This window comes from Megalopta genalis, chromosome 11 (genome assembly GCF_051020955.1).
Source record: "Megalopta genalis isolate 19385.01 chromosome 11, iyMegGena1_principal, whole genome shotgun sequence".
Taxonomy (NCBI): Eukaryota; Metazoa; Arthropoda; class Insecta; order Hymenoptera; family Halictidae; genus Megalopta; species Megalopta genalis.
In genome coordinates, this window is record NC_135023.1 from 4,711,103 (window position 1) to 4,840,375 (window position 129,273).

General features: G+C 47.8%; 23 protein-coding genes across 45 annotated transcripts; 12 read left to right on the forward strand and 11 right to left on the reverse strand.

Moving 5' to 3' along the window:
- Window positions 1–9,003: 9,003 nt before the first annotated feature.
- On the reverse strand, window positions 9,004–10,095 carry LOC117226018 (large ribosomal subunit protein eL34). Of its 2 annotated transcripts, none has more exons than XM_033479950.2 (4): window positions 9,979–10,095; window positions 9,744–9,815; window positions 9,228–9,425; window positions 9,004–9,132 (listed from the first exon to the last, which is right to left on the reverse strand). In XM_033479950.2, the coding sequence occupies exons 2-4, from the start codon at window positions 9,806–9,808 to the stop codon at window positions 9,045–9,047; spliced, it is 351 nt and encodes a 116-aa protein (XP_033335841.1). In that variant the 5' UTR covers window positions 9,809–9,815; window positions 9,979–10,095; the 3' UTR covers window positions 9,004–9,044. The 2 variants fall into 2 exon arrangements, with proteins under 2 accessions (XP_033335841.1, XP_033335842.1); XM_033479951.2 differs by having other exon boundaries at window positions 9,912–10,013.
- A 993-nt stretch (window positions 10,096–11,088) lies between these two features.
- Window positions 11,089–18,158, forward strand: garz (Sec7 domain-containing protein garz). The gene is made up of 12 exons (XM_033479780.2): window positions 11,089–11,362; window positions 11,588–11,786; window positions 11,879–12,715; window positions 12,798–13,189; window positions 13,263–13,440; window positions 13,510–13,625; window positions 13,717–13,905; window positions 13,989–14,324; window positions 14,419–14,627; window positions 14,706–14,951; window positions 15,026–17,603; window positions 18,004–18,158. The coding sequence occupies exons 1-12, from the start codon at window positions 11,243–11,245 to the stop codon at window positions 18,103–18,105; spliced, it is 5,502 nt and encodes a 1,833-aa protein (XP_033335671.2). The 5' UTR covers window positions 11,089–11,242; the 3' UTR covers window positions 18,106–18,158.
- A 78-nt stretch (window positions 18,159–18,236) lies between these two features.
- Window positions 18,237–20,631, reverse strand: LOC117225937 (zinc finger CCHC domain-containing protein 24). 2 transcript variants are annotated; one of them, XM_033479795.2, is made up of 4 exons: window positions 20,398–20,631; window positions 20,036–20,329; window positions 19,251–19,415; window positions 18,237–18,646 (listed from the first exon to the last, which is right to left on the reverse strand). In XM_033479795.2, the coding sequence occupies exons 1-4, from the start codon at window positions 20,629–20,631 to the stop codon at window positions 18,533–18,535; spliced, it is 807 nt and encodes a 268-aa protein (XP_033335686.2). In that variant the 3' UTR covers window positions 18,237–18,532. The 2 variants fall into 2 exon arrangements, with proteins under 2 accessions (XP_033335686.2, XP_076381282.1); XM_076525167.1 differs by having other exon boundaries at window positions 19,968–20,329.
- Window positions 20,632–23,347: 2,716 nt separating this feature from the next.
- LOC117225933 (cyclin-dependent kinase-like 4) lies at window positions 23,348–26,216 on the forward strand. Of its 2 annotated transcripts, XM_076525162.1 has the most exons (6): window positions 23,348–23,515; window positions 23,584–23,778; window positions 24,020–24,311; window positions 24,618–25,008; window positions 25,113–25,294; window positions 26,074–26,216. In XM_076525162.1, the coding sequence occupies exons 1-6, from the start codon at window positions 23,348–23,350 to the stop codon at window positions 26,076–26,078; spliced, it is 1,233 nt and encodes a 410-aa protein (XP_076381277.1). In that variant the 3' UTR covers window positions 26,079–26,216. The 2 variants fall into 2 exon arrangements, with proteins under 2 accessions (XP_076381277.1, XP_033335680.1); XM_033479789.2 differs by having other exon boundaries at window positions 25,113–26,216.
- Window positions 25,958–27,023, reverse strand: Cby (beta catenin antagonist chibby). Of its 3 annotated transcripts, none has more exons than XM_033479801.2 (4): window positions 26,886–27,023; window positions 26,381–26,646; window positions 26,190–26,305; window positions 25,958–26,100 (listed from the first exon to the last, which is right to left on the reverse strand). In XM_033479801.2, exons 2-4 carry the CDS (start codon window positions 26,562–26,564, stop codon window positions 26,035–26,037), a joined length of 366 nt encoding a protein of 121 aa, XP_033335692.1. In that variant the 5' UTR covers window positions 26,565–26,646; window positions 26,886–27,023; the 3' UTR covers window positions 25,958–26,034. The 3 variants fall into 3 exon arrangements, with proteins under 3 accessions (XP_033335692.1, XP_033335691.1, XP_033335689.1); XM_033479800.2 differs by having other exon boundaries at window positions 26,764–26,904; XM_033479798.2 differs by lacking the exon at window positions 26,886–27,023 and adding an exon at window positions 26,739–26,850.
- Window positions 27,024–27,361: 338 nt separating this feature from the next.
- Window positions 27,362–31,640, forward strand: MARCH6 (membrane-associated ring finger (C3HC4) 6). The gene is made up of 6 exons (XM_033479781.2): window positions 27,362–27,522; window positions 27,865–28,293; window positions 28,366–29,175; window positions 29,247–29,903; window positions 29,985–30,438; window positions 30,565–31,640. The coding sequence occupies exons 2-6, from the start codon at window positions 27,907–27,909 to the stop codon at window positions 31,308–31,310; spliced, it is 3,054 nt and encodes a 1,017-aa protein (XP_033335672.2). The 5' UTR covers window positions 27,362–27,522; window positions 27,865–27,906; the 3' UTR covers window positions 31,311–31,640.
- Window positions 31,641–32,030: 390 nt separating this feature from the next.
- LOC117225930 (Dis3 like 3'-5' exoribonuclease 2) lies at window positions 32,031–48,060 on the reverse strand. Of its 2 annotated transcripts, none has more exons than XM_076525160.1 (9): window positions 47,825–48,060; window positions 35,134–35,565; window positions 34,417–35,054; window positions 34,056–34,317; window positions 33,450–33,970; window positions 33,071–33,362; window positions 32,802–32,995; window positions 32,429–32,711; window positions 32,031–32,355 (listed from the first exon to the last, which is right to left on the reverse strand). In XM_076525160.1, exons 2-9 carry the CDS (start codon window positions 35,371–35,373, stop codon window positions 32,266–32,268), a joined length of 2,520 nt encoding a protein of 839 aa, XP_076381275.1. In that variant the 5' UTR covers window positions 35,374–35,565; window positions 47,825–48,060; the 3' UTR covers window positions 32,031–32,265. The 2 variants fall into 2 exon arrangements, with proteins under 2 accessions (XP_076381275.1, XP_033335675.2); XM_033479784.2 differs by lacking the exon at window positions 47,825–48,060 and having other exon boundaries at window positions 32,429–32,511; window positions 32,599–32,711; window positions 35,134–36,315.
- Gdh (glutamate dehydrogenase, mitochondrial) lies at window positions 36,751–43,329 on the forward strand. The gene is made up of 8 exons (XM_076525161.1): window positions 36,751–37,331; window positions 40,162–40,362; window positions 40,718–40,951; window positions 41,344–41,501; window positions 41,594–41,749; window positions 41,824–42,034; window positions 42,107–42,261; window positions 42,345–43,329. Exons 1-8 carry the CDS (start codon window positions 36,899–36,901, stop codon window positions 42,459–42,461), a joined length of 1,665 nt encoding a protein of 554 aa, XP_076381276.1. The 5' UTR covers window positions 36,751–36,898; the 3' UTR covers window positions 42,462–43,329.
- Window positions 43,029–53,382, reverse strand: LOC117225934 (uncharacterized). The gene is made up of 9 exons (XM_033479790.2): window positions 53,138–53,382; window positions 52,771–53,045; window positions 52,537–52,689; window positions 52,110–52,245; window positions 51,903–52,030; window positions 51,543–51,833; window positions 51,225–51,479; window positions 50,977–51,151; window positions 43,029–47,972 (listed from the first exon to the last, which is right to left on the reverse strand). The coding sequence occupies exons 2-8, from the start codon at window positions 52,958–52,960 to the stop codon at window positions 51,030–51,032; spliced, it is 1,275 nt and encodes a 424-aa protein (XP_033335681.1). The 5' UTR covers window positions 52,961–53,045; window positions 53,138–53,382; the 3' UTR covers window positions 43,029–47,972; window positions 50,977–51,029.
- Window positions 44,396–50,916, forward strand: LOC117225935 (band 7 protein AGAP004871). 2 transcript variants are annotated; one of them, XM_033479791.2, is made up of 10 exons: window positions 44,396–44,534; window positions 44,641–44,767; window positions 47,612–47,724; window positions 48,056–48,128; window positions 48,209–48,291; window positions 48,393–48,596; window positions 48,680–48,735; window positions 48,817–48,895; window positions 48,960–49,061; window positions 49,135–50,916. In XM_033479791.2, exons 1-10 carry the CDS (start codon window positions 44,529–44,531, stop codon window positions 49,243–49,245), a joined length of 954 nt encoding a protein of 317 aa, XP_033335682.1. In that variant the 5' UTR covers window positions 44,396–44,528; the 3' UTR covers window positions 49,246–50,916. The 2 variants fall into 2 exon arrangements, with proteins under 2 accessions (XP_033335682.1, XP_033335684.1); XM_033479793.2 differs by lacking the exons at window positions 44,396–44,534; window positions 44,641–44,767 and adding an exon at window positions 46,352–46,486.
- Window positions 53,324–55,439, reverse strand: LOC117225938 (uncharacterized). Of its 4 annotated transcripts, none has more exons than XM_076525165.1 (8): window positions 55,301–55,439; window positions 55,112–55,213; window positions 54,815–55,038; window positions 54,491–54,695; window positions 54,243–54,406; window positions 53,852–54,032; window positions 53,622–53,757; window positions 53,324–53,552 (listed from the first exon to the last, which is right to left on the reverse strand). In XM_076525165.1, the coding sequence occupies exons 2-8, from the start codon at window positions 55,209–55,211 to the stop codon at window positions 53,447–53,449; spliced, it is 1,116 nt and encodes a 371-aa protein (XP_076381280.1). In that variant the 5' UTR covers window positions 55,212–55,213; window positions 55,301–55,439; the 3' UTR covers window positions 53,324–53,446. The 4 variants fall into 4 exon arrangements, with proteins under 4 accessions (XP_076381280.1, XP_076381278.1, XP_076381279.1 ...); XM_076525163.1 differs by having other exon boundaries at window positions 53,834–54,032; XM_076525164.1 differs by having other exon boundaries at window positions 53,834–54,032; window positions 55,112–55,216; window positions 55,301–55,425.
- Window positions 55,440–55,876: 437 nt separating this feature from the next.
- On the forward strand, window positions 55,877–58,895 carry Deaf1 (deformed epidermal autoregulatory factor 1). The gene is made up of 4 exons (XM_033479787.2): window positions 55,877–56,143; window positions 56,503–56,994; window positions 57,062–57,523; window positions 57,598–58,895. Exons 1-4 carry the CDS (start codon window positions 55,877–55,879, stop codon window positions 57,796–57,798), a joined length of 1,422 nt encoding a protein of 473 aa, XP_033335678.1. The 3' UTR covers window positions 57,799–58,895.
- A 585-nt stretch (window positions 58,896–59,480) lies between these two features.
- Window positions 59,481–61,729, reverse strand: wcd (U3 small nucleolar RNA-associated protein 18 homolog wicked). Its single transcript, XM_033479883.2, has 7 exons — window positions 61,412–61,729; window positions 61,107–61,328; window positions 60,866–61,037; window positions 60,607–60,792; window positions 60,335–60,526; window positions 60,097–60,265; window positions 59,481–60,010 (listed from the first exon to the last, which is right to left on the reverse strand). Exons 1-7 carry the CDS (start codon window positions 61,576–61,578, stop codon window positions 59,547–59,549), a joined length of 1,572 nt encoding a protein of 523 aa, XP_033335774.2. The 5' UTR covers window positions 61,579–61,729; the 3' UTR covers window positions 59,481–59,546.
- An 869-nt stretch (window positions 61,730–62,598) lies between these two features.
- On the forward strand, window positions 62,599–67,722 carry LOC117226160 (uncharacterized). 5 transcript variants are annotated; one of them, XM_076525230.1, is made up of 5 exons: window positions 62,599–62,735; window positions 63,120–63,241; window positions 63,484–63,674; window positions 64,550–65,512; window positions 66,319–67,722. In XM_076525230.1, the coding sequence occupies exons 4-5, from the start codon at window positions 65,300–65,302 to the stop codon at window positions 66,406–66,408; spliced, it is 303 nt and encodes a 100-aa protein (XP_076381345.1). In that variant the 5' UTR covers window positions 62,599–62,735; window positions 63,120–63,241; window positions 63,484–63,674; window positions 64,550–65,299; the 3' UTR covers window positions 66,409–67,722. The 5 variants fall into 5 exon arrangements, 4 of the variants coding, with proteins under 4 accessions (XP_076381345.1, XP_076381347.1, XP_076381344.1 ...); XM_076525232.1 differs by having other exon boundaries at window positions 62,624–62,642; XM_076525229.1 differs by having other exon boundaries at window positions 62,723–62,862.
- On the reverse strand, window positions 62,910–69,802 carry LOC117226159 (sperm-associated antigen 6). Its single transcript, XM_033480221.2, has 10 exons — window positions 69,645–69,802; window positions 69,160–69,422; window positions 68,881–69,091; window positions 68,632–68,810; window positions 68,392–68,565; window positions 68,184–68,336; window positions 67,976–68,125; window positions 67,736–67,894; window positions 64,071–64,216; window positions 62,910–63,150 (listed from the first exon to the last, which is right to left on the reverse strand). The coding sequence occupies exons 1-10, from the start codon at window positions 69,667–69,669 to the stop codon at window positions 63,003–63,005; spliced, it is 1,608 nt and encodes a 535-aa protein (XP_033336112.1). The 5' UTR covers window positions 69,670–69,802; the 3' UTR covers window positions 62,910–63,002.
- An 86-nt stretch (window positions 69,803–69,888) lies between these two features.
- Window positions 69,889–71,702, forward strand: LOC117226166 (uncharacterized). The gene is made up of 6 exons (XM_033480233.2): window positions 69,889–70,327; window positions 70,461–70,605; window positions 70,684–70,848; window positions 70,911–71,045; window positions 71,118–71,252; window positions 71,325–71,702. The coding sequence occupies exons 1-6, from the start codon at window positions 70,050–70,052 to the stop codon at window positions 71,406–71,408; spliced, it is 942 nt and encodes a 313-aa protein (XP_033336124.2). The 5' UTR covers window positions 69,889–70,049; the 3' UTR covers window positions 71,409–71,702.
- Window positions 71,403–78,423, reverse strand: Cul1 (cullin 1). 2 transcript variants are annotated; one of them, XM_033480228.2, is made up of 15 exons: window positions 78,167–78,423; window positions 77,932–78,036; window positions 77,096–77,316; window positions 76,841–77,003; window positions 76,533–76,751; window positions 76,227–76,466; window positions 75,856–76,149; window positions 75,524–75,787; window positions 75,273–75,452; window positions 74,962–75,111; window positions 74,766–74,884; window positions 74,554–74,674; window positions 74,387–74,490; window positions 74,095–74,314; window positions 71,403–73,911 (listed from the first exon to the last, which is right to left on the reverse strand). In XM_033480228.2, the coding sequence occupies exons 3-15, from the start codon at window positions 77,260–77,262 to the stop codon at window positions 73,831–73,833; spliced, it is 2,322 nt and encodes a 773-aa protein (XP_033336119.1). In that variant the 5' UTR covers window positions 77,263–77,316; window positions 77,932–78,036; window positions 78,167–78,423; the 3' UTR covers window positions 71,403–73,830. The 2 variants fall into 2 exon arrangements, with proteins under 2 accessions (XP_033336119.1, XP_033336118.1); XM_033480227.2 differs by lacking the exon at window positions 77,932–78,036.
- A 757-nt stretch (window positions 78,424–79,180) lies between these two features.
- On the reverse strand, window positions 79,181–79,888 carry Tom7 (translocase of outer membrane 7). The gene is made up of 3 exons (XM_076525234.1): window positions 79,655–79,888; window positions 79,474–79,522; window positions 79,181–79,388 (listed from the first exon to the last, which is right to left on the reverse strand). Exons 1-3 carry the CDS (start codon window positions 79,752–79,754, stop codon window positions 79,373–79,375), a joined length of 165 nt encoding a protein of 54 aa, XP_076381349.1. The 5' UTR covers window positions 79,755–79,888; the 3' UTR covers window positions 79,181–79,372.
- An 85-nt stretch (window positions 79,889–79,973) lies between these two features.
- Window positions 79,974–80,846, forward strand: LOC143260269 (uncharacterized). Its single transcript, XM_076525228.1, has 3 exons — window positions 79,974–80,092; window positions 80,178–80,281; window positions 80,361–80,846. The coding sequence occupies exons 1-3, from the start codon at window positions 80,090–80,092 to the stop codon at window positions 80,569–80,571; spliced, it is 318 nt and encodes a 105-aa protein (XP_076381343.1). The 5' UTR covers window positions 79,974–80,089; the 3' UTR covers window positions 80,572–80,846.
- A 151-nt stretch (window positions 80,847–80,997) lies between these two features.
- Window positions 80,998–86,587, forward strand: LOC117226164 (uncharacterized). Of its 2 annotated transcripts, none has more exons than XM_033480229.2 (5): window positions 80,998–81,275; window positions 81,562–81,614; window positions 81,891–81,971; window positions 82,052–82,272; window positions 82,345–86,587. In XM_033480229.2, exons 1-5 carry the CDS (start codon window positions 81,198–81,200, stop codon window positions 83,700–83,702), a joined length of 1,791 nt encoding a protein of 596 aa, XP_033336120.2. In that variant the 5' UTR covers window positions 80,998–81,197; the 3' UTR covers window positions 83,703–86,587. The 2 variants fall into 2 exon arrangements, with proteins under 2 accessions (XP_033336120.2, XP_033336121.2); XM_033480230.2 differs by having other exon boundaries at window positions 81,566–81,614.
- Window positions 86,588–87,295: 708 nt separating this feature from the next.
- Nep3 (M13 family metallopeptidase neprilysin 3) lies at window positions 87,296–95,461 on the forward strand. Of its 6 annotated transcripts, none has more exons than XM_033480222.2 (13): window positions 87,296–87,631; window positions 90,211–90,342; window positions 90,622–90,778; window positions 90,863–91,072; window positions 91,179–91,459; window positions 91,554–91,652; window positions 91,721–91,891; window positions 91,956–92,104; window positions 92,181–92,403; window positions 92,470–92,929; window positions 92,995–93,141; window positions 93,239–93,378; window positions 93,459–95,461. In XM_033480222.2, exons 1-13 carry the CDS (start codon window positions 87,620–87,622, stop codon window positions 93,633–93,635), a joined length of 2,358 nt encoding a protein of 785 aa, XP_033336113.2. In that variant the 5' UTR covers window positions 87,296–87,619; the 3' UTR covers window positions 93,636–95,461. The 6 variants fall into 6 exon arrangements, with proteins under 6 accessions (XP_033336113.2, XP_033336116.2, XP_033336114.2 ...); XM_033480225.2 differs by having other exon boundaries at window positions 90,211–90,324; XM_033480223.2 differs by lacking the exon at window positions 87,296–87,631 and adding an exon at window positions 88,559–89,098.
- On the reverse strand, window positions 95,058–97,962 carry LOC117226165 (putative glutamate receptor). Of its 2 annotated transcripts, XM_076525227.1 has the most exons (8): window positions 97,830–97,962; window positions 97,535–97,756; window positions 97,371–97,465; window positions 96,848–96,985; window positions 96,423–96,658; window positions 96,130–96,350; window positions 95,760–96,028; window positions 95,058–95,688 (listed from the first exon to the last, which is right to left on the reverse strand). In XM_076525227.1, the coding sequence occupies exons 1-8, from the start codon at window positions 97,848–97,850 to the stop codon at window positions 95,451–95,453; spliced, it is 1,440 nt and encodes a 479-aa protein (XP_076381342.1). In that variant the 5' UTR covers window positions 97,851–97,962; the 3' UTR covers window positions 95,058–95,450. The 2 variants fall into 2 exon arrangements, with proteins under 2 accessions (XP_076381342.1, XP_076381341.1); XM_076525226.1 differs by having other exon boundaries at window positions 96,130–96,658.
- A 7,064-nt stretch (window positions 97,963–105,026) lies between these two features.
- LOC117226067 (growth/differentiation factor 8) lies at window positions 105,027–118,203 on the forward strand. The gene is made up of 3 exons (XM_033480039.2): window positions 105,027–105,405; window positions 114,962–115,595; window positions 115,727–118,203. The coding sequence occupies exons 1-3, from the start codon at window positions 105,033–105,035 to the stop codon at window positions 115,944–115,946; spliced, it is 1,227 nt and encodes a 408-aa protein (XP_033335930.1). The 5' UTR covers window positions 105,027–105,032; the 3' UTR covers window positions 115,947–118,203.
- The last annotated feature ends 11,070 nt before the right edge of the window (window positions 118,204–129,273 follow it).

Below are 129,273 nucleotides of genomic sequence, written 5' to 3' on the forward strand. Positions count from 1 at the left end.
GCCGCGATCGAGGTGGGCGGGACCACCGCGCGGAAGATTCGGTCGGCGGAGAGCCGTTCGATCGGCGATTCTCGATAGTCGACTTTCCATTTAATTGGCGGAAGTTCGAGAGATCGGTTCCTTCAATAAGCTCCGCTCGTTGTCTACTTTTCTCGTTGGACCGCGGCGAGCGAACCACCTGTTGTCGAGCACGCGCGCGATTCCATTCGACGAGTCGACCGTTCGTCGCGATCCGTGATACGGTTTCTGGTCCGGAGCCGAGAGCAAAATCTGCGAGACAACGTATTTGGGAAAAAGGCTCCGGGGTTCGAGTCCCTTCGAAGACCGGGCTCGCAGCGGCTCGGATTCGATCCGAGGCTACATCCCTGAGAAACGGAGATCCCTGGGCCGTCGGCTACGCTAGCGGCTCGCGGCTGGCGGTTAGCGGCTAGCGGCTAGCGGCTCGCGGGGAGCGTGCGACGGCGCCCTACGGGCGCCAACGTGCCGCGACGCGACGACCACGGTCCCGGAGAGAAAGATTTCTCGGCTTCTCTCTCTCCCCCTCGTTCTCTGCTCTCCGTTCTCCGTCGTCGGGCATGCTCGCAGGGCGCTCGAAAAGCGTTCGCAGTTCGCACCGATGCTGCAAAACGAGCGCCGAGAAGCCGCGGGGAGGGTCGGAGGAGAGCGGCTCCTTGGAAAGGCGCGAATGTCTATGCGTGGCGCGTCATCGCGGAAACTAGAACCCGGCTAGAATCGTGAATCTTCCTCTTCGGAGAACCGGACGAACGAGGATAGCGGGCCCGAGCGGGAGACCTACCTCGATTCTCGAAACGTCCGAACGAATCCTCCTTTTTTCCTACGACCGCGCGCGCAATTCTTTGACCATCGACCCGAGGAGATCGCCGCGATCCGGATCCCACGGATCGCGGTTGCGATCGAAACGGATAACCGCTTATCGAGACACGATTACACCGATCGTATACTCGCTGTAAAGCGGAGGAAACGAGCAGGAAAGATATAACGAAACCTTCCGGCGCGTACGTGTTTTCTCGGTATCTGATAACGATCCGACCAGAATGAAAAAAACAAGCGGCGAAGCTGTTGCAATTAACATTGAAATTGCAAAGAGAGAGGCTTCGGAGTCGTCGATGTTCGAGCATCGCTCGCGTCGGTGACTAATTGTAATTGGAGCGAGCGAGCGAGAGAGAGAGAGAGAGAGAACGAGAGTAGCAGAAAACGGGCGAAGCATCGGAGAGAAAGGCGGTGCCGCGCGTTTCGAAAGTGGTGCATTCGCACTCGAACGGCGCCGTTTCGGCGATCGAGGCGAACGAGAGCCGAAGGAGAACCGATCGAGCCAGGCCAGGCCAGGCCGATCGAGTATCGAGAGTCGTGCGACCGGAGCGGAGCGGAGACGGTCGGCGTGCATGCACGCGACGGGGGCGCGCGTCACGCTGCGCTTTCAAACATTAACACGCCGAGCGTGCATTTACGCGCGAAGCTCCGCGCGACTCCGCGCGACCGTTCGCAACCGGCTCTCGTATGCGGTTAGCGGTACACGCCTCGCGCTTCGTTACATTCTCCGCCGCTCCGGTACTACCGTCGATATCGGATTACCGGTTAATTGCCAACGTAGCGTGCTCGACTCGAAACCCTCGACACGGAAGCCGCGAGCCGCGACGCGCTCCGCGATCGTTCGACCCGCGAAACGAACGTTGGCCCGACCCTCGCGAAAACGATCGAAATTGAAATCGATTCGTCGTCGTTCGCGACCGAGAACAAAACCGAATCGCTCCCGCACCGCGTCGTCGTCGTCGTGGTCGCGGTCGCGCGCAAATCGGCCCATTTATCCGTTCGGCTCCGTTTTCAGCGAGCGTAAAAAGATATCCGGGGAAAGGTTGCGAGCAAACGATACTCCCGCGGAATGTAAAAACTAACGGCCACAGAGCGACCACTGTGGATCGTAATCGAATACCCATTAACGGAGCCTGTTCCCTCCCTCGACAAAGGCATATTGTGCGGAGGAAAAGCGGCGCGCGGGGCTTCGACCGATTCCCTGCTTCGGCGACCCACGATCGGTTGCTCGGACCATCGTTCCCCGCTCGGCACGATTAGATTCCCGACGCAACGACTTCCACGGAGAACCTGTCGCCCGTCCGTCTCTCGTCCGCCCCCCGTTCCCTGTCGCGGCCGCGATCTCGCGTTTCCCATCGGCCCGACGGCGGATCCACCCGATCTGGAATCGCAGCCGGGCATCGTCTTCTGGATCCGCGCCGATGCGACGGATCTCTCCCGTCCAACGAGTCGCGCGTGCTCGACTTTCCACGATTTCTATCTTCTCGATCGGTCGCGGTCGTTGCGTCGATTCGTCTTCGAGTCGACGAAACGCTGGATTTTCGGCGTTCCCGGACGCGACGCCGACCGTCGTCCGTTCGGACGGTCGGTCCACGGCTGGCACGGTCCGACGAACGTCGCCGTTTCCAGCGTGGAAACTGGTCGACGGGTCGATTAACCCCTCCAACCGGCGGCGGAGGAGCAATTACATATAGGTCAGATTTGTTTACAACGAACGAACCTGTCTCTTCTTCGAAGCCGGCGGACATCCTCGTTCGCCGCGAGAACGATCGCAATTTCTCTCCGCGCGAATCGCGTCGCGGGAATACGAACGGACGGAGGCGAGGCGAACGAAGGATGCTCCTTCCCCGTGCCGACTAACCGCCTATCGCTAATTGCTAGAAATAGTCGCCGCATCGTTCTCGGTTAATTGCTGACCGAGTCGAACGAACGCGCGCGCGTTTCGAACTCTGTACACCGTCTACGGACAACGGTGTACGCGACGGCTAACGAGAGGCAACGGCGACGACTCGATTCGGTGCGAATTTATCATCGATCGTCTCGATCGTTTTCGTTTTCGTTTCCGGACGCGATCCGATCGCGCGCGTTCAAAGTCTTCGCTAGAAATCTCGGTGCTCCGCGATGCCTCGCCGTTCGCGCGGGATCGCGGAAGAGCACCCGAACTCGACGTTGTCCGTGTTATCTCGGATAGGAGATAGGATAGAAGACGAAGCGTCGCGAAAAGGAACGAGCGGAAAACGACGAACGTATCGCTGGTTTCTTTGGATGTCTTCCACGCGGCATACGCGGGACCAACACGGCGACTCGGTCCCGTGTTATTCGATAAAAAACTGCGCCTCGGACAAAACCGGAGAGAGTCCACGTCTCCGATGGTCGCGCGCGCGTTCGCCTCGTTATCGCGCGTCGACACCTGTATGAAATTACAGTCCCCCGATCGCGAGCCGGAAAGAAAGAGCCGCTTGCCCGAGTAGAATCGCGGCTCGCGATATCGTGCGTCGAATAATATAATATAATATAATATAATATAATATAATATAATATAATATAATATAATATAATATAATATAATATAATATAATATAATATAATATAATATAATATAATATAATATAATATAATATAATATAATATAATATAATATAATATAATATAATATAATATAATATAATATAATATAATATAATATAATATAATATAATATAATATAATATAATATAATATAATATAACCGCGAACCGCGACGCGACACCCTGGCGGTCGCCCTCGACCGCTACCGGCTCCGTCGATTTTACAGCTTCGTCGAATCGCGGTCGCCGCCATCGATCCCGAAAACTTCCGAAAGAAGCATTCTCGCATACGTGGAGGTGTCGACGCGGACGCGGGCCCACCGGAGCGGAGACCGGACCCCGAGTTTCGCGTCAACGAAAAAAGAAGTCCGCCCGGGACAATCCGGCGTGCTTGAAACCGGATTTCGGGATTAGAATCGGTCGGTTCTTTTCTGCGAACCCTTATTCGTTTATGCAGCGGCGGGCGACGGAGATCTCGCCTCGCCTCGCCCCGTCGCGTTCCGAGCCTCGAGTTTCGAGACCCGACGATGCTCGGCTCCGAGGTGCCTCGACCGCGACAATGGCCAACGACGACGAAGCCGGAGAGGGCCCGGAGAGCGCCCGAAATCGCGATTCGTTCGTTTCGCATCGCATCGCGGCACTTTCGAAGGAGGTGGAAGCATATTTCATTCGGAGACAGCCGGCGAGCCGATGGGAAGAACGTCGTCGCAACGCCCGGCGATCCGACAAACGATCGTTCGTGGCAGAAACGAATCTAGTCCGGGCGTCGACGACTCGTTGGAACATCGAAATCCGGAACATCAACGATCTCGTATAAATCGTATCCGTGTGATTTAATCCGAAATTAAGATCGAAACCGATCGTTTCTCGATTCCCCGCCGAAATTAGCGCGTCGTCCGAGTCCTGTCGGACTCGGTTCGAAAGCGCGACGCCGGTAAAAGAGCAACGAGAAATTAGAAAGGCGTTTTCGAAGCAGGGATCGGTGGATTAGGGGGACCGTAAGCCGATAGCTCCGTCTCGGGGATCGTTTAACTTTAACGCGTTCTCGCCCCGGTCGACGAACGGACCAACCAGAAAATAAACTCGAACCGGAGAGAAACCGAGAGAGAGAGAGAGGCGACCACGAAAGACGGCGGAACGGGGGACGGAGAGGGAGAGAAAGAGAGAAGCGGCGAGCGGCGTGTAAGCACGGTCGGCCCTGACGGGGCCGAAATCTCGATCCGTCCGGCGCCAGTTACGAGGGCCGTACGAGCTGGAAGTATATTTCATTCGGCGGACCGACGTCGCGCGGAGCTACGAAACGGCGAAATCCACGTCTGGGCCTCGACGCGCCGCGGCGTTCGTAGCTTCGGGTCGGTCCCCGTCCCTCCGACCGCGTCGGCCCCGGTTCTATTCGACCGCGAGATCCGCTCCAGGCTCGTGCGCGTCTAATTTCAACACCCCGCGCTCCGTCCAACGCTATTAACCGCGCCCGAAAACGAGTTATCCTTTGGACACGGTTTCGGACCGAGTTCCATCTATTTTAGCTGCCGCGCGGCTCGCTCGTTGCTCCAACCGTCTCCGCGAGAAGACGTTTCCGCGCGCGTACGCGTTTCCCGGACCTGGACGCTTCTTCGGGCGAACGATGCGAGCCGAAGGGCTCGCCTCTCGCTATCGAACGAATCGTCTCGCTATCGAACGCGCGCGTTCGAGTCGTCGTTGGTCTCGGCGAACGCTGCGACCGCGCGTACGACGTCGCGCGTCGTTCGGACGTTCCTCGGTTATAAGATTAGTCGGCAGGACGGCGCATCGCGCGCAATCGATCGTAATTGCGCCTATTTAGCGGACGGAGACGGAACCGGTGCGCCGAGCGCTCGGTCGTTCTTCGTATTCGATCCCACTGTGGGAGCTGGGAGCTCGCCGATTCCCGAAAACTCTCGGCCCTCCTCTGCTGCAATTCGGCACGAGAGAGAGAGAGAGAGAGAGAGAGAGAGAGAGAGATCGCGTCGCTGTTTACTCGTGCAAATTTCAGATTCGAGAGAGACCCGCTGCCCCGCGCCGGGGTCTCTCTTCGAGGATTCCGCCGAGAATTCTTAAACTTTCCTTCTCCGTGGACGCTCGATCTTTCCGCGTTGCTATCCAGTGGCGTCTTTTCTCGTAATCGACTTTCCAGGCCATTGTCCCGCCGTGTTCCAGTCGCGCGGATTCACGGACTCGTCTTTCGTTCCGAAACGAGAGAAGAACAGAGAACGCTCTCCTCTCCCGGCGCCGATCCCCGGAGGTCGACGATCGATCGACGGGCAACGTTTAACGGCGAAATAAGAGGAGGCGAGGACACGGGACGAAATGAATTCGCTCGATTAAGCGCGCAAGAGCGGGCTACCTGCCGCGATAACCGTTTCCTTTCCTCGGGTCGAGCCGAGCGTGGAGCGTGGAGCGTGGAGCGTGGCTCGTGTGGCGCGCTCGACCGGGATAACGATATCTTTAGAGCTGGCTTTTATCGCTAAAAGTCAGGTGTGAATTGGGGCCACCGGTGCTCGATCGAAGCAGTCCCGCCGACCGTGATTCGGAGACCGAGAGAAACGGCCCTCCGCGCCGGAGAAGGAAACGAGCCGAGAGACCGGCGACCCTCCTGTCCTATTCTATCCTATCCTATCCTATCCTATCCTATCCTATCCTATCCTATCGCGACAGACCCTTCGGAACTTTGGAATCGCGCGAAACGAACGCGAAGGCCGAGATCGCAACCGAGCGCAACGAGTCGAGTATTTGGAAAAGCGACGCGTGCAAAAGATATGGCGCGTGTTCGGTCCGCGGCAGGACGAGTCTCTAATTTCGTAACGCGATCGACGACCGAACGAGAAAATTAGCCGGGTCGTGAACGAGGCTCGAGCGCTCGCTAGCTACGATCCTGAATCGGTTGGTCCTTGTTCGGGGAGGCTCGGCGAGACGAGGCGGGGCGCGCAGGCAAGAAGGCAAGAGTAGGCAGGGAGGCGCGAGAGGACGCGGGGGCCGCGGCGTAACAAAGATCCATCGGGACCGGTTTCGTGTTCTGCCCTTTTTTACATTCCCCGAAGAGGCCCCGCCGAGCCGCGGGTGTGAAAACCGACACCCACCCACTTGTTATTTTGTCAAACACGAGCCCTGAAAATTATAGGAATCACGCGGTATCGCGCGGCTCTCCTCCTCGGAGCTTGTGCTCGCTTCAAATTATTCTCGATCGCGCGCTCTCTCTCCCTCTCTTTCCGTCGCCTCCGTCGTCACCGCCTCCCCCCCTCCCTCCACCCCCCGATGCATTTTATAACCGTCAATTAAACGCGACGCGAACCGATCTCGTGACCCGCTACCGACGCACCGCGGTTTCCTCTTGTCGTTTCGAAGTCGCGCTCTCGACCCCCCTTCCTCTCGCCTCGTTCTCCTTCTCGTTCTCTTCGTTTTTCTCGCGTGTACATCTCCGAATATTCGTGTTCCTCGCTGTCGCCGATACCGAACGCGATAACGGTCGATGCGACGATTCCTCCGTTCGGACGCCGGATAAATTCTCTTCGCGCTATCGTCCCGACGGTTGTTGCGATTACAGCGAACGACTATGCCGAGCAACGCTGTTCCGAACCGATTATCGGCTCACCTTCGAACGAGATCGTCGCATTTCATTAGGATCGTTCGCGCTGTCCGAAGATTTTCAATTCGCTCTCGTTTTCGTTCGATCGTCGAATTATCGCGTCGAACCATCCTCGGCGCTTTAGCGTCGCGTCGAACGCTACATCCAGAAATGAATCGCAGACGATCGACCCGTTATCAGCTTACGAGACCGTTGCATTTTCCAGCCTGATCGGGCAATTAAAGGCGACAGGGAGCAGCTATCTTTTGCCACCGACGGATTCGTGCGACGACCACGGCGACCACGGCGACCACGGCACCGAGCAAATTGGTTCGTCGAGCGATTTCGCGAGGGGCGCTCGCGAATTTGTATCCGTCTGGTAATTAGAATCGATCGTGCTTCGCCTTATCTCGCGCGTAAACCAGTTCTTTCGATACGCGACGTGGCACAGGACACGGCCAACGGTCGACAGCCAACGACTCGATCTTCTTGCGGTTCGTTTCGTTTCGCTTCGCTTCGCAGGAAATCGATCGATCCGCTCGGTGCCGACGAAAATTTCGTTCGTCCTCGTCGAGAGACGCGTAGATTCGCGCGATCGAATAAATCCATTGCTCTCCGATCCAGACGCGATTCTCGTCGACGATGTTCGAAGCCCCACCGATCCGTTTTCTTTCGTCGGAGATCTCGCGGTGTATCGGATGGAAAAGATATTTCGCGGCGATCGAAGCGAGACGAAAACGTGGCCTCGCGCTAACATCTCGTACCGCCTACCAACCGCGCCGATTATTTCCGACACGGATGATCGAGCGAATCGACAGGCTCGCGAGCAAAAAACGTTCCCTCGAAAATTCGAAATCGGCCGACTACCTTCGCGGCCGCCTCGGCGTTCGGAGCGAGATGGTTTTCGTGCGGGGCTTTTTTACTCGTCGACCGTCGATGTCCCTTGTATCCTCTGCTATTATTCTTGCCGCGGACGCCTCTTCCACGCGTTCTTATTATCGAGACGAACGAGAGGCGACCAACGAACTGGAAGCGAATATAATATATATATATATATAAGGGGCTCACCGTCGCCCCTTTTTTGTTCTCTCTCTCTCTCTATATATATATATAATATATATTATATAATATATATATATATATAATAGCGAATAGAGAGAGAGAAAGAACAAAAAAGTAATATATATATATAAATAGAGAGAGAGAGAGAGAGAGAGAACAAAAAAGGGGCGACGGTGAGCTGGAACACGTTAGACTCTTGCTCCGTGACGCGATAAGATCGAAAAGTCGGATCCGCGATACGGAGACAACGAACGGAGGTTGTTTCGCGAAACGAAAGTACCCAACAGCCGACGCGCTGCCGCATTCTCAGGTGACAAACTCGCACGGTTCTCGCTTGGGTCGTTTTTGCACCGCCATGGAAACCGCACCGTTGTACACCGGTCCGCCTTCTACGCGCATACTCGTAATTCAGCAAATAAGGCACTCGTCGAGTGCACCGAGGCTGGCGAGTCGTGCCGCCACGAGACGGGTTTGCGAGCACTCCTTGACCATAAGGGGAATAGAATACTCGTCTCTTATTCCTATACCATGCAGGGAACGTGTACTCGCTCCGACTGGATTGGGAAAGTGAACGGCGCGCTTCTGTCCAGCAACTTCTGCGCGTTGCAACGCGCGTCGCGATCCGAAAAATCTCCCGCTCTCGAAATATTCGAAAGGTATCCGCCGAACTCGACGAGCACGAGTTTCCGAGATAAGAAGCTGCGCGCGGTTGCGCCACCGTAAGATTCGAGACAGGCGCAAGATCCGCGTTTCCAAGTACGATCCTGCAAACGGGAAAACGCACAGGTGCGAATTACGTCGAAAAGATGCTTCGAAGAAACGAGTCGATGCTACGTTTAGACCTCTTCGCAGGAACTGTGTACCGTGAGAGCCTGCTCGACGATGGAGGAGGCGTACAACGAGCCCGGTTCGAATGGTTTTGCGGTAATCCTACAGTTGCAAGGGCAAGGTGTACACGAACTATCGATTTTATGTATTTTATTTAATTAATAAAAAGCAAAAGATCACTTCTCCGCTTTCGTTTTTGCATTACGCGCCTTCATATACTTGACGACGATCTTCTGTTCTTCGATTAGGAAAGCACGGACGATTCTGGAAAAGATTAAGTACAGACGTAAGTATACCGGTCTACCAGGCGATCGGTTCGGTAGAAAGAATCGAGGAAAGGCATCGAAAAGCGAGCGTACCTTTCTTTTACGCATTTGTGACAAAGAACACCGCCGTACACGCGTTTCACCGTCTTCTTACGTCTGCACATTCTGGACCTTTCCATCGGTCTAGCAGGCTGGATTCCTCTCAGTTTGTCTTTGCATAATCCACATCTGGGGATCTTCTTGGGTTTTTTAAGATACTGATATACCAACTTTCCGCCAGGTGTGCGTACTCTGGATAAAAACAGTTTTGTTAGAACAGGAAATATAACTTTCGTTGGTACTCGATTTAAATGTATCGTGAAAATCATTTACCGACTACGTTCTATACTTCAAAGATCCGTAGCTTGCTACAACAACCGTTTCCGTTTTCAACCGAAAACCAAGCACGCGTATCGAACGGAGAAACAAAAACATAACCTCGAAGCGTTAGACGCCAGCAAAGTCTAAAGCCACCCTAATCGAGTTTATATCTCGGTTAAATAACGGATACAGCATAAGTCGATAGTGGTAATAACTCGATTTTCTTCTAAAATTCGAAACAATACTTACACGCGTCTCCTGTTGCTTTTCGTATTGTATGACAATCGTCGACGATAGGTTAACCGCTGCACCATTTTGGTTCTGGAATATAAGTGCTATGATTACGAAAAAAATACCACACACATTGTTGAAAATAACATCGCAACATATTGAACAACTCGAAATAAATATGCGAACCTTGTCGCACTCAACGATTCTTGTAAATAATATGGATAACAATAAACCGAATAAAAACCGAACGAACCTTTTTCAGATCAAAACGGAAAAGGAAGCTCGAAGGAACACAGAAACTGGTTCTACGCAAGCGTACTAGTAGCGATTGCAAAGAACGAGTAGGCATCTAGCGGTGAAATACCGAAAGTATTAATTTCAAATAAAGATTGCTTTACACAGGAAAGCTTGTACATCGCAGAAACGATCGCATCGAAATTAATTAAATCCAGTAAGTAATTAAGTGTTTAACAAACTGAATTGCATTTATTTAAAAAATAAAATCCCTAGACTTGTATTAAGTGTATAGTTACGGTGATAGTGGCGCCTCTTGTGGAGAAAATGAGAAGCTCTGTTCGGGGTCCGTACAGCGCCAATTGGTGCAGCGGCAAAACGCTCAAACTGTTAGCCAAAATCGACCATCGGTAATTTGGCTAACGGTTTGAGCGTTTTGTCGTTGTATCAATTGGCGCTGTACGGACGTCGAAAGGAGCTTCGTTGTTCTTCCGATAGAGGCGCCACATACTCGGAATGCATGGTCGCCTGAAAAAATTAATTATGGCAAAATTAGGGCATAACAAACTAGACCGAGGACGCGGAACTGTTCAGAAGAATCTACTGGGTCGATATAGCATAAAGAAACAAACAAAAACATTGCGAAACGTAATTAATTGTCCTCCGAAGTTTGGTTAACTATTATGTCAACTAATTATATTTTGCGTTGTTGTCCTTTGATTTTCTTACTCGATATAGATGCAAAAAATTCTCCTGAACAGTTCTATGCTCTTGGTTTAGTTTTGTATGCCGTATTTTTGCCATAATTAATGTTTTTAGACGAACCAAAATTGTATATATGTGGCGCCTCTATCGGTGAAATAACGAAGCCCCGTTCGACGTCCGTACAGCGCCAATTGGTGCAGCGGCAAAACGCTCAAACTGTTTGCCAAATTATCGATGGTCGATTTTGTCTAACAGTTTGAGCGTTTTGCCACTGGACTAATTGGCGCTGTACGGACCTCGAACGGAGCTTCATTCTTTCTCCGAAAGAGGCACCACCATCGTCCAGTAGCAAACCTCGTCTGGGGTCTAGATTTAGAGTTCTCTCAACAGATGGGCAAGGCAGTGACGTTCAAAGCGTGGTTGGTCGTTGAACATCTTTCCTAATTAACCAGTCGATGTCTATCGTGTTGGAAGTTGGGTTGGAAGTGTTCTTTTGACACTTGACGTTACGAATTATCGAACTGTTTGTAAGGTTTCCTCGGGGTAAAAATGGTGTAAGAATTAAAACCTACGGGACGATGAGCAGGATCGCGAAAATGGCTTGTCCAGGAGGTGGTCTCTATGTCGTCGAGAGCGAGGTCTGTCTTCTCATGACGTCTATGAGACGAGGTACCCGATGGTCTTCGCATTCTCATCAGGTTAGAACATGTCAATTTCTTCCATCTGCAGAGGAAAATCGTTCGTTTCTTCTACAATGAACCAAAGAATACGCGTACGGGCGCGGTAATACATGTAGGCTTAGCGAACGACCGTGCGGTCACGTGCGTTTATTTTTATGGTTGTTAAAACGAACAACTTGTAAGAATCAGTATGGTAACACCCGTCAGTATGCTTACGCTCGCTTGTTCACGATTGTTCCTTAGGAAGAAGACCAGGATGCTCTCATGAAAGGCTTGTCCAACTTAAAGGATGTTTTGAACGAAGCGAGAGATTTATCTCAGTTGGAGCCTGGAATGTTTCTAGCTCCGTTTCTGGAAATCATTAGATCGGAAGAAACAACGGGACCTGTTACCAGTCTCGCGTTGTCTGCTGTTAACAAAATGATATCTTACGGCTTGATCGGTACGCCTTGTTTAACCCATTTGTTACAGGTTGCAAAAATGATTACTCGAGAACAGGTACGGAGCAATAATAATAATTTGTCGCTGTCACAGATCCGGATTGTACCGCGGTAGCTCACTGCGTCGAAGCTGTCGCAGACGCGGTAACGCACGCAAGATTTGTGGGGACCGATGCCTCCGGCGATGGAGTTGTTCTAATGAGAATACTTCAGGTTCTAAGAGCTCTCACTTTGTCGCCGGCCGGAGATTATCTGTCGAACGAGAGCATTTGCGAAATAATGCTCAGTTGTTTCAGGATATGTTTTGGGTCGCATCTCAGCGAATTGTTGAGGAAAACGGCGGAACATTGTCTGAGAGACATGGTGCAGCATCTCTTCATTCGTTTACCGCAGTTTGCGGACGACACGAGGGCGTTATTGAACATGAAGAAGATGAGAACCGACGGCATGGAAAATACTCGTAGCAAGAATAGGAAAAATAAGAATCATTTCAAGCAAAAATCAAAGCCAAACCCGGAAGACACGGACGACAGCGAAGCTCAGCTTTTGAACTCCGTCGATAGGGTGAAACCGAGTCATTTGGCGACGTCGCCTGTTGCTTCTACAGGAAATATCGTCGATATGCAAGGATCCATGGATCAAGGGAACACGGAGAACCCCGAGGACGAGAACAAGGACAACGGTAAAAAGGAATCGAACGGGAAGAATGAGATTTCGAAACAGCAAGACGATGCGGAAGCGAAGGGAAAAGAAGAGAATGCGGAAGATACATCGAAATGTAAGGATAACTGCGATAGTACTGTACAAAGTACAAACGATGCGCAGGAGAAGGAACAGTTGCAACAGGAAGAGTGCAGAGGCGTGGAAAAAGATGAGAAGGAGGAGCAAAGTGAAACGAAAGAAACGGCGGCGGTGAAACAAGAGAGTCAAGGTAAGTAAAACGATCTAGGCCATTGTGTCTCGTTTAGGTTTCGAACTTGCTAACAGTGACTGGTACGCGTTATTTTTTGTAGAGAACCAAGCGGTGGAGGACGAAAAGAGCCCGGAGTTGATACAGTCGCCGACAGGAAGCGTGGAGGATTTGTCGTTGGACGAGAGCACCAACAGCGGATACAAAGTTTTGAAAATTAAAGAACCCGAACAAATCGAAGAGTACATTAACGCTCAAGGAGTTCGTTTCATGCCGCTTCAACAATTGGTACCGTACGGTGCTCTATGCATTCGTGAATTGTTTCGGTTTCTCGTGTCTCTCTGTAACCCTCTCGACAAACAGAACAACGGAGTAATGACCCATCTCGGTCTCAACCTGTTGCAAGTGGCGTTGGAGATTTCTGCCGATGCCCTAACCAATTTTCCCTCGTTGCTTGCCCTCGTGAAAGACGATCTTTGCAGAAACTTGATTTTGGTAAGGCGGAAACACATGCATTAGTATGCTTGAACGAAACCGATCCAGCAATTTAATCGTTCGAATTCGCCAGCTTCTCGGCACAGATCGACTGTCGATCCTCGCCGCCGACTTGCAAGTGTCCTTTCTATTGTTCGAATCGCAGAGGGAACACTTGAAATTCCAAATGGAGCATTACATAATGAAATTAATGGAAATCGTGTACTCGGACTCGAACAGGATATTGTACGATCAACGAGAATTGGCGCTCGGTACGAATACAACCGCGACGGAAGCAGTTTAACGTTTTCTGATGCGATCGTTGCCTTCGTTCGTTTCAGATGCGATCGTGAGGCTGTGGAGAATACCGGGATTGCCTGCCGAACTGTATCTAAATTACGACTGCGGCTTGTATTCGACTAATTTGTACGACGAACTGATGAAGCTTCTGTCGAAGGTATATATGTGGATGGATATATTTTGTATCGAGCAACAGGATAATCGATTCGGTGACAGAATCTTTCTATGCGTTCAATTTCTGACGTTAGAATGCTTCCGCGTTCATGGGCACAATGTACAGTATGCAGTTCATCTCGTTGGACGCTATAATTATGCTGGTATCTGGCATGGAAGTCAGATGCAAAGGGTACAAAGATTTGTGCAAACCTTCGCGACACGGTGCTTCGCCGAATCTGCCGACGCGGGAAGAATTGCTCGGCATAAAAGCTAACAAGAGGGTAAGTTTTCGTCGTTGTCGTCGCACAACGCGCCGCCCTAATACAGATCGAGTTTGATCGTTCCGCGATTTTCTCGATTACAGTGGTTGGTGGTGGGAACGGAAAAATTTAACGAGAGCCCGCGGGAAGGTATCGCCAAGCTGACGGAACACGGCCTGTTGGGTGGAAGCCCCGGCAATCCCGATCCGGAGAAGGTTGCGAAATTTTTGAAGGAGAATCCCAGCCTCGACAAGAAAGCTATCGGAGAGTACATCAGCAAGAAGGAGAATAAAAATGTTTTAAATTGTTTCGTTCATAGCTTCGATTTGAGAAACACGCGCGTCGATCAAGCCCTACGTCTTTATTTGGAATCTTTCCGTCTTCCTGGCGAAGCGCCACTCATCTCTTTGTTGCTCGAGAAGTTCGCGGAACATTGGCACGTGAGTTTGCTGTTCGATTTTAGCGAAATATTTATATCGTCGTCGGTGAGGCAACCAGCGCATGCATAAAGAATCGCTGTCTCTGTTTACCCAGGATAGCAATGGCAAGCCGTTCGAATCGGCGGACGCCGCGTTTACCTTGGCATACGCTGTGATCATGTTGAACGTTGATCAGCACAATTACAACGTAAAACGGCAGAACAATCCGATGACCGCCGACGAGTTTAAACGGAATCTGAAGAAGGTCAACGGTGGATCCGATTTCGATCAAGATATGCTCGACGAAATTTATTGTTCCATCAAGTAAGAATCCTTTCAGGTTTCGTGCACGCGCGACGCGCGAACAGCTTCGTTTCCCGTTTAACGATCCAACGTTATTAGGAGCGAGGAGATCGTAATGCCGGCGGAACAGACGGGATTGGTGAAGTCGAATTATTTATGGAAAGTACTGTTGCGTAGAGGCGCAGGGCCCGAAAGCGTCTACCTGAAAGTTGGAAACTCTGGCGAATTCGTGGACAAGGAGCTGGCCGAACAGGCTTGGGCATCGATAATTAGCGCGCTTTGCCGCGCGTACGACAAAGCACCCGATAGGTCGTTGCAGCGGCGAGTTGCCGACATGTTCCTCCGGTTCGTTTGACACCTCTGCGAATTCGGTATCGAACGCGATCCGAACGAAAACGGTAATAGCTTTTCGCTTGCAGGTGTGCCTCGATAAGCGCTCACTACAGTATGAACAGCGATTTCGACACGCTCGTGGTCAGTTTGTGCAAGTTCACGGGCTTGGCGACCGGTGGCGAACCCGATCAAGTGGTGTTGTATCTCGGAAGAAGCGGCAGGTGCCAGCTAGCCGTGAGAGCCCTCTTCAAGATCATTCACATGGACGGGGACGCGATGAGAGCCTCGTGGAAGAACATAGTCGACTGTCTGCAGTCGTTGTACAAAGCAAGGTTGCTTCCAAAGGGTCTGACCGAAGGAGAGGACTTTATCGATCCGTCCGGAAAGATATCTCTGCTTCGCGAATCGACCACGCCCAAACCGCCGCCCACCGATCAAGGAATATTCTCCAGTTTGTACTCGTACATCGCTCAAGACACCTCGCGCATATCTCAGCCGGCGGAAGCGACCACGAGGAAAAAGGCGACCGAGTTCGTGGCCAGCTGCTATCTCGAACAGATCATCGAGGACAGCAAATTCTTGGAGGTCGAATCGCTTCGGTCTCTCGTCGGTGCTCTGGTATTCACCAACCACCAAGACGAAGACGTGTCGGTATTCCTGCTGGAACTCCTGTTGGAGGTGACCATTCAGAATCGCGACAGGGTGACGTGCGTTTGGCCGATAGTGAAGGCTCACTTGGACGGTCTGCTGACAACGGCCGCGAGGGAGAATCATCCGTACCTGCTGGAGAGGGTAGCGGTTGGAATGCTGAGATTGGCCATCAGACTGCTGCGAGGAGAAGAATGCGCGTGGACCGTGTTGCCCCCTCTGTTGCCGTTGACTCATTTGCCTTCGGCGACCACCGCGCCTCTCGCCCGACAAATCGCGTACGGCTTGTTCGAGCTGCTGAAGATCGGCGCTGCCAACATTCACAGCACGGAAGACTGGAAGGTGGTGTTCAGTCTTTTGGAATGCGCCGGCGCCGGCGCGCTGTCGCCGAAGCAGTCGAATCCGGTGTTGGACGAGGCAGCGAACTCCAGAACATCGGTGTTGGATCCTAGACCCATCAGTCCGGTGCCGGAATGGATGTTGATGTCGCCGACGGGGACGGAGGCGCCTCTGCCAGTGGCGGCCGACACGATCGTCCTCGATCGGGACCTGCAGCAGCACGACCCGGCCGCGCTGGTCAAGTGCTGCGACAGCTTGACGTTTCTGGTCAGAGACGTGGCGCACGTCACTCCGTTCAACTTTGAACTGTGCATTCGTTGCGTGAGGACCTTCGCCGAGGCGGTCCTGCAATGCTCGGGCAAGAGAAGCAGGGTTCACGCGACGACGGAGGAACCGGCCGGCTACCAGGACAGTCCGATTCAACTGTTGGAGCTGATGCACACGTTGCACACTCGCACCGCTCAGGTGTTCAGATGGTGGGCGGAAGAGGGGGGGAACGCCGAGCAATCGGTGTCGCTGTGGCCGCAGGTCTGGAGGCCTCTGTTGCAAGGTATCGCGAGGTTGTGCTGCGACGCGCGACGACCGGTACGCACGGCGGCCATCACCTATCTGCAGAGCACGCTTTTGGCTCACGACTTGGGTCAATTGTCGGCGATCGAGTGGTCCCAGTGTCTGGAACAGGTGCTCTTTCCATTGCTCGCTCAACTGCTGGGACCGATCGCGTCGAACGACCCGGTCGGAGTCGAGGAAACGAGAGTCAGAGCGGCCCAGCTGCTGTCCAAGGTCTTTCTTCATCATCTGAACCCTCTGCTGACTCTTCCCGGATTTCTACCTCTGTGGCTGACCGTTCTGGATCTGCTACGCGCTTACATGCACGCGGACAGCAGCGAGCTCCTGTTCGAAGCAATACCGGAATCGCTGAAGAACATGTTGCTCGTGATGTCTTCCACCAACGTTCTCGTGCCCGACTCGAATCTGTGGGCGCCCACTTGGAGAACCATCGACGCGTTCCTGCCCGATCTGAAGGACGTACTTTTCCCAGAGCCACCGTCGCCGCCGCCGCCGCCTCCGGCGTCGCAGGCGCAGCAGATCCCGCATGTGATCAGCTTGGTGGAGCAACAGCAACCGTCGTTTACGGGCTCGATAGCGCCGCAACCGGACAACGCTGTCCCGGAACCGCCGAACTCGCTGTCGTTGCATCAGGACGCGAACGCGGAAGTCGCCCCGTCGGAATCGGGGACCAACCCCGGCTCGGTGACCTCGAACGCGAACACGAACGTGAACGCCGTCTCCGTGACGGTTCCGTTGTTCGACTACAAAGAACCGCAACAGGTGATCACGCTGGTGAATCAACAGCCTCCGAGCGTATCGAGCCCCGTCGCCGTACAGCCGGCCGCGCAACAGGTATTCGACGTGTGTCAATCCGTCTGTCGGTCGACGATCGTCGGCGAGCACACGACCAACGCCACCGAAGCGTATCTCGAGCGAATACCAAAGATCGAGAACGAGCAGGATCACGTTGTCGCGGCCGAATACGAGGATCGGCGGCAACAGCAGCAGCAGCAACAGCAGCAGCAGTCCTCGCCTAGACAACACTCTGTACAGCATTTACTCTATAAGCAGAAACAGCAACACGTTGGAACGGTGAACTCCTCGCATAGCGCGAACTCGTCCGAGGTGAATCAATGTCTCGCATTTTAGCAGGAGCTCGCGAATCGTCTCTGCGTTCTATTTCGATTTCGATTTTTAGATCGATTTTTCATTCGGGGTCGCGTTCGCTCGATTTCGTTTGAACCGTTCCTCGAGCTCTTTCAGCCCGCGATCGAGCAAACGACGAAGCGGAGATCGGGGCGAAAAACGCTCGCGGAATTTCTTGTATCCGAATCTCCGAATTCGGGCGCGCTCGCCGGTGCCGAAGAGTCTAGAATCCGACGCCTAGATCGAATCTGCTTTTCCTTCGAATCGTTTCGTGTACCGCATACGAGTAGTACCGTAGTCGAGGAAAGCGAACGAAGCGATTCCACAAAAGGAATTGGCTCGCAACGCAGTCGGATTAATCGTAATATTTTCTTTGCAGACGACAGCTATAAGTTCTACGGCGGCGACGATGTTTAATTCTGCGGCGTATTTTAGCGAGGATCCCGCCGCGGATCGGCTATTCGCCGTGACCAATCCTTGACCACTGTACATTCGTTCTGTATATTGTATGATATAAAATATTTCTATGAAGCACGAGACGCCTTTGGTCCCGCGCGAAGGAAGAGGGGAGAGCGTACGGCGAACAACGGAATGGAAAACGGCAGTGACACAGACCTTTGGTTCGCGTATATTTGCGCGGGCGCGGTGTATTAATAATAACACGTGAACGGTGTAATCGACATCGTGTCCCTGACTACATCGTATTCCGGTCTCCCGGATTTTCCCGTATTCCCGGTTCGACGAGTAAAAACTGTGTGGACGCGAGAGCGCGTCGATAGTCTCCGGAAAGCTGGCGGACGGGGGTGGCAGCCTCGCGGTCTCGTAGAAAAATAGATTTTTTACGAGCGCATCTTCTTATTTATCACAGAGCAACGCGATCGCTGCAGGCGAGCTCCAACCAGGCTCGCTTACTGCGGTCTCCGGCAATAGTAGCCCAGGGTCTTGCACATCTCGCAGAGGTGTTGCGGATGGGACTTGCTCTGGTCCGACACGTCCAGCCCGTCCGGTTTCTCCAGAGGTCTCTGAAATCACGGCGTCAACGAGCATCAATCGGTTGCGTAACGCTGACGAAGACGCGAAGCCGAGGGCGCCAGAGGAAAGCTGTCGGAGGGAGACCGTTGGCGGAACAACGGGACCCGCGACTCTGCGTTTTCGCGAGACTCGTGGCCAACGATATTTATATTTTCCTTTGAAAAGTTTTATTCGGCCGCGTCGACTAAAAATACCTCGATTCGGATCGCGTCGGTCGGCGTCGGACGGAAGAGAAGGCTTCTCGCTTTCGAGCGAGGCGAGCGAAACGGCGGTCGGAGTTTCCGCGTAAAACGAAACGATCGGGCGTATATTCTGCGCGCAGCGCCGGGCGATCAACGGGAGCGCGATTACAAGACTATAATTAGCTTTCGCCGGTTCCCGCTGAATTTCGACGCAGTTTTAGTTTGCTCGACGAAGACGCTGCGCCGGTCCGCCGAGAACGGATCTGTTCGATCGCGCTCCGGGGCGAGCGAGAGAGAGAGAGAGAGAGGGAGAGGGAGAGAGAGAGCGCGCAACAGGTGATAACGATCGTAACGATCGCGTTACATAAGCGCGAGTCCGATGGGGCTAGGGAGAGCATGGAATCGTAGTCACCTGCTTGTGCGGATAGACGTTTATGCGGCACTTCATGCACTCTTGGCCCATATTTGCCCAGCTGTTGCCCGACATCCATTTGCGTTTGCACTTGGGACACTTGTACTCGCCGAAGCATCTGTTGTTGCCCTGGTACGGCGTGAGACCCTCGCCCTTCGGCCGCGCCTGCAATCGGGACGCGCGGTGGTCACGGTGGAGAACGTTTCAATTGAACGCGTTAGTCATCGGCATGGTCGAGAGCGCCGTGCTGCGCTCGTGGCTCGAGAAACGGGTCCACGGTGAAAAGGGAAAAGGGAGAAGGTCCGCCGCGATCGCGGAATTATTCTCGAACGTTCTCCTCCCGATTCCCAAAGGGAGGAGGGTGTGCCGGGAAAAGGCAGCTGCGTCGCAGCGAGCTAGCCAGCATACTCGACGGAACTATAAACAGAGGAGGCGGCTCGCGATCTAAATACATTTCGAAGGAAACTCTGGTACGCGCGAGCTCGCTGCGCGCACGGAGGCACGACCGTCCCGCGGAATATCTCCGGTTTCTGAAAAGCGAGGCGCGTGCACGCCGCGTTAACGGGGCCAAACTCGTCGACCGTGCGGCCCGATGACTACCGTATGATGTCATGCTCGCCAGAGATACCGTTTGTTGTGTCAATTAGCGTTTAATTGAGCATCGTATCGCGGTGTTGCATCGAGCGACGCGGGTCGTTCGAGAGCGCCGCGAAAAACCTTGCGAAAACGACGCGGCGCGCGGCGGCGCCCTCTCGTTGCTCTCTCGCGACAGGGGGAACAGACACCTCGGGACAGTCTTTGATGTAGTGGCCCTTTTTGAAGCACAAGTGGCACAGATAGCTGGGCGGCGGCCTCTTGGTCGGTTTCCTGTCGAGCAGACCCAGCTCCGTAAAGTGATCCGCGAGGTCGCCGATGCTGTCCGTCAGGTTGCCTCCTAGGGGACCGCAAGGGCTCGATCGGGCCCTGGCTCCGGCACCCGCTCCTCCGGGCCCGGCACCGACCACGGCCGCCCGGTGCAGATAGGGCTGCGACGTCGTCGTCGGGAAACCGTTCCAGATCGCCGGCGGCAGCAGTTTGCCCTGAAGACGCAAGCGTTCGCGCGTTACTCGTTGGTCGCTCCGTTAGCGAATCGCGGCGTAACACGTACCTGGTCCGGAGGAGGCTGAGCACGATTCTGATCGGTGATCGCTAGGTAGACCCAGTTGAGCAGGTGAGGCGAGTAGTGAGGTTGTTGAAGCGACTTCTGACCTTGGCTGCCGACACCGACGCCGACGCCGACGCCGACGCCGATCCCGATCTGACCCGGCTCCTGCAGCCGCAAGTGCTGGACCACTTGCCTCGGATGACAGGCAGCCATGCCTTTAGGTTCGCGGGCTATCATCGGATTCTCGGAGCGAACGGCTCTCGATCACTCTCACCGATCGCGACGTCGACTCATCCCTTTCGCGGCTCTTCCTGCGAAACATCCGCGTATCCTCGAGGCCGACGAGAGAGCGCGCGCGGACCAAGCTTCCCGGCGGGTCGCGTCGGTTCGGACGGCTTCGCTTCCACTGGGGACGATCCTCGGAATCGAGAGAGACGACGCGCTAGTGCGTCGCGGACGGCCGCGGGAAAGACACCATTCCTCGGCGATGACGAAGCGAGCCCGTTTCGCGAACGCGAATTCGATAACTTCTCCGGGTACGGATCGCCGAGCGGTTTCTCCTTGGATTCTGCTCGGATCGAAGCGCCAACTGCTTCGCGCGCGGTCTCCTCATGCGCACCAGCGTCGAGATCCGAGTCGGGGCGCGTACGTTTCGATCGTTTCGATCGTTTCGATCGTTTCGACGTTCGCGAGCACCGCTCCTCCCTCCCCGCGTTCGATCCGGAGGATCGGTAGATCGAGCAGGCGCGACGACGAGCCGGGAGCCGCGAGGAACGAACGCGTTTCCCGGATTACGACGGATGCGTTCCCTCGGAGGGACTGGCTTCGATCGTGATCTGTACAGTGTCGGTTCGGTTCGGCCCGGCCCGGCCCGGCCCGACCCGACCCGACCCGTCGCGGCGAGGCGCGGGGACGCGTAAAAACGCGCACGGACGAATCTTGGGCAGCGTTAAAGACCCCCGCCGCCATGTGTTGCCGCGGCTTGCGGCTATTTCAGTGCTTGCCGCCCGCGGAACGACGCGACGCGCGGCGACAGCCTGCTCTTCCTACCGCGGATCAGCCGTCCGAACCGTTCGGAATCGACCACCGGTTTCCTACGCGATTGCCGATCATTTCCTACGAGTTCCTTCCTCTCGTATCTCGCGGATTCATATACGTTTGCAAGCCCGCATCTTCCAACCGCGGCGTAAATCGAACGACGCGGTTTAGTTGGTTGCCCGTGATACAACGATACAGCAATCGCGGACGGGCGAAATCTCGTCCGATCGATATCGTTGTCGCGTACGTTGTCCCTCGATTCGAAAAATGCACGTACAAAATTCCTGCCTCGCGATCGTATCGAGCGGAGCTTGTCGACGATAGTTTCCCTGAGAAGCTGGAAAGTACATCGGGCGATCGGTTTCGGCCGAGACTACGTATTCGTCGTACGTGGCTCTTTAGGCTATAGAGAGATTAGGAATTAATCGAACGTCGCAAGATCGCAGCGGCGATACCGTTGTCGTCGCCGACCCGAACTTGCCAAATTGGAGAAAGCTGCGTTCTCGTCGATCGGTCTTCGATGCTCGTCGCACGATTTTCCGAAGTGTCAACGAACCCTTTCTATAAATAACCGCCCGATACATCGATCGGGCACGATGTTCACCGGGCTTTCGGCGAATCGATTCGTTAACGTACGAGCGACGACTTGAACGCGGTCTCGGATCGCGGATGCCTCCGGTCGAAAAGTTTGCGAAGCGTTTTCGGATCGGCGTAGCTGTCAATTTGACGCAAGAGAACCGTCCGTCGATCCTCGTGATTCCGTCTTGGTTCGTTGCCTCGTCGAATCGGATTCGATCCGGTTCGATCGAGAAATAATTTCGAACGAATCGATACGCGCGAGTAGAAGCGAGCAGGCGTTGGCGCGCGACCGCGCGCGTCTCGTGCACCCTGCGCGAGCTCGAGCACGAGCACCGGGTGCACCTCGTCGACGGAGGAGAACAAGGCCGGCATTCGAGCGATCCTCGGCATCGCGATCAACCTTGCTCGGCGCTCGGACGGGAAGACCTTCGAAAAGTTTCTGGCATTCGGGGGCAATTTGGCCGCGCGCACCGACCTTTCGCCTCCGCGAGAAGAGGTCGGCACGCAAAGTTCAGCCACGCTAATTTCGTTCCCTCTCACCTTTCGGAAGGGACCGATCCGGGCCGTGGAACACATGCGCTCCGATTCTCGAGGCCGAAGCTTCTTCCTCGGCGTGGCTCCCGGCTGGTTCGCCGCGACGAGGAGGAAAGGGACGCGTACAACGATGTCCGAGGGAAACGAGGCTCCCCGTGGATCGGGATGGCTAGGGGAAGGGAGAAAGTCGAAGTCGGGTGTAGAGCGGTAGGTCGTGACTTCTCGTGTCACCCTCGAACCCGATCAGCCACGAGTAAGCGCGCCCCCGCGACCCTCTTTTAAAATACTCGGTGCTCCGTCGAGCCGTGCATGGCCGACCACCAGGAATCCAAGCCGTAATTACCGGTTGATCGATAATCGACTACGACGACTACGACCACGACGATGACGACGACAACTGCTTTCACTGGGGGGTTGCTCGTCGATTGAAGACTCGCGAACGCGCAGTTTTCCAGGGAGCGATTCGAGCACGCACGCGGTCGCGTCGATTCGCGCGTTCCCCTCGACACACACGATTCGAAATCATTCGCGGAAACTTTTCGATGCTCGATACGATCTTGATCTTGGACTCGAACTAGGATCTCGGGATTCGGTTCGCGAGAAATGACTTCGATCGCTCGTAGCGCGTTCCTCGACCGATGGGCGAGCTTCCGCGCGATCGACTTGTTCGAGCTTAGGCCGATCGCGCGTTTCAATAATTCGTCGACTTCTCGGAAGTAGAAGCCAACCGCCGTGAAGAAGGACGCGCACGCCCGGAAAGACGAGATCGAAAGATAAACGAGTCCCGGAAGCAGTCGAGAGGATGGACAAGTACGAGATGATGAAAGTCGTGGGCGAAGGTAGCTACGGGGTGGTGATGAAGTGCAGGCATCGAGAGACCGGCCAGCTGGTGGCGATCAAGAGGTTCTTGGAGACCGAGGAGGACCTGCAGGTGCGGAAGATGGCATTCCGTGAGATTAGGATGTTGAAGGTACGACGGGGCTGATCCGTGATCCGACCTCGCGTCGCTGTTGTTAACGAGAGCGCGTTTTCTCGCAGAAACTGCGCCACGAGAACCTGGTGAACATGATCGAGGTGTTCCGTCGAAGAAAACGATTCTACCTCGTGTTCGAGTATCTGGACCACACTCTGCTCGACGAGCTGGAACATCGTGGCGGCGGGGTGGGATTCGAAACGTCGAAACGACACATCTTCCAAGTCCTACGAGGCTTAAATTTCTGCCACGCCAACAACGTGAGTGCGAATGCGAGCCTATTTCGATTCCTCGATTCCCTCGAGGGAATCGAGGATCGCGTGACCGGTGCGCCCAACTATAATAATTCCGAGAAACTACCGCAGGATAATTATCTAGCCGAATAATTATTTTCGTCCCTTTCTCGCGACGTTTATGCGTAAAGCATAAATAGGCCGTGAACGGAAAGCGGGTACGATCGAACTCGCGAATCGATGATTCCCTTGGTTTTCCTCTTTGCAGATCATGCACCGCGACATCAAGCCGGAGAACATCCTCGTCTCGCCGAACGGGGTGATCAAGTTGTGCGACTTCGGGTTCGCGCGACTCGTCAACGGGCCGAACGAGTCCTGCACGGACTACGTGGCGACGAGGTGGTATCGATCGCCGGAACTCTTGTTGGGCGAGCCAAGATACGGGAAGCCCGTGGACATCTGGGCAACCGGCTGCTTGTACGCGGAGATGGTCACCGGAAGTCCTCTGTTTCCTGGGGACAGCGACGTCGATCAGCTCTATCGAATCACCAAAGTGCTCGGTACGCGAACCTTCGCGCGACACGCTGCCCGAATCGATTTTTCAAGCCCCGTGCAAAACGTTACCGCGGTACGCAGTTTCGGAACGTTCGAGTTGCGGTCGCGAAGAATGCGTATCGATCGCTAACCGTTCGATCAATTATTCAGGGAAGGAGCAGCGCGAACGATAACGTCGTTGCGTCTTTCTCTGTTCCCACTGTTCCCCACTGCTGCTACCACGAGACGCGGCCGAACGATTTGCTGGTTCGAAATCGTTTAAATAATAATGAATAATAAGCTCTGAACCATGCTTGCACGGATTTGCACAGGAGGGTTGTGCAGAAAGCATATGACGCTGCTGGGTCGCACCGTGCCCGGCAGGGTGTTGCGGCATACGAGCGCGGACGAACTCGTTGGGCCTCCTCTGACCGGAACCACGGCGATCCACAAACTGTTCCCAACCTGGGAGGCCGGGCCGGTAGACTTTCTGTCTCAGTGCCTCTGTATGGATCCCGATATCCGGCCAAGTTGTTCGACCCTGCTGCTGCACTCGTTGTTCCAGCAGGACGGCTTCGCGGAGAATTTTCTCGTCGAGCTGCAGGCTTGCTTGGCTAAGGAGACCTTGACGAACTCTCTGATAACCAAGAGGATCGAAGAGAGAAGGCTCAGCCTTCTCTCGGGCGAGTCACCGGGCAGGGTTTGTCGCTTGAGCACCGGCAGGTATTTGTTATCCAGGCCCAGGATTATCCCGGGATCGACTCGCGTGCGAGGCTTCTCTTCCGTTTGCCAGGTCCTCGCGTTCCAATCGTTCTGCTCGTTTTCAGATGGCACTTGACCTCGCTCAAGGACGGACTGACCAACGACAAAGCGGAACGGGAGCCCACGGAGCCGGAAGAATCGCAGAGACCTTCGCCGGTGTCCATCACTCGGCCAAAGGAAGTTTGTTACTTTGGATCTGTCTCTGTCGTGCCGAACACGACTTATATCAAGAGATTGCAGCACAAAGGTTTGCTCGTCGCGGAATCCAAATGCTGCACGCTGCCCTCCCTCGCTTCGAAAGATCACGCCACCGCCAAAACCGCGGCAAAAAGAAAGAGGGTCGATTTGCCAAGCGTGGATCGCTAGAAAATGTAACGAGAGATCAGTATTCTCCGGATGGATGAGCAGTCAAAGTTTTCTTTGGGACTATGCCGTAATTCTTAGTTCTCTGCGATGTCAGACAGTTATTATACAATACGGTAGTTGATAGTGAATTTCCTTTCGCACAGGAATCACAGATTCCGAATCCATCGTCAAATTTATCTTAAGAGACTATATATATATATATCTTTAATAAGTCTCTTTTGAGCACCTTAGAAGAGCTGCAAAATAGGAATTCACAATTCTGAGCAAATTTCAATTTTAAAAGGGTCTAATTTCGTAATTTCGAGCAATTTATTATGTTAAAAAGTAAAAATTTCGAAACTGGTATTCAAATACCGACGTGTAAAAGCGTTAGGCAGGATACTGGTAGTCAAATATGTAACTTGGCTAACAGTTTGAGCGTTTCGCCGTGGATGGCGCCACCGGACGAGTCTATCGCTGTCCTTGTCTTACACATTGTAAAGTGTAGAATAGAGAATAAAAATACCTACAAAATGTCAAATAAGGCTGACAATGACGATAGATATTAACTTTGGGCATATTTATACATTAAGATTCGGTTAATTAAACAATATGTATAGATTAAGCACCTTTCTGACGCAGTTAATTTCTTTTCAATCTATCCAATTCATTTCTTTGCAGGTTAAATTCTGCCATTGTCTGTGTCAACTGGAAAGTATAAATGAAACGATACACTGGCACTAGATTAAAAATACTCTACAACCATTTGTACTTTAAATAAATACGAAGACACCAACCATGTCGAGAAGCACTTCAAATTTTAACTTCAGTAAATTATTTTCTTCCTCTAATCGTCTTATTTCATTCTTAAGCTTTTCATTTTCTTTGAAAGTTCCTCCAATCTTGCCAGATTCTGAAATACAAGATACATTCGATATCATTTAATAGAGAGATTATTGCATCGATGCTGCTTCACAACGCGTTATACCTGGAATCCATAAACCAGATTGAAAAATAGCTTCTTGATCTCCTAACTTTAAACGTATAGGACCCACATTCGGTCCAAGTTCCTTTTCAATTCGTTGAGGACTTAAATCCTTATTTACTAAAAAGACGCCAGCTTTTCTAGTAGGCGTCTGTTTTGGAGAGAACTTGTTAGAAAATAAAGGCATTATGGCTACGTATCGCGGATTTTATGTACGTTTCAACGTTTAAATGCAGATGTGTAGTCACGTATGTCTTCTCATCTCGTATCTAAAATGAAATATTTGTCATCACCCTTACATTCTATTTAACAGCAGTCTTTACACATTAGTAAAATGGGTTAGAATATGTACATATCGTACATGTGTAACCCATGACCCCACGTACACAACTTATCCATATGCAACATATATATGTAATGTACTTCCCAAGAATTTGAATGCTGCCAGCGCCATAGTGGCGTTATCAAATCTGTGGCAAAACGCTGAAACTGGTAATCAATTATTTACCGACGAGTAAATGCGTTTTCATTCCATGTTATTGCAGGCGTTGAATTCGCTTTGATACGAACTAGAATGTATGTACAATTGTGCGCATACTTATTCCTTGCCTTTGTCAGTCATCTGGTCACAGTCAATAGGACTGTGTGTTCCCTAAGCACTTTACATTCCGTTTAAATAATTCAAATACGTATAGCTCGTACCAGTTCGGACACATAAACGCATAAAATTAGAGAAACTTTCGGTTTCGGTAACCGTCGTTTACGTTTACGTTACTCATACTCGTGCGTTACTCGAGCGAACTGTACGCACTTGAACTGTGTCAAGCAATAAGCAAAACTTAATATCACAATATCCCTATTGACAAAAACTTATTCTAGATCAAACGATGATCAAACGATCAACGATAGCCTGATAACGGTAATAAAATCTTTAGAGAAGTATACTTTTATTGAAAGATGACGCACCGACTGGCTAAAAATATTATGACCGATACTTCTCGCACTGAACAGTAACTTTAGCGTCGCAAATGTTGCAACTATGTTAACGTAAAAAAGAAAGAGCTGTAAGTAACAGTAGACATTTTCAATATTTTGCATGATAGTTTTGGATTTCATGCGTTTCCGTCAAAGCACAGGTGACTCAGGTGAGTAAACGATAACTAAATCCCGGATAATATTTATGAATATGAAAGTCATTTATTTTCCATCGAATAAATATTGTACGTACTTCGTGTTCAATATTGTCTTCTCTGCCATCGACAGAACGTTTTATTTTTTTTCGTCGTAATTATTAAATGCTACAGTTTTCCACGGTTGACATTTCAAAATTTTGGGGTTAGTTCTATAAAGAATTTTTGTGATCAAGAAAATCTTTATTTACGACGAGTAACGATTATCGTTTGTATCTCAATTTTTCGTAATACCATAAATAGTATGCACCTTGGTTGATTCTGTATCCATTCTATGATAATTGTTTTATTTTTCAGCAACGTTGTTACTCTAATCAGTTATTTAAAGACAAACCAAACATGACAGAAGACATGTTGGGTGCAGATATCTGCAGGGTCTGTCGATCCGAGGGTCTTGCCGATAGACCACTGTTTCATCCTTGTATCTGTACCGGTAGCATCAAATGGATACATCAAGAATGTTTAGTGCAATGGATGCGTTACTCGCGCAAAGAATACTGTGAACTATGTGGATATCGTTTTTCATTTACACCAATCTATAGCCCAGACATGCCTCGCCGTCTACCATTAAGAGATGTAATCGGTGGATTATTTTCAAACATAATCACAGCCGTCAAATATTGGCTACATTATACTTTAGTTGCAATAGCATGGCTTGGTATTGTACCATTAACCGCTTGCAGAACTTACAGAGCTTTATTCAGTGGGCCTCTAGATTTGATTCGAGTAAGTATTCCATGTTGTACAAACTTCTTTTTTCTCACTAAACGCAATATCGTATTCTTGTCGTTTATATAGATAATGTCGTTACCAAGGGACATGCTATCCACAGAAAATATATCGTCAGACTTATTTCACGGCAGTCTTGTAGTTTCATGTACGCTGTTCGCGTTCATCGGTTTGGTATGGTTAAGAGAACAAATTTTGCACGCCGATGGTCCAGATTGGCTCGAAAGAGATATAGTGGTAGTGCCAGTGGTTAACAATCCATTACACGCGAACATACTTCAGAGGCAAAGAGCCCTTTTGCAACAGGAAATTCAAGATAATAATAATGTCCCACCTTTTGTGGACGAACCTCCTCATTTGGTAATGAATGTACTTCATTTTCCTGGGGATGCGAATGAAGAAGAACATAGGGTAGAGAATAACAATTTAGAAGAACATCAAAGGATAGATATAACCGAAAGAATCGCTAGAGAAAACGAACTGGTGAGACGAGAAGCTCTAAGAAACGTGGAGCAAGAGTTAAATCTGCTGCCTGAGGATTTGGAACTACCTGTAGCTCCCAGAGATATAGAACCGTTGATACCTCCTAGAGACATGGAAGTACCTACACCTCCTAGAAACATTGAACAACCACCAGTACCTCCTAGAGAAGAATTGAGGGTAGACGGTGAACAAGCAAATGCTAGAGCTGCCGAAGGATGGAGAGATCAAGGTCAGGGTCAAGCACAAGGTGAAGCCGAAGAAGCCAATTGGAATCCAATGGAATGGGATAGACCGGCTGAAGAATTAACTTGGGAACGTCTTCTTGGTTTAGATGGTTCCTTAGCTTTTCTTGAACACGTGTTCTGGGTCGTGTCCTTGAATACTCTATTTATCATGGTAAAACTCATTGATGTTTCAGCAAAACAAAATTAAATTCCACTAATCGAAATGACCTATATATTTTTCAGGTTTTCGCTTTTTGTCCCTACCATATCGGTAGCTTTGCAATAGCGGGATTGGGATTACAAGATTATGCAGCTGCATCCCATTTCGAAGGACTAGTAACGACATTGTGCGGTTATTATGTGATCGGGATCTGTTTGGTAGTTCTTCATACACTTGCAGGTCTATTAGGTTTTTACGATTCGCAGCGTATACTAGGTTTATGTTATGTTATAGTAAAGGTTTCTTTACTATCCGTCGTGGAGATAGGTGTACTGCCTTTGGTGTGCGGTTGGTGGTTAGATATGTGTTCGTTGGCAATGTTCGACGCTACGCTCAGAGACAGAGAGTCCTCGTTCCGATTAGCTCCTGGCACTTCGATGTTTATTCATTGGTTGGTTGGAATGATTTATATATATTATTTTGCTTCATTTATTCTACTGTTACGGGAAGTGTTGCGGCCTGGGGTACTGTGGTTCTTGAGGAACTTGAACGATCCCGACTTTTCCCCTATCCAAGAAATGATACATCTTCCAATTTTGAGACACATGAAAAGACTCGTTGCGTCCACAGTTATATTTGGAACAACTATTTTATTAATGTTATGGTTGCCGGTAAAACTGTTGCGATGGGCATGGCCAGGATTTTTACCATATACAGTGACTGTTCAAAGCGAGGCTCAGGTAAGCGATGCCGGAACAATAATCTCTATCTCTGATAACGATCGTTATTATGTCTGTTATTCCTTGGTACTCTGTACACAGGTCAGCGAGTTTTCTTTGGAATTGTTGTTGCTGCAAGTGGTTCTTCCTGCGTTGTTGGAACAAACTCAGACCCGTACATGGTTAAAATCTCTCGTCAGAGGCTGGTGTCGAGTAGTGGCCTGGATGCTGGATCTCCAATCGTATCTTCTAAGAGATCAGACAGAGGATCCAGGACCAGCGGTGATCGAAGAACCGCAACATCTTCATCTTGGCGCCGCGCATCAGGCATTATTACAAAGAGACGGACCAACAACTTTTCAACCATACGTCAGACCACGCTGGTTTCCCGCTAGATTAATCGGTCTTTTGTTCTGCGTATGTATTTCTCTCGTTATCGCAAGCTTGATCGCAATGACTCTTCCCGTTTGGCTTGGACGCAGAGTAATGGCGTTGTGGATGGTTGGAGCACCAGCTCCATCTCCGCCAGTATTGCCGCCAGCTTTGAGTGGTTCTGGTAAGATTAAACATATATTATTGTACTCTGTATATGCAGGATGCTCCTAATTTACTCGAGCTCCTTCCTCCATTATACTTATCATTGCTATAAATATTATATTATTTCGGGTTTTCCTTTTTTCAGAAACGAACGAAGCAGTGGTTGCTTTATCTGGACGAGTGCATGAGCTCTACACTGTAGCTTGTGGAACGTATGTATGCTGGGCCGCGGCGAGAGGACTCGCCCTAGCATTTTCTTGGCTACCACGTGGCCGAAGAGCCGTGTTAGATAGAGTGAAGCATTGGGCAATCATAGGCGTGAAAGCGTCGGTTGCATTTTTTCTACTTATTGGCCTAATACCGCTTTTGTTTGGTCTCCTCCTCGAATTAGTTGTCGTAGTACCTTTACGTGTACCATTGGTACAGAATCCAATATTATTCATCTGGCAAGATTGGGCTTTAGGTGTCCTCTACACGAAAATAGTAACAGCTATTGCAATGATGGGACCGGATTGGAGATTTCGCATGGTGATCGAACGAGCATACAACGACGGCATTAGAGAGATGGATTTAAAATTTATCGTGACCAAATTGGCGGCTCCGGTAATATGTTGCTCCGGTCTTGCTCTAGCTGTTCCATACGCCGTAGCCTATGGAATAGTCCCGCTACTGATTACAAATCTACAAACACAAATTCTCATCGCCAGACATTTATATCCTTTCCTCCTAATGGTGTACTTAGTGTGTATGATTATATATTTTCAAATTCGACAATTTAAGAAGCTCTACGAACATATAAAGAATGACAAATACCTCGTGGGACAAAGACTAGTGAATTACGAACATCGGAATAAATCTCAGTCGCAACAACAGTCACAAGCGTCCAGCTAAAGTTGTTAGTGTCATTGTTTTTCAATGGCAATATCAAATCGATGAAAACTTCTACGAACATATATTCTCTGTTACGCAGAAGTACAACAGATCCATTAACTTCTGTTGACTGGATCCTACTTTTTGCTACACTACTTTATTGACGCGCAAACGATGCCGGAGCAATTAAAAAGAGATTGTTGTTTTATTATACTTGTACATTGTAAAAGAAATTATTTCGATGTTACGAAGCACATTACGCGCGATATCAAACAAATACGATTTAAAGGACATATGAAATTCAACGTCATTTGTTTATTGTCAATAAAACTGATCATCTTTTAAGTTGAACATGAAGTTCTCTGTCTTTGAATTACAATGTACAAAGTTTCAAACTCTGTTCTGTTCCCTAGAAAATAGAGTTTCAGACAAGGAATATCGTGAAAGTATATCTACATTTTAATTGAAAATGTTGTTGGGCAAAAAAATTACCGCAATCATATTTTATTGTAAAAAATATTAAGACTTAAGCAGAAAATATCTATACACTGAATGGAAATAAAGAGAAATATATTTCCTGAAAATATTAGCGAAACCTTTTGTCGCTTAAATAATTAAGTTACCATCTATCATTGGACGTTGAATATTCGACACACATACATATATACATACATACATACATACATACTTGTATATATATGTTTTATATATGGTATGCATAATTTTATGTACAAAGTTAGATATAAGTAAGAACTATTTATTTGTATACTGATCCTAAAAATCTGTATACAATTCGAAATATCATGTACACGTTGAAAATGTATACGCAAGTCAAGATATCTGTCTCAATGATCTTTTTGAAATGAATTTAAGTAGTATGTGGACGTTCTCATCTCCTACCTCCCGAATAAAAATATTGATTCCAATGATTCTTTGAAGATATACATTAAAATATGCAAATGTTGTCTTCTGATTTTCAATGTGGTTGTACGATCGTTCCCGTCAACTGCAGAGTTACGGGGTCTTTCTTAATCGTTAAATATAGTAAAGTAAAAATATTGATTACCTAAAAAATATAAAATGCATTAATATTAAAGTTTTATTATGTCACGCTGAAGTTTCACCGCGTGGTTCATTACCTGGACGACAGCAGGTTTTTTCCACGAAATACGTATCATTGGTACCGAATATTCCACAGAATGTTCGATAGTCGCTAAATTCTCTAAATTCGTGAAATAAACTCTTAATTGAATACCTACATCACACAGTATTACACCTATATTTGTTACTTTTATGTCGAATACAATACCCTTGGTAACAAAAGGACCACTCAAATCTACCAAGTAAGCAAAGTACAATTCGCTGCTTCGCCTTCCAGCAATTTCTGCGGTCCACTTTTTCAGATTACAATTTTTCGCTATTCTTAAATGATATATACAACTTCAGTACACATTTCGTTTTGGGGCTTGATTACAATGGCAAGTTACATGTTTTTGATTGTATTTAACTTACTGTCTGCACTTTTTTTCGGACCATTCCGGGGGCAGTGCTTCGTCTTTTATGACGGAATAAAGTAATCGATGAACCACACAATCAGCGTATCGTCTAATAGGAGAAGTAAAATGCGTGTAATAACACACATTTAAAGCATAATGTCTCAAATCCACCTCCGTTTTAATTGCAGACGAACAGGTGTAAGTCGCGCGCTAAAAAAACATAAAACTTGTAAGTTATTCAGTATTTTATCAAGATAATTATATAATAAATTATACAGATCGTACATTCATTGTTTTAGCACAGAGATTATTAATAACCATCATTCTATACTTCATTGTAGTCTTGAAATCGCTATTTTCCGATAGCAATTCTCCGTAACGTTTAACACTAGCATGCAGTGATCCAGATGATTCAATGTCTAAATGAATTCCAAATACTTGTAGAACATCTGCCATTTTCTTCAGGAGAAGCATGGGAGGTTTTCTATGATTACGTAGTAAAGCAGTTTCGGGGATTTTTTCATACAAGAACTTTGCAACTATCATATTGGCTAGCAGCATAAATTCTTGTATAAGTCTAAAATATAATATAGACGGGACAAAGGTATATTAATTTGAATAACTTCGTTGAAGTGTCGCTACAGTTCACACGCAATATTAATACCTGTTACTCTCTTTGTGTTCTTCCATAGAATAATTTATCGGTTCACCTGTTGTTTTATCAAGTTTAATACGTAATTTTGATTGACTCAAATCCAAAGCACCATTCGCGAATCTCTCGTCGCATCTTTTACGAGCCAAACGATGCAAAATGTTTACTGTCGATGATAAATTGTTAATATTATAATTGCCGCTTATTTGCAACATATCCACAGGCCAACTTTCATTTTCCGGATCTTCAATAAATATTTGAGCGTGTCGATAAGACATTTTACAACAAGAATTCATTACAGTCTTAGCAAAACGGTATTTCACAACTTTCGCTTCCGGTGTCATTTCACAAATTACAGAGAAAGCTAGTCTATCTTGGCCAGGTAGTAGGGAACATACATCACACAATTGTTTCGGTAACATGTGGTATACTCTGTCAGTCATGTAAATACTCGTAGCACGTTTTGCTACTTGTACATCTAATGAGGATAAAAATTCCAAATAATAAGTTACATCAGCTATATGTACACCAATCTATAATAGGGAAAGCATACAACAGCATCTAAGTATATGAACAAATAATTGCATAAGAAATTATTTTAAATAACAAGAAAATTACTTCGTAGTTTCCGTTTTCTAAGGGTTTACAAGAAACTGCATCGTCTAAATCAACAGCAGTATCGGGGTCAATAGTAAATATACATTCGTTCCTCCAGTCTTCCCGATCGTTAATATCTTTTTCCGTTAACGAGTAATCTTTGTTTTGAAGTCCTTTCGTCGTTTCTTCGTTATACGGTGTTGTATCTAAATTAAGTTCAAGCAATATTGCATTCGATTCTGCAGATATATCGCCTGCTGCACCAATCATTTTTACAAGTTTCCTGCGATCAATGTAAAGTATTAGTCATTTTTACTATTTACAGTTTTTAATGCGTTATAATAAATAAATATAATCAGGATTATACCCATATTATTCATACCCATTTGCAAATTTAGGTTTTATCCAGTCGCTAATTCTAGCTAAATATAATTTATCTTCTTCTATCGTGGTCGAGCTTTTCATTAATTGATCTTTCTTTTGATTTATCTCAAGGTTCGGCGTACGTTTATCTCTAGAATAAAAATGTAAAAATGCTCCTTCACGTTTTAAATGTCCCACCACTAGCCTCGGATGTATTTTTTCTAATATAGAAACAACAACGCCTGTCTTTCGGTTTTCTGACTCCCACATTGTTGGAGGATTTATATGGACTACAACAAGATCTCCGTCCAAAGCACGATTTCTGTCTATTACTCCGATAATTACTAAATCTGGTTCGTCGTCGGACAGCGATAGATACGCATATTTACAAAATTTCGGATTAATGCGCAAATGTCCTTCTACATATTCCGCGTTCTCTGAATTCTGATTCTTTAAAAGTTCTCGAACTTGCTTTACGGTAACATGTTCTGAAAATTTATCCTTTTTTTTTGCCGTTTTGGAAGGTTTCTGAGCTTTAGATTTATTTTGATCTTCAACATCTACGACTTCTTTGGTGCTGTTGCATTCGAACCTTAGACTTTTTAATTCTTCCGACTTCTGCTGTGCCTTTCTTCTTTGACAAGCTTTTTCTCGCTTCTGTAAAATTCAATTTGTAAGCGATATTACATGTAAAACGAATACTAAGAGTTTAAGCAAATCTCAATTACTGTTTTACCTGTTTAAGGACACTTTGGAGCTCGTCTTGTAAATGAGCATTGGAGCAGCTGTTTACTTTTCCACCTTCTTTGCCATTCACCTTCGCTTTTAAAGAATGCTTTATTCTTTGCCCTACGTTCTCGTTTTTTTTTTTCGGGCAATGCGGTATTGTACTCTTTTCATTTTCACAATTTTCCAAAACACTTGCTTTCCGAGACATATTTTTAACAGGACACAAAGAACTTGCTTCTTTGAACATGACTCGAGTACTGCACAGGTTCTTTGATTTTGTATAAATGGTGCTCGATAACACATATAAATGTTATTGAAAAATATTTGTATAAAAATTGCATTACTCGTGCCTCGACGATGTTATAGTGAGATAAACTTATCAGATTCAGTGATAAGAAAGCGAAAAGTTAGGCGGATAAACTGCCAGTTTATTCTAGTCCTAAAAATAATATATAGTCAGATTAATTGCTTCCGCAATTAATCTTTCGTTCTTTGATTTTAAGTTTTTCATGTAAATAAGAAAATCACTGAGCCACCGGGGAAACAACTTTTGCTTATGCGATAAAAGTCGATGATATAAAAGACATTTTAAAAAATATATCTGTGGTAGGCAAGCAAAATAAAATTGCGATTTTCATTTAACGTTATCAGATTATCAGAGGGATTCCCTTGAGGCAAAAATAGATTGCAATCGTTGATCGCCACATTTCTAACTTGTGCTTTTTTTGTAATGTGTTCTGATAATGTGTTGTCAAAAATACATATCACCACCTACAGTAAATCAGCTATACTACTGCCAGTTAGTACCACAATCATGCTGTTCCTGTGAGATAGTGATGTCGCTTGCAACTTCTTGAACCCTCCCATGAAAATTCGATACGAAAAAAAGATGTAAATTATTGTAAATGTGTAATCGGTACAAGAAAGTTTAATCAAATATCAAGCAACAACAGAGCGTACGTTTATTTGTCGTCTTTGAACGTATTCATTTTTTTAAACCGAGCACCAAGAAAATATCGTTTGCGACATCTGGAGACGCAAGAACGATACTAATTAACTAGTAGCTTGAGCATTTTACCGTAGATGGCGCTGCAGTGTGTTTACCGACGGAAAAAATACACCGGGTGATCGGTCTACTCGTACACCTCGTTTATGGTTGATACATGTTTCGGTTTCGAACCGAACCGATGGTAAGCAGATTTACTAGGGGAACGTCGGTAGAATTTCGTTGGAGGTCTGGTTTCTCAGAAAATTTCGACGATTGGCTAGATCTTTTGGCTCTGAAATTACAACGATTGGACTGGTTGGCCAGCACTGGTCGGCAAAGAACGGAGTAAGGTGTGGTAGAAGCACGGAAGAGTCGTGTCCGGAATCCGGAACGTGGAGGAAAGGCTAGATTGTTTCGATCGGTATTAAAGGAAGACGTTAGCTCGCGCAGTCGGCTGAGAGACGGAGTATCGACGGGGTGACGGGATCGCGAGGAACACAGGCGTGACTGAGGACGAGTGAGGAAGAGAGGAATAGAGAAAGAAAAAGAGAGCGAGGAGAGAGAGAGAGAAAAAGAGAGAGAGAGAGAGAGAGCGGTGGTTCTGGCGGTACATAGTAGGAAGAACTGGGATTGGGCATTCGGTGGCATTCGGGGAGAGTACGAGTACGGGTACAGTAAGAGTCGAGTACGCTACACGAGCCACATAGTCATAGTCTTTTGGTGTTTCGGTTGACAGCGGAAGCCTGAACTATCGGTGGACGTCCAGAGGATCGAACGACGGAAAATGTTTCACGTAAGAAGATTAACGAGGTCGTCGATCGCGTTGAAACAAGTACCGACAAACAATGATATTATTCACAAGACGCTAATACGCACTATGCCGGCGTTGCAAGCACGCGGTTACGCCGACCATCAGATACCCGATCGTCTCAAGGATATTCCAACGGATCCTAATCCAAAGTTCTTCGACATGGTCGAATACTTCTTCCACCGTGCCTGTCAGATCGTCGAGGACAAGCTGGTCGAAGATATCGGCAAACGTTCTAGGATGAGCGTCGAGGAGAGAAAGAAAAAGGTGAAGGGTATTCTGATGCTGATGGAACCATGTGATCACATCCTCGAGACAGTGTTTCCCTTGAGACGCGACTCTGGCGACTATGAGATGATCACCGGTTATCGTGCTCAGCATTCGACCCATAGAACACCTTGCAAAGGAGGTAAAATCACTGAAACCGACTGTTGTTTTCACCATGCCCGCATCAACGATAACCCTTGTGTTTTCATTGTTTTTCGGCCTAATTCTCGAACAGAGCCGGTTGTTCCTATCTTTTTCAGGCGAGCGCTCGCTGCCGTTTGAATCCGATATTGCTAAGCGCATATTAATTACGTCATCGATGACGGCATCGAAACGTTCCGTGCACGACAGCGAATCGGATGAAATTCGTGCTGGATGTCCAGAAAGGATGTTCTTTCGCGGATGTTCCCCCGGTCAAGCTCCGTTTTGCCGGTTACTTTTAGGTATTCTCGTATGCCGAGCGTACGCGATTAAACTCGCGACACTTAGGTCGATTTTTACGGCTTCGGACGCACACGATATACAACACGGTTTTAACCTCGTTTCCACATAGAGAAGAAAATTACGCCCGCCAACTTTATCGGATGAATATTTGCAACTTTCTGTTCGTGTTCAACTACCGATCGATTACTTGTTTTACCGCAATTACAATGTAGAATATCAACACTCGCAAACACGTGACTCGAGTCGCATAAAATTAACGCGGGGAAACATTTGAATATGTATAATACAGTACGTAGTTTATGACGTAATCGACACGAATCGACCAGTCTTCATCGATCGGTATTTCGATATTTTCAATTCGATCCACTTTCGGTTAAAGCGATTTCCTTATTACCTCGATTCCGTTCTTCTTAGGGAGCACTATATAATAATAACAGTTCGTCGCTCTTGCCGGCGATATCATTCCCGCTATCTCGTCTATTCGATATATTTATTAACGAGTCTATGAATCAGGGTATTTGCATTTATTCGACGTTTACCGTTCTATTATCGTTGCCGGTACTTGCATTAGACGAAAATAATAGAATTGCTGTTACGTAGCTCACGTAGTAAGAAGCTCTCTTATTACCTTCTCTTATCAAATTACGAGCAATTTTCAGAACGATAACGCGCGAACGTTTATGTTTGGTCCGCGTTTCGGAGAAACCCTGTCCACGGTGATTACGTTACACCGATTAAGGCGCGCTCGGTTTTAATTTGCTGTTCGTGCGAACAAAATTTTTTAATTGGTGAAACCGACCATCGGGAAAAATGTTCGTTCGTTCGTTCGTTCGCCCGTCCGTTCGTCCGCATCGCGTTATCTCCTTGATGTAAATTTGTACGAGCTCGTGATTAGCAAAGAGGTGATCTCGCGCGCGTGCTAGAGGATCGCGGGAGGAATGGTTTCGCTAGCCAAATAAACAGATTCTGCTGGATGATCGTTCCACGCGGCTAGTCATCGATCGATCATTATAATTACTTTGTTTATCCCGCCTTACGAGGCACAGTCACCTGTGCCTCGTTGCTTCGGCTCTGCTTCGGTTATGCATCGGTCGCATCGCGGTTCTCTTCGTTATCTTTGTCGTTCGCCTACTCGAAATATGGCAGAGGATGACGCGCAAGGAGATTGAATCATTTTTCGCTGTATAGTTAGAAGATATTTCGACGAGCAAAGTGACGCTGTGTGTGTCCGATGCCAAGCTGTCTACCATTTTCGTCGGCCGAGCTGCCAAACGTTAGGTAACCAACCTGACAAACGCTGATTCGCATTTTAAATCGAGAGTTTTGGCAATCGCCGGTATCTCGTGCCAATGTCACGATGTCTTCGGGTCAATGGCCCGCGTGCCTAGCCCCGAGCTCGATAAATCATCCATATTTTCTTCTCTCGCGCGCTCTCTTGATCTACGCGGGATCACCCGCGTTCGAACCGTGTCTCGTTAATTGCGATATCTATTTAATTTCATCTATTTAACGCGCCTCCTTCTCCTACATCGAATTCGTTTCATTTCATTCAACGTTTCTCATCGAAATACTTCGCGATCTCGCAAGCAACGTCGGGCCGCAATTGGAAAAATCATCGATCTTGGCCGCGATCGTGGATTATCGTGTTCGCGAGTACTCGAAATTCCACGTTTCTCGACCGACAGATTGAAAAATCAAGCCGCGCCCGAATACTCGCGTCTTATCTTCCAGCTGTTGTTTGCCAAAGTCATTAACGAGGTCGCCCGACTACGGGCAGGACTCTGACTATGTAGCTGTCGTCGTGTGACTATTTTCGAACGATAACGCGTGCGTAATATGTATGTTATGTAGTATACAGTATACGCCGCTGCCCGCGTTTTCACCGATCGACGACCATTCGTTTCCGCGCCGCTTCTTTCCGCTATAAAAATAAACCCTTCGCTCGCTGGCTTTGTCGCGAATCAACCGACGGCACACGACATTATAATACACGGAATGATTGCTGGATGCAATTACGGCTTGGCACGTGCCGGCGTCAAGTTAAGCGCACGGTTCGCCTGGATGCTGGTGCGCGATCGCTATCGCGCGCGACCTTCGGAAAACGGAATGAATTTCGAGTTTCTCGGGGCTCTAGAAAGGCTCGGCAGTCGGGGTTATTGCGTAATTGTCGACGAAACCGAAAGCTAATTTTAGATAACGATGTTTCCGCGAGGCGAAACCCTTTTCCACCGACTGGTTCGCGGCGAGCGACGAGAGCTTCGCGACGCTTTGTAATCGGCCGATCGTAAAAACGATCCCGCGACTCGAACAAACGCGCGGAGCATTCTTGCACGAGTCGCGTTATTTATCGATCGTATTCTCTCCGAGAACAAAAATTGCCGCTCCGCGCATTCGTTCCGTTATATCCGGGCTATAGCCGTGTATATATTTAGCACGATCGCGGCATGATCTGGCAAGATCGTATCGAAAATGTAGCTGTCCGTTGTTCGCATCGTCGAATCATTTCACGAATCGTCGAATCATTTCAGGTATCCGTTTCTCGATGGACGTTTCGAGGGACGAGGTGAAGGCTCTGTCCGCGCTGATGACGTTCAAATGCGCCTGCGTGGACGTCCCCTTCGGAGGCGCCAAAGCCGGTATCAAGATTAATCCAAAATTGTATTCCGAACACGAGCTCGAGAAGATCACCAGAAGATTCACGTTGGAGCTCGCGAAGAAGGGATTCATCGGTGAGACGGAACACGTTCCGAACGATTTCATTTCCCTCCCGCTCGCTCGCGGCACTTCCATGCTGCACACGCTTAAACTGTAAATTGTAAAATATGTTTGCTCAGCGTTGCATATTCGAAGCAGCTGCGAAGCGGCGCTCGATCCACGAGCGTATCGTGATCGCGGGATATATTTCGTAATCCGTCTGTTTTCAAGAAACTGTTTGCTCGCGTCTTGTCTGGTCAGATGCTATCTCGAGCGTTGGCTTAGACTCGCGAGCCCGCTAATCGTGTCCGAGCCAACGATTTCCGTTCGACGATCGATCGACGAAACGAACTTGAAAGCAACCGCGTTACCACCATAATTTATGTTCAGGGCCTGGCGTGGACGTACCCGCCCCCGACATGGGAACCGGCGAACGCGAGATGTCTTGGATCGCGGACACATACGCCAAGACGATCGGCCACTTGGACATCAACGCCCACGCCTGCGTCACCGGGAAACCGATCAACCAGGGCGGAATTCACGGACGAATATCGGCGACAGGTCGCGGGGTCTTCCACGGGCTGGAGAACTTCATCAACGAGGCGAATTACATGAGCATGATCGGTGGGTGAATCGCGATTACAGTAATGTCTCCGTAACTGACGCTCGGATTGCGCACAAAAATGGACAATTTCAGAAGAGGAAATACAATTGTTCGAGCCTTGCAGCTCGTTTTTGTAGTTGTCGACAATATTCGTGACTATAAAAACGATCCGCAAGGCTCGAATAATCGTATCTCCGCATCCTAAATTGTCCATTTTTGATTAGAGAGACATTACTGTACCCAATTCGTCCTCTGTCCCGCGCATCGTGGTATCGCGCACGCTCCTCTCGTTGTCTAAAAAAAGATACGCGAACGAGTTGTGCGCGTGGTAACGCGGAACAGAGGAAGATGGCTAGAGAATATGGTTGCCCAACGGCGAATAGTCTGTACGGATCGATTCGATCGGCCGTAGGCACCACACCGGGCTGGGGAGGCAAAACGTTCATCGTGCAAGGTTTCGGTAACGTCGGTCTGCACTCGATGCGTTACCTGCACCGAGCCGGAGCCACCTGCATAGGCGTGATCGAGCATGACGGTGCAATCTGCAATCCGGAAGGCATCGACCCCAAGGCAAGTAACGCGTCGCATACATCTGTCTCTCGGTGGACGGAACAATATCGGCGACGACGTAATATCGTTAATAAGATTGTTTCGTTGTTCAGCAACTGGAAGACTATCGCATAGAAAATGGCACTATCGTTGGCTTCCCTGGTGCCAAGCCGTACGAAGGTGAAAATCTCATGTACGAGCCCTGCGACATATTTATACCGGCCGCGATCGAGAAAGTTATTACCAAAGACAACGCTTCGCTGATACAGGCGAGTCGATGGTTTCCGGAGTCCTCGATCGACGATGGCAACGACAATTTTTCCATTCGATTTCCCTTTCGCAGGCTAAGATCGTAGCCGAAGCTGCCAACGGACCAACCACCCCTGCCGCCGATAAAATCTTGATCGACAGAAATATTCTCGTGATACCGGACTTGTACATCAACGCCGGTGGTGTTACCGTGTCCTTCTTCGAGTGGCTCAAGAACCTGAACCACGTGTCGTACGGTCGTCTCACGTTCAAATACGAGAGAGAATCGAACTATCATTTGTTGGGTGAGTTTGCTCGCGACTCGCAGGGCTCGCGCGGGTCTCGCAAGTTCTAACCAGGACGCGTTCGTTTTCCAGAATCCGTGCAAGAGTCGTTGGAACGTAGGTTCGGCCGCGTGGGTGGTCGAATACCCGTAACACCCTCCGAGGCGTTCCAGAAACGCATTTCCGGTGCTTCCGAAAAGGACATCGTTCATTCTGGTTTGGACTACACGATGGAACGATCGGCAAGGGTATCTATTCGAACGATTACATCCCCATTCGATTCCCAATACCTCAACCCCAAGTCTCGTTCTCTCTGACTCTTGTTCCGCAGGCCATCATGAAAACTTCGATGAAGTTCAATCTCGGCTTGGATCTGAGGACAGCGGCTTACGTGAACTCGATCGAGAAGATCTTCACCACGTACTCCGAAGCAGGACTCGCATTTTAAGTAGCCGGGCGATAGCCGAACACCGCCGTATCGATCGAGATCGGTGACGAGACGAGTGTATATGGAAATTATGAGCCAGTATTTGAAAAGAATATCCACGACATCGCCCCAGCTGGTGCTGTCCAGTCGCAGTGACAAGAGACCAAAACTAGCGTCCGGAACGTGTCGTGTTTATATCGCGTCGTACGATAGATCTATCGATGCGCGTCGCAATTATAATATAATAATAATAATAATAATGATAATGATAATGATAATGATAATGATAATGATAGTAATAGTAATAACGATAACGATAACGATAATTTGCCTAAAAAATACTTTCGCGCGCTCGCGTTCATCGTCGGTGGAACGCATACGGCGGTGACATTGTCGGGTGTTTTTCCGAAAAGGGTGAAACCCTTCGGTCCGCAAGATTCTGTTCGCGATCCCGACGATCTTGATAAGAAAAAGTCGAACGAGGACAGCTCGATGCGTTTCATCAACGAAGCATTATTGAAGGCGTAGACGCGTGCACCGCAGAGCAAACGGAAGAAACAGTGTGATCCAATAACGAATACTGCCGCGTCGTTCAGAATCAAGTGTATTCGTCACCCTCGCTCCGCGAATCGAGCACGAGATCGACCGATACAACGTTAGTGCATTTTTATATATATATATACATACATATATAATTATCTCTCTCTCTTGTTACACAGTGTATCCTGAAGAAGAATTCGTGCGTGAATCGTCGTCGAGCAGAACGGCGTCGTCTGGATGTCATTTACAATTAAGACTCATTTCTACCGCATCGGGGTGCGCGATTTATCACATAGTAATCTTGTTACGAACATGGAGAGTATGTTAATAAACATGTGCTCCGAATCGATCCTGGTTTGCTCTTTGTTCCTAGAACTTGTCGACGAACCCGATCGAAACGAAACCTGTGTCGCGATGACCAAGGAATTCGCGTGTTCCATAAAGACGCCGAGTAATATCTCTGTTCGACGAGAACGAGCACGACGATGCTTCGCCGCCCGCGCCCCAACTTCGACCCGTGCTCTAAATACGACAAATGCAACGAAGTGCACGGTGGTTTCGTGCGATAGCGGAATATTTTTGTCGCGGTTGCGTAACGCGTTTCGGACTGAAACTCGATGCAAGGCTAAGCGAATTCTCTCCGCGTAAACTATAATTAGACCGTGGATTCGTCGCGTTTGCGGCAATCCCGATCTTCTGTATCTCGGCATAGCAAAACGAGACATGCACTTCCTTCTTTTCTTTAGAACGGATTACAAATGTTTTCTTTGTATCGGTTCGTTTCGAATCGAATTCGTGCAAATTCAAGAATAACTTCGATTCCACGAGAACGGTGAACGATCGCGTATTACGTACTATATCGGACAGCGATCGTCCGTCCGATTGCACATATTATACGTACATGTACATAGGTACGTGAATCGCCCGTACTACTAGTTGGGGCGGCGGCCGCCCTCGTATAAAGAGTGTCAGCGTCGCGCCGCTGGCTTCATTCGGACCGTTAGTACACCCGACGACGCGACACGATCAACGCATAAGGTGATTACTGTATTTTGTTTTGTTTCGTTTGTGCTCGTCGCGTCTCGATAACCCGGCCGCGAGAGCGACACGATCGAAAGAACCGGGCACCGCGCGTTCTCCGATCGTTAACGCGTTCGGCGCAAGCTTCGGTGCAAGATATCCTTTAGCCTACTCGTTCAACGTCGATTCGACGGACTCGTTTTGGCATCGGTTGGGGGTTGCGAATTGACTGCACCGAACGCGTTGGCATCCTTCTCGTTCAGCTTCCGACGCGCGTGCATCGTCGTCCTCGTCGTCGAAAGCTGAGCAAACGTATACGTGTAGAGACCGTCGTTGAGAACATGTTCCAATTCGAATTCGAATTCACGTTGTCAGGACCTCGAGGCTTTCCACGAGCACGGTGGTATCGCGCGACACATGTGCACGCTGCTGTTCGCGTAAGCTCGCATTCTAACGCGATGGTCCTTTGAACGAGGCATAGGCTACGCTCGAAAACACGTTCGTTCCCGACGATCGCTTAGCATTTTCATGAAGGTAAATCCGCGCGTTGCTGTCTCGTCGGTGCGAATCAACCGATCCGACGTACGATCGAGCAATTAATGCGTATCACGCGAACCGTATGCTTTGCTCGTTTTTCCAGGTTTCAAGATTGGAGCACCGAGTGAACCCTGATATGTCAATTCCTATGTCTACCATAAGCAATGGAAACGGATCCACGATACAGATTAACTCGCGGCCGGACGACATACAGAACCGCGTCATCGGGGGTGAGTAGTTTGCGCGCGACCCTGGGTCCTCTATGGTGTACGTACGATCTAGAGTCTACGGTTCGCAGAAACGAGAAGCATCGATGATACACGGTAAAAGAGCGAGAAGAGACGAGGCGTCGAGATTCATGGCGTAATTTGTACAGGTACGCTTACGTGTACCTGGCGTTTCTTTCGGGGATCGATGTATTTATAGGAACGAGCGGGCTCTGTCCATCCTATGAAATATTACGCAGGTGTAAAGAAGGTCAAACTTTCCATTAGGCGCAGCAACTAATATGCCCAAGAATCGAATGTGCATTATACACGCGCATGCATCTACGTGTACACGTGGAAAGGGGAAAGGTCGTCGATCATTCTCCGTTCGCCGGAACTTCCGGTGTATTCCAGATTCGCGGTCGTATCGTACCCCTTTCGACGATAGCCAACGATCTCTCCGATCGATCTTTCAACGGCGAGAACCACTTCGAACGTCTCGTATCCTATAGATTCGATTTTAGGCCCGGCGAGTAGAACCGGTCGGCGATCGATCGGCTACTCGGTCTCGAGAAGTCGTCCGTTGCCTTGCACAGGTGAACTTGGGTCGCCTAACATTCACCTTGCCTATAGATCGCCGTCGACCGGCTATAAGCACAATCGGTAAATTGTTCCCAAGTATAAATCGATCGCGAAACGCGTCTAGAAAATAAAGCGCGTCGCGTCGCGTCGTCGCGGTTCGAACTGTAGCGTCTACGGAGTTTGCATCGTCGACGGGGAAACGTATTCGATTCGCGACAGCCGTCGTTAAAGCGTCGAACGAAAATAATTCGTTACGCTTTTCCAGCCTTTTCTAATCGCGCAACATCGATTATACCAGGCCGAAGAGCCTGACAACGCGTTCGCATCGAAACCACGAGTAGTCGTGCGAAGCGATGGAATCTCGATAAGCCTATGGAACGACAATGGTACTTCGGATAATAACCAGGTTTCCGCTGCTGTCGCGTGAAAACGTCGCCGTTTCTGTTTCAATATTCATCGAGCTTCCTCGCGTGCTGCATATTTCATAGGCCAACCGACAATTTGATTGCCGGGCATACGTACGATCAACCGCGACGATCGCTCCGCTAAACCGGATGTTGATAGAGAACAGCAGAAAATCTCGGATTCGCGATCTCTTCGCGACAAGCGGTCGCGCGAAAGCGATGTCGAGAACGATCGCGACTGGACCGACGATCGAGCATCGTTTTCCGGTGATCGAACGATTTAAATCCACAGTTCCTCTGGGAGGAACGACAGAGGAGTATACCGGCTATGGCTGGAAGGGGTGGTTGCGCGCATTTCGCGCATGCCGTTCTCGCCGAAGCGAGACAGAGCGTTGGCAAAAGATGCACGCGAATGGACAGATTCATAGGGAGAGAGAGAGAGAGAGAGAGAGAGAGAGAGAGAGAGAGAGAGAGACGGAGAGGGCGAGCTAGAGGTGCAGTCGCGAGCGAGGGAGGGAGAGAGGGTGAGACCTTTCCAATGTGGCTGGTTAAACATAAACCGAGCAGCCACTGCTCTCAGTGAATCGTCCGACGCAAACTACGGTTCGAGCAGCCTCGTTCCGTTCCCTCGTGGAACGACAATCTATCCGGCACCCTTCTCCGTTTGCCTGGACTTCGGAGATACGTACTTCGGACGATTCGCAAGGTGCTGGTTCGATCATCGGATTCGCGAACAGCCGCGTCGACATGACGGACGGTAAGCTGCGTGGACCGCGAGTTATCGGGATCTCGTGGACGAACTTCTCGTCGACCGGTTGCCCCGTGATTCCGAGGAGAGTGCAGTGGAACAACGACGACGATACGTCGACGCGCGCATTTAGAAATTCGCTGCTAATTTCCCTCGACGCTCTTCTCGAGACTCGACAGCTTTGATTAGTCATCGGGAATGGATCCCAACGGGACGACGCGACTCCGTATATCGCGGCCCCATCGAGGACAATTCCATTATGTAACGTAGGATCTCCCGGTAATCTATCGCCACCGAGCCATCGCTTCCCGAATGTAGGTTTTACACACAGCGTTTATATCGATCCGAGCGAGAACCGACCATTTGTACAATCAATAAGAAAAATAAACACCGCTATAAATACGCATCTCCGTCGTGGTCTACTCTTAAATCGTAGTTGCGGAGAAACGAACGAGCGAACCCCGCGAGCAACGGGCAACGCTCTGTGTCCGCCGCCACCGGAGATGTTAATTATTCAACGGCGGAACGTCGATTAAAGCTAACGGGATATTTTTGGAATTCGAGCAAGTTCGTTAGACTAATGGGACGGAGAAACCGTGTCACTCTAGATACATCGATATCGAAATTACCCCGACAATAGCGACAATTTCTATATTCCACCTCGGAATATCTTGCAAGCATCGAAACAGGTCGCTCCGAATCGGTCTGCTAATATCGTAGGCGACGTAGGAATTTATAGATCCAGAGCGCTTCGGTTCTCGTTTACGAGCCGAGCTTCCGACCGTCTCGATGACAACGAAAACTCGACGCTATCGTCGAATAACATGCCGTCGAGTAGGCTGTCGCGGTACTTTCGGAAGACTCTCGACTCCCCGTCCCCTCCGTTGGGACTAATCGAGCCAATTATTTATCGAATCGTTCGATCGCGAAAGAGCCCCTAGAACACGCGACAGCTTTTACGATGAACCGGCAACAACAACCCGCTATCGCGGCACTAGATCCGGCCGCTTCCACCCTGTTGAAGCGTTTTGCTCTCTCTCTCTCTCTCTCTCTCTCTCTCTCGCGCGCGCGCGCGCGACCAGGCTACCGGAATAATCGCAATCAATTCTAACAGCGACGCATCGAATGTTCCAGCGGACGATAGACAGGAACCGGATACCCCGAATAACTGCAGGAATATCCTAGTGGCACTATCCTGGATGGTCGTAATCTTAACGATGCCGTTTTCCCTCTTCATCTGCTTCAAGGTGAGAGAATCGCGTTTCCCCTGGTCTTATTCTATCGACAACGTACCGCGGCCCCCTCATCGACGTACTACAAATCTAAAAATATCGGTCGTCCACTCACCGGATTCTATTCTCGTTCCTCGAGTTCGTTGCGATCTCCAGCGGATGCTCCGGCGTCCATTCACTTCCCGTTATCCCGCCGTTCTCCATGGTCGCTATTCGATTCGATGGAAATCGGTCGCAGCTCCTTATCGCCGGGTCCACGCTTCCTGCGAACCAGAACACACCGTTTATCCTTTATTAATTGGAACGCTTACGCCTGGCTGACGGTTTTCCAACGGTTCGTTCGCAGGTGGTGCAAGAGTACGAAAGAGCGGTGATATTCCGTTTGGGAAGGCTCTTGACCGGCGGTGCCAAAGGACCTGGTAACGTTCTTCCTTCTCGATCAACCAGTTCTCCACGAGAGAGAGTTCGCGTTTTCGAATAAAAATTCTGAAACTTCCAGGAATCTTCTTCATTCTGCCGTGCGTCGACAATTACGCTCGCGTCGATCTACGGACGCGCACCTACGACGTGCCCCCGCAAGAGGTGAATTGTTGGTCGAGGCTTTAAATTGCCACGGTAGACGAAGCGCCGCCGCGTTGGCCTCGCCAACGATCAAAAAGTAATCGGGCTCTGTATCGCGGCAGGTCTTGACGAAAGACAGCGTGACGGTGTCGGTGGACGCGGTGGTGTACTATCGAGTGAACAACGCGACGATCTCGATCGCGAATGTCGAGAATGCTCATCACAGCACGAGGCTGCTGGCCCAGACAATGCTTCGGAACACCATGGGCACCAGACCGCTTCACGAGATCCTCAGCGAGCGCGAAACCATCTCAGGGAACATGCAGGTAATCGGCCGATCTAAACGATCTCTCCCCTCTCGAGGCAGCCCTTGAGCCTTAAGCGACCATAACGAATCCGACGAATTCAGGTATCACTGGACGAGGCTACCGACACTTGGGGAATCAAAGTAGAGCGCGTGGAAATGTGAGTACCGATACGAATACGAATCGACCCGTCGTTCTTCCGAGTCTGTTCTCTAATCCGTTGTACCTTCTTGTTGGACAGCAAGGACGTCAGGCTACCCGTTCAGCTCCAAAGAGCCATGGCCGCGGAAGCTGAAGCCGCTCGAGAGGCTCGCGCCAAGGTTTGTCCCTTTATCTCGCCGCCACTTTCGAATCTCTCGCGTAATGCGCTCGCTTCGATTGCAGGTGATCGCAGCAGAGGGTGAACAAAAGGCTAGTCGCGCGTTGAGGGAGGCATCCGAGGTGATCGGAGACTCTCCTGCCGCGCTGCAGCTTCGCTACCTGCAGGTACGCACCGATCGGACCACCTCGAAAGTCCTTGCCCGATCGATTCTCTTATCGTTCTACCGCTTGTTCGCAGACTCTGAACACCATCTCGGCGGAGAAAAATTCGACGATCGTGTTCCCGCTGCCTATCGACCTGTTGACTTACTTCATGAAAGCGACCGCCCTCAAAGAGAACCAGATGTAATCGCGAGTCGCCGACCGCGTTCCTTCGACGCGCTTCGCGAAACCGCGAGCTCGCGAAGTGACCCGTGCCCGAGGAAATTCGGTCCCCGCCTCGGTCGTCTCGTCGACGAAGCAAAGAGATTTTCTTTCCGCGAGCTGTCTAGAAAATTGATCGATCTCGACGCACGTGCAGGCTATAAAAGTTTCACTCGCGATTCTATGGACATGCTCGCATACGATACAGTATTAAATAATGTCAGTTTGTGACTACAGTTTACAGCAAACTTTCGCACCGTGATCGCACACTAGCAGACTATCGACCAATTTTTCAGAACACCGTATGTTATTCGAACTTTCTTCGGTGTCTTTTTTTACAAGTTATTTAACTTTCGACTACTCGCAATCTTGTAAGATACAACGGCGATTCGAGGGATACGTTTTTAGTTAGAGTGGGAGGGAAACAAGACACTGCGATTCACTGTGTCAGGCACAACGATGCTTAACAATCTGTTGCTCAACGCGGCGTTAAAAACTTGTCTCGACCGTACCGCACACTCGGTAATCTTTGTTTTACTTGTTCAAATTGTACGCGTTGTTCGCTGATCGTTCGACTACGCGTGCTAAATATTTTACGGCGGCATTCCACCGGCTGATTCGAGACGAACGATAAATTACGATCTCGTTGTCGTCGACGATTAAGATTAAGTCTTCGTCTTTCGTACGATACGTTACTGTCCGAGCTCTTCCCGACTTGACTTATACTGTTATCGAAACCGTTGCGACGAAATCGTCGTTACCGTTCTTCTTCTAAAATCGGTCCGCAGAATTTAAACTCCTCTCGAAAATATTCGACACGTGAAATCGAACGTCCGGTCAACGCGCTGTAATTGAGATTCCTTGGAATTTATTTTCGTTACATTTCGTTTGATGTTCACGAGCACGAGCACGAGCGTGGAGCACTTTATTATATGCTCGATCGTAGTCTACTTTGTTCGCTGCGACGCGCAACAATAAGAGAACCGCGTTTCGGTATCAACGCGATCGAACATTTTAATCGACCAATTAAAACGTACGGTACTACTTCTTGGTACTCCTCGAGCATACTTTCCGGTAATTTGACCGAAATGTTCGATCGAGCCGGCGAAACAAGACTTATCTTAATCTCTTAGGTACGGCATAAATCTTCATTTTCTATTTCTATGCCGGTACGCCGTACCGGTGCCGAGCTTGAGATGTTAAAACGATGGATATTAAATAATGTACAAAATCATCTTCTTGTCGTCGCAACCTCATCGACGGACTGCTAATTTGACTGCAAATTTCTTATTCGCCACGACCAATTAAGTGGAGAAACCTCGAGAACCTAGAGCCTGCTTCAGATTTAACGGCGACGTGTCTTCAAACATGTATCTCCGAACGTTGAGGAACGTATGTATCACTTCCACTTGTCTATGCGTGTAAATTGTGATCCTTTGCGAACGAGCGGTGGAAGTGTGTAGATTCTATCGATTGTTACACACTGTATCGCGATCCTTCTAACGATAAATGAACTAAACCTACCTCTGTGTTACTACATGCTTCGATCTCTACTTGTGATACTATGTTATGTTAATATAGAATAAATTTTACATCGCTCTGGTGACGTTCGCGTTCTACCGCGGACAAATAAAGTACGAATACGTTTGAAAAACTACTTCGACTGTATTTTCTCTTCCATTGGAATAGTTAATATTCTTTGGTCTTTAAAATTTACCTGTGTACATGTATCAGTATACACGATCCGATCGAGTATCAGCGAACAGAAATTCATCGCAACTTGGTCGTGCAAGGTTGTTGCACGTAATTCAAACAGAATCCTCTGTTTCCAACGTCGTTCGGTGCTTCGGTACTGTCCGTATGGAAAATTAATCTGAACGGTTTCACCGTGCCTGAGGAGAATTAGAAACGGCTGTTAGGGAATAAATTAGTTACGATACTTATTGTCAAAGGTAAAATACTAACTGACGACGGAAGACGAGTTCAAACTTTGATTCTCCGAGTTGAACGTCCCGCCGCAAATACGATCGATACAAGTCATCATCGCGGTCGGTAGTTTACCAGAGTTCGATGCACACGGAATCGTCAACCAGTCGGTTTGGCAGGCAGCCCCTGTCATCGTAGCGATTTGCGTTCCTTGCGTATTTCCCGTCAACGTGAACGCGCTATTTCGCATCATTTGCCCGGCCGGAGTTGCACCGGTCGTTACCATCGATTGACCTGGTCGTTAAACGTTAACAATTATCGTATTCATCCATATAATCCATCGATAATCTGCCTTACCATCGGCTGTGCACGCCATGTACTGAATTCCGCAAAAGTTCCTTTCCATTCGTATGCAAATACTGTAATCCTGATTCGACAGTTGCAGCCCTGTGTTTGGATCGTAATTGAACGATTTGATCTGTCCGGATATGCCGGTAAAATATTGTAGACAGCCTTCCTCGGCCCTGTATATGGTATCGCAACGAATTTGGGATACCCGGACTTTCCAGGATCGAGCGAAAGGGCTTCCGCTCGTGACGAACGTTAGCGTGACAGGATTTGTTTGCCCGATACCAACATCGACGTAAACTAAAAAAATATAGATTCGGGTAAACTTGTCGACGAAATGCTGCTACCTCGCCGATTTCAATGACGTACTATGATTTCCAGTGTTGATACCGCAAATAGGAGGCACCGGGTTTCCCCCAGACACGATGAACTGATCATAAATGCACTGATTGTTCGTAGCTTCCGGTCCCCTTATGTTAAATAGCATGAAATCCAATCTAAAAATTCAACGAATTTTAAACGATTCTACCTAAACAACAGGTTAAACCTTCAAACGTAATTGACGGGCTTACGTACCTAAACTGGCACACGGACGGATGCGTTTTGACGAGAGTCAACTGACAAGACTCTGTGCTGTCGAAATTCGACGGATAATTCGGATTAACGAAATAAGTGTTGTTAACACCAATAGTTTCACCGCAAGATACAGTTACTGATGCAATAAAATAATTATTGGTTATCTAGCATCGACTTTATCGCCGCTTTCCACGACGACGCTGCTTACGGACTGATCCGTTGCGCGATTGTTTCCCGCCCTGCGCGTCATTTGCAATTGTTTGATGCATCTGTGCAGACGTAGTGGCAGGCAAATCAATTGGATAGAGTGGGGGGAAAGCCGGTCGACGAGTCAACGTCAACAGCGTCGTCGCGTTTTGCATTCTGATTCTTTGCAATTCTTTGCCGACGCGATAATATCACTATGAAAAATAAATAATAAATTTACCGATGCAACAAACCCCGTAACCGTTCGCACAAATCCCACTAGACACGCCACCACGTTGCGAGCATTCCGATGCTGCCACGCAGGTACCATTTTCGCCGCTTAATCCAGCGCAAATGTTATTGTCGAACCTCACCACGGTAAACAATGGAAAGACTAGGCGATAGATCCAAAAAAAAATACATAATTCAAATTAATGAAATATTGCTTAGAAGGAATAATGGTACAAATACTTACTGCGTTTTTCTCGGCCAATGTTAGACGATTTGAATGTACTCTCTGGCAAATTCTGCGGCAACGTTTCATTCGTACGAAAATTGTTCCTCTGCCAGAAACGCGTAAATCTTCTTAGAGCATTCCATGCATCAGCATCGACGCGCGTCGCAGTTGCATACAGTATAAACACGAGAAAATAATGAAAACGCATTATCGCGTTATAAAAGACACAGCAACAGAACACTGCTACTAGTCTAACCGATACTTATTCGTATGGACGAGGGATCGTCCTGCAACTGAGAGAAAAACAGATGCGAAAAGGTAATACATATACCCGAGGACGCGTTTACACGGTCTGCTTGTCACGTCCCTGAAATATAGTACGTACCAGCATTGAAACGGTTCGTAAATAAATACAGAGAAAGCCGAAAAATTTCATTGACCATTTATAACACCTGATCATTGTGCTCAGTCTTCGTGTCGGAGTCCGCAAATTTACTTTCACTTCGCTTGCAATTAAATAGGTTTGAGTTCCTTCGGATGCAACCGTCGCTACACATCTTTGAAAACGAGGTTCTCTCTTTCCATCTTTATTAGTACAATGGGTGACAGAATATTTTCTTGACTGTGAAACCCGTTAGATGCATAGGATGATAACGAAGAAAGCGCACTTTCTAAATGCTTTTCTAAACGTTTGTCAGCACGGTCTGTAGGTTCCAAGATGCGCGTTACACACAGGACAATAATGATCTATGTCGTTGCATGAATTCAAGCAGTATGGCAACATGCAGCACGGCCAACATCTGTGAACAAAAGATTCCTTTAATGTGCTTGGACGCGCCTGTTCTTAGATTTCTTTTAAATTGTTATACCCGCATAAAAACAGCGCAAAGGCGGTAATGTGAGTGATTACGGATCGACGAACTTCTACAGCTGTAACGACGATCGAGGTGCACCGATGGCATACAGTGGTCATAGGTATTGGCGCCCATAGTCGATTCGAGTTGGCTACAAATGTTTAGTCTGAGTAAAATATAAAAACCATGTTTGTGTTTTCAACGTGCTAACGAGGATATTCTGTTACATGAAGAGAGCAGCTGACCCATAGAGAAAGACGCCATGTAATTTTCTTGTGCTTGGGCGTAACTAGGGGGTGGTATCGGAGCGACAAAGGACGACCGATTTGCCGATCGAAATGGACCCCAATTACGCATTGGTGGACGTCGTGCAAATATCGACGAATACGTTGGCGGTGCATCTCTCGCGAGAGCACGCGTGCTTGGCTATTCCAATCAGTATTTGTTATCTTATAGGGCTCGGCTGAATAATTTCCCGGATCTGTAAAGTGAAAAGTCATAATAGACATTCTGATTGCTAAAAACTGATGATTCATGTATTCAGGATGTCTCGTAGATGTACCTCTCGAACCCGGAATATTATTCAGCCGGATCCTGGGCGACCGATTACAGTGTACAGTATGAAAATTTCAATACTTCATCGTTGACGATCGGCACGCATTGCAAAAAGCTAGACAGACTCCACTGCTGATTGCTAGTTTCAAGCGACGACAGCATGCTACTTGTCGCTTCTCTATTGCTCGACGACGTCGGATCTAATGTGCCCGAACGCACATGCGAATTTTGCGAGTCCTCGTTGTCTTTTCCAAAGATATGTTCGCATCAGTACATTATGATACACAACTACCGCATGATGAGAACAAGAAACTGTTAACAGAATGTACCAGATTCGGTGACGCCATCCACCAATAAACTACGTTCATCGAGCGACGGTGTCCCGTAATCCGTCACAGCTAAAACTTCATTTCTCTGACCAGATATCGACAAGGAAAGCGACGCAGACATTTGTAAAGTGTCTTGCGATGTTTTAGGTATCAACGACGGATGTGTAGGCGTTGCTTGTGTCGCAGCTTCGTGGCTAAGCGTGATCTATAATAATGATTCCTTTTGTTTTAGATCGATTAACATTTTTACCTACAAAAAGCCTAATAGGATTCAAAAGAAACATTTAAATCATATTACTCGAAATAGAGGGGGGTACGTTATACCTTGCTCTGCAAAAGTTTGCGCACAAAAGATTTCACATTTTCGCGGGAGTCTTGAAAATTGCGACTTGTTTCATAACTAAATCGCATCGGAGATGTCGAGTCGGTAACTTGTCTATGCAACGGCGGCTGCGTTACAGTTAGCTTAACCAACGTTAGAGGGGTCTGCGTACCAATAGTCGATAATTCCGTTACCGATTCCGTTTCCTTCGACTCTAACGAATTTTCTGAAAAATATTTAACATAACGAAAACCTGTTCATATCTATTTCAATATCCTCAAAATTAATGTACGATATACCCAATGCATCCGATCCAGCTTTCTCTAGCTCTTCTAAGCTGCAATTAACATCAACGCCCTGTGCACCATGATCAGAGAATCTGTCAGTCTTCGAATTCATAGCTACTAACGCAACAAGTCATTCAAGGATCATGACAGTTAATCAAAGGTTGATAATCGTTCGATACTAAGATAAATGAAACTAATTACCGAGACGTTCAACGTCTTAACCAAGAATAGGTTAGAGGTCTCCGCAACAGTCAACAATATTATGCAATACGTTCCAGCAAAATTGATCACTTCTTCACTTCCAATCTAATCGATAATATTTACGTAGCTTGGAACACGATAGAAAAGATCATCTTCCAAAGTATTCTGCGACGGACTTTCGTTGAATCGTTCGTAATGTGGAAAGGGAGATTCAAACGGAGCGCTGCCCGACGCAGTTAAAGATGGCACTCGACGTCGGAGATTCGTACTCGTATACACCGTAGGCGTAGGAAGCTCGGAAAAGATTCTGAGCTGCAAATCGTTGAATAAAAAGAATGAAAATACGATTATCAAACGTTGCATTCGTTGGTCGAGGCACTTGTAATTTCGATTCGATCGTAGTAACTTGATAGCCCAGTTGCCGAGGCGAAGACGAAGAAGTCGAAGTGCTCCGTTGTGTCGCGAGTCGCGAGTAATCGCAGCGGCGGTCGGCGGTCGGCGGTTATCAAAAAATCGTGGCGCTGCGTTGAGCGTGCGCTGACGCCATAGTGTGCTCGAGAGGCGAGAACAGCCGAAATGGAGGAGAGTCAAACATCGGAAAGTGTCGCCGTGCTACCGGACATGTCCGAACCGTTGACGAGCGAGACCGAGGAGGCGTCTGCCCTAACGACCGAACACGAGGCGCATCCCGTCGCGGTGACGGCAAGCGTCACTTCGGTACCGGGTGTTGCTGGTGTCCCAGGAGTCGGAGTACCGGTTTCTTTGCCTGTTGGTTCTATCATCGGTGTAGCGAACTCAACCAACGGCACGACCTTCAACGTCATCACCTCGGATCAGTTGCAGGTCGGTCTGCACAAGAATCTTTTCATTCGTGCATGCCTCGATCGATGCCGCCACAGAAACAACATTTCGATTCCATTAATATTCGACGATTTTGTTTTCGACAAACGATTCTCGAATGCCATGAACGGGTTGGATTTCACTTTCTACACGTACCCGCGAATCACAGTGTACATGCATAGCGCATACGCATGTAGAAATTTTGGAAATTATAATGTAACCCTGCGCGAACTTGATCAGTTATTTGCGATGTATAATACTATAAACAACATTTCTAAAATATTCAAACACAAAGGTGCTTTGCTCTGTTCTCAACGCTATCTGTAATAAGCAGTTCAAACAAATGTTACTTCATCTTTTAGTTACCCGGATCTGGCCAGTTTAAGCAGATGCTATGCGTGGACAATGGGTTTATTTGCGAACCTCGACACGATAAGGACTCGGATCCTCTACGGTGGAATGGAGAATTAAAAGCAACACACATAGTAATCCAAAATAGTACAGAGGAACATGAATCTGAACAGATACATGTGTCTGCTGGCAATACCCAACAAATATGCAGTTGGTCAGAATCTGCTAATTTGGCAGTATTGCCTGTTAGGTGTAAAAACACAAATGCGGAATTACATAAAAGTAGATTCGGATCTGGAGCAAGAGGAAGGTGTATTAAGCTTGGTCAGGAATGGTATACGCCGAGCGAATTCGAAGCACTATGTGGAAGAGCATCCAGTAAGGATTGGAAGCGCAGTATTAGATTCGGTGGCAGAAGCTTACAGACCTTAATAGACGAGCAAATTTTAAAACCTCATGCAACCTCTTGTACTTGCGCGGCGTGTTGCGACGACGACAGCGCGGTAAATATGCTAGTCTAATTATCTATTTTATTATTGATAGCTATAATGATTGTATCGATTACTACAGACAGGTCCGGTACGATTATTTACACCATACAAACGTAGAAAAAGAGCGAGAGATACGTCGGACGGAGATGTACCTACACGAAAGATAAAAAGTGATAATTCACGTGATGGTAGTAACAATGACGAAAGCGACGGTGAGGTGGTTATACCCGACAAAGAAGTATGGCCACAGTTCGTTTCAACGGATGGTTTGGTTGTTCAACAACCGCAAGACCAGGATGGAGTTGTTCAAAATGTGCATCAAACAGAAAATGGTCAAACTGACGATGTTTTTAAAAAACTCGACGAAATGTCAAATAAGATGCTGAAACTGGCTTATGAGTTTAGAAAAACATTAGAAGAAGCGAAAGAAGTAAATAGGCAACAAAGAAGAGAGCAGGCGCTAGTAGCCCAATTAGGAGGTAGGGGAGATGTTATTGAAACTGTTGGATTACAACCAGCATCGGATACTCATAACAAAAAAGTAATATATAAAAGATAATTTAGAATCCTGTTCAAAATCATTTAAAATGTTTAATCAATCCTTTATGTTTGTAGTGCGCTAATTGCAACAGGGAAGCATTCGCAGAATGCTCTTTATGTAGACGAACGCCGTATTGTTCTACGTTTTGTCAACGTAAAGATTGGGCGGGTCATCAAGTAGAATGTGTTCGGGGTGCTGCTGAAACTGTAATGCTTATAGTAGAAAGTAGTAGTGGTGATACCAGTGCTCTTGCGACAACTACGGGGGACCAATAGCTAGTGTTCCTCACACCCATTCACCAAAGGAATATAGAAACTGAACAAACTAACTTACAAACTTCAAAATTAAAAGAAGAGACAAAGACTTAACAGATTTGTTTAATGACTTGAAGGTCAAAGTTCTGTATATACCGTAGCAAATATTTTGTACGCGTGTAAGCTAACGTGTAATGATATTATTAAGTATATAAGTATGTACGTAAGGAGAAATTGAAACTTATTCAGGATCATGGCTGGAAAACATGAGAACGTTAATGAAAAGGTCAAAAATCATATACCAAATGATTACATGAATAAAAGTGCAAGGAAATATGCCGTACGAAGGCATATGCGTGCATATGCGTATCTAATAGAGATCGCGGTTTTAAACGAATTAAAATACACGTGTACACGTGGCATGTGGTATGTGGAGCAATTAAAGATCTGTGCACACGGATATCCGTAAAACTATTCAATATATGTATAGTTTGACTAAAAAAAATAATCGGTACAAAATTTAAGCTCGATCGGTCAACAAGAAAACGTGTCCCCCAAGCCGTTGAACATTAAACAGTAATACAAATAAATAATATAAATCGATTTTCTCGAATATCTTCTAAATTATCGAAAAATATGTTTAACAAAACTTGTAGATCTGTACAGACTGCGTTTTTTATGTCCTATTAGCTTTTTGCGTGAATCGAGCGATTTAAAAAAAAGAAAACGAAGAGCTAGAAAAAAATTAAAATTTTTGTCTTAATTTCGAGAACCGAAGTGTGTTTCGATCATTTACACAGTGAACATGTAGAATAGAAAAATACACGTGTACACGTATATTTACATACACGTGAAATAGGGATCTCTAATATCTATGTATGCACGTATGCATCTGCAATACAATTTTATGACTCTAAAATATATGTGTATACATACGTATACGTCTTGCGCACTATAAGATATACTATCATGATTTTTTTTTTATAAAAATCTAAACCGACCAAAGGAGGTAGTTAGGCTTCTATGGAAACTATTTATGTACATCATTACAAAGGTGTCTCTGTTTGTAGATATTATTTTGTAATGCTATTTTTATTAGTAAAATTTTTAAAAAGTGATACCGCTTTACTATTAATTTTTAGTACAAATACTAAGAGAAAGATTACTAGATACTTTTATTCATACATTGTTATATCGAATCATGTTTTTGCAAGAACGTAATCACAACTAATTCCATATTTTCTGAGTATGAGAGTATTATAATCTCTATCCACTTTAATGCTAATAAGAATATTAATTTGTAACCTTGTATTTTGTATACATGGTATATAAATCATTGAAACGAACAAACAAAAACTCCTGAAAAAAATATAAGTAAACGATAAACGTGATACATAGTCCAAGATGTATTATTTGTCTAGTATTTTTAATATGTTTTTTAAAATAAAACACATGACAAAAATTGTCTACTCAATTTTACATAGTAAAATTATTTTATCGGATAGATAACACAATTTTTATGTTGCCTTTATATATTTAAAAACAGAGAGATAAATAAACTAATATTATTTTTCGCTAATAGGTTCATGCATCTTAATTTCCCAGTAAAAGTAGTAACCGCCAACATACATCAATTTCCATTACACCCCTTTCCATGTACAAATACGGCGAGTTGTTTTTAAATAAAATACGAACAATAACGATTAAATTAATGCATACTTATTCAAATTTTTTTAATATCTTTATATATCATACAAATTTCGTTATATCTAATAATTTCCATAATGTTTTAATCTGTATAAAAAGGCACTTCCAGATCTATTAGAAATACCTAAATAACCGCTGCCTGGAGAAAAGCTGATGGCTTCAGGCATTGACATATTTGTTTCAAATGTAGGAAAATTCGAAAAGACAGTAAACGACGGTAAATGTGCCAGTTTAAATGCATTATGCTTTTTATTCGAAGCCATTGCTAATATTTCTGAATAAGAATTGAACTTTAAATTAGTAACCGATGTTACCAGATTTAGAAAAACTTTTAAGGGAGCAGGATTTTGATTTTGTAACACAGTCATCGTTTCGTATAAATTAACAACACCCTCCTTACTACCTGTAGCCAAAAACTGACCACTTGGAGACATTGCAATAGATGCACAAGATAGACATCCATCATCTATAGCACGATGTATACACGAACGACTATTTACATCCCAAATGTACATTTCTGTACTATCTGCAGTGGTTCGTAACAAAATTAAATAAGTATATTAGTCCAATACATATCAAATTAAGTAGAAGAATATGTACTACAACACTTACCACCGTGTGAAACGAGTGTCTTACTATCTGGTGTGAAACATATTGCTCTACACCTTTCATTCATCTTCAAAATACCAATCAATTCCTTCGATGAACTTGATAATAAATAAATTTCTCCCGATCGGCCACCGAAAGCAATCAGCTTTCCATCTGGGGATACTTCATAATCCTAAAGTTTTATTTGGAAAGTTTAGCTAACATGAACTAAAAATCTTTAAAAATGTAACTCTATACAAACCTGTATATTTGTTACTCCATGTGGCAATAAAACTTTATGTGTTTTTCCACTAATGAGATTATAGGAGTGACAATATGGATAATACTGAGAACCAATTAAAACTTCTGTACCATCTCCCAAAAATTTTGCAACACTGATAGGAAACTTTTTATATTGCGTAGAATGTAGTTTATTATTTTCTATACCATCTATCTGTAATTATACAATAATACGTTACATTTTCTACTGGAAAATATCAATGCAATTAGTCACAGTGTATAATAGTTACTTACTTGAAAGAGAGACAGAATACCGGAAGAACCAGCTACCAATGCTACAGTTGAAGATGGATGAAATTCTACACTTGATATAATGGGTCCTTCTATGTGTGTTTGTTTATTAATCAGATTTAAGGCTTTTATATCAATTATACTCTTGGGTAAATTTTTTAGTTTTGGTTTCTCCAAATGGCAACTGTGCTAAAAAAGTACAGTATCTTTTTAGAAATAATTCATATTGATAATTCATATTGATAGAACCCTTTTTTATTACCTTTAATATATCATGGTCTAATTCGTCTGTGTCTCCTTCTGACTTTTTAAATTCAGCCCATTTTGGTGTGCCCACTAATTGTTTATACTTGCTATGTAGAAAATCTTTATACAATTTTTCTGGAATATCAGCAGGTAATTCCCGATTCTGTGCCTTTGTAGCTGCTTGTACTCTAAGAAAGTATAATCATAAAGTCATAAACAAATGAAACAATAATCGTTTGATGTAAGAATATACATACGAATATTGTTCGTCGTCTTCGTCGGTCCATGCTTGTTTCCTCTGACCGTCTACATCGACATTATCGTCTCTTTGTCCATCAGAATCTTCATTTTGATCATTGTCTACCAAGACGCTACCGTTAACATTAATACTTTTACTTTCGTTTGACTCGGTATCGATCTCATCATTCAATAAATTGTTGATGATGTCGCTTGGATCACCAAACACGATCCTTTCTAACCTATATAAAAAATCGTATGATTGAAACTTATTAAATATATCTGAATAACATTTACAATTTCGCAAATTTTAGTTACACTATACCTGGATTCTTCTTTTGGATCATACTGATTTTTCCGTTTCTTTTTTAAAGGTGCAGTAAATTTTTGATTGTACAATGTCTTCGTAGATGCACGTTTCTTTGAACGCTTTTTATGCGCTGTAAATTCCTTTGAATTCATATCACGTTTCCTTACACTTGACTTGCTCATTTTTATAATTTATTTAAGCTAGTACATAACAAAATATTAAACAATTATGTATTTTTAACATGTAACCTAATAGCAATGTTTTTGTAGCACGCGATTTTGGGTCTTGTTCGAGATACGTTCTCACCTCGTTTACATCACTGCATTGTGTTGTAATGGTTGCCTATATGCGGACGATTGTGACACCTCTTTTGGAGAAAAAATGAAGCTCCTTTCGAGGTCCGTATAGCTCCAATTAGTCCAGTGGCAAAACGCTCAAACTGTTAGTCAAATTACCGACCGTCGATTTTGGCTAACAGTTTGAGCGTTTTGCCAGTGGACTAATTGGCGCTGTACGGACCTCGAAAGGAGCTTCAGTGTTCCACCGAGAGAGGCGCCACATATGCACAATTTGGGTCATCTAAAAACATTAATTATGGCAAAAATATGGCATACAAAACTAAACCAAGGACGTAGAACTGTTCAGGAGAATTTGTTGCATCTATATCGAGTAAGAAAATCAAAGGACAATAATGCAAAATATAATTAGTTGACATAATACTTAACCAAATTTCAAAGGACAATTAATTACGTTTCGCAATGTTTTTGTTTGTTTCTATATACTATATCTACCCAGTAGATTCTCCTAAACAGTTCCGCGTCCTCGGTTTAGTTTGTTATGTCCTAATTTTGACATAATTATTGTTTTTAGGCGATCATGCATTCTGAGTATGTGGCGTCTCTATCGGAAGAATAACGAAGCTCCGTTCGACGTCCGTACAGCGCCAATTAGTGCACCGGCAGAATGCTCAAACTGTTAGCCAAAATCGACGATCGGTAATTTGGCTAACAGTTCGAGCATTCTGCTGCTGCACTAATTGGCGCTGTACGGACACTAAAAAGAGCTTCATTTTTTCTCCAAAAGAGACGTCACAGTCGCTCACATGCATATTTACATACATTCACTAACACTTTACCTACCTACATGTCATATGTACTTCAACGCTAGTGTCAGTGGTGCTTGTTGTCATTTTTTAACCTTCATCAAATTATATATAAAGAACTATTAATGTTTAAAAAATTTGAATGTAATATATGCTTTACATTAATATTCATTTTGTGAAATCTACGAATATATCGTGCTTTAATTGAAATTCTATGTTTCTTATTATACATAATATGTACGTACAATATCTTTCGATATTACATATATGTACTTGTGCCAAGTATCAGCTAAGCACCACTGCTTGATTTTACCAATCGCAAGTCGTCAAAGGAATTGTACATAAAAATAGAATACTTTAAAATGTAACTATTCCAATTAAGATGTAATTGAAAGTTTCAGTCAACAGACAATAGGTTAAATAAGTACTTTAATTTGTTGAGTAGTATACATGCGTAACAATCATCTATATAATGAGGATACCCCTGATAAGATAAATATTATTCTAACAATCTTCATTATGAGATGACAGAGTAGATTTGGAATCGGTATCAGAAAACCCGTGTTTTTCCATTGCAAAAAGTGATGGACATTTTGGTTGATACAGTTCGACTGCTTCCAGGAGACTGTCTGGGTATCCAGGAGAATAATATCTAATGCCAGTAAATGAAATAATTAAACTAATGAAAATCAAGTAAAAATTATAAAGTGCATAAATAAACAAAAGAATATCTTCGTAAGCATGTAAGTAGCAATCAGGGACTACTTTCTAAATGAATCATGTAAGACGTAAGAAATATACGTATTATTAAAACTGTTTGTGACTCATTCGCTGGCGATACGTAGAACAGAAACTTTATCATTTGTTCGTGTAAATATTGTAATATGTCATTAAAATTTTGATAATAAAAATATGTGGTTACATGATTCGTATGTAAATAGAAATCATCGAGTAACCATAAAATTATTGATCCATTAAACTTCAGGTTCCTATTTTTCCAATGCAATCAGCTGTAACAACATGGCGATCGCACCGTACATTAACTGTCTGATTTAAATTAAGACACACGAGATTCAGAAACGGAGTCGCAGTTATTTGTATTTGCTGTTGGTGTGAACTACTTTAAGAAGACTGGACTTTTTCATCGAAATAAAATTACTTTACCGAATTCCTTCCGTAAGTAAAACTCTACTAGGGTTATGTCAAAAGCAACTAGTGTTTTTGATGATTATCTGCTGTTGTCATTATCTTAATATGTACATATTCTTAGAAATATACAGACATTTATACAAGATCTATTTCTTGATAAAATCTTATAAGAATGCAAGTAATTTAGCTTTGAGCAATCAGTAAAATATTGGAAATTGGCCGGTGTTGGAAATAATCGTAATTACCAATTTTAAATTGTAATATAAAAATTACAAAATCTAACTTTCCTTTCACAGATATTTGAATTCTTAATCATTTCATGGCTTTGAACTGTTAAAATATCATTTATAAACTATATGAGGCCAGAAAGAAAGAATACAGATTATAAGAATCTTTATATAAATATATAAGAGCAGAAACAACCTGACTATTTCTTCTGGGAAACAGCAGTTGATAATTTGTATATATTCTGAAAGTGTAGAGCCAGGTTCTGCTTGAATTTCTTGTACTTTCTTTAAACCGCCCGACGTTACAAAAAGCCTTCTCGCTCTGGCATCATTAGGTAAAATCTATTCAATAGGAAAATGATCAACAAATTAAATCAGTTTCTTTATATTTTTCAATACTTTAATGTCCTTTGATGCGCATATGTACACGAGTATATAGTAAAAAGAATATTATTAGCAACTGGTTTGCTTGTGCAATGTGGCTAAGAATAAGGTTTCTAGAACCTGACTTACAAACTACATTTATTTCTTTAAAATGAATCTATCTACGATAGTTTTAACTATTATAAAAAATATTTATTGAACTCAAAGCTGAATTTCAATATTAGTTTTCCTATATAATATACGATATACATATACATACATAATGAAATGCGACTTATGAATTATTTTCAGATAAATATGGTATTAAAAGTCATCGACCACTAAGAAAACAAAAGAAGGATCAATATACTTTTAACAAAGCGATTAGAAAATTAATCTCAATCCGCCTATCTCTTTTATTATAAATTATAATTTTTTTACTCTAGAAACAATTAGCATTTATAATAAGCAGAATTTTTGAATTTTTAAAATGTTTTTTGAAATGGTTTACTCAAAAAACGTAGGTGTAGATGAGTGAAAAATAAAGTGAAATAATAATTACCAAGCAGAGCTTTGAATACATCGAGTTTAATGAACTATTTGAAATAATTATTATAGAAAAAGGAAGAAAAGATACAAAAGAAAAGCTGTGAATTATAAGATAATGCGAAAAGGTGGCAAGAAGGAGGCATTTCAGAGTATTACGAAGTTTTTCAGCCCAAGGCTTTGATAAGAAGACAGCTGCCTTAAAGTTCAAACACATAACAATAAAGTGATTAAAAGGGAGATGATATCATCATATATTAAAGGCAAATTGCACTGTCTTACACAGTATTGTCGTCAGATTCCTAGTAAATATGTCTGATAACAGGAAAATAAAAATCTGCATCTTATAAAAAGTCAACTTGCTACTGAATCATTCAGTGTAACCAGAGAAGTTTTGTGGGACACATGTGAAATTAGTTACGTACGAAGTAAATGTTAATTTATCATAAAACGTGAACGTACAAGGCTACATTGATCCGTTACATTAGACAGAGAAGTCAGAGTATAATAATAGACATGATAAACAACCAACATTGTGTTATTTTAAATTCGGGAGAGACCAATAGCTATCATCAGCCGGTCTCTGCGAAACCATCAGTCGTTTCTGTATCGAGCATCGATTCAGATGTAAGTGATAGAAGAGATGTACGTGAAGAACTTTATGCTGGTATCTTCAGAAGACACCGGAAGACTATACTTGTATTGGGAAGTTTTCTCAAGATGCTGAGGGTGAATAGAAATATGAACAATTATGCTAGTATTAAACCTAATGATGACAATGATGAGTAAAATAATCATTTTGTTGTATAAATGGATTAGAAGACCAAAGTTATCTCATTATTGTGATGATAATTATATAAAGGATATTATTGCTTTGTAAAAAGAGATTCAAGTTCGTTTCGATTATTAGAATGATTACAATGATTAGATTAATTTCATTCTTCAGGAGAACAATATCGTCGGTTTAGTACTTATCAATCGTTTTACTTAAGAAACACCTTATCTTCTCAATATCTAATTTGTCTGTGTAAATACTTGACTTTCAATTACGTGTCAGCATTACGTATGATTCTAAAGTGTGTTTACCACAATGACTGTGCAGATCGGAAAATTCTGCTTATCAATGTGATTTTCTGCAAATCAGACTGAAACAAGATATGAACCTATCCTATATGCTTTTGATTGTGTTACATACAAATATTTATTGTGTACACCTCTTTTGCAGTAACAGAGCAGAAGCCATATTTTATTTGACAAAATACAGAAATTAGAATCTGCACAAATTATATTGTATATTGGACTTTTTACAAGGCAAGATTTTCTAGTTAATTAATATTTAATTCTTAAAAGATGTTATAGTAATTGAAAAGTTATTTCTCTTATCATGAGCTGCTTTATATTTTCGTTCTCTGTATTAGAAATGCCGAAGTTGTAACATTAGAGAACACGTTGTTGAGTTCCTTTGTAAAAACGATTGGTCAATTTTTTTTTGCATATTTCGATAATGTAACTTGTTTTCTTTTTTCATTTTTCAGAGGTACTTGGACAGATTGCATGCTCTGAACCGAGTATATGCCTTAATTGCTTTACAGCTTGAAATTGTCATGCAACAGAAATTCTGGTAACTTTTCATTACAATGGCAGTAACTATAAGGCGTAACTCCAAAGTAGAAATTTCCTTTAATCTTACATTGAACGCGTGACTTATCATTCATCATGATTCGTATAAATGTAGTTTTTACTCAAGATTTTTCAGTAAGAAAAACACCTTAAACGAACGAAAGAATGCGAGAGCAAGAAGAAATATTTTTACTTGTGCGAAAGTAACTACTCTACTGCCGATTGCATCTCATATAATTCTTTACATGCATTTCTATAAAAGTAAACGGCACCATTCGAATAAGTCATAAATAACGGTTGGCTTTTCTGGGATGCAACTGCATTTATCGTTAATACTATGATCAATGAGCTTAACATTTATCAAAAATATAATTCAAAACATGTAATAATAAGATTTGTACATTACATTAATGTATTATCGCAAGTATCAAATCAATGCCTTATTGATCAACAGTTTCATGAACTGTTATTTTCTTTAAACAATGATTAACGTTTACTTCTAACTTAATCATTCTTTGTTACGTGTATCTACAAAATGTTTGTACATCCAATCTCTTTATATCAAATACTGCCATTAGAAAATACACCACGGTACAATAGATGCAAATAGGGAATAGCTTGAAAAGAAAAGTATGTTTAAGTATTTCATAATTTAATTGAAATTTTTCAACAAAATATATTCGACATTTAAATTGTCTTTGTACTTTAGCCGTACCATTTACTGTCGTAAGACTGAGAAATGTGCTTTTTTGGGACTTAAAATGTGCCATAATATTTATTAAAGATATATTAAATGAAAAAACTCTGACTACTTTATGCTATTACCAATTTTTTCACTTCCTATTATTCCTAGTATCAAACAAATACAGTGACACGCAGCATATCGATGTATATTGTTATATTTTACTAGGAATATGTAATATTTTATATTTGTGTTAAGTAGGATTAGAATAAAGTTTGTGTCATCTGTAAAAAGTTACAATATAAAAAAAAAAGAATAAGCGAATAGCAAATGAGATGAAAACAATTGTACTGGTACCATACACCTGTTCGACCAGTTATTTCAATAAAACATCATATGACGTTTTTAATGTAATAGTTATTTAACTGAGATGCAAAATAGTCACTAAACGGTAATAACCACAGGATTTGTTACATCGTTGTACGAAGCAATTAATAAATTATAAATGATTTAATTACATGGTATAGCATAAATACTACTTCATTTATTTTACTGTTATGTTCTAGTTTGTAAGTTCTAAGTGCAACTTGTAAAAAATATGTATAAAGTAAAGAATTATATACCAGTTAAAATATCATTGTATCTCTTACCTTACTATACTGTCCGAGAACATACTTCAAAATATTAGGTGGTGCAACATGTATCAAAGGTTCCAATGCTTCAATGTACATGCATCGTTGTAGTACTTGTTTCAACGTTACATTACATTTTAGCTTGAGATCCTCTGAGCAATTTGAATCGTTATAAAGCTAGAAATAATGTGTAAATTAATAATATTTCATAAGAAACTGTATACGTATAACATGTATGTAAACAACATGGGGTTTTACTTGTATTAACTTTGGTAAAATGTTTGAAGCTGCAACTACTTTCGCATGTTCTGGCGTATGTTTACCAATTTGTCCAACTGCCCATGTAGTAATAGCAAGTAAATGTTCATCCTTCTCTTCGTGTAACACGGTGGACAGTTGTGTAATTCCCTAAAGTGAACAATTTCTTTTAGAATGTTATTATAGCAAAAGTATTATTTTACCACACTTTGGATCCGATAACAGCAATAGCTAATTGATCACAGTGTCCAGCGATGTAGCCGATTGCCATTATCGCCGGTAATCTAGCAGCTAATTTCGATGTACTGATCAATTCTACAAGTGCACCGAGACCACCCATATTTACAATCAGCTGGGCCATCTAGAAACGAGTGTAATTAATATACGATTGGAAGTGTAAAGTTAAATCAGCATACTTCTATTGTATGTTTGCAAATTTCTCTGGTTAGCATTGCTGCTGCTTTAACGATGCATTCATCCGGATATGCCATATGTTCAAGAACGCTGGGGAAAACCTCAGCTTCGATAATAGATTCTGCCAAGTGTACAGTATGCTTTGCTATACTGCTCAGCGCAAAAAGGACTTGACGCTGTACATATTAGTAAGAACCATAATATCATATTATATAGTCATGCAACGACTATTTCTATTTCACCTTTAGTTTGGTATCAGCATTAGATAGTGCTTTCACGAGGAAAGGAACAGCCCCAGCATTGACTATAATTTCTGCAAGATCTTTGTCATGTTTGCTTATATCGCAAAGAGCGGATGCACCGATTTGTTTCAAATATAATTCAGGTTCTTGCAAGCATAGAACTAGAAGGGGAACAGCACCTGTGGATTACAAAATGATTGTTTAAATTTTCAAACTGAAATTACCATAGTAATATATTTATTATACTACCTGCATCAACTGTGGCTTGGCCTAAGTTTTTATTATGTCTGGCAATATATCCTAACGCCCAAGCTGCAGCTTCTTTTACTCCAGCATCAAAATCTTCCAAACAAACCATTATAATTTCCAATCCATTACTTTGAATTATTACGGCTGCCAATTCAGGGGAATGCTTAGCTATAGCACGGATAACAAACAAAGCTGCTTTCTTATAAAATTTCTGTAAAAAACATGATCGATGATAAAACTTATAGAAAAATACCACAGCGATGCAATGAATACCCATACATTTTGTTTAGCAATATTTTTCAAGAGCTGTGGTAAAATATCCTTCCTTATAATAGCTTCTGCCAACCGAATGTCGTTGTTGGCCAGTTTCCCTAAAGCTATAGCTGCCATATGTTGAATGGATGGCACAGGATCTGTTAGTAAAGGATGCAAAAGATCCAAGGCTCCGGCAGCTTCTAAACATTCTATATTATTTGGTCTGGTGGCTAAATCTGCGACGGATTGTACGAAGAGTAGACGAGCCTTTTGGTACTGGTCAAAAACTGCAAAAATGACACCAATTAATAATACTTATTTTATGTACTAACGTGTAATTTAATTTGAAAAATGTGTTTGTAATTTTCGTACAACACGCGTATAGCTTATTTGAATACAAAGTTAAAAAGAAAGTGGTGTTATGTTACGAATTACGATAGCCTTGCAGAAACTGTCATTGTAATAAACCGATAAAATCTTTGACAAATATCGTTCTTCGGTAACTATACCTTGTAAAATAGAACGTGCTGTCATCGTGATTGGAAACAGATTTTCAACATCACATCACAATATTTACACGTTGATTGCGTCTTCGTAACGTCTGCTCTGAGTTTATTGTATACTTTTGAAAACGAAAAACTGCCGCCTTGTGCGCATGATACGTACGCATAGCGCAAGCGCGGCGCGCGCGCGCGCGAGAGAGAGAGAGAGAGAGATTCTATAAAACTATAAACAAACATGAGCAGGTGTTGCGTTCGGATCAGGACAGATCAAGATCAGGATAATTCGGTTACAATAGCGTGACAACATGTAATGTCGAACGCAGAATTATTACAGGAAAATATAGTTGTTACTCGTAGTTTATACTTACTTATTTTAATACTTACTAGTAAGGCGATTATTCGGATCGAAAGATGACCGAAGATCTGTTAGTTAAAGAAAAAGAATTTCGCCAACTGAATAAAGAACTCGAACAAAGAGCGAATGATTTAATGAGAAACATAGATCACGTTATAAACACTTATAATAACGAACGTTCGATATCCAATTCGAAAATACGAGTCACGAGTTCTATTAATGATCAAACAGAAATCTCCGAAAACGTAACGAGACGAGAAAATGATAATATTCAAGTTTCAGTTAAACGAGGTGCATCCTTACCATATGTCTTTGGTGCAGTATCTTCAAAATTGTAAGCAAAAAATCGGAACAACTATTTACTGAAAAATATTATTTTATATCTGTTAACTACATATACAAGATACGGTGGCATCAGATTTTATTTTTATTTGATAAGTGTTTAAATTTTGTACATTTTTTTATAGGAAAACTGATTCACAAAAAGATCATGTAAACGAAGCATATAAAAGAGGAAATTTAACTCATGAAACAATTGTCAATTTATTTAAATCAAAAATAGATATATTGCAAAAGGAATTGCAAACATTACATGTAGAATATAAAAAGAAGGTGACAAAAATCTCAACAAGCAATAATAAATATTTTACTGACATTTTTGATAATTTAGATTTTATATGTTGCTTGCAGTGCGATGTTTGCAAAGATTTGGAGATTGAATATAAAAAAGTTGAAACAAAATTGCAAAATGAAATAGATTCGTTAAAGGATATAATTGTAAAGCTGGAAGACACAAATAAAGAGTTGCAGGGTCAAGCTCAGGCATTAAATACAGAAAATTCAATTGTAAAAAAGGTATCGGTTCAAGAATAATTGAGAGTAAAGTTCAGTAAATTTCTAATGTATAATTTTAATAGGACCTGGACAAACTACAGAAACAAATTAAAGCACTGAATCAACAGTGTAACAATTATAGCATGAGACTAAATAGATCATTAGAAAGTAATGACAAACTAAGAAGTGCGCTGAAATGTTCTCAAATAGAAGAAAAGGTATATATATATATATATTATTTACTTAATATGCATTACTATTGTTCTTTATCGATTTTAATGTATGTTTAGGAATTAAGAAATCAAGTCAGGAAACTACAGGATGAGAAAAAACTGACCGTCAGTAGTCTAGGAAAACAACTTACAGAAATAGTTCACGCATTTAAAAAACAAATGTTAGTTGTGGACAACTTAAAGAAGCAAAATGTAAGAATCTATTATAATTCTAAATTATTAAAAGAAAATCTAATTTTCTGTTAATATTACCATATTCTTTAGGCGTGCCTAATTACTATTGGACAACTGAGATTTACTAAAGAAGATTTTTTGAGATTATTGGATCAAAAACCCGAGTGCTTATGATAAATTGTATATAAAACATTTATTGAATGACTGCTACAACTTATACACTGTGAAAGATGGAATAATTCCATTTCATAGCTACAAGTATTATACAATTTTATTTTACAACATGTGTTTCTTAATAATAGTCTTCACAGAAAAAGAATTTATGTATTCACGCTTCGCATATTCTCTGCCAGAGCATTGTGATTTTTGAAAACCAGATTTTTAACTTAAAATTTCGTACTACAATCTTGATTTCTCTTTTTCATTCTTAATCTTTTTTTACGTGAAATAAATATACTTTTTAAATTACGGCATAATCGTAGCAATTATTCGATTGCGCTATACAAAATAGTGATGATACTTGATAAGTTAATGGGATCTGCAACAAAAGATTCCAAAGCAAAATATATAAAAGGTGGGCTCTCATGGTTACCATGGAAATCATGCATTCCAACGTCGTTCTATCTCGATGTTTCATTTAACATCGTTCAAAAAGTAATTGGATAAAAATTGCAAGAAGATATACGATTGATTTCCATTGCAACTGTATTGAAACGAAAGTTTCTACTTTAGATACGATTAAATGACTTTTTAAACTTATTTACACATTAAGTCCTATTTTGTGCACGAGCAATAAAAATGGACAACAATGAATTTTAGCTGTATGTACAAAAACCAAAATATTAATATGTTCCATAGCTGGCATGTGTAAAATGATCGACACGATTTTTTCGTACACAATACACGTTAATAGGACACACATCGAAAATAAAAGTGTTCAGATATATATATATATAAATAAAAAAACATCGATGTTATTTTCAATTGCATTACGCACAGATTTTACAAATCTTAATCCTGGCAGTGAAGAATTTTGTATGTTCTACCTTAAATAATATACCGTCGTATGATTTCTAAACCTACGAGAATAATCGAATCTAGAAATTTTCACGTGTAATCAATTAAACGATGTTAAACATCATACAAAAGTGAATAAACACGACGTACGTATCCGCACTTTCGGACGAATGCGTGCTGCACAACCTTCTCTGAACAATTCAATGCTTCAACGTTCGAATTCATGCTAATGTTTTTATTATAATAAAATACATTAAGTTAATATTTTTTTTTGTTTTTCATAATTGAATATCGAGACATTACTCACCCTCAAATAAGTTGTAATTTAATTTTTTCGGTTTTAATTACAATAACTTTCAGTTCGAGACTTATACTTCTCAGCCTTTTTACATGTCAACTCCAAAATCGTGGTAATATTTGCAAGCATTAAATTTCTATATTTTTATATATTGTGGTGTACTATATCATCCTTAGTATTAGTGGCACCGATGCATTGACAATGATCGTTGAGTTTTTAAAATTAAACGTGAAGCCACTTTTTGTGACTACACTCAAAATTATAGCATACCACAAATTTTCTTCTTTTTATTTTATATTGCACTGTGAATATCTAATGCGTTCTAATTACTAGAAGGAATAATTTTGATGAAATCATTCGAATAATTTGCCTCGAATACATCTAGCATCAACAAGGAAAATTCATTAGTCTCATATTTTAAACGTTATTTTCACTTCATGGGTGAAACGAGCTTTCTAAGCCTTAGATACAATGTGTACAATTAATATTTCTTAGTCAACCCTTTATGATCTTCATGGGACCACTCGATAATCCCGTGTTTTCTCTTTCAAGGACTGCCAGCTATTGAATCGATTGATTTTTAGATTGAGACTGCTCTGAACGAAAGAACAACTCGATTCTTCACATTTCTAGGGCAGTTTCGTTTATTCACTGGTACAAAATTTTGTTCCTTATACACGTGATTGCTAGCAGGACTTCACAATTGCTAAAATGCATTACTATCTATGTGTGCTTATACGAATTTACGACACGTTCCGTATTCTATAATACAAATAGCTGAAATTATGTTTCCCTTTTATAGCTTTTCGTTCATTCTGAATAATGCGACTTATAATGTACCCTGAATCTTTTTTCTCTATCAATATTTTATTCACAGAATATATCTTTTTGTTTTAGCTTTGTGATAATTAATTTGATACTTTTTTTTTAAATTTTATTAAACACGTTTTATATAGTTCGAAGAACATAGCCTTCTGCTATTGTGTCTACAGATTTGTATCGATAAATGTTTTTCAAATAACATATTTCAGAGACGGCACAGACAGTAACACACCTAGCAGCTTGACTATGAAATAATTTTATTAATATATTATAAAAACCACTCTAAAAATGCGACCAGAGGGACAACATGGTACAAGGGCATCCATGTACAGGGAAAATATACGAGATTCAAAATATGAGACTTAAATAAATATTGCGAGTATGTAGCAATGAGAGTGGAGAGTCATCTTTCTTTTGCGTATATGGTTGCTGCTGTATCGTTGTCCTAGATCAACTTGATCATGCCAGGTAGCTATAAGTGTCCTTTTGACCCTCTGTGCGCTCCAGATATTCTTTTTCAATTAAAATATCTATACATTTCTGAAAGAGCAAAATTATTTTCCATTAAGGCTATATTTTTTCATATTCGTACTAACTTTCAAACATCTGGTTCCGATTGTTTGTAGTTTTATCAAAATGAATCGTTAGAACGAGGTAGATTCGGTTGATAAACTCTTGATGATTTATCTAAATACTCCGAGAGACCCTCTTATCCGTACTTACCTTAATAATATGTACTCTGGGCTTGAACCTAGAGCTTAACTGATTCAATACTTCAGCCACCAGTTGCTGATGCTTCGATACTTTCCTCATTTTCATAATCCTAACGATTGCTGCTTGAATCAAAAGTTTTCTATCTTCCTCTATATGTTTATGTGTAGTTTCTTGTTCGATTTTCAATTCCGTTTTCATTGGTATATTAATATTTACTCTTAGTTTCTTGCTATTATAAAAATAATATACCAATATAGAATCTTTGATGAAATCAATATTTCATATAACTAAACACACATACTTTTTGTATCCCGTGAACAGTTCCACTGTAGACAATGGAGTCAATTCAGTTACGTCGTCTGCAGCTGACGTTAATAGTTTCGATTTCAAGAGTATTTGTATCACCTGGGATATAAATATTTGGTTAATATTCGCTTCTTTTTAATGTTTCTCCATGTTAATACATACTTGGAACAAAAAATCCATTTTTATTTGCGTTGCATCATGCAATTGCTGTATTGTCCATACTGTGGATCCGTTAAATTGTAATAGAACGGCCATTTGAAAAGTAGAAGCTTGTAATGTGTATCTATAATTAAAGTTATATTTACAACCATCTCTTCGTAAGCGCTGTAAGCTTCGGAAAATGTAACGTGTCTCTTCTGTATGTATACTATTACCTATTTTTAAAACAATTTGTATGTAATTCTCCTTTTGACATATTGTATAGCCAACTCAGCTTCCTTCCACTATGCTGTGAACTATAGAAAGTGGTAAACCTATGTACAGATCTTTCTAGCTGTAATATACAAATGCTGTATTAAATACTTGTAATATGACCCAGTTTTTGGTGAATTATTTCAGGATCGAATTTACCTCGGTTGGTAACGAGAACGTAAAAGTTTGTAGAAACGGCCATGAGCCAGACGACAACACTTGTATACTGAAATCTATGTCCAGCGGTTCAGCAGAATTTGTCAAGTGTCTTTTAAACTGCTCATTCAGGTCCTTGGACACACCGATATCCTGTGGACAGATGGCTATAATCAAAATGTTATAATTTCGTCAAATTTTAATTTTACACAATGCAGAAATAATTTCCTAGAGGAGTAATAGCGAATCCGTTGCTGTGGTACGTGAAATTAATACGAACGGTAACTACACAGATTTCTAAACTGATATATTACCTGGAACATCCGTTGTAATTTTGAAGTGTATTCGAAACCACAGGCTTGTTTTAATTTCGAGATCATAGAAGCCTCTGCATCATCACTGGCTGACATGTGCTGTACCAAACGTTTCGCCAGCATTTTACTATAAAATTTTTGAAATACATCCTTATCTTCAATGTATTTAAATACCACCATCTGAAATCGGAAAGTATTAGGGAGAACCAGATACGATGATAATCCTTATTCGTTGCAGAATCTTTACTTACAACTTGATTAAGTGTGTCCTCAAGTTCTGCCTCCTCAGGATTTTTACTACTCTTCTTTAACAATAGATCACAATATTTTGCAAGTAGCTCTGGTGATTTACTGCTACTATTTGCTGTTCTAGTTACCGAGTTATTATTAATAAATCTTCCACAAGCCTTATCAAGAGCTGCCACGAAACCGCTGTCGTTGTTAAATGCAACAAGTACTAAAGCATTGTATTTTTTATGAATCTCTAGAGTCGTATTCACGTAAACCTTTGGATCCTGTAATAGAAAAACGTGTAAATGATTTTTGATACGTTTACGGCAAAAAAAATCAATAAGGAACGTACATTAGATGCAGCTTCACCACATTTATCAATAGCTGCAAGTCCTTGATTCGCTATATGACTTTCTAAATGACTTCTTAGTTCGCCAAGAGCATTAGGTATCCTTGTTGCTAACTGATACATTCGACCTAAATCTGCATTTTTGTCAGCATTTAAAAGATTTTGAAATTCGGAGTGAAATATGTCTAAATGTTTCTCAATTAACACTTTTTCGCATGTTTTGGCCAATCTATCGCATGTTGTTTGATGTAAGTAAACGTGAACCCGCTTTCGTTCTTCTAATAGCCTTTGTTCTACCTGTGATTGAACAATCGGGAAGCGTAAGTCGTTCGTTTAAAAAATGCATAAAAATTAGTGCATTTTTCGTTTCATACCTTTTTCATATATTCCGTGACTGGATTTTGTCTCAGGAATTCTGAACTTTCACGAGTGTAAAACCTTTCTGTATCTTCAAGAAAAATATTCTCGAACGAATCTTTATAAACAGTAAGATTATGTCCATCCTCATTCAAACCCAACTCTACATAACAATTAATTACCCCACTGACTAAGCGTGTGTTTATTGTTTCCCCATTGCGTTCTCTTTCAATCAACTTAAGCACTGCATTTGTAACCTGAAGCATAGCATGTAGAATATTAATATTGTTTTTTCTATGATCGAACATGGTTTAACAACTTACTTGTTTATTTAAATGCTTAAATAAGTTTTCTCTCCATGTAACCAAAGCTAACTGATAAATTTCATACACATGTTTACGTCCTTCATCGCTTTCCCTGCGTACCCAGTGGCGATTTAGATACGCACACACACCATGTAAAACTTTACTACTAAATTGATACTCTTCCCATTGTCTTGTATAGAATTGTAGTACATCTTCGTCCATCAAGTCTACACCATGCTGTATCCAGCAAAATCAAACAATTATATTAAATATTTTTCTTTTCTTAAATTGCTGAACATAAATAGAATTAAATGAACAACCATTACCTTCAATAAACTAATGAGATAATTTCTAAGAAAGTCACGTAAACGTTTATATAATTCCAATCCAACTAACTGTGCACCTCCTTGAGAAATTTGTCCTTTCTTGGTTTTAGTTGATGTTCTATTTAATTGTTGATGAACACTTGTACAGTAATCATATACGTGTCTATCAGATTATATAATGTATTAAGGAATTTACTAAAAATTATCTGTAATTACATTGTAGCTTTAATTGATTTCTACATTTAGAAAGGATACGTGTACAATTCTATATATCTTGGTTTAGACATGCATTGTCTGTTATAAACTTGTTCGATGCCCTCTCGAAGATCTCCCCAGATTTGATCTAAATCTATTTGTCTGAGGCCTGAGGAGCCTCCGTAATAACTCCCAGATCCTCCGCTGCCTCGATACCCTGACATCATATTTCTATACGCTTGTCGAGTGAGCGTCACTGTTACTACTTCCTACAATAATTTCTGTTGAAAAGACATAGGAAAGATAGTATCAGATCTAATAAAAAATTCAAAATAAATATACAGGGTCCAGGAAATTAAAACAAATATAGAACGGTGATGCTTATGGTTTTACTTTCATTTATATAAAGGTGTACAACATCATTGTAAATGCTTTGTTAGATATAAACAAGAAGACAAGGAGAACAAGAAACAAAGACAGATTACTCGGTTGGTGCAATTAGTTTTAAAGTACATTACATTCGGTGCTTCCAAAGAGCTATCGATAGTTTCACAATGTTGATGTCACAACTACTTGCTTATGCACATACTCTAGGCTGTTGAAAACTGCTTTGTACAACTATAAATAAAACTGCGTGAAATGTTTTTTTGCGCGTGTGTATGTGAATGTTAGAAGAGAGAGAGAGAGAGTGAGAGAGGGAGAGAGAGAGAAAGAGAAAGAGAGAGTAAGTGAATGAGTCAGTGAGTGTATGTGTGTATGCGTGTGAGGGAGAGAAAGAGCAAGAAAGAATGAAGAGAGTGAGAGAGAACGATTATAGGTTCGACCGGATACAAAAATACTCATGGGAAACGATGTTTTACGCGTAAAGGGTTAATCGGTAATTGGAAGGTCCATACCGAAGTAGTTACATCAGGATGTGCATCGTTAGTAGTGGCTTCGATCTTTTGGCAGGGAACTTCGGAACATCAAAAATCTTGGTGCTACAACACTACTACCCGTCACTATCGGTGATCCAGATGAAAAGCAATTCGCAGGAACAAGTCCAACACAGCCCGCCGTCATCAGGGAATGGTTTTTTTTGTCGGTAAAACGAGGGAAGTGTGCACCATGAAACGAAAAATGTACACTCACCTGTCGACGTTCACCACCGCATAACAGGCAGGGTTGGACAAGGGAGCTCTCGTGAAAATCGGATGGCCACCTTTAACGATCACCGCTACTCTGCTCTACATACGCATCGATAGGAAATTTTCACTGCCTCTGCTTATTATTTCTTTGCTGCCCGTGGTGACAAACACGGCAGATCCACGAACCTAAAATCTTGTATCTTAATATGCCCAAAAACTGATCACGGTTGTGATCTGCTACTTCTGACAGGTTAGGTGCCACTGTTGCCAACAAAACGACGCGTTTTACAGTTTAGCCATAAAGTGTACTATGACTATGTACAGTAATGGATCCTACTCCTGTACACCTCCGGGCCGCAGCTTGACCTGTTAGCGAGGATTGATACAGAAATTTCCTTTGCTCTGATTGGTTGACAATTCATTGCTGAGACAGAATCCACTGCGGATTGGATGTGCAGTAAAATGATAGGGATGTGCGCGCCAGCTTAGGGAACAAGAAAAATGTGCAGGAGTAGATTCTATTACTGTATATGTACTGTACTTACCGAGGTCGTGTCCCATCGTGTTGTACTCTCTCTCTCTCTCTCTCTCTCTGGTCTCACTTATATTAACAGATCAACGTTCCTATGTATTTTAGATGTTGTAACAATAAGATATCATTTATTTAGAAGACTTTATCGTTATATATTTGTCTCATAATTGAGATACTGCAAACGAGAAAGAAGATAAAGAAAATAATCGTTGGTCGATAACTTGTGAGAATGACAATGAAGTTTTTATGAAACGACGTATATCCAATTGCGCAATGTTGGATGCATTGCTCACAAAACGATCCGCCAAAATTTGAATACGTAAATTATTAACGATTTCCTTGGTTGGTATTACACATGAATTTATACATTCGTTTGGACGATGATTATGCAAATATATTTTACAAGATACTTCTCTGCATTTTCTTATTGTTTTCAATATTTTGACGTAAATAGTATGTAATTAATTCATATTCACATATCTCAAATTATACGTAACCAGAAAATTTGTATTTCATTTCGTTCAACATCGAGATAACATTGTCTTGCTAATAATTGTGTTGCTTTAATTAAGTAATATGGAATGTACTAAACCTAACAAGAATATAGGAAACGAATCAATGGATCAATAAGGGCATTGTGTTAAAGTTAAAAAGGGAACAATGGTGTAACGGATGTATTTATTGCCACAGTAAGCTGAAAATGCAAATATAAAAGTATTACATTATTTTGAATAGAATATGCATTATTTCATACCAAAAAACTTATCAAGGGAACTTACTTCATGAGGGTTAATTCTGGCGTGCCTGGCTCAGCACCTTTTCTGAATCCTGCGCAAACGAGAAATCGATTAATTGCACATGCATACACGTTTTGTCTCTTTTACGTCTTTGTAAAGACGCACAGGTACAATTCCGTTTACGATTAATGTAAAATGATTTCGGATAAAATACACGTCTAACCTAAAAATAAAATCGTAGGAATAAAACCCCAGTGGAATATGGTCTTGCTCACGTCTAAGATGATTGCAATTTTTTGCTTTGTGCTCGAACTTAATGCCATTTTTATAGTATGATTTATGGAATTTCAAATTAATCACGTGCAGAACTTTGTTAACAATCCTCGTTACACAGATTATATCGTGTACGGTGTATTTTTACTCGATCATTCGATGAATTTTACAGTCACGGATAATAATATATTAGAGAAGTGCGACCAAAATGCGTTTCTTCAGCGGCGCACCTCTTTCCAAAGAAGCGAATTTTGTTTATTGGAAACGAAGCTGCGGTTCGAAAAATGTACTCGCTAACGATCTAGCGTTCGAGTAGTTTATGGACGTGTTTTGACAGGACAGCTGTCATGCGAATACACCGTTTTATTTTATTTACGCATTATCAATGGTAATTCAAGCTTTTAATGTTTATCGATCAATGTTTTCTGGTAAGCGATTTGGAAAACATACAAATATTCTTGATTTTGTTTCAGAGTTCAGTACATTACTGTGTTTGGGGTTTGTGCCAATCCTGGGAGTATTGTTGCGGTGATAATGAGTGCTGCAAAGAGACGGAGTTTAATTCTTTACTGTTAACGTATATATCTTTTGATTATGTATTGTCTATCTGTCTACATATGTATATGGTATTACTCACAAATTACGATTGTCGACAGGGCTTTCGTTCTGGGGGCGTTGCTTCTCGTGACGCTGTTTTGCATTTGCATCTACTGCGGTTCTCGTCGCAGTTACGCTCCATTCCTGAAGAAATACTTTAAAGTCAGCTACACGTTAATGTCTTCGCAGATGAAGAACAAAACAATTGATCAGAATGCGACGACAAAAGACTCTGTGATACAAATAGAGACAACAAAGGTTTCTTTGTAACAGACATTGTTTTTTTTTTATATAATTCATCAATTACAAAAGCATGAACGTCAGCGTCTCTTCGAGAGAATAAAATGTGCGTTAACGAGTAGAATATGGATGTTTGTCCAACTCGTTAAAAGTTTTATCAAATTCCAAGTACAATACAAATATCAGTGACCTCGACGTTTGATCGACTTCGACGTAATCGAACATAGTATATCGATAAGGCACCAAAATGTATGTCTCATGCTTCTGAAAGGAAAATATATATTACAGTGGCGTAAAATGTAGAAGGCATTTTGAATACTTTTATTATTTTAAGCTGTTCTAAGTAATAGGTATGTTTATGTGTCTGCAAGATGCTTCGTTCTCGACGATTCGCGCGGAGATTCGGTGGTTGCGATATTTCCTGCGGCCCGCGAACTTGTTCCGGAAAGAATGAACGTTCCAATGATGCCAACCAGCTCGGTGAATCCTTTTGGTTGGCAGCTCTGGGCTCGATGACGTCATTGAGAAGCTCCGAAATTGAAATCAATAAGTGGTGTTCAATGTTGTGTGCACATGACAGTCGGAGCGAAATGGTGATTATGTCAAAACATTCTGTCAGAGCGTCTCGTTTATCTTCGACAGGAACGAAAGCGTGAATGTACCGAGACAGGATGGCGCGAAACACGAAGAAAAAGCTGGCGATATTCGCCGGGACGTCCAAGTGCTTGATATACGTGAGTGATCCGTTTTACTCGTTAGTGTTCGACATCGTTTTTTCTCACGGAACATCGAATGCACGGTCGATTAATTTCATACTTCAAACTGATTCATCGTAATCGTTTGCACGTTTATCGAAGAACATTTTCACGATAGGATCGATGGATCGCGTTTCCATCGACCCCGTTAAAAATGTATCCATCTACGCGACGAATAATGCCAACAAAGTTTTCATGTTCTCCTTTTCTATCGATTACTTTATCGCTGGCCCGCTAACCGATTTAAAACGGCTACTTTTTTTAGGCAGAAGCAAAATATTGCGCCTCCGAAATGCCTGGAGAAATAAAATACTACGAGTGAGTGTCAACTGCACGTAATTATGTTTATTGTATAAGGGAAGGATGCAACTGTTGCAACACGTACTCGTGACGTCACGATTCACGATGTTTCGAAGATAAAATGTTCTTTGCATCCTGGTACGAAAAATGGACCAGGGTCGGACTGGCTGTGTCGTTTAACAATCAATTTGAAATATTACAATTTGAAATTTGCAATTTAAACTTTGAATTTTGGTGGCGGTTTACGGATAAGTTATTTGAACTATCTAAACTATCCGAAAACGATTATTTCAGGTGTTCTAGAACGGAATATTGTTGCGGTATCGGCTGTTGCGGGTCGCCAGGATTGCACTTTCATCATTTATGGTATTACTGGTGGGTAGAGATCTGCATTATCATGCTTGCGATTAAAAAGAAACGTAAGAGATCGCAATTGATTCTATTCCTATTTCCAGGATATTGGTGATAATCATGTTCCTGGTTTGTTCCGGCGGTGGATGGTGGTACCGGTACTGGTTGCAAGGGAGATACAGGGCAGCCGCGTCGACTATACCGAACAGGGCTTCGAATTCGCGAGCTCAGAATTCCCTTCGGGGGCCGCCTTGTCAGGGGCAGAGAGCTCGCATCACCTACAATTCGGCAAGGAACACGGTGTTGTTGCAACGAATGTGGAAAGGCTAGTAGAGCAAACGAGCGTTAGTTGGATCCGATAGATTCGGCTCTGTATAACGAGCAGTTACGTTCACAGGTCCTCAGAGGAACGGCGCGGTGCCCGCGTACAACGGCTCGGCCGCATCGTCGCATTATCAGAACATGAACATGAACGTTGTTTTGAACGATGCGAACTGTCCGTACTATCAGCTGTACGGTCCACCGCCGAGCTACGAGACTGTGATAGCCCAGTCACGCGGTAAGATATCGAACCCAGCGTCGCCGGAATCTTCAGGGACGCGTATCAACGGTCAATCGCCGAGCGTTTTGCCGAACGTTCTGCCGAGCGTTCTGCCGAGCGTTCTGCCAAACTCGAGCGTGCCACCGCAGTGCTTCTCGTACGCTTGCAACCCGTCGGCAAGGTTGAATTCGCAAGCTGGTCTCGAGCAGAACGGGAGTTCTCGCCAGCTCGAGAACCCGGAGGCGATGACGTTGCCGCGTTTCTCGCCGTACTTGCTCGCGGACGGAACGATCAGGCCGAATTTGTGCGTGAACGTTCCCTTCAACTATCAGGAGCAAACCTTGCCGTTCGTCACCGGGGACGGGTTCGCGCGTATCTATCAAGGTACTTCCGCGAACTATGTTCCCTATCCGGTGGGCAAGTCGTCGGACACGTCGGACCCGGAGAATCAAAGTTACGAGATGCCGAGAACGGAGAGGTATATGATGGTGAACATCGATTGTACAGCGGGTAGCAGCCGAGAGCCGAGCGTTTGGGAACCGAGCGATCGTTCGATCGTCGATGCGCATGGAAACGAGACAACTGTTGCGAACGAGGGTCTCCAGGATAACAATCGGGAGGACGAGCAGCGGCGGAACGCGTCGGAAATTGGCAGGGCGTTTCCGCCGATACGCGAGAACGATTCGGAATCGACGATGTACTCGTCGGAGGATTTCGAACCGTCGGAAGAGTTCTCGAGGAGCCGTCGCGTGTACGGCGGGTCTCTGAAGGCGATCGGCAGGTACGCCGGTAACGCGAAATGCGAGGAATTTTCGGTTCGGAGGGCGTTCTCGAGAACTCTGCCCCGGTCCTGCGAGGGACTTATCAATACTGAGCCAGCGACAGCGACGGCAACAGCGACAGCGACAGCGACAGCAATATCGACAGCTACAGCGATATCGACGGCAACTGCGATAGCGACAGCGACCGCGATCGTTCGCGTGTCCAAAAATTACGCGAGTCCTCTGGAAGAGACGGCTAACGCTAGCGCGAGTTCTTTCCAATCAAATCCATCCAACAATGTGATATTAGAGTCTTTCGTTTCCGACGGCGGACCTTCCTCGACGGAGAACGTCGAGTACGAGCAACGGTGTCGTCCTCGTCTCGCCAACGTCAGTACAAATTCTGATTTTGAAAGTAAACATAGATTAGACAGATCGAAATCGTTGGACTGAGCGCACGAGCGATTCGCCGTTTAAGCGATACCTTATTCTTGTATACACGTTAAAGTACGATTTCCCGCGTGATACATATGAATATACAGATACATATATACAATTACATAGGACATGTACATGCATATGCATACATATACATACACACATACATATAAATATACATACGTATAACGAAATGTATATATGTATATGTATACATATTGTACACGTACAGGTATACATTTCGTTAACTCGATCGTCAGGTCGACGAATGTCGAACAACACGTTCCATCCCGCAATCGGTGTAAAGAAAAAAAAACGAGCGCAGTATTATTTTTTTAACGGGTCCTCCGATTTGTCGGTGTATACTTGTCGCGTATTAAGAGAAACGTTTAATGTTGTACCTACAATGCTTGTTGATCCTGTCTATTTTTCGATCGATCCGCACTGTCACGCGGCAGATTCCCGAATCGCTCGCGCCCGACAAGCGACGACGGGGCTGATCGATGCAATAACTATTCTCGTAAACGTTTATACTGAGAAACCTGTGGGAACACTCGGAGCACCGTTTTCATTTCCGTGAGAAGCAGCTGGTTCCTCAGCCGTCGGTGGACAGGGACGGAAAGAAGATCGCCCCGACCGCCAACGGCCGTCGACAGCATTTCGTTGGTGAACGCGATACTGCCAGAAAACGATTTGCTCGAAAATACGACTCGTCGTTCGATCCGCGTCGCAAGGCGTCGCAAAGCGTCGCGACGCGACGGTGTCGCATTCGGTTGACCGCGCGCACTCAATTACGCGCGCACTCAATTACGCGCGAACGGTGTCCCTGTTTTTATGAATGGGCTCAACTAACTCCGGTTACGCACAAAACCGTCGATTGACGCCGTACTTCTCGTCGTCCTACATTTTAATATCGGCATGCCAATCGACTCGTTAGCGCACCCTTTTTCTAATCTTCGCACATCGTCGCACACATTTACGAACCACGAGTAAACTTTTTAATATCAAACGTTCTAATTAAGTAAGGAGGAATGTTTTATCGCACGACCGTCTCTCCCGCGTCGCGATTTTCTATACCGTGTATCGTAAATAAATCATGAACCGTGAACCGTGAACCGCGGGATCGCGAACCGTGAACCGTAAGCCCGTTAACCCGACGCTGCGAAACCGATCCGTTCTCCGGCTCGATCGAGCACCGTTCGTAGATTCGTTTCCCGTGTTTGCACGTTCACGCGATCTCGACGTTTCCGTGGTCTTACAAGGCGAAACTGCGCGAAACAATTTGGAAGCAACGTTTCTTTTACTTTACGTCTCGGATCTTCGACCGAACTTGCCTTATAGACATCGCAGCGCTGACTGACAATTAGTGGCGGCACACCACTTTGCGTGTACACGTATATCGGAAAGTTTACATTCCGATCCTACCAGTCGACTAAAACTCTCCCACCCGACGTAGTCTTTCGGTCTAATTTTATCTGTTCCGTTCGATGTGTACCTATGTTTCGTTTCGTTTCGTTTCATTTAGATCCGTTCAGTTGATTCGAACAAACGAAAAAGTCCCCGCAAATTCTATCGTCCCTACATCGAATGAACCGAAGTTTCGTCGTTTTGCCTTGCAACCACGATCTCGTAGATTAATCTCGATCTCCTTCGACGCCCGGCAAGCCATCGCTGTTCCAATTAACTTTAAGATATTGTAATTTACGAAAGAGCCTCTAGTTTGTTTACTAATATAGCGTGCAGCGAGGAACGCGAACGAAGGGGGCGAAGGGGAATGGGTCGAGCATAGTACTCAATAAGTTGAGACGAACGGAGCTCTGTAAGTTGAGCGAAAGCTGGAGTCTGATCGAAGCGATTACGCTCCGATCGATTTTCGGGGCGACCACAGCTTGCGAACGCATACATGTATCTTCCTCTTCTCTCGTGTCTCTTTGTCTTTGTCTTTGTCTTTGTCTTTCTCTTTCTCCAGATTACAATTGTTTCACGTCGCCGAAACGTTCTCGCGTCGTCGCGTTTCTAATTATGTTCGATAGGTTCTCTCGATTGTAACTGCGGTCCAAAGAAACAGCATACGTGCCAATAGCGTGTCCGTTAGGTAAATTAATGATCCGGTGACCGAGTCTCTCTCGTGGACCGGTCGCTCGATCGCGCACAGCCAAGGCGTTAGCTTAAACGAAATGAAGTGAGATTAAGAGAAATAAAATGGAATGGAATGGAATGGAATGGAATGGAATGGAATGGAATGGAATGAAGTGAGATGAGATGGGAGGAAAAGAAAATAATGGAAAATAATGAAAGCACACGCGTACTAATACAATTGTATATACATACACGTACATGCATACTTACAAACATGGCTACACACGTGCGAACAAAAAACAAACATACATACATACATACATACATACATACATACATACATACATACATATCTACATGCATATCTACATGCATACGTACATACACACACGCACACGTACAAAGGAACATAGATACATGCATAAATACGTACACAATTATTTTTTGTAACCGATCCTACAACGGGACGAGCCGTTTCCACGCTGTCCGTTTGAAAATGAACATATTATAACGCGTATGGTAAACGACACGCGATGCTCCGGATCCACGGAGGTCTTCTGTAGATTCAGGAATATCACTATATTTTGTGTGCGTGCGTAGTGTCTGCGTGTTACATAGCTTTAACCAATAAACTAGTCCGAGCGATCCTCTGACCGTAACGTGCAATCATATTCGTATTATCATACTGTAAGATATATTGTACCTAACGACCGGTGGAGGAGGTTGGTGGAGCTCGAGGAGGTTGACGAGAAGGAGGGTGGAGGAGAAGGAGGAGAAAGAGGAAGGATGTCTTTCTGAAATAAAGACGAAATATTTATTCACGCGAACGCGTACGATGCTCTTCGGACTGATTGCCATTTTTTAGTCGTCGCAGCCGTCGCTCGGTCTTCTTCGTCTTGGTCTGTCATCGAAAGCGATCGTAAGCTGCAACGATGCTGGGAATGCTTGGCGACGGCTCGCGGAGTTTCTCTCGACGAGCCTCGACTAATTTTCTTGCTAATTTATCCCGATCATTTACGAACGCGACCGAGCACCGCGCTCGCACGTTTTACAACAAGAAGAGGAGAAGCGTACCCGCTTTTTGGCCACGACGCGAACGAGATCGCGGTAAAATGTGACCGATTTGGCCGAGCGCCGACTATTCGCGATCAATCGGGAACGCGAATTCGACAAACTCTTTTTCGCACGGTTGCCGGCGAGCTCCGTTATCGGTGGCTGGATCGGTACCACGACGGTACAACGAACGTAGCATGTAGCGTGTAGCACGTGGCTTGTAGCGTGTAGCATGGAACATGGGTCGACGGTAAAGAGATGGCAGGTGTCACCCAGTGACCCGGCGGAAATCGATACGAGGTGGATAGCTAGAGAGAGGGGTTGGAGGCGCGTCGAAGTCGAAGCATCCCCACGAGAGAGAGAGAGAGAGAGAGAGAGAGAGAGAGAGCCGCGCAAACTTGGCGGCACCGATACAGATACGCGCGGACCAGCGGCCACCGCGAAATCCGAGACTGGAAAATGTCATAGTCTCGCGGAGGAGCCTAGTTCCTTGCCACGGCTCTCCCTCTCTCTCCCCCTCTTTCTCTTTCTCACTCCCTCCCCCCTCGAACCTCGAACCTCGAACCTCGAACATCGAACATCGAACCTCGAACCTCGAACCTCGAACCTCGACCTTCGACCTCGACCGTGTTCCTTCTGGTTGCGCTGGCCCGCTGGCCCGTTGGCCCTCCGCTCCGTTGCGTTGGCCCGGTGCTTGCTCCGGTGCTCGTTCGGGGATCCAGTTTTTACCCCCGCTTCCGGTCTAGTGAATCAATAATTCAAGTGACTGTGCGACGTTTACGAGATCGGAGCCGGGCAACATGTCGGTGAAGGTGAGTGCAAACCGAAGGCGATTCGAAAGAATTCGAAACTAAGATCCTGGTGACGAGTGACAACGAAAACACCCTCTCGAGAAGACGACGACAACTTCTCTAGCTCCGCGCGACGTCGATTCGCAAAAGAGTGGGCGTATTCGTTATGTAATGTCGATGTCGCGGAGGATAATCGTCCGCGGATCGTGATCCGAAAGGTGCGCGTTTCCGAAACGTCAGTTACCCGAGACTCGTCGTCGGTTCACCGAAGCTATCGATCGGCGGGTACCTCCGGCCCCTTGGGAACAAGATTCCCTGGAAACGAGCAGGCGAGATACGCGATGGCCGATGATGGCACTCGATTCCAGGCGCGGATGTCCTATCAATCGATAGCTTCGCGAGACAGCCGCGAGGCTGTCACGAGCGACCGAGAAACCGTTTGCCTATTCGCGCATTCGAGCGATATTGCGCGTTCTTCGGATCTTTCTACGATCTAATATTAGCGACGTTTATTAGGGCTCGCCGCAGCTTATGATACCGCAGCTGTCGCCGCGTAGCAACTTTGCGGCGTGGATCGGCTATAAAGTAGAATACGCCGCGGCGAGATTTCGGGCAATCGAGACGGGAGATGCGGTTGCTTATTCGGCGATCGATTCGACGGACCAGCGAAAGTGTTCCGTTCGTTTCGTTTAAGTCGCTTTGCCGATTCGGAGCCGTTTCATCCCCTCGTCCGCGGTTCATTGTACCACCGCGCATCGGAACGCGACGAAGCGCCGCGAAACGCGCGACCACGTATAGTACCTAGCTCGAATGTTTCTCCGCGAGATTCGACGGATGTAATTTTGCTATCTCGCGGGGAATCGCGGCAAATCGTGGCGAATCTTGGCGCGGAACGGAGCGAAACGATTCGGATCGGATCGGATCGGATCGGATCGGATCCGGCGCATCGCAGCGAAAAACGTTTTAATTGTATTAACATCGGCACAAGTGTTCGTTTCCTGCCAGAACGAAAGGTCGGTGACGAAACGGATAAACGGGCAGCTCGATTGCATACGCGTGCGCGTGCTTACGCGGCTCCTCGTGCATGCACGCGTGCACAGAGACGACTTGCAGTTTCGACAAGAGCTTCGTCGCGTTCTTCTCGCGACCCGTCGGGCTCCCGTCGAACCGTGCTCGCGACTTCCAGTCGACCATCCGTGGATCCAGCACCTGGCTCGTTCTCGGATCGACGATTCGTCCGATCGACTAGGCGCCGACGCGTTCGAAGACTCGCGTACGCTCGCGGCGAATCGTCGAAAATTGTAAATAGTGCGCGGGGACCGTCTCTCGTCGCGCCCGAGCGTTATCGCGACGATGTTTGCCGCGTACTCCGCGCTTCCGGTTGCAACGCGCTTCCGTTCCAGCGAACAATAGCCAGCCCGCCGAGGGCCTGGCCGTCTTGTATTCCAAGAGCAATCGCTCCCATCCGCTGCAGCCAGCCGACGCAACGTAAGTTCCAAGACATTCGAGCGATCTATCGACAATTTCAGCGATTCGTTATCGGGTCGATCCTCGCGGAACGCGAGATAACGCGAACGGGATCAGACGGTGCGGTGCATACGGTGCGTTCGGTAATACCCGCGACTCGTTCTCCGCGGCTCCGACGCGCGGCCGGAAGCGGAGAAACAAGAGGAAGAAGATCGAAAGCGAAAGCGTGTCACGGGAACGAACGAACGTTTTGTTCCGTCGTGTTCCGGCGTGCACGCTCGGCCTCGTTATCGCCTCGTCGAACGTCGAAAAAGCCTCTCTCTCTCGTCTCCGGATATCGGCAGATGTCGCGATACCGCGTAATCGCCTGACCGGCTCTTCGGCTTCGTCGATCCTCGCGAACGCTTGCTTTCCGTGCCCGCAAAGTTATGTTGTTCCAGCGATCCGAGAGCGATCCGAGAGCTACCGGTGCGCGGTCCTCGCCGGCCACGGTAGCCCTGGCATTCGGTTTGGGGCTACGACGACGCGAGGGTACGTATTTTTAGTGCGGTCTAAAACTGTGTCACCAACCGCGGCACAATTTTGCCGACGAATTTCCCGCATCGAGACGAGGCCCGGTCTGCGTCGAAACTGCGTAGCTTTGCGATTCGAGAGCGACGCTGCATCGCGCCGTGCCGTGCCGCGCCGCGCCGTGCCGCGCCGCGCCGCGCCGCTCCGCTTCGCAGTCCGCGACAGAGTTCGTCTTCCTCTCGTCGCATTTTTCGTCGCGTCGTCGTCCACACCGAGCTCGGCTTATCGGGAAAACGAGAGTGTTTGCGAGAAACAGAAGCGATCGGAGTCCGCGAGGAGTTCGTTTAATCTCGTCGGATCGAGGGAGTCTGTATCGGAGCCGCGAGAATTGTGGAAACCGCGGAACTTTATCGTTAAGATAATTCCCGTGCGCGAGAAATTCCGGCGATGAATCGTCTTAGAAAAGATTTACGAGCTACTAATTACGTTATCTCGCGTGCTAGACCTTGTGTAACAGCGAGGCAGAGCGTGCTCGCCGCTGCCGCCGACGCGCCGGTTTCTTTCATCTCGAGAAGCGAGGCGGGCGTCTATCTACACGTTACGCATAATTGCCCGATTTCCAGATGATGATGTACAAGCAGGCGGAGTTCGAGGACGAGGACACCAGCAGCATAGGGTCCAGTGCTCCCCACAGCGAAGGCATCAGTACCTCGGCGACGCACATTAGATACCGCGCGGTACGTTTCCCGATCAAGGTAAATATCGCGATCACCTTCTTTCTTCGGGCATCTCGCGTTTTATCGTTGCCGACCGCCGCGCTCCGGTCGATCGTTTCCCCGGCCAGAAACGATTGTTTCCCTGTATTCAGAGGAACGCGTGACGCGCGCAAACTATCGCGATTATTGAATCCGAGCGGGGGCAATAGAATGATTCTAGCAATAAAACGCGGAGTCCAAGGGTCGACGCGTCGCGTTGCGACGCGACGCGACGCTTTCTAACAGGCTTAAACGAGCCGGCCCGTTTGTTTCGCGCAGGGGACGTCGCTGTGGAGAGCGAGAAGCGCGCTCGAGCGGTGCCTCTTCATCATATGCGCGGGTCTCTTGCTGATGGTCGTGATGATGTCGATCGTGATCAGCAGCAAAGACGGATGGGACGAGGCGCAGATACTCCACGTGACATCCCACGGAGACGGTAACGAGACCGCGAGAGATCGAGGCCGACCGATCCTCGCGGAGAACGATCCCGCCAAAGCGTCGCGTCGATTTCTTGTTGCAGACGGGACCCACTGTTTGACGGAGCACTGCGTCATCGTGGCGGCATCCATCATAAACAGCATAGACCGCACGGTGGACCCTTGCGAGGATTTCTACGGGTACGCCTGCGGAGGATGGATGAAGAAGAACCCCATACCGGACGGGAGCAGCATGTGGGGGACCTTCGGGAAACTCGAGCAGGACAATCAGCTGGTGGTCAAGAACGTTCTCGGTAATATCCATGGTTTGCCCAGGCCCCACGCGGCCGTCTGCTCGCCGAGCGGCTCCGTATTCTACGTTTTACGTTCCTTCCATCGCTCTGTTTTCCATGCGAACAGAAAAGTCGATCGGCGAGATGAGGTCCAAGGCGGAGAAGAAGGCCAAGAACTATTTCCTATCGTGCATGGACGCGAACGACACTATAGAGACCCTGGGCGCGAAGCCGATGCTCGATCTGCTGGACGCGATCGGCAACTGGAACGTGTCCGGGAAATTTAACGTGTCCACGTGGTCCCTGCAAACGAGCATGCACATCCTGCAGAACGTTTACAACATGGACGGTCTGTTTACATGGTCGGTGAACGAGGACGATCGAAATAGCTCCAGGCACATTATACAAGTAAGGCCGCGCGCTGCTCTAGGCGTACAGCGGACAAACTAGCTGTATCGCGCGTCGGAAGACTCGATCAAGCAAACCGCTCGATCTTTTTCAGATCGATCAGGGCGGGCTGACCTTGCCGACCGCCGACAACTACTTGAACGTCACCGAGCACGGCAAGGTGTTGACCGCTTATCTCGAGTACATGACCAAGGTAGAGTCGCGTCGAACGTGTCGCGTGCCACGCTCCGAATCGAGAGTGAGAACAGAGTTTCTGCGCAGATCGGCGTGCTGCTGGGCGGAGAAGAGAATTCGACGAGACGGCAGATGCAGGAGGTGATCGATTTCGAGACGAGGCTGGCGGAGATCATGACGCCGCTGGAGGACCGCCGGGACGAGGAGAAGCTCTACAATCCGATGACGTTGAACCAGCTCCAGGAGAAAGCACCCTTCGTACGTATAACGTAACATACGCGAACTATGCAGGCTACGGATCTAACGAGTCGCGCGGTTCCAGCTGTCCTGGATCACCTACTTCCAAAACGCCACCCGACTGGTCAACAAGAAGATCTACGGCAAGACGACGATCGTGAACTTCGTGCCGGAGTATTTCGTCAAGCTGTCGAAGCTCGTGGAGGAGTACATGAAGACGGACGAGAAGAAAATGTAAGCGCGCGATCGAGGCAAAGCCGAACTCGTGAAACGTTTTCCATCGATTATACCCGTCCGATTATTTTCGCAGAGTGCTGAACAACTATCTGGTCTGGCAGACCGTGAGGTCGTTGACGGGCTACCTGTCGAAGCCGTTCCGCGACGCTTACAAGGGTCTCAGGAAGGCCTTGATCGGTTCGGAAGGCCGAGAGGAGCAGTGGCGTTACTGCGTCAGCGATACCAGCAACGCGATGGGCTTCGCGATCGGAGCCATGTTCGTCCGAGAGGTTTTCCACGGGAAGAGCAAGCCTATGGTTGGTCGAGTAGATGTCGAGTAGATAGCACGATAGTCGAGTAGATGTAACCGGGGCTGATTGCAGGCGGAGGAGATGATCGACCAAGTGCGCAAAGCCTTCACCAAGAACTTGAAGAACCTCGACTGGATGGACGCGGAGACCAGGCGGTCGGCGGAGGAGAAGGCGAACGCCATCACCGACATGATAGGCTTCCCGAATTTTATTTTGAACCCGAACGAGCTCGACGACCGTTACAGAGACCTCGCGGTCAAGCAGAACGAGTACTTCCAGAACAACATTCGGGTAAACAAGTACAACTTGAAGAAGAACCTGGACAAGCTGGACAGGCCCGTGAACAAGACTACGTGGATCATGATACCGCCCGCGGTGAACGCTTACTACCGGCCTACCAAGAATCAGATAGTGTTCCCGGCCGGGATTCTGCAGAGTCCGTTCTACGATATGGAGAACCCCAAGAGCTTAAACTTTGGCGGGATGGGGGTAGTGATGGGACACGAGCTGACGCACGCGTTCGACGATCAAGGTACCGAGCGGCTTCGACGTCTTCCCGTGGAAGCGGCGCGCCTCATGCCTCGTTTTCTCTTCCAGGAAGGCAGTACGATCTGAACGGGAACTTGAACGAGTGGTGGAACAACGCCACCATAGACAGGTTCAAAAATCGAACGGAGTGCTTCGTGGAGCAATACAACGGCTTCGAGGTCCACGGCCGGCACGTGAACGGACGGCAAACTTTGGGTAAATACTCCTATCACCGTCTGTCTCTATCTCCGTTTCTCTATACGAGCTTCTCGGAGAATATTCGCCGACTAAAATCGACTCGATCGACCGACAGGAGAGAACATCGCGGACAACGGAGGCCTGAAAGCCGCGTACCACGCGTACATCACCACGCCTAAAACTTACAAGGATCAACTGCCCCTGCCCGGCCTGAACTTGACGCACCGTCAGCTCTTCTTCCTGAACTTTGCTCAGGTAGGTGAGGCGCGCGCGCGCGCGCGCGGTCACCGATCTTTTCCTCCGAATAATCGAGCCGGTTTGATTCGCGCGAACAGGTCTGGTGTTCCGCTGCCACGTCCGAGGCGATAGCTCTACAAATCGAGAAAGATTCTCACTGTCCGCCAAAGTACAGAGTGATCGGACCTCTGTCGAACCTGCCGGAATTCGCCTCGGAGTTCAACTGTCCAAAGGGTTCGAAAATGAATCCGGTCCACAAGTGCGAGGTCTGGTAACAAGGTTTTTCACGAGATTTCAATCGCACGTCAGCGATCGCTGGCCCTTACAAGCTGCTCCGTGTCCCGTCGACGACGAGGTCCGAAGTGGTTCGCGAGCCTTTAGAATGGGCAACGGGCAGGCCCTAGGGCGAGAGATTTCAGAGCGAGCCGATGTCGAGAGCGGAGAGCGGAGAGCGAAGAGCGAACAGCGAACAGCGAACAGCGAACAGCGAACAGCGAAGAACGAAGAGCGAACAGCGAAGAGCGAAGAGCGGAGAATCGAGAGTCGAGAGCCGAAGTTTTTCCAACGAACGCTAGAAGGGGGTTCGCAGTTTTCTATGCCGATCCAGGTCTATGATCTCACCGGTTCGAGTACGTCGAACGTCCCGAAACACGGTGCAGCATTCTGTTTTGCGCGCGTGTCCTCGGCGGCCCTGGGACCGCCGTGCATATCGATCCTCTTCTTACGTATAATTGTGTCGAACGTACTCCGGGACGCGACACTTTCCGGCTAAATGTACGCGAGATGCTCGCAGTGGTTCATCGGGATCAGCCGACTTCTTTCGCGGTGACCGACACGACCGCGGTTGCCCGAACGCCGCGTTCCGAACACGGACGCGGCTCTCGCGAGCGACAAAGGGCCTTTTTCACTTTTATACTTGGAACCAGTATTATCCGATTGTCAATCGATTCGAGTATACGTTTACAAACACGAAAAGCCAGTTAAAATTCACCGCGAACGTTCACGGGCGAGACAACAGGTGTACCATTTTACTCTACGAGTCTACATAGAGCAACGAGAAAAGAGGGGACGGTCGATTTACTTTGCTTTCGCTCGCGATCGGAAAGATTCGATACGATCTCGATGAGCCACGACGATCGGGACCGCGGCGCTGTAATTTCTGCAGGCAGGATCTAGCGTTAAGCTTAAGAAATTTAATTTTTTAAACAGGCTACGGACTACTAGTTAGAGAAGAATTAGAACGTTAATATTTAGGGGGGCGCGATACTGCGCGGACATGCTGCGAATACGCGTCGAGACGAAGTATTTTTCAATGTGCTTAAGTGCGTGTGTATATTGTTTCGCGTATCGCTGTCGCGCGAGCTCGTCGATCTGCCAAATCGAACGTCTTTCCAATCGATTCGCGTCGAGGATCGCGGGCAACGCGCGCAGATGCTATCTAAATTACATGTTGTCTAATTTAAGGGATTATTTGTACAAAAGGACGATGCCGACAGCAGATCAACCCATCTTTTAATCAAACTACTGTAAAAAAAAAGACAAAAAGAGAGGCGGTGTGTGCGAGTGTGTGCGAGCGTGTGCGTGCGAGAGAGAGAGAGAGAGAGAGAGAGAGAGAGAGAGAGGCAGAGAGCGCGTGCGAGAAGCGAATCGGAGCGATATCGCAGGTCTTTCGAAACGAGTACACTGTAATCGATACGTCTGTTAACCATGTGCCGTGAATCTTTATTTTTCATTGTTTCAGAATATCGTTGAGTATAGTCGATAGAGGCCGAGCCGAATATCGCTGACGTTCTATATTCTACGTATACTTTTGAGCGCGCGAGATGCTTCGAGCGGTTCCTTTTTATACTGGTTTGCTGTGAGATAACGAACTAACGGAGAGCCTTTTTTCCTTGTGCGCTACGTCGATTAGCTACACCGCCAGCGAACCGCGCAGCGGCGCGATCGATCGCGCGAGATCGATCATCGATCAATTTTGTGCGAGTAGTTCTTAGAGCGCGACGAGATTCTTCCGAGTCGCGCCATCCAATGCTATACATTATTCGAGATATTTACCAATGACGCACGTGTAAATCAAATAAAGAAGAAATTCAATAACGAGCGAGAGCGTTGATTCGTCGCGAGACTCCGACGTACCAAAGATTCTCGAGGACGCATACGAGCGAGCTGAACAGCGTCGCGTAGACCAGTCCTAGAAGCAACGGATGAACGTGAGCGTACTCGACCGGTCGAAAGGTCGACCGATCCACCTCGGAGTCCTCCGTTCCCTTCGACGTCCACTTCGCTTCGAGGTACTTTAGTATTCCCGCCGAGCGCAGACGCATCAGGCTACGAAAACTTACGAATCACTCTTTCGTCGCGGCTGTGGAACTCGTTCGAGAACTTGCCGGTCTGCTTACTAGGTGTCTATCAAACGCCGGTGATCTCCGAATCTGGCGTGCAGGAACGAGATTTTCAGGCTCCAATAGCTGCCGGGCGTCCTCACGATGCGACACTCTGTTCGAGCTCTCCGGTAAATCGGCAGAAAGACGTCCGGAACCTCCAGGTAGGCGAAACCGCGGTCGCAGAGCCGTCTCGAGTCCAACGCGGTCGCGTTCCTCATGTCGGGACACTCGTTGTTCACCAGGTCCCTCCACTCCTTCTTCAGCTCGCCCCTCGGCGATCCGTCCTAAACACCGAAAACGGAGCATCGTGCACGGAAACGAAACAAGCCGCGACCCTCGAAGGTGGCAGAGTCTGATCGGACTGGCCGTAGGACGATCACGTTACCACGGTGAAGCGAATGTAGGCGCTGCTGTCGTTTCTCACGCAAACCGAGTGACTCCGCTTCCGCGAAGCGTCCTCGAGGCTGCTCAACGGGACCGAGTTCCCTCGTATCGCCAGGTGAGAGGTGAGCGTGCTGCTGAATCCTCCGGCCAGCAGCATTCCCGCGATCAGATCGGACAGCACGATCAGTCGAAGGGACCAGGCGGTCGGTGCCTTTTGGCAGCCTGAAACGAACGGATCGCGAGACTCGAACGTTTCGAGCTTCGAAGTCGCGGAGCAGCGCGACAGCGTTTTACCTTGACCGCTCAAACAGCCCAAGACGACCAGCAAGTCGAAGGACGCCGAGGAGAACTCGCGGTCGTTCTCCGACCGGCCGGTCCGCGCGAACTTTCGAAGACAGCGCGTTCCGGCGACGATGGCAGCGGTGGCCAGGGTGTACGCCAGGATCGTCCACCATAGACCTCGGCTGAACACGTTCGTGTACCATTGTTGGGAGACCCTCGTTCCGTCGGACTGGACGAACAGGGCGTATCTGCGACGATCGGTAATCGATTCAGAACTCTCCGCTCGATGTAGCCTCTCGACTTTCGATCGCTCGAAACGATCGGGGAAATATTTTCGGTGGAATGTCCTCGATCGTTTCGAGCGGCGTAGCCGTGGTTGGGGGATGGTCGTCGGCGGGGGCAGGGATATTCGAAGGTGGGCTTGGAACGAGGCTTACGAGATGGTGGTGATCGGCGTGCTGTAACTGTAATAACCGGAGGTGTCCGAATAAATCACCGTGGCCACCAGCAGTGCGTGAGCCTGTCCATTCATCAGCGTCTGGCTGGCCGACGGTCCCGCTTTTCGGTAAATCGTCCTGCATTTTCGACGAAGAAACGCCTTTATTACGGTGCACGCATTGGCCCGCCACTATTTTCTGTTCACCCCCCCCCACCGGCCGCCCCCGTTTTCCCAGCGGTACTATATTTATACCTGTCTAGACGAATGAATCATGCGAGTATTTTGACCGACCGCCCTGTGTGGGTGGTACACGGAAAATTGGTCAGATTCCGCGTACAGTCTTTCGGCGAGAGCGTCGTTTATCTTTATCGCTTCGATCGGTCACCGGTCGTGTCGTCGCTTACCGTGCCTCGCATCACGGTGCCCGTTTGCCGTGCCGCGAGCCGTGAAATTCGGCCGACTCATTTGCTCCTCCTTTCCGCGTTTTTTGCTTTCGCAGAGTGTCTCCGATCGTCTCTCACCTGAATCCCAGCACCTGCTCCAGAGTCGTCCATATGTCCCCTATGAAGCCGCTCACCGACGCGTCGTTCGAGCTTCTCGTCACGTAGGGGTGCATCTGAAACGTTTCGCCTGGACTCGTCGACCGATCGAATTCGTCGATTCGCTAAATTGATCTCGATCTTACGGTGTCCGTGGCGACGACGATGGTCTTTCCCCGCAGATCGTCCGACATTCCCACGCTGCAGACGGCCGTGCCGTTCAGCCGGACGGCCTCGATCTCCTCGAACTGTTGCGCGAATCTGTTCCATCGGCACACTTGTCCAGGTATCGTGCGAAAGATCGTCTTCTCCTCGGAGTTTTGCAGGAATCGGATGCACGTTTCCGCCGCGGAACACGCGACAAATATCTGAAAAAAAGACGATTCTATTTAGGCGACCGAACACTCGCGAACGCGTATTCCACGGCAATAGCGCGCTCACCGTCAGCAACGCGACGTTCATGGTTTCCCCAACCCTTCGAGACTGCGGGCTTTATTTCCATCGTTGCTTTTGTCCGAACAAAATGAGCAAGCATAACTATTGTGCTCCCGATTGACAGGTTCGACGACAGAAGGACGTTCGTTAGTTGGCGAAATTGGAAGCAGAATGCGTACGATCTCGTTGGGTTATTTCGATCGACGAGAGAAATTCGAATAACGGAGTCTAAACGCTGGAGGATTAGAATAGGATTGGAAAAATAACAATTGTGGCAAATATTAAAAGCAATGCCAGAGGAGAAGGACAGGGAAGAAGAACAAGAACAATTAGAAGTAATGATAAATCGAATCGCCGCGCCGCGCCGCTCCGCGCAGAAATCTTTATCGCAGTTGGTAAAGTAAATTCGTAAGTAATAGCGGGCGCGCGAAAGGCCGTGAATTTTCGTTGATCGACCAATCGCGTCGCGGCGTGCGCGTCGGTAATGCGCGGTGGTCGAAACGAAAGCTACGGCGCAGTTTTAGCGCGCCTTCTTCGATCCTGGATCTTGGCTGCGATCGTCGATCGTTGTTCGCGGACGGTGGATCGAAATCGTCAAGATTCGGTATCGAGGGACGGAGAAACCGAATCGTCGATGAACGGACAGCTTCTCGCGAACGGAACACACCGGAGGATCACAGTTCTCCGCGCGAACCGTCCCGGTAAGTGCAATTTCGAGCGGACCGCTGATTCCATAACCTAAAACGGCTTCGGTATCGTTACCGCTGAATCGCTCGCCGCGAGCTCGACGTTTCGTTTAACGACCGTAACGGTAAAATCGATTGCTCGGTTTCCCTTTCTAATTCGTTCGATCGACCGAGATGCGTATATTCTCCGCGTACAGTCGCATGTACGCCGGCGATCCGCGCGGCGCAGATCCGACGATAAGATTTCAACATGGCCGGGCGCCGTAATCGTTTCGCAATTCGAAAATCGCTCGACGATTACGCAAATTACGCGCGGCAAATATTCGCGCACCGGTTTCCAAAAGAATTCGTCGAAACTATTCGCGTGCCTCGGCCAATTACGCGCCGCCCGCCGATATACGCTCGTATCCCGCCTTTCGACTAAACCTTGAGAGGACGGTCTAATCCTAACGGCGTCGCGACGGTTGCGCGTATCTCCGATATCGTTAAAGTCGGCAACCTATCGATTACTCGACGATTTCGACCATTAGAACGGCTATTATTCGACAAGGGACCCCGCTCGCGATTCTTAAATTCGATTCGCCGGCATTTCGATCGTTCGGATTCTCGAACGCGCATACTCGATATAGTCGATCTCTCGATCCGCCGATTCTCGAAATCGAAATCTCGCGCGCGTGTTTGAATTTTTTCGTAGGCTCGCGGATCATTTGTTCGATAGATTTATTAGAGATTAATTGCAGTGTATGCTAATGGGTTATTCCGTTCGAATGAAATAAAATATGAGGTGAAATAAGAAAGAATAAAATAAAATAAATCAATTACATGAGTCAGCGAACTCGTTGACAACGATTTATCACGATTTGAAAACGAATTACAAATGAATCATCGTGCTCGCGAATCGGGCGTACCAAGGTCGGGTCTTGCGAAACGCAAAGATATCGAAACAGCAACGACCGACGATCGATCTAGATTTCCTCGATCGAGGGCCGAGGAAATCGGTGGGATTTTCTGGTATTCTCGCGCGTTAAAGATTCTAGGAAAATGTCGGCACCGGGAGTCGCGGGGGTGAGTCGAGTTCCGTTGTAAAACGATGGAAGCCTGGTTAATGACGATGGAGCTCGTTAGCGGGATGCGACGGAAAAGAAACAGAGGGTTTTCCCCGGGAACGGGGATGTCGCTGTGACGGTTTTTCGAGGGAACTAACAGGCTGCCTGGGCGCTAAGGGTATCAAGGGCGGGCACCTGCTGTTGCAAGCAGTTGCTATCAAGCAGTTAGTGCTCGCTAGAGGCGACCAGAGGAGACCAGAGGCGACCAGAGGCAGCAGTCCTCGTGATCGGCCCTTCCGATGACAGACGTCGGCGACGCGTGGGACAAGAGGAAACATGTGGAAACATGTGGGAACGTGGCCTGTACGTGGCCTGTACGCGGCCTGTACGCGGCCTGTACGCGGCCTGTACACGGCCTGTACACGGCCTGTACGCGGCCGATGCGGTTTCGATCGTTCGAATCCCCTGAATTCACCGTCGAGATATCTACCCTCTCGAGCAGGCCAGACAAGGCGCAGGCTATCGTTAAATATTTCGACGGAAAACCGACGAAATTCCTGGCGGGTCGATTAAATCTGCCCCGGTATTCCTCTCGGATAGAGCGGTCGATCGAACGATCGCGTCGGATCCAGCGAACGCGCGCACAGCAAACGGGAAGAGTTTATCGTTATCGCGATAAATATTTACGAGCTAGAGACGCGCGGCTGTAACGACCGAAGGATGCGTAAGATCTGTAAATCGGCGAAAGAAAGTGTTAGGTAACGAGCTCCGTATTCGACGACTATGTATCGCGCGAGACAAGAAGAGCGGACGAGATCCGGCGCTGTTATTAAATCTAACCACGAGAAGAAACGAACGGTCCGCGATCGAGAACGGATCGGAGATATTGTTGCCTGTGGTTGTCCGGAGATCGCTATTAATATTTATAAAAAGGGATCGAGCCCCGATCGATCGGAAATTGCGATATCGATCGCGAAAGAAAGCGAATTTACGAGCGGCCGGATCGGTGCACGTGGTATCGGTGTCGTTTCGGGTTCGACCGAGATCAAAGAGAAAATGATCGATGGATCGAACCGTTGCGTCCGATCCCACTGTCCCGAGGATGCTAATTAATTCGGTTGGGCCCCGGCGCTGCGAAAAAACGAGGAGAGATCGGCCGGCGAAGCACCGACGAAGCACCGGCGAACCATCGCATCAGGGAGGAACTGAATGTGGCGACGGGTTGCATTACTTTGCGCTGCGTCGGTGATTAAATTTTATTCGACGACGTAATCTCGAAGATGATGCCGCCCGTGTCGATGTCGGAGCACGATCGGACGAGAGGAGTATAATTTCGAGAAAAGTTACGACACCGATCGCATTGAACCTTCGTCGGCGTCCCCCCCGATCGCTGTCGGTGACGCTCGCGCGCTCGAGATTATACCGTTTAACGACAATGTATCTTCTCCCGATCTAAATTGATCTCGAGTCGATCGGTTTCGAAGTCGGGAAGCGCCTAGCTTCGCCGAGCGAGGCGGATCGTGTTTCTCGATCGTCGAGCATAAGTGGAAAATACTCGTCGCGATCGGTCGTTAATTTCCGATAGGAAAATCGGGGAGAAAAACGATCCTCGAGGTTCCTCGAGCGAGCGAGAAGCGGAATGGAAACTCCAGAAACAGAGATTCGACGGGGCATTTGGCGAACGTTGGCCAACGTAATGTACACGCGATGTAAAAATAGCCGATTTCGCTGTTTTCCAATGCGTCACAGTTACAGTGCATTGTGCTCGAGCTCGCGCTCGCACGCGAACGCGAGTCCCGATCACCGGGGATTTGAATTGTTTTTGAAAGTCGATTTGGATTTCAAATGTCGCCGGAATAAAGGTAGTCTGGCTCTCCTCTTCTTTTTTCACGGTTTCGGCTCGCTATCTCGACCGGCGAATCGCGCGCGGCATCGGCATCGGCATCGGCAGCGGCAGCATTTGGCTCGGATCGGATCGGATCGAGCCGGTGCGCTGCGAGCGTGTCCTCGATTCGCATCGCATCAAAATTCGATCGATTTTTCGGCATGACCGTGCAGAAATTGCAGACGACTGCAGCCCACCGTCCGTGGCCGGTCACGGCGATCGAATTTAAAATTTCCACGTATGCTAAATCGCTCGCGGGACGGGGAGCAGGGAGTCGCGGTGCCAGCGGAGAGTACACTTTCAAGAACCTTGAAATTTCTCGCGCACAGTTTCCATTTTGCGGATTGCCTCACCGGCACCGGCCGCGAATGAAAAAGGATCGCGGGCCGATCGGCGATTCGCGCTCGTTTATTTATCTCTTCGTTCCCCAACCGGATCGTACCGGCTCTTGCCGAATGCGATTCCGCGCGGCGATCGGTCCTCGATCTATCCGCGATCGATTCGGACCTACGTGGAACCCATCGGAGGAAGTGGAAATCGATACGCGATCGAAACGGACTCCGAGGAGAAAGAGGAAGAGGAAGGCCCGAGAACGCCGCGGTCGGGTCACTAGGGTCGCTCGCCGCGCGTCGCGCTCAATCTGGAAGAAGAAGGAGGTGGAGAAGAAGAAGGAGAAGAAGAAGAAGATGATGAAGATGCGGTATCTGGGAAAAGCAGAAGGCTCGAAAGAATACGATGGAAAAGAAAAATCGGCCAAGAGAAAAGAATAGCGCAGCGAATAGAAGAGAAGGGAAGAGGAGGAAGGTGAGCTCGGAGGGAGGGAGATTGCTGGAGAAAGAGCAGGGCATGGCGGCAGAAGCGATGTATAGAGGGTGAAGGAGAGAGAGAAAGAGAGAGAGAGAGAGAGAGAGAGAGAGGATCTCTCGGATAGTAGGGAGGACGTTCGTCCGATGGACGGAGGGGGTTGTGGGGCGTAAGGCTCAGGTAGCGGGGCATCAAGGGGCGTCGGAGAAACCGAAGAGGGCGAAGAGGGCGAAGAGACCGAAGAGAGCGGAGGAGCTCCGCGTGCAGGAGAAAGAAGGAGCCGGTGGAGGTGGCGATGTGGAGAAGCAGGAGGAAAAGGAGGAGGTGGAGGAGGAGAAGCAGGAGAAGCAGGAGAAGCAGGAGGTGTCACGGAGGTGGAGGAATCGGAGGAAGAGGAGGAGGGAGCTAGTCGTTGTCGGCGGGTGCACGCGGGTGTTGGTATACGTTCGGCCCCTACACGCGAATACGTAAGATACTACAGGAGAGAAGAGACGGAGAAAGAGACGTTGTGAACGTTCGCGAGGAGAACTGGGTGAGGGAGAGGGAGAGGGAGATGGAGAGAGAGAGGGAGATGGAGAGAAAGAGAGACAGGGAGAGAGAGAGAAATATATATATATATATATATATATATATATATATATATATAGAGAGAGAGAGAGAGAGAGAGAGAGAGAGAGAAAGGGAGAGAGAGAGAGAGGGAGAAGGAACGAGAAGGAGCGCGCGCGAAGGAGAAAGACAGCCGGAGAGCGAAGGATAGAGGGAGCGAAGAAGAAAGAAGAAGAAGAAGAGGAGGAGGCCTCCGCCTCGACATATATGCGGTGAGAACGCGCGCCTCCTGACTCAGTGCTTGACAAGCCAGCAAGCTCTTAGGATCCACCGGGTTTCACCGGCACGGCACGCTTCGCCAGCAAAGCCAGCTGCCTGCCACTGCCACGCGAGTACACGCAAACAGAGTAGAGCAGTTCGTCTTTTCTCTTACCTTTTGCCTTTTGCCTTTTGTCTTTTGCCTTTCGCCTCTTACCCTTCGCCTTTCGCCTCCCACCAGCCGCCTCCCGCCTCTCGCCTCACGCCACACGCCTCTCTCGCCTCTCGTCTCTCGCCGCACACCTTTCGCCTCTCTCACCTTTCGCCGGTCCTCTCCTTCCTCGAGGCTAGGCGGGATCGCAGCGAGTATCCGTCTTCCTTCCGGGACCCGTCCGCGACCTCTGACCTGCCGACCACCTCCCTCCCACGCTCTTCTTCCCCGTTTCTTCTCTCCGTTTCTCTCCGTTTATCGCGCTTTCACCGTCCATCCTTCCCCGTCCGTTTCGCCGGCGTCGAAACCAGCTGATCGCCGAGGCTGTCCGATAGATCGGAGAGAGTCGGGACAGTCGAAACCGTTGAAATCGTCGAAGCGGTGCGACGCGGTGCTACGCGGTGCTACGCGGTGCGACGCGCATCGACGCGCATCGACGCGGTGATCTTCCGCGGAAACGAGTCGCGGACCGGAAGGACTTCACGGAGGGACAACGACGGAACCAAGGGATCCCGAGCCAGATTCTGAAAGGGGATGGAAGAGGAGACGTGGATCGGCGGCCTGTGACAGCAGCGGTGCCATGATACGTTCGGGAACACGTTTGGGAAGACGCGCGGTGCACCGGTAAACTGAGTGTATCAGTAGCGCGCGCGTGTCGAGATTAAAGTTCGCGCTGGAACGGAGGTCACGAGGGTTCACCGGACCGTTTCGTTTCGTTTCGTTTCGTTACGTTTCGAAGGGGTGGGGGAGGAGGAGGAGGTGGGAGAGGTGGAGGAGGAGGAGGAGGACACCGAAGGAGAGTCCCGCGGAGCAAGGGAGACAGAGAGAGAAAGAAAGAGAGAGAGAGAGAGAGAGAGAGAGAGAGAGCGGGAGAGAGGAGAGACGGTCTTGAGAGCCGGCGAGCGACAGAGCATCGCCCTCAAGTGCAATGTGATTTTCAGGATGTCCTTCTGCCCGGTTTGTCTGTTTGCATCTAGTGCTTCTAGTGAGTGACTATGGTAAATGATTTTGTACGGTGAGCAGGATAAACGGAAGCAACGGACAGAAGAGTGGAGCGGAGGCACTCTTGTCTCGAGCAATCGAACAGTTTCCATCGTTACCGGGCTCGACTTCTCTCGACGGGAACACGGCGGCTCCGTTGCGTTTCCGCGCGTTCGCCGCATTCGTCGTCGGGGAAACAACCGGAGGAACGCAACCGACAAGAGCGAGAAGAAGAAGAAGAAGAAGAAGAAGACGAGCGGGAGAGACACCACAGGAGAGCGTAGATCGCGATCGTGGATCGAGTCCGATAGCCTAAATCGGGTGATGCGTCCGCTCCGGCTTCTGAACGCGGTGACGAGCTGCGCGTTCCCGAACGAGGAACCCTAGGACCTCGCGAGTGGGCTCGCGGGAGGCCGGTATCGCGCGATAAGTCACGGAAGAAGAACCGCATCGCGGCCGAGCAGGAGACGGAAGAAGAGTCGAGGCTGGAGGTAGTGGAGAACGAGGAGGGAGACGAGGAGGAGGAAGAAGAAGAGGAAGAAGAAGAGGAAGAGGAACCAGCGTATCTGCGGCGAAGGACCGCCGGGTAATCCGCGCGAGATAAGCGCGGCCGAGCTGGTCTAGGGAGGATCCAGCGAGGATCCAGGGAGGATCCAGCGATCCAGGATCCGGGCACGCTGACGGAGCAGGAATCGGCAAAGGCGCGAGCACGATGAGGCCGAGCACCTGATCGTTCCGTTTGCGACCAAGGCCGATCGTGAACCGATCCGACTAACGGTGACCTTGAGCAAGATGGTCAGGAGGGCGCTGCTGCTACTCTCGCTGATCTTCCTCGGTGCCTTCGACGCGCCCGGCATCGAGAGAGCCCCCGTGAGGTTCACGGCGATGGCCGTGAACGCCTGCAACACGTGTAGGATGCACGAGGAGATCAGGGCCCTCAGCCTCGAAGCCATCAAGGGTCAGATTCTGACCAAGCTCGGGCTGAAGCAGGCGCCGAACATGACCGGCCGGGCACTGCCGAGGATCCCGCCGATCTCCAAGCTGATGGACATGTACGGGATGCAGGCGGACCAGCCGCAGCCCCTCGAGCCTGGCATCACGCACCACGAGGAAATCGACGAATACGCCGCCAAGACCGAGAGCGTGTTCGCCCTGGCCCAGCCACGTAAGTTCCAACCCTTTTCACTCGTTTTTATTTACCTTTGCTCGCCTCCGCTTCGCCCTTGCTTCGGCTTCGCTTCGGCCTTCTTTCCATGGCTATCCCCGTTATTCGGGCAATCGTCGTCGCGCGAATCGCGACGGAACTGCGTCTACTTCGAAGCGAAGCCACGCTCGTGGCAGCTGACGGCGTGTTTTCCTCGGCAACAGCAGAATTAACCTTTCGACATCCGTGCAACCGATCCGCGATATCGTGCTACCGCAATTTGTAACATTGTAGTCTCAATTGAAACGCGCAGTTCGACTGCTCGTATTCTTCCTCTGCCGAGCCGTAAAAGTAATTATGTAAGCCGACTGAGAATCTTTTACTCGATCTTCCATCAACGTTATTTAACCCCTGCTACGCGCATCGGGTTGTTTCCGACCCGCGAACCGCGAACGTTCGAACTTCTTCTCGAACACGGTCTTGACACGAGAAGAAAAAGGGTGGCGCGTTCGGGACGCTGGGACGCTAAATTCGCTCGGGCGAACCCTTTGCCTTGTCCGTTGTTCGGAACGATGTTCCAGGCTTCCCCGGTCGTGTCGTCGTGTGGGTTCTGCCCGACCGGGATCGATTTGAAATTCGATCTCTTGCCCTCAGGCTTCGAGGGCTGGTTGCGAGGAGATAATGGGCCTTATCGAGCTCCACCTTCCCGCCAGTCTTCTTCTTCTTCTCCTTCTTCTTCTTCTTCTTCTTCTTCTTCTTCTTCTTCTTCTTCTTCTTCTTCTTCACCTTCTCCTCCTCCTCCTCCTCCTCCTCCTCCTCCTCCTCCTCCTCCTCCTGCTCCTCATCCTTTCTCCTCGATTCTGCAGGCTCTGCTGTCGGCCGTAGGCTGTCGGCTGTCGACTGACGGCACCTTCGAAATCGTTTTACGCAATGGTTCGCGGCTGATCGATTCACGGTCAATCGATTCGCACTACGGACAACTCGTTCAATGAATCCGACACTTTCGGTCGAAGGAGAAGGATGCTCGATCGCGATTTTATAAATTTATCGGAAACTCGACGAGAAGAGACGCGAATCGGCAGGCTCTCGCCGCTGAATAGGGGAGGAGCGGGCCGAGAACGAGCACGAGCAAAGTCCTCGATCAAGGCAAAGGACGCGTCGAGAGTCGAATCGGCTACTTTCCGTCGAAAGCCTGTCTATCGCGGGGCAAGCATTCGCGAGCTTTCGCATTTACGCGTTTTCGCAACGTCGGAATCTAGGCGCCCAGCTAGGCGCCAAACTAGCCGGCCGCGACTCAAAGGCGAAGGACAAGGCGAACGCGATCGAACCGCTCGCGCGCGCGCGCGCACGCTCGACGAGACGAGGATGAATTTCGACCGAAGTAATCGAGCGACGTTTCGAAAGTTACGTGTCTCCTTATCGGCCGGCAGATTAGCGAAACGATTTAAATACAAATAAATAAGCGATAAAACGTTCGAGCGGGACCCACTGCGAAAGCTAGCGAATCGTTGGACCGATTCGGGCGGCCGCCGAATGTCTGCGTCGATACAGCATCCGGGAGTAATGGGAGGATGCGAACGGGTATCGAAAACGCGGATGGTTATCGCCTTGGGCGACCCATATCGTTCGTCGAACGCCTGGAACCTCGGACCTGCAGCTTGGAACATGGAACCCGTTGCAGGCCGTTCTCTGGTATTCGCATTGTGCGAACTTTGTTTTTTCTCTCTCGGATGTTCTCTAGATATTCGCGTGTTCCTCGACTGTTCCGACTCTATCCATCTCCGTCGATCCATCGCGCATCGGTTCGTACCTCCCTATTCCGGCGTTTGGCTCTTCGGCTTCGAGTCGCTCGAGTCCCCCGAGTCTTCCCCTTTTTTCGACTCTCCTTCCTTTTCGTTCGGCCGCGGACATCGACATTCCTCTTCCGTTCACCTAATTTTCGTTTTTTCTGCAACGTTGCAGCATACTGCTCGGCCGCGATCTTTTCGCAGCTCTTTCGCCCGTTACCCCCTCTTCCGTGGCTCGTGGCTTCGATGCGTTTTTCTCTTATTCCCACGCAGTTTTCTCCCGTGGGTCCGCTTCTCTCTCTCTCTCTCTCTCTCTCTCTCCCTCTCTTTCTCTCTCGTTTCACGAATTCTTGCCGTCCTTTCTCCGTATTTTTCCCTCCTGCCCCCTATTCACCGTGATCTCTCGTTCGGTGAAACGACCGAACGTCGATTTTTTGTAGGTCGTCCTCGAGAGATCGATCGATCCTCGCCTCACGGTCTCCTGGCACTCCTCGTGCTCCTTGCGCTCTTCGCTCTTCTCGCTCTCCTTACTCTCTCTCTCTCTCTCTCTCTCTCTCTCTCTCTCTCCTCTCTCTCTCTCTCTCTCTCTCTCTCTCTCTCTCTCTCTCTGCCGTGCGTTATAAAATGCGAGCCGTGGAAAGGAGGTTTTTATCATCGTCCCCGTGGATGTTGCAACGTCGCCGTTGCGGGCGCAGCGTTAAATAAGCACCGGTTCGACGTGCAGGACGCAACCGGAAGTCCAGGTATCCGTTCCCAGGGAAATTTTGTCAACGTTCGCTGTGCCGAGCGGAACACGGCTCGTTTGCTGACGGCTGACGGCTGACGGCCGAGAACACTCGCGATTCCACGACAGGTTTCGCGTTCCCACGCGATATCAATTTCCGATCGCCACGACGAGATATCCCGATCCGTTGTTCCGTTGTTCCATTGTTCCGTTGTTCCGCTCTTGCTAACGCGCTTCGGACGCAAGCTCGCGGATAGCACAGTCGGTGTGGCGCCAACACCGAAGAGACCGTTGCTCAGAGAGAGAGAGGTTCCCGTTGCGCAACCTTGAGAAGTATAAGAATTCTAACAGCGATGGGCCTGACCTAGGCTGTGCACCGGCCCTGACCTTCGCGACGGTTCGAGGCCGATTCGTTCTGGTTCGAACGTGCCCGAAGATTTCGTCCGCCGAAGACGGATCGATCTCGCGGAATCTTGGCGATTCGACGAGCGCGTTTTTCTTCTCGAGGCTTCGTTTCGCAAACGGCTTCGGTCCCGCGGCCCCACGCGGTCGCGCGCGTAGATAGGTCCCCCGGTTTCGCGATTTGCTCGTTTTTTCGTCTCTCCGCATTTTCGACCACGGTTTCGGCTCGAGCCGCGATAAGGATCGCGATCGTAGAACCGTAAATCGCTGCATTTCGAAGCGCATCGGCTATTTTGTTGGTCCGATTAACCGGCTGATTCTTCGATCGCTCGATCGAGCGCCTACGAACCGGCGCGCACAGTTCGTTCGAAGAAATACAGGAGACGTCGATGATGTCTACCGATTCGGATGAAACGTCCGAGCCGTCGAACGAATACGGTAGCGAAAAGTCACCGAACAACGAGGCCTTTGGAATCGCGTTGGGACGAGAGACGGTTGCGTCGAACCGCCTAAGATCTATACGGTTGCGGACGATCGAGCGATTACCGATCGAGAGGCGAATATTCTGGTCGAAACGTTCCGGTGGACCGTTCCTGGGTGCCTGGATGCCGAGAAATATCTGTCCCGAGAGCTGTTTTTCTTTCCTCGAGGTAGTCGCCGGTACACCTGCCCTGGCGAAATTAATAAATCTGAAACGGATATATAAGCCGTTGAATAATGACAGTGCAGTTAGTGGCACTGCGGTCAGCATACTCGCAGACAGGCGCCGTGCTATCAGTGATTCTCATTTTATGCCGCGCGTTTCGAACGTTTCTACCTTTTTCGAGGATCCCTTCAGCCTCGCGGCGCATCGGCTATCGTTTCGCAAGCTTCTCTTCGATGCCCGTTGCAAAATCGTTCGCGTTCCAACAAAGATTCGTTTCCGATGCAAAAGGTCGCTCTCGGCGCGGACTCGCGTCCACGGAGATGAGAAGCTCGCGTTTGGGAACGAGCAGCGAGCGATTCTGGTCGCGTTCGCGAGAAAGATCCATCGCAGCCGTGTCAGCGGCAGATATTTAGTCGACGATCTAGATCGATCGGCCGTCGATAGATCCGTATGTAACCGATTGATCGGATCGGACGGTAGCGCCGATCCAGAAAACCAGTTTGTCGTGTTCCTGACTCTCTCGGAGGCATTAGCAGTCGCGAATATCGGTGCTGCGTTGCAACGCGAGCGCATTTAAGGACTACTAGAGTTACATAACAATTCGATGGGTATTATCGCTTGGCTGGACGTGTACCTACAATATTAGATCGATCGTATCGCGTTACCGCTACCTTTAGCGCGGATTCTCATCTCGTATCATCTCATCCGATCTCATCCGATCTCATCTCATCTCGCCTCGCCTCGTCCCGTCTCATCTTTTCCATTAATTTATTTATTTTTAACTGGCCGGACTCTCCGTGTTGCGAACGCGAACAAAGTAGAAAGTAATACCCGTCGAACGGACTCGCTGCGATAGGAAAAGACAGAATACTGAAATACAATGCTTAGAGTTACAAAATCATTGCCGTTATCCTAACTCGACGAATGACTTATATGGATGACGTGCAGCGTGCAAGATCGAATTCTTAAATGCGCAAAGGGGAGCAGAGATAAAAAATCAAGGGGTCTCGCGTTTCGATATCGCCGTTGTCGGCGCGTCCCTACGCGAGCCGCGAAATAACCCTTCGATAGGCGAGCGATAGAAGAATCTCGAATCGCGGAAACGAGGTTGGTTCGCGGAATGGAGTCGCGTTATCGCCGATAATTGTCTTCCGTTGGTCGATTTCGAGCACAGGAAAGTCGACGGGGTGCAACGAGAGGCGTTTCTACTTTCTACGAGTCCGGCTGCCCCCGCGTGTCGCGTCGCTTCGCTTCGTTTCGTTTCGTTTCGTTCCATTTCCACTCGATTCGGTTCGTTTCGATTCGAAGGGGGCGCCTCCGCGTCCGCGTTTCTCGAACGCACGCGATTCCCGACGCGTAGGATCCTTTTGCGAGCGGCGAACAGGAGAACGGAACAACGAAAGAGCGGGAGTACGGGAGCACGGGCGAGACAGGAAGCGAAAGAACCAGAGAAAGAGCGAGCTATGGGTCGTGGCAGGGGTGGAGAGAAACACGGAGAAACAGAGAGAGAGAGAGAGAGAGAGAGAGAGAGAGAGAGAGAGAGAGAGAGAGAGAGCAGGTGAGAGCAGGAGAGTGCATGGGAGAGCAGGGGAGAGCAGGAAAGAGGGAGACGCGTGACCCAAATGCGAATTTTATCGAGTTACGCTGTTATACTGTCGAAGTGCAGTCACGATTGCAGGGCGGCGTTCGTCACGCGATGCAAATTGCTCGAGGGCGGCAGTTTTTACGTCCGGTTTCTGGCGTGTCCGCGTAAAGCAGAGCCCCGAGCAGCTTCGAACAGCTCCGACCGGTCCCTTCGCGGCGGACCCTTTACAAGGAAAACACGGTCCCGCTGAACGACCACCGGAAATACGATAAGTGCTCGCAGATACGGCCACGGGGGATTTTCTTCGAGCCAAACGCGGCCGAATTAAACTTATCGCCGATTCCACGCCCGATTACCATGTCCCGGGATCGTTAACGTGCTTTAGATCGTCACGAGAACCAATTCCGCTAACCGCCTTTACGGCCGTCCGACACACATAACCGCCGCGTTTCGAGGCGTTTCGAGGCGTTTCGAGGCGTTTCGATACCCCAGCGTGTCGACAACACCGAGCAGCGCGCACACGCCTTTCGATTCGACTGTCAGAAAATGGAAAAGGTCGGGGTGGCCCGCGCGTGGGATTCGCGATCGGTCGTTCACCTCGACAGGTATTCGAGCCGAAGATCGTTGGCGCAATTAAGTATTCCCAAGTCGAAGTCAGAGGGCACGTTATCGAGCGAGTTTCGACTAAACGGGTGAGACGGGACGGGACGGGACGGGACGGGATAGGGTGGGATCGGAGACCCGGGACGAAGATACGGGAGTGCATTACAACATTAATTTCGGGGTTCAACGCTCTTGGGAAGGTAGTCGTAGTTGTAGTCGTAGTCGTAGTCGTAGTCGTAGTCGTAGTCGCAGACGTAGTCGTAGTCGTAGGTACAGCCTAGGCTCACGCAAAGTTCTCGCCACCCTTCCGTGTCCCCTCGCTTTCCGGTCCCGCGTCCCGCACTCTCGACGAACGTTTCTCCGCCCACGGGACGTCGATAGACGCGGCGATATTCCTAGGAATCGATCGAGATCGCGGCGGCCCGGAAGTTCCGAACGATTTCGCGAGGATTTCGCGGTATTGAATTTCGACAGGTCGGACAGGAGCGAGCACGCGTCGAATCGCGCGCGATTCGTAGCCATGCGCAGCGATGCGCAGCCATGCGCAGCTGCTAGACGATTCGTCGCGGTCTCGGCGATATTTTTAAACGTCGTCGCCCTTACGAGAGACGTCCACCGTCGCCGTCTCGGCTGTGTAGCCTGCGTTGCGAGCGAAACAACCGAACCGAATGATAGCGAAAAGCGCGGCCGACCGGGGGTGCGACCGGCCGTGGATACCGATTGGGACGCGGAGGGGCGCGGAGGGGCGTCTCGTATCAATTATTTCTTCATTTATTTATAGGCAGGGCCACGACACCGCGGTATCACTGTTGTTTTCCATCATTTCCACTCGTTCTGAATATCCGCGAGCGAAAAATCCTTGACTTTTTGTCCGTTTTTCTCCACCCGCGGCGATCGAGAAGTTCTCCCGGCGTACCGATCGATTAATCGTTTTTCGAGAAACTAGATAACGTTGATTGCGGCGTGGCCGAGCAGTGCGAGTGACCTCCGTTCGCCAAAACTATATTTATCTGTCTCCGCGTGGCGAAGTCACGGTGTGCTTAGTGTGCTTTAGCTTTGGCTTTATTGTCTTCCCCTTTCTCTTTCTCTTGCTCTTTCTCTTTCTCCCACTCTCCGACACTTTCTCTCTCTCTCTCTCTCTCTCTCTCTCTCGCTTTTTCTCGGGCTGTCTCTCTTCCATGCTCGACCGTCCTCGTCCTCCGACGGGAGGCTTTTTTCCTTGCTTTTCCAAGTGCGAGCAGCCGGCCTCTTTCCTTCCTCTGTCGCGCTCGCTCTACCAATTTATTTGCGTCCGGTCTCTCGTCCTCGCCGGATTTAAAATGCGCGCGCCGCGCCACGTGTTTTCGAGCCGCGGTTGTAACACTGCAACGCTGCAGCGATTCGACGATCCGACGTTGCAACGTTGCAACGGTGCAACGTTGCAACCCTTCGTCTGCTTTCGCCCGAAACACGACGCCAAATTCTGAGAACAAATCATCGGCATCGATCGGTTTCGGGATCGAATCGCGAAATGGTCGCGATCGATCTTTCCACGTTTCGTTCCACGCGGTTTATACTTTCTCTTCGTTATCGTTGCTCGTAATATACGGTCCAGAGGGAACGCGTTGTCAACGTAGCCGGTGCAAAAGAATGCTGTTCGCAACGTGTTTGCCCGAATTTCGAGAGTAGCCTATCGAAGAGCGTGCCGAGATAGCGTATCCACGGTAGACTTATGCTCTTCGAAATCCAGAGGCGGTGGTTTCCCCGAGCTCTCGCGGTTAAATATAGTCTGAAAGATCTCGCGACAGACGCTAGACGGTCGGTAGCCGCGTCTGGACCAAAATAAAATTGCCATCTTTCCGTCGAGATTTTTCGGCGCGACGCGCGCCGCGAGCCGCGAGCCGCGGGCCGCGCGCCGCGAGCCGCGCGTCTCGAACCTGCCTGCTCCCCGGCTACAAAGAGCAACAGCTGTCCGACCCCTAGAAGAAAACGTTGCCACCCGCGAAAAATATGTTGGCGGATTCGCGACGATCCGACGAACGTTTCTCGGCCGGTCGATCGTTTCGAGCAGCAGAATGATTCGCGGCGCGACGCGGTTCAAGGACAGGAACGATGGGAGGAACAGATTGCGGGAACCTGCGAGTCTCGTAGGCCTGCTCGTCTGCGTCGATATCGCGCGGTTATCGAGCCGCGTTCCTTCGAACCTCTAGCTCTCCGTTATCGTAGTTCGGTATCGTTATCGTGTCGAGGATTACGCGTCGCGTTTCGACTCGATCCATGTTTCCGCGATAGCGGAGGGTGGGGCGCGCGTAGACGGCGGCCGCTGTAAACGGCTGCCGACGGAAGATCGCGAGTCGCGACGAGCCTCGACGCGCGCCGGGTTAACTCGATCGAGAATTCTTCGAGCGAGATGAATTATGGAGGGAAAGAGGAGAGGGCCGGGACGCGGACGGAGCGTCCCCCGTAAACCGATTAACCGCGACGGCTGGAATTTTCGGGAGAAACCGTTCGGATTTCTCGTCGCGGTCGAAACAAGCTTGCGAGCTCGACGTCGACCCGGCGAATTCGCGCAATTAGTCGCGATAAATTGACTCGAGGCTGTCGGAGAGGGGCACGGTCGGGTCTCCGGGAACGATAATTGCTCGTTTCCATGGCGGTTCCTGACGCGGAGTTCCGGCGACCCGTCGAATTCGGGAAATCGTGGGACTCGACGCGCCGAGCCGCGACGCGTCGCGTCTCTCCGATAACTAATTATCTCGGGATAAGTCTTGGGAAATTGGACGTACGCGATGCGAGGAACGTGACAGCTCGAGTGACAATGACAACGATATACCCTATACTCCGCGGCCGATCCTGCGTCGCGTCGTTCAAAGTACGAAAAGCGCGGCCGACCCGTTCTCCCGTAATTATTCAACGGTCTGGCACGATCGTTCCCTCGAGGGAGATCCTTCGGAATCGGATCGATCGGGAACTGGATCGGCGATCGACAACCCAGTTTTCGTAGAGAGCGTTCCGTAAAAATGCCGCGGCAAAAACGCGCGACATTTCGCGACGTTTCTGGAAAAGGGGGGCGGAGACGGTCTAGATCGCGATCCGGTTCGATTCGAGCGAATCGGATACCGGGACGAGTCCATTTAGAAGGGACATCGAGTACCAAAGGTCGATCGATGGATCGGTTCATGGAAAAATCCAGCGGTTCGCGTAACGGTACGATTTCAGGTGGTTTTACCCTTCATGGAAGCGGTCTCGGAGCGAGCGATGACCCGAATAGAGTCGACCGGGGCTAAGGCGCTTCCCTACGCGTATATAAATCTGCTTCGGCGTTTTTCCTCTTCTCCTTTCGCGTCCTCGACTGTTCCCCCGACTGTTCTCTCGGCTGTTCCCTCGGTTGTTCTCTCGGCGATCGCGGAGATCGGCGACGCCGTAGGTCGCCGTCGCTCGTCGTTGATCGTTGATCGTTGATCGTTCGTCGGGATAAATGTCGGACGCACGTGCGTCACCGAGCCACTCTCGGTCTGCCTTTGTCCGCCTCTCTCTCTCTCTCTCTCTCTCTCTCTCTCTCTCTCTCTCTCTCTCTCGGTGGACAAGAAACTCGACTTCTCTCGCCGCCGCGCCGGTTGTTCTTGATTTATTGCCAATCGCGGAGCACGAGGATGCCATGCCGCCGCACCGCGATCGTACCGATCGGTCGATTCGATCTCGTCCGACAGCGACGTCTCGAACCCGACTCCCGAGCGACGCGCGACGCGCGACGAGCGACGAGCGACGTCTCGGAGAGGGCTCGTTTGCTCGCGGAGAAGAGTACGATTGTAGGACCGATTGCGAGCGATCATTCGACGGTTCGGTTTCAGATCAGAGGCTGAGGCATTCGAAGGGCAGCTTGGACGTGCTCTACTTCAAGTTCTCGGACAAGGTGGTGCAGCATCGAGTGACCAGAGCCGAGCTGTCCCTGTGGATATGGGGCAGCGGGCAGGAGGCGGCCGGGAAGGAGGATCGCTCGGCGGACGGCAAGTCCGGCGAGCCGGAGAGCCAGGAGGACTCGGGCCCGGTGACGATCACGTTGCAGAGGATCCTCCGGGGGGCCACCGAGTCCGGCGGGCCGCTGCTGGGCCCGGCGTTGACCACCAAGCACCCGAGGCCCGCCGGCCGCGGCGGCTCCTGGGTGACCATCGAGCTCCGGAGGATGGTGGCCGAGTGGTTCAAGCACCCCAGGGACAACCTAGGCGTCGCCCTCAAGATCTCCGGGCCCGGTCCCGGCGGCAACCACCGGAGGAACTCGAAGCTGGTCGAGACCAATCCCGGCGCCGAGTACGCGCCCTACCTCGAGGTGCAGACGCAGGAGCTCGACTCCCGAAGAGGGGCCAGGATCAAGCGGAACATAGGACTGAATTGCGACGAGACCAGCCAGGAGCCCAAGTGCTGTCGGTACAAGCTCACCGTCGACTTTGAAAAGTTTGGCTGGGATTGGATCATCGCGCCCAAAAAGTGAGTCCGTTTTATTCGTGTTGTTGTCAATGGTTTCGATCGGTCTCCCTTGGTACGCGCTCCTATATATCCACGGTTGCTATCCATGCACGTAGAATCGTAATCGGTGCGCGACGATTTTGTTGCCTCAGGTACGACGCGAACTATTGTTCGGGCGACTGTCCAATGGCGTTTCTGCAGTCGTATCCGAACACCCACATCGTGAGCCTGGCGTTGCCGCCGAACAACACCGGGCCCTGTTGCGCTCCGAGGAAGCTCTCGGAGATCACGATCCTCTATTTCGACAACGAGTATCAGATCGTGTTCTCGCGGCTACCGGGCATGGTTGTCGAGAGATGCGGATGTACATAGTCCACCGTACGGCTCGACGAGGAGCGACTCCGACGACGACAACAACATCGACGACGAGAGGGAGAAGGAGGAGGAGAAGAAGAAGGAGGAGGAGGAGGAGGAGGAGGAGGAGGAGGATGCCAACGGAATGACGCTCGTCGTCCGACCTGTCTCGCGACGATCCTGAACGGTTTTCGTTTCTTTCCCTTACTTTCCTTTCTTTTTCTTTTTCTTTTCGTTTTTCTTTTTCTTTCGGTTTCGTTCCTTTGTTCACCCGCCGAGAGACTTTCGATCGCCGTTCGATCGCCGTTCGACCGTCGATCGATCGGTCGTCCTCGTCGTCGCGTTCGATTCTCGACGATCGCCTCGACGATTCCTCGTTCGATGGACTGAAAGTGCCTTGTTTTGCAGTGTGTGTGTTTGGTGCCGTGACGCGAACGAGACACGAACGAGACACGCGCGAACGTTCCGCGGGTGACTTTTAGGCTGGTTCATCGAGGACGAGGACGAGGACGAGGACGGGCGGTCGATCGGTCGAGCAGTCGGCGTGGCGGATAACGACGACGGCGACCGTCTCGGACGAGTCGATGCGACGCGACGCAAACCTGCGAGACAGGCACCCCGATGCGTAACAATGGTCCACGAGGATGGCCCATGGCAAGGCGGATAGTTCCTAGAGTCACGGTATTATTTTTATGGTGTCGATGCGTTTGCACCTGATCCCAGAGAACGACCCAGCGAAAGAATTATTTTTTATACGGGAGCTTGTTGCATTTTTCACGGAAAAACAAATGAAAAATGAAGAAAGATAGAAAGATGAATCTCTCTCTCTCGCTCTCTACATTTCTCTCCCTTGCTCTCTCTCTCTCTCTCTCTCTCTCTCTCTGTCTCTCTCTCTCTCTCTGTCTGTCTGTCTGTCTGTTTATACATACACGTGCATATACATATTTTCCCAGTATGTTTCTCTACGAATCCTGCGAGCGCGTGTACGAGAGTGCGTGTGAGTTTCGTGTAAATACATGGTAAGTTAGGCTGTCGTTTCATTGTCGCTTCGTACAGGACTTTTTCGTTCGTGTTTCGCCGAGAGCAGAGCTCGGGAGAACGTGCTTCCGAACGCGAAAGCGAACGAAAGCTTCGCGTCGGAACGATTAGGCGACCGTGCGGTCTCCGCGTTCCGCCGGGCTCTGTCGCGCGTCGGAACCGGAATCCGCGCGAGGCTGATCGCCGGTTGTCGGTTGCCAGTTGCCAGTTGTGTCGGTTCTCCCGTTTTCGGTTATTGTACAATAAATGCCAACTGCAACGGCCGGACGATCGCGCTCGGAAACGGAAAGGGAAATGGAAACGAATCTCTCGCAGCCGGGGGAGCTCGATTTTCGATTTCCGAAAATCGGACAGGCTCGGAACGGATTTCCGCGCGCGTAATCGGTTAGGTAGTCTATATATAGACGTCGACGGACCGCAGCAGTGGCGATTAGAATTTATACCTATGTGTACGTATTACGTATATCGTGGCCAACCTCGCGTCCTTTGTCGCGATCGCGCGACAACCGGACGGAAGGATGAGGTTCGACGACGCGGTTTTATACTCGATCCCGCGTCTTATGTGATTCGGTGTAAATTATGGTAGTAATCGTTGTGATATCTAGTTGCTTGACTCGAGAGCACACCGACCGTCGAGAGCGTACCAGTGTTCCAGCGTACCGAGGATCCTCTGATTCTAATCCTTTCGCGGACAGAAACGTCTACTCTTTTCGTTCTATTCTTCCCCACTTTCTCCCTCCTCTCCTCCTCCTCCTCCTCCTTCTAGTTCTTCCTCTTCGTCATCTTTTGCTTCGTTTCGTCGGAGCAAACGTAGGAATTTCACGAGATTCGGATTCACGCCCGCGGCTCCAAGATGGAGCATCGACGATTCGTCCCCTTTTCTCTTCTTCCTTCGATTCGCCGTCTTCTATTCGTTTCCGTTTCCTCTTTTCTCCTCCATTCGCTAGACGCACCCACACATACGCGCGCGCGCGCGCGCACACGCCCAGACACACGCACACGAACGCGATCACCCCGTACCAGTTTCTCTTCTCTCGCCTGGTTCCCGTTTCCTCCTTTGTTTGTCAGTGTACCTATTATTAAAGAAAAAAAAAAGGAAAGTAATGGAACTGTGTACTCCCAGTATCGAAACGAGGGCGGCTAATTACCGCATACTTATTACATGTAACGTGTACTTCCTAGGTAGAGAGTATTCATAGAATATTTATTCGCTGAAATAAATGGTTTTTCGATGAAACGTGTCTCTGGATTTTTATTTGGTTCACGATTTCTGTTCTCCTCGGTTTCCGCTCCTCTCGACGCGAGGTGTCGGAGGACCGGCGGAGAGAGAGGAGAGAGGCGCGAGAGGAGGCGCTACGATGGCCGTCGGCCGTCAACGTTCGAGAGAGCGTGTTTTCGACAACGTAGGTAGAACGCGTTGCATCTCTTCGGAATGTTTCCGTTTCTTTTGCAATCGCCCGAGAGAGATTCACGGTGCGACGTCAGTCAGGGTCGCGATAAACTTTCGGGCCATGAAACGATTATTGTTCCGTGGCTCGTTTTGTTCCTCGAACCGCTCGTCGGCTTCGATCGACCCCGGCGAGCGGTTCGAAACCCGGATCGATTTTGCGAAACGGCTCGTTCGTTCGTCGGGTAGATTTCCTCGAATCTCGAACCGGGAACCGGCGATTCCACGCGAGTTCGAGGCTCGCCATTTTTCCGCGGCAAGACACTCTCGTCGATGCTCAATATTTTTAATTTTTATCTCGGGTCAAAGTTAAACGAGTCTCGCCGTATATATCGTCGGTCGCGCGGGCTTCTCGTCGCTCGATACCGAACGAAAATGACGCGTCTTTTCCGCGGCGACGATCGAAAAACGCGAACGCGCCGCGATCGCATCGCGCGCCGACAAAATAACCGACGCGACGAGGAGGTCGGCTGCGAGTTGCGTGGGACGCGAAGCGTACCCGCGCACTTGCTACTTGTTTGTCCGTCGTGTTTCGCCAAGAATATTGTCCCTCGCATGCTGCTCGCGCGTTTGTCAATTTATCTACAATGTACGGCTTCGTTTTAACGAGTCGTTAATCGAAGCGCAGGGCCCGATTAGAGCTCGCTGCGCGGGACGCGTACGCGTACGCGTACGTTCTCCCGTTCTCTCACTTTCTCTCTCTCTCTCTCTCTCTCTCTCTTTCTCTTCAGAGTTTCCCTATTTCCTTGCTCTTGTTCCGCCAGCGCGCCCGTCGCCTCCGAACGAACCACCGATCGATCGAGGTTAAATTATCGAACCGTTTCGAATCCAGTGAAATCGGTAGACGCGCGTCGCGTGTTGTTTGTTCGCCGCGTAGACTTCGATCCCCGCGAACCGGAGACGAAGACGAAGACGAAGATAAAGACGAAGACGAGTGGCGAGAACGCGATCCCGTCGATCGAGTCGTATAGCGAAGAGCAGAAGTTTCTTTCTAGTCGGTAGTCGGTACCGTTGATCGGCGGTTAGAGAAGCGAGACGGCCAACCGATCTGTCTCCTTTTCGACGACAACGTTGGACACGCCGGACCGAAGCGACGCGACTGCCGCGTCCTTCCGAGGCCACGGTGAACAACGACGGTAAGTACGGTTCGATCTCGTTCGCGATTATCCGTTACGATTGTTCGATTATCGGAACGCGGCCGATGTCCGAAAGGAGCGCCTACGAACGAGAGTCCCCCGCGGCAGAAACGGTGAATCCGCGAGAAATTGTTCCGTGCAAACAATTATTGCTTCCGCCAGGAAAGTATGTCTTCCTAATCGACGTTCAGAGATCGTGCATGAAAATGGACAATTTTGGAAGAGGAGATACGATTATTCGAGCCACGCGGCTCGTTTTTATAATTGTTGAGAATCGGTACCTATAAAGGCTCGAATAATCGTATCTCCTCTTCCAAAATTGTCCACTTTTCTGCACGATCTAAGCGTCGATTAGGGAGACTTTACTGTGCTCCGATCAAGAAGAGTCACGGGTTCGCGTCGCGAAATCGTCGATCTCGTTCGTTTCCGCCGAGCGGTCGAATTTCGGAGGCGCGTACCCGCCAAACTAGTTTCGGAATCGATGGAAAATCTGTTCGAAATCGGCCGGGCTCGATGAAACGAGTCCCGCGTTGTCTCGCGTTGTCCCACGTCTCTCGTCTCTCGTCTCTCGTCGCTCGTCGCTCGTCGCTCGTCACTCGCGGACAAGTCGACCAGTTGACTTTACGGCAGTCAACTGTTTCGCCAGACGTGCCAATTCTCGTTTTATTGTTTTTCTTCGACGGCGCCTCGAGCACTCGTCCTTGCCGACGGTCGGGTTAGTGATCTCCTTTCGCCGAAACAGAAACACGAAAGTTCGAGCGAAGTCGAAACTAACGTCGTCGAGTATAATTCCGTCGCCTCGAACCGGTCGCCGGCGAAGTCGTCGACGCGTTCGCGTCCGCGTCGCGAGATCGGCATCCGAGCTCTTTTTCAAAATTTCATCGTTCCTTTATCAAGGACGAGCTTGCCAAGGGCCCGCAACCCTTCGCGGCGCGATCCCCGACGAGAGAAATTCTGGGGATTTCGCCTCGGACTATCGCGGCGATCGAGCGGCGATCGGCATCGAGATTCCTGCGCCGGAAACGATCCGAATCGATGGCTGTCGCAATCGTATGCAATTGTCGGCGCCGCGGCGCGCCTCGGCTCGATGCGGCGCGGCTCAACAATTGGAATGGACCGCGATGCGACCGTGAAGCGTAGCGCGTCGCGCGTCGGCTGGTTCCTCGATGCTTCTGTTCTCGCTCTCTTCTATTCCGCGTCTCTCTCTCTCTCTCTCTCTCTCTCTCTCTCTCTCTCTCTCGTCCTCTTTGGCCAGAGATCGGCGGCTGGTTGAGTAATCGCAGATGAGGCTTCGGATTCGGGCGCGGCCGATGGCAATGAGCTCCCGATGCCACTGGCCCGAGCTTCGATCCGAGCAGACCGGCGCGTACTCGCCGATCGGACCGTGCCTTAATAACCTTGCACTCGGAACACGCCGCGATATTGGCTCTGTCATCGGATCGGCATTTAAATTACTAGTTTGAAAAATCCTCGCCAAACGTTTTTCTCCTTCCACGGGGAACCGTATCCAGCGGCGTTCCTCGCTCCCGGGTCCCAGCCAATGCCGTTCCGAGACACCTTTCCTCTCTCGTTTTATTTTCTTCCTCGCCCACCGTCCGATAACGCACTCGCGCGCGACACCGCTCGTTCCTCGTTGGCCGGGATAGCGTTCCGATCGGTCGATCTCTTTTCAATTGTTCGGAATCCCGTGGAAGAAAAGCGTCGTCGCGTTCGCCGAAGGTCGCGCGTCCCTCCTCCTCTCCTCCTCCTTCTCCTCCTCTTCCTTTTCGTTCGCTCGGTGGAGAGCGAACGAGAAAGAGAGGTCCGCGCGGACGTTGCCGGCTCGCGAGAGCGGAAATAACAATACCAATAATCGTAATAATAATAGTAGCAATAATAACAAGTTGCCGAAGCATTGGCTATGATATAATTATGATTACGGTGCCGGCGCGGCGGTAGTCTTTAGCTCGCGTTTAACGATCCATTCGACGAGGCGGCTTAAAGCGACCGAGCACAGCCATTACCTGGTATTCCATTTTACGAGTGAGTAGTCGGAGAGAAATAGAGATACGCGGAGATCGGACGGGGTCGGCGGGGCGCACCGTTTCGTCCACCGCGGCGGGAAATCGCCGCGGTTTTCCTGGAAAAGACGGGACGTTCGAAAAAGCGGGAGAGACCGCTGGAAACCGCGGAAAAGCGCGAAAGAGACGGTGTCGCGGGTGCGCAGCGACCCGTTCGGCCTCGACGAATTTTGCGCAGGTTATGGACGGAGCTGCCGGTGTGTGCCCTTAAACGGTTAGCTTTGCGAGGCTTTCGAGGAAACCGATGACAATCGATAAAATACTCGAGGTATCCGGGAGAGGCACGGAGGAAGAGATGGGAGAGAGAGAGAGAGAGAGAGAGAGAGAGAGAGAGAGAGAGAGAGAGAGAGAGAGAGAGAGAGAGCAAGGGAGCGAGAGAGCGAAGAGGAGGAGAGAGAGAAAGAGAGGAAGAGTGGCGGAGAGGAAGAGAGGGAGAGGCCTGGGGCTCCCGTCCCTTATTCGAGGGTCCCGGATGAAGTGGTGTGCCTTCTCTAGCTAGGGTACATCAACCTGGAGACTTTCCGGCGAGGGGTTCGAAGCTCGCGGGGCGGTTGCGAGGGTTGGTCTCATCGGATCGCGAGGAGGGTAGCGACACGTTTCTCCAGCTTCGTCCGGATATAGCGCGCGCGGAATACCAACCATTCGCTCCTACATACAGTGTCGCTGTTGCGAACGCAGCCGCCGTCTTCGGACTCCTTCTCTCGTTCTCTCTATTTAGCATCTCGAGTGGTCCTCGAAACCAGACCTAACCCAATCCAAGGTCCAAGCGTCGACACGCGACGAGCTGCGGAGCGACGAGCGGTACCCGGTCCCCGGAAAAGCTTCGAGGGTCAGTAGTCGTCGACGAGCAAGCCTTTTTCACCCTCGAAACTTTTCTTCGAAGAGCGACGACGATCCGTACGGTCCGCGTTCGCACTGCTTGCCGCGGACACGGGCCTACGGACGCGGCGGCGGCGGCGGCGGCGGCGGCGTCGAGGACGCGCGCGGCGAAAGATTATTCGCGGCGCCGAGCATTCCGCGGCGCGAGAAAACGACCGTAGGAATGCGGTCTCGAAGAATTCTCGATCGTTCGATCGAGAAGGTGGAAGGACCCTCGCGGACCGAAGAGAGGAAGAGCAGAACGATATCTGCAACGGCGTCGGCGTCGGCGACGGCGAAGGCGATGCACTTGAATTAACTTACGGTGTATTTCTAGCACTCTCCGTTTAGCTCCGGAACGCTGTCGCGTTCTCGCGCGTTGTACACGCGCCGACGGGGATCGCGAAATTTCGAGCCGGCTGCGCCGATATTAACGCGAATCGAGCCAGCGCCGCGGTGTCTACGCCGATTCGAGAGCCGGCTGTCCGTGGATCGCGCGATGGATCGTCGCGACCGACGAATCGACGAGCGCGCGTTCGCGTTCGCTGTCCGCGAGGCGACCCGCGTTCGATCCAAATGAAAACTCGCGTTTTCCATGGAAGCTCGGTCGTTCCGTCGCGACAGGAATCCACTCGAGCGGTGTCCTCGCGGTTCACCCGTTCGCGGGAGATCGAGAGGCCCGGCGGGAAAAGAAAGAAGGCGGCGCGCGACACTCGACTCTTTCGCTCTCGGGTCGATGTGGTATCAGAATTCCAACGCGATTTCGAAGAGACAATGCTTGGACCCCTACCCCCCCTTTCCGTCCCCCTCTGCCCTGCCGTGGCAGTACTCGATAAATCGTCAACACGGTTTCCAACGTGAGAGATACCGGCAGAGCAGAAGATCCCTTTCGAGGCTCTCGTCCCCCAGCAGCCCTTTAATCTCGGTGTACATCGCGAGCTAAGAGAGAGAGAAAGAGAGAGAGAGAGAGAGAGAGAGAGGGGAGAGAGAGAGAGAGAGAGAGAGAGAGAGAGAGGCGGCGCAGTGGCTGGCTACTTTATACTCGGAGTCGGAGGCTACCTAGCTGGCTGAAAGGGGAGGTATTACGGGGTTACTAAAGTGTTGTATGGCCTCCCCAAGCCCCATAAGGATAGCCCTCAGGCACGCACCCCCGTTATCGTATGCGTATGCAGTTTTTTCGCTGGTGCGTGGCTCGGGGCAAAGGTGCTCGCAGCCCTTATATGTGCAGCGAAGGTGAAGGGGGCATCGGGTAACACGGGCAGGCAGCCACCCAAACGACCGAAACCTGAATTCGCTTGTCCAGGATCATCCCGGTATTCCTCTATTCTCTCTCTTTCTCTCTCGCCTTATCGCCTTCTCGCCTTCTCGCCTTCTCGCCTTCTCGCCATCTCGTCTTCTCGCCGTCCCGCCCTCTCGCTTTCTCTCGTTCGCGCTCGCTCCCTCCCTTTCCGTCCCCTCCGTGTTCTGCTTTCGTTTCTCTTCCTTTTTTCTCGCGTTGGAATTCCGACGAAACTATCCGATAGCTCTCCCCTGCTCGAATCTTCGCGAGCCAAATCTGCGATCTATTCCGTCGCGCCTGCCGCAACGGCGACCACGACTTCGCGCGATTCCCGCCCTTTCGATCGTTAACGCGCCGGCTGAACGGGCGAACGGTTGTCAGGTCCTCCGAAGCGATCCAAGATTCGCTGGAAATCGTGCATGCGATACGCGCGTAACGATAACGATGGGAATAAAAGAAAATTGCCGACCAGACGGTGACTCAAGCCGCTCGACTCGTGAGTTCTTTGGCCGGAGGGGGCGGGTGGTGCCACGCGAATTAGAATGCACAGATCGAAAAGGAGCGGAAGGACGGAGGAAGAGATACCGATCGGGCGAGCGCGCAATTAAAAACGAGAGGCGAACAAACGCGGGGTTTCGTGCATGCCTGGAATCCCGTCGTTCGACCGGGAGGGTGGTAAGGTGGTGCAAGGTGGTAGGTAGGTGGCAGGCGGTAGGCGGCAGGCGACAGGCGGTAGGGGTGCATAAATCGCGCGAGTGCCGAACGCGTTCTGCTCAGTTCGGCGAGCGTTGTTTCGCGCTTTCCTCGGGAGCGAACGAGCAAACGCGCAAACGAGCAAACGAGCAAACGAAGCAAACGCCGCAGCGAGCCGCGACTGGCCCCACTGGTTTCCTATTTATACTGCGAAATTCCCGGAAGGAGCAGGCAGATACCATCGAACCGGGAACCTACGAAAGAGGAGTATGTACCTATAATTTTCCCCCGATTCGTGGTTGTCGACCGGTGCGCCGCCACCGACTGCACGCACATCCGCATTCAATCAAGCCGTCCCCAAACTTTGCGAGCTCCCTTACCCTTACCCTTACCCTTACCCTTACCCTTACCCTTACCCTTTCTTTTTCCCATTCCCCAACCCCTTCCTCTCTTCCTTCTCTCTTTACCTTCGCCACCGCCTTGGCGGCCTGCGCGCCTCTCGCTTCGAAATCGGCAAAGAAAACGCGTGCACGAACAATTTTCGCGAACAATTTTTGTTCAGCTGCGAAATTGGCGCGTCGCGTAGGATCGAGGGAATCTCCTTTCCAGTCCAACGAGATGGGACGACGATGATCGATGGGTGTGCAAATAAAATCACCGGCTCGCCGAGTCGGTTCTAGGAAGATAACGGTCGCCTCGAGCGCAATCAGCGGCCGAGACGTCGGCCAGACAAGACCAATGATAGATCAATCTAATTCGGATGACCCCAGCCGCGCGCGTCACGTACGGCGAGAGCCCCGCTCCTAACGATCCTCGAGATATTTCGTTTGATTTTTCTTTTATCGATGCCGACTCTCTCGCTCTGCCAGCTACTTTCTGCCGTCCCATCGGGAATCCCGATTTCTCGCTGAAGAGATGTCCGCGCGATCGTGACCACCTACGATCGAACGACAACGACGACCGCAACTTTGACGATTCCAGGTACCGTTAAGCTAAATGCTACGGTGACCGCTGGAACGAAAACGATTCTTTCGTTCGCGAATCGACGAGTTACGGTCGCGGCCTTCGAAGATTCGCGTCGCTGCACATTGGAACACGAATCCGTTTTCGAGCTACTCGACGTTGAATAAAGCAGGAACTGTATCGGCATTCTCCGCGGTGAATAAAGCAGGGCCCTGTGTCGTGTCCACGTGGACGATTATGGCGCCTCTGGTGTAAGAACAACGAAGCTCCGTTCGACGTTCGTACAGCGCCAATTAGTGCAGCGGCAAAACGCTCAAACTGTTAGCCAAAATCGACTGTCGGTAATTTGGTTAAGAGTTTGAGCGTTTTGCCGCTGTACTAATTGGCGCTGTACGGACGTTGAACGGAGCTTCGCTGCTCCGCCGATAGAGGCGCCATATATGCAAATTTTGGGTCGTTTAAAAACACTGATTATGGCAAAAATGCAGCATAAAAAACTAAACCAAAGGCATAGAACTGTTCAGGGGAGTTTGTTGCATCTATAACAAGTAAGAAAATCAAAGGACAACAACGCAAAATACATTTAGTTGATATAATAGTTAACCAAACTTCAGAGAACAATTAATTACGTTTCGCAATGTTTTTATTTGTTTCTATATGCTATATCTACCCAGTAGATTCTTCTAAACAGTTCCGTGTCTTCGGTTTAGTTTGTTATGCCCTAATTTTGCCATAATTAATGCTTTTAGGCGACCGTGCATTCCGAGTATGTAGCGCCTCTATCGGAAAAACGACGAAGCTCCTTTCGACGTCCGTACAGCGCCAATTGATGCAGTGGTAAAACGCTCAAACTGTTAGCCAAATTACCGACCACCGATTTTGGCTAACAGTTTCAGCGTTTTGCCACTGCACTAATTGGCGCTGTACGGACGTCGAACGGAGCTTCAGTGTTCCACCGATAGAGGCGCCACATGTGCATAATTTTGGGTCATCTAAAAACATTAATTATGACAAAAATACGGCATGAAAAACTAAACCAAGGGTGTAGAACTGTTCAGGAGAATTTGCTGCATCTATTCCGTGTTAAAAAACCAAAGGCGTACTACGCAAAATACAATTAGTTGACATAATATGTAACCAAACTTCAGAGAAGAATTAATTACGTTTCGCAATGTTTTTATTTGTTTCTTTATGCTACATTTACACAGTAGATTCTTCCGAACAGTTTCGCGTCCTCGGTTTAATTCGTTATGCCCTAATTTACCCATAATTAAGGTTTTTAGGCGACCATGCATGCTGAGTATGTGGCGCCTCTATCGGAATAACAACGAAGCACCGTTCGACGTCCGTACAGCGCCACTTGATGCAGCGGCAAAACGCTCAAACTGTTGTCCAAATTACCGGCGGTCGAGTTTGGCTAACAGTTTGAGCGTTTTGCCACTGCACGAATTGGCGCTGTACGAACGTCGAACGGAGCTTCGTGTTTTCTCCGCAAGGGGCGCCACGTACACAGAATGCAGGATCGCCTAAAAAACATTAATTATGACGAATTAGGGTAGAAAAAAGTAAACCAGGGGTGAGAGAATTGTTCCGGAGGATATGCCGTATCGATATCGTGAAAGAAAACTAAACTACGACCATAGAAAATGTAATTATATGTTGATTTCGTTAGAATACAGAGCTTGGGCTGTTTCGAGCTAACGTGCAAAGATTCTGACAGGGTAACTTGGACGCGTCGAGCATGCAAACTGGCAGCGAAGATCGATAGAGCAACGACGGACAAGGTTATTCTTCGATTTTCCTAATCGTTCGATACGCGGTTCCTTCTTGGAGACAAGTCCTTCGAAGGTTCCCGATCTCTCATCTTTTCCCCTTTTATTTTTCTTAGTAGAAACTTGAAATCGTATACCGCGTTTACGTTCCCACGACTTTGTCAAGCTCCGTCGAGGTTGGCCGAACTTGGGGTCGTATCGTGGAAGGAATCGTTGTCGTCGGTGGTGGATAAACGTGGCCGAAGGGGTGGGTATCTGCGCGTTGTTTGTTATCGACGCTGGCCACCCCTGGGACGGTTGAAAAAGACCAACGAAAGAGACGGGCCGAGGCAGGACGAACCGAGACGAGGCGAGACGTGGCAGGACGAGGCAGGACGAGGCAGGACGAGGCGAGATCACGGGATCGGACAAAGAGATGCGGTGACTGGGAGGCTGTGAGAATTTAACCGTGAAACCGGTAGCCACCCAAGAAGGCGGTTCCCTTTCTCTTGGCTGGCGACCGTTTAACGCGGACTCTTCGCATCGTTTTATTTTTTGCCGGTTCTCCTCGCGAAGGTTGCCGGCGGAGAGAAAAAGGTGGGAATAGGAAGGCGGCGATCGGGCGAGAGAGGAAACACGAACGGAGGACCGAGGGGGAAAAGACGAAAGTCGTGCTTTTGCAACTCGCCGCGACGCGGGCGAGCTTGTTAATCCGACGTCTCAATCGGAAGGTTGGTCGGCGCGGCTCTCGGCGCACACGCTGCTGGAATGGCAGCGTGACAGCGTGACAGCATGGTATAGCGCGAGGCATCGCGGGCACTAAAGGGCCCGAGAGGGCCGGCGGTGGTTGCTCGGAAGTAATCGATGCGAGAGCCAGAAGAAGAAGAAGAAGCGGACCGCGAAAGGGATCGGGAGGAGACCACGAAGAAATAAACGGTATTCTTTAAAGCGGCCTGGTGTGCGTTCGGGTCGCGCGGAAATTTCACTTATACGATTACAGAGGGTGGGGAAGAGGGGAGCGAGGAGGGAGGAGCCTCCTTGCCGGACTACGGGCATGTACGTGTGGAAATTGGTCGGTGCGTACACCGAAGCGAACGAAAGAAGAACGTTGCGAACGTGGACAGGGAGCTGGGCGACCATCGCGGACCGCGGGGCGCCGGGGGGACGGAGGGGGTGAGCGAGAAAGAGAGAGAGAGATAGATAGATAGATAGATAGAGAGAGAGAGAGAGAGAGGGATCGCGCGAGAGGGAGGACGAGAGATAAGAGAGGGCCGTACCAGCAAGGATTTTGGGAAAGATTACGACGAAAGAGGAGAGAGGATCGTAGAGAAAGTAAGAGAAGAGAGGATAGGAGCCTTGGCTCATAATAGGAGAAGAGACCGGCGCCTCTCGCAGCATCACCACGTGGCATTCGGCCAACTACCGTCTTCTGATCAATATGCTTAAAGCTAGTTCGCTTCTCTTTCTATCTTTCCATCTTGCCGGTCGCGTCCTCTTTCTCTCGCGTCGCTCTTCCTTCCACGGGAAAAGGCGACTGTCGCGAGAACCGCAGAGATTACACTCGCTATCGTAAACGACAACTATTCTCTATTGCGAGAACGCGAACGCGAACGAGAACGGGAACAAAAGAAGCCTGGGAACTGTAGGCGATGTTCGATTTTGCGAGACCAGTACTTTGCGAACCTAGCTCGCATCGGAGAGTTCTTTATCGCTTCGCCAAACAATCGGAAGGGAGCGATCGTTCCTTCGCGTCGCAGAGTTGCTCGCGAGATGGTCGAAGGACGAGCGTAAAGGACCTTTGAAAAAGCTCGCGAAATCTCGCCGTTCCCTTTCGGGTGTCTCTCGAGCGGGGCGGAAGCGGTCGCGGACGCGGTACCACGCGTCAGCCACGTGGTGGCTGTTGGAACAACCCTTGTCCGCCTCTCTGCTTCTCTCTCTCTCTCTCTCTCTCTCTCGCGCGCGCGCTCTCTCAGCCTTCCCGGTTAGCTCGTGGATCCTCGAGGAAGAGAAACTCCCCTCCGTCTAGTTTCTCGATCGTCGTGTCCGGACCTGGAACGCTTGCGCGCGACCGATATATCCGTGCCCGCGTGTCGAAAGGTACCTAATTACCTATCGATAGT

Coding starts and splice junctions, on each gene's coding strand:
- LOC117225938 (XM_076525163.1), bottom strand. CDS start 55,211: ATGAATTCGAAGACTGACAGATTCTCTGATCATGGTGCACAGGGCGTT. Junction 55,039..55,111: donor AGCTGGATCGGATGCATTGG/GTATATCGTACA, acceptor AATATTTTTCAG/AAAATTCGTTAGAGTCGAAG. Junction 54,033..54,242: donor TGCCGATCGTCAACGATGAA/GTATTGAAATTT, acceptor TGATTGGAATAG/CCAAGCACGCGTGCTCTCGC.
- Cul1 (XM_033480227.2), bottom strand. CDS start 77,262: ATGATGTCAGGGTATCGAGGCAGCGGAGGATCTGGGAGTTATTACGGA. Junction 75,453..75,523: donor AGGACACACTTAATCAAGTT/GTAAGTAAAGAT, acceptor TTCCGATTTCAG/ATGGTGGTATTTAAATACAT. Junction 74,885..74,961: donor CGTTCTCGTTACCAACCGAG/GTAAATTCGATC, acceptor TGTATATTACAG/CTAGAAAGATCTGTACATAG.
- LOC117226165 (XM_076525226.1), bottom strand. CDS start 97,850: ATGAACGTCGCGTTGCTGACG. Junction 97,466..97,534: donor TCGTCGTCGCCACGGACACC/GTAAGATCGAGA, acceptor GAAACGTTTCAG/ATGCACCCCTACGTGACGAG. Junction 95,689..95,759: donor CGGCGTTTGATAGACACCTA/GTAAGCAGACCG, acceptor AAGTTTTCGTAG/CCTGATGCGTCTGCGCTCGG.
- wcd (XM_033479883.2), bottom strand. CDS start 61,578: ATGAGCAAGTCAAGTGTAAGGAAACGTGATATGAATTCAAAGGAATTT. Junction 61,038..61,106: donor GAAGACGACGAACAATATTC/GTATGTATATTC, acceptor ATACTTTCTTAG/AGTACAAGCAGCTACAAAGG. Junction 60,011..60,096: donor GACACTCGTTTCACACGGTG/GTAAGTGTTGTA, acceptor GAACCACTGCAG/ATAGTACAGAAATGTACATT.
- LOC117225937 (XM_033479795.2), bottom strand. CDS start 20,631: ATGATAGCCCGCGAACCTAAAGGCATGGCTGCCTGTCATCCGAGGCAA. Junction 20,330..20,397: donor CTCAGCCTCCTCCGGACCAG/GTACGTGTTACG, acceptor TTGCGTCTTCAG/GGCAAACTGCTGCCGCCGGC. Junction 18,647..19,250: donor ACGTCTATCCGCACAAGCAG/GTGACTACGATT, acceptor CCGTGATTTCAG/AGACCTCTGGAGAAACCGGA.
- LOC117226159 (XM_033480221.2), bottom strand. CDS start 69,669: ATGACAGCACGTTCTATTTTACAAG. Junction 69,423..69,644: donor AGCACGTTCTATTTTACAAG/GTATAGTTACCG, acceptor TCATTTTTGCAG/TTTTTGACCAGTACCAAAAG. Junction 67,895..67,975: donor TTTTACCAAAGTTAATACAA/GTAAAACCCCAT, acceptor CATTATTTCTAG/CTTTATAACGATTCAAATTG.
- LOC117226018 (XM_033479950.2), bottom strand. CDS start 9,808: ATGGTGCAGCGGTTAACCTATCGTCGACGATTGTCATACAATACGAAA. Junction 9,426..9,743: donor AAAAGCAACAGGAGACGCGT/GTAAGTATTGTT, acceptor GTTTTTATCCAG/AGTACGCACACCTGGCGGAA. Junction 9,133..9,227: donor CACAAATGCGTAAAAGAAAG/GTACGCTCGCTT, acceptor AATCTTTTCCAG/AATCGTCCGTGCTTTCCTAA.
- LOC117226166 (XM_033480233.2), top strand. CDS start 70,050: ATGACCGAAGATCTGTTAGTTAAAGAAAAAGAATTTCGCCAACTGAAT. Junction 70,328..70,460: donor GGTGCAGTATCTTCAAAATT/GTAAGCAAAAAA, acceptor ATTTTTTTATAG/GAAAACTGATTCACAAAAAG. Junction 70,849..70,910: donor AAAATTCAATTGTAAAAAAG/GTATCGGTTCAA, acceptor TAATTTTAATAG/GACCTGGACAAACTACAGAA.
- garz (XM_033479780.2), top strand. CDS start 11,243: ATGAGCAGGATCGCGAAAATGGCTTGTCCAGGAGGTGGTCTCTATGTC. Junction 12,716..12,797: donor GGTGAAACAAGAGAGTCAAG/GTAAGTAAAACG, acceptor TATTTTTTGTAG/AGAACCAAGCGGTGGAGGAC. Junction 14,325..14,418: donor AGTTCGCGGAACATTGGCAC/GTGAGTTTGCTG, acceptor CTGTTTACCCAG/GATAGCAATGGCAAGCCGTT.
- Gdh (XM_076525161.1), top strand. CDS start 36,899: ATGTTTCACGTAAGAAGATTAACGAGGTCGTCGATCGCGTTGAAACAA. Junction 37,332..40,161: donor TAGAACACCTTGCAAAGGAG/GTAAAATCACTG, acceptor GAATCATTTCAG/GTATCCGTTTCTCGATGGAC. Junction 41,750..41,823: donor ACAACGCTTCGCTGATACAG/GCGAGTCGATGG, acceptor TCCCTTTCGCAG/GCTAAGATCGTAGCCGAAGC.
- LOC117226067 (XM_033480039.2), top strand. CDS start 105,033: ATGGTCAGGAGGGCGCTGCTGCTACTCTCGCTGATCTTCCTCGGTGCC. Junction 105,406..114,961: donor GTTCGCCCTGGCCCAGCCAC/GTAAGTTCCAAC, acceptor GTTCGGTTTCAG/ATCAGAGGCTGAGGCATTCG. Junction 115,596..115,726: donor TGGATCATCGCGCCCAAAAA/GTGAGTCCGTTT, acceptor TTGTTGCCTCAG/GTACGACGCGAACTATTGTT.
- LOC117225933 (XM_033479789.2), top strand. CDS start 23,348: ATGGACAAGTACGAGATGATGAAAGTCGTGGGCGAAGGTAGCTACGGG. Junction 23,516..23,583: donor GTGAGATTAGGATGTTGAAG/GTACGACGGGGC, acceptor GTTTTCTCGCAG/AAACTGCGCCACGAGAACCT. Junction 24,312..24,617: donor TCGAATCACCAAAGTGCTCG/GTACGCGAACCT, acceptor GGATTTGCACAG/GAGGGTTGTGCAGAAAGCAT.
- Deaf1 (XM_033479787.2), top strand. CDS start 55,877: ATGGAGGAGAGTCAAACATCGGAAAGTGTCGCCGTGCTACCGGACATG. Junction 56,144..56,502: donor TCACCTCGGATCAGTTGCAG/GTCGGTCTGCAC, acceptor TTCATCTTTTAG/TTACCCGGATCTGGCCAGTT. Junction 57,524..57,597: donor CGGATACTCATAACAAAAAA/GTAATATATAAA, acceptor TTATGTTTGTAG/TGCGCTAATTGCAACAGGGA.
- LOC117225934 (XM_033479790.2), bottom strand. CDS start 52,960: ATGCGTTTTCATTATTTTCTCGTGTTTATACTGTATGCAACTGCGACG. Junction 52,246..52,536: donor TTACGGGGTTTGTTGCATCG/GTAAATTTATTA, acceptor TTATTGCATCAG/TAACTGTATCTTGCGGTGAA. Junction 51,834..51,902: donor TATCAACACTGGAAATCATA/GTACGTCATTGA, acceptor ATATTTTTTTAG/TTTACGTCGATGTTGGTATC.
- Nep3 (XM_033480222.2), top strand. Junction 90,779..90,862: donor CGTGACATCCCACGGAGACG/GTAACGAGACCG, acceptor TTCTTGTTGCAG/ACGGGACCCACTGTTTGACG. Junction 93,379..93,458: donor TCTTCCTGAACTTTGCTCAG/GTAGGTGAGGCG, acceptor TCGCGCGAACAG/GTCTGGTGTTCCGCTGCCAC.
- LOC117226164 (XM_033480229.2), top strand. CDS start 81,198: ATGTACCGAGACAGGATGGCGCGAAACACGAAGAAAAAGCTGGCGATA. Junction 81,615..81,890: donor GGAGAAATAAAATACTACGA/GTGAGTGTCAAC, acceptor CGATTATTTCAG/GTGTTCTAGAACGGAATATT. Junction 81,972..82,051: donor CATCATTTATGGTATTACTG/GTGGGTAGAGAT, acceptor TCCTATTTCCAG/GATATTGGTGATAATCATGT.
- MARCH6 (XM_033479781.2), top strand. CDS start 27,907: ATGACAGAAGACATGTTGGGTGCAGATATCTGCAGGGTCTGTCGATCC. Junction 29,176..29,246: donor TGAATACTCTATTTATCATG/GTAAAACTCATT, acceptor TATATTTTTCAG/GTTTTCGCTTTTTGTCCCTA. Junction 29,904..29,984: donor CTGTTCAAAGCGAGGCTCAG/GTAAGCGATGCC, acceptor CTCTGTACACAG/GTCAGCGAGTTTTCTTTGGA.
- LOC117226160 (XM_076525230.1), top strand. CDS start 65,300: ATGATAAACAACCAACATTGTGTTATTTTAAATTCGGGAGAGACCAAT. Junction 65,513..66,318: donor GTTTTCTCAAGATGCTGAGG/GTGAATAGAAAT, acceptor TTCATTTTTCAG/AGGTACTTGGACAGATTGCA.
- LOC143260269 (XM_076525228.1), top strand. Junction 80,282..80,360: donor TTTAATTCTTTACTGTTAAC/GTATATATCTTT, acceptor GATTGTCGACAG/GGCTTTCGTTCTGGGGGCGT.
- Tom7 (XM_076525234.1), bottom strand. CDS start 79,754: ATGGCATTAAGTTCGAGCACAAAGCAAAAAATTGCAATCATCTTAGAC. Junction 79,523..79,654: donor TCCTACGATTTTATTTTTAG/GTTAGACGTGTA, acceptor TCGTTTGCGCAG/GATTCAGAAAAGGTGCTGAG.
- LOC117225935 (XM_033479791.2), top strand. Junction 48,292..48,392: donor ACGACGTGCCCCCGCAAGAG/GTGAATTGTTGG, acceptor GTATCGCGGCAG/GTCTTGACGAAAGACAGCGT. Junction 48,896..48,959: donor CTCGAGAGGCTCGCGCCAAG/GTTTGTCCCTTT, acceptor CTTCGATTGCAG/GTGATCGCAGCAGAGGGTGA.
- LOC117225930 (XM_076525160.1), bottom strand. CDS start 35,373: ATGTTCAAAGAAGCAAGTTCTTTGTGTCCTGTTAAAAATATGTCTCGG. Junction 33,363..33,449: donor GAACACAAAGAGAGTAACAG/GTATTAATATTG, acceptor ATTATATTTTAG/ACTTATACAAGAATTTATGC. Junction 32,996..33,070: donor TCTGTGCTAAAACAATGAAT/GTACGATCTGTA, acceptor ATGTTTTTTTAG/CGCGCGACTTACACCTGTTC.
- Cby (XM_033479801.2), bottom strand. CDS start 26,564: ATGCCTTTATTTTCTAACAAGTTCTCTCCAAAACAGACGCCTACTAGA. Junction 26,306..26,380: donor ATCTGGTTTATGGATTCCAG/GTATAACGCGTT, acceptor CTTGTATTTCAG/AATCTGGCAAGATTGGAGGA. Junction 26,101..26,189: donor TTGAAGTGCTTCTCGACATG/GTTGGTGTCTTC, acceptor TATACTTTCCAG/TTGACACAGACAATGGCAGA.